At 50.1% G+C, this 126,963-nt stretch overlaps 3 protein-coding genes and 3 long non-coding RNA genes across 10 annotated transcripts; 2 read left to right on the top strand and 4 right to left on the bottom strand.

The window, feature by feature from the left end:
- Positions 1-11,366: 11,366 nt before the first annotated feature.
- ACTR5 (actin related protein 5) lies at positions 11,367-39,331 on the bottom strand. Its single transcript, XM_007077797.2, has 9 exons — positions 38,880-39,331; positions 37,448-37,677; positions 34,854-35,023; positions 28,542-28,759; positions 27,557-27,739; positions 18,825-18,941; positions 17,748-17,887; positions 16,616-16,748; positions 11,367-11,974 (listed from the first exon to the last, which is right to left on the bottom strand). Exons 1-9 carry the CDS (start codon positions 39,276-39,278, stop codon positions 11,717-11,719), a joined length of 1,848 nt encoding a protein of 615 aa, XP_007077859.2. The 5' UTR covers positions 39,279-39,331; the 3' UTR covers positions 11,367-11,716.
- On the bottom strand, positions 18,961-21,719 carry LOC122237201. Of its 2 annotated transcripts, none has more exons than XR_006215475.1 (3): positions 21,432-21,719; positions 20,260-20,416; positions 18,961-19,041 (listed from the first exon to the last, which is right to left on the bottom strand). It is a non-coding gene; the product is annotated as an uncharacterized LOC122237201 (long non-coding RNA). The 2 variants fall into 2 exon arrangements; XR_006215474.1 differs by having other exon boundaries at positions 18,998-19,078.
- A 6,744-nt stretch (positions 39,332-46,075) lies between the features above and the next one.
- SLC32A1 (solute carrier family 32 member 1) lies at positions 46,076-51,395 on the bottom strand. Of its 4 annotated transcripts, none has more exons than XM_042980416.1 (4): positions 51,309-51,395; positions 50,482-50,805; positions 50,158-50,382; positions 46,076-47,994 (listed from the first exon to the last, which is right to left on the bottom strand). In XM_042980416.1, exons 2-4 carry the CDS (start codon positions 50,548-50,550, stop codon positions 46,807-46,809), a joined length of 1,482 nt encoding a protein of 493 aa, XP_042836350.1. In that variant the 5' UTR covers positions 50,551-50,805; positions 51,309-51,395; the 3' UTR covers positions 46,076-46,806. The 4 variants fall into 4 exon arrangements, with proteins under 4 accessions (XP_042836350.1, XP_042836349.1, XP_042836347.1 ...); XM_042980415.1 differs by having other exon boundaries at positions 50,158-50,391; XM_042980413.1 differs by having other exon boundaries at positions 50,158-50,805.
- LOC122237202 lies at positions 50,876-55,827 on the top strand. The gene is made up of 2 exons (XR_006215476.1): positions 50,876-51,841; positions 55,496-55,827. It is a non-coding gene; the product is annotated as an uncharacterized LOC122237202 (long non-coding RNA).
- A 758-nt stretch (positions 55,828-56,585) lies between these two features.
- Positions 56,586-62,218, top strand: LOC122236976. Its single transcript, XR_006215166.1, has 4 exons — positions 56,586-56,704; positions 57,542-57,690; positions 61,878-61,998; positions 62,111-62,218. It is a non-coding gene; the product is annotated as an uncharacterized LOC122236976 (long non-coding RNA).
- Positions 62,219-112,807: 50,589 nt separating this feature from the next.
- On the bottom strand, positions 112,808-125,009 carry ARHGAP40 (Rho GTPase activating protein 40). Its single transcript, XM_042979667.1, is given in 13 exon segments — positions 112,808-112,901; positions 113,602-113,782; positions 113,785-113,833; positions 114,424-114,666; positions 116,297-116,385; positions 117,916-118,060; positions 120,188-120,518; positions 120,620-120,695; positions 120,813-120,890; positions 121,011-121,035; positions 121,227-121,438; positions 121,570-121,572; positions 124,892-125,009. Coding segments are annotated over 13 exon segments (1,620 nt in total). The 5' UTR covers positions 124,986-125,009.
- Positions 125,010-126,963: the final 1,954 nt, after the last annotated feature.

Consider the following 126,963-nt stretch of genomic DNA (forward strand, 5'->3'; position numbering starts at 1 on the left):
AGGCATCACAGTTTGTTAAGCACATCAGACTCAGCCTACCCCCGTGCCTTTGAACACACTGTTCTGCCTGCCCGGGATGCCCTCACCCACCCTGCTCTAATAGGCCACCCTCATTCACCCGTCCAGAGTCATTGCTCGTCCAAAACATTCCTGACCTCTGTCCTGGGTCATCGCTGACCATCATTATCTTCACCACCTCTTGCCAGCCTGGCCACAACCACTGCCACTCATGGACCACTTCTTTGTGCCAAGCTAAGTTCTACTGGTCTCATTTAATCCTTAACCCTCGAGGTCAGTTTTATAGATGAAGAGGCCAAAGCAGAGAAGTCAGCAACCCAGAGCTATGAACAAGTAAATGGCAAAGTCAAGACTTGAACTCAGGTCTGCCTGCTCCAGAGCCTGTGTTTGTCACTTCTTACCCTCCGGGGCCTCTGATGGCCTCCTCTGTGCCACCCCCACTTTGGTTCAACCCTCCTATCAAAGCATCAACCCCTGCAATGATTCGGACTGCACCAGCTCTGGTCCCATCTGCTGGTCTTACCTGCTTATGCTCTGGCTGCTCCAGGGACGGTCTCACCTGAGACTGTGAGGAGGCCGAGGGCCAAGCACGCCTTGCACGTTACATTGTCCATTACATTGTAATGCGGTCACATTGACGGTTCACCATGAACCACGTCTCTCAGTATTAACGCCTTTGTGTACCCCCTCCCACGTGGACTTGGGACTTGTCCCAGTGACTTGTTGTGGCCAGGGGGACATCAGCAAATGTGATGCGAGCAGGCGCTCCAGAAGCATGCGTGCACAAGCTTGGAACACTGCCACCTTGTGCACAAAACCGGAGTATACCTGAGGACGGGAGACCTTGGGCAGAGAATGACCCTGTCGCCCTACCTGTCCCAGGAATCCCAGCTGGGGGCTGGATTGCCCATGGTCATAGCCAGCGTGCATGTTTTCGTCTCAGATTTGCCTTCTTCACTGACCTCTCAACCTCAGGGACTGACTGCCTTTCCCCAAGTTCACACAGCCTGTGAGTGGAGGACTCAGAATTCCAGCCCAGGTCTGGCCATCTAGAAAGCTACAACAATAGCAGCAAGAATAACAATAATTAATAAATATCATAACAAAATACAAAATAAGTAAAATAAAATTTAAGTTAAAAATCATGAAAATAAATAAGGAGTGTAATAATAAATATGTTATTATTATAATTTTACTTTTTTGCTACAGTCCTCTACTTAGTGTCAAGGACATTATAGATTTGAACCTTCTCTGGTATATTTTTACCTCCATATTCTTGTTTATATTTTCAGGATAGCACACTGCTCTTTAATTAGAATAGCCATGATGTTGGGGCACCTGGGTGGCTCAGTCGGTTAAGTGTCCGACTTCGGCTCAGGACATGATCTCACTGTTCCTGAGTTCAAGCCCCGCATCGGGCTCTTTGCTGACAGCTCAGAGCCAGGGGCCTGCTTCGGATTCTGTGTCTCCCTCTCTCCCTGCCCCTTCCCTGCCCACGTTCTGTCTCTCTGTCTCTCTCTCAAAAATAAATAAAACATTAAAAAAAAAAGCCACGATGTTGCCACCTTGCAGTCCACTTGTTTGTTCCATTATATTAATATAGTATTCTTCCTGTTTCCTTTCTTCTTTAGTTCCTTTGCTCCAGGCACACAGTCTTGGGCTTGGTCTGTGCATGACCGTAGCAGGTATAAGCCAGGATCCGTGACATCCAATCCCAAAGCACTGCTGGAGTTAACGCAAGCACAGTACAGGCCCCAAAATGTTACAAATAACCCAGCTTTTGTTTTTCAAATGCCATGAAAGGAAATGGCAGACACGAACTTCCCAGGAACACTTAACTCAACGCCTTGTTTCCCCCCTGGCCACTACCTGCACACCTGCAGTCTTCCCAGTTCCCCTGTCTCTCTCAACCATCTCTTTCCTGTCCTGCTTCCTCAATTTCTCCCAGCCTCTGCAGTTCTGTCTCCCTCTCCCTGCTTCCTGGACTCTACATCACAAGGCTTAACTACCTGTTGCTCACACGACACTAGAGATGTCTGATTTTTTACATTTAAAAATCCAGGGGCGCCTGGGTTGGCTCAGTCAGTTAAGCATCTGATTCTCGGTTTTGGCTCCGGTCATGATCTCACGGTTTGTGGGTTCGAGCCCCGCACTGACAGCACGGAGCCTGCTGGGGATTCTCTGTCTCCCCTCTCTCGCTGCCTCTATCCCATTCGGGCTTTCTCCTTCTCTCCAAAGAAATTAATAAAAACTTAAAAAATGTATTTTTAAATAAAAGTAAAGTCCAACAGATTCTCACTCAGGTCCTGAGGACTAACAGGGGAGCGTTGTGGGGCTGGTGGACACAGCATCACTAAACAAACATCACTGATACGAATCAATTCCATTCCTACATGCCGGCAACAATTAGGAAATAGCCTTTTTAAAAAAAAGATGCCATTTACGATAGCAATGAAATCTAGGAGGTGTCTAGGAATAATAAACCCACATAAGATCTTTATGGAGAAAATTAGAACACTGTAACTCCAGACAGTGAAGAATTAAATGTTCCAGACTTTAAGAAAAGGTTCGCACGTGAAATAAATAGCATATACAAAACCCGTACGGAAAAGATATATATGTCCCATGTCAAACTAGGTAAAGGATATGAATGGGGAATGCTCAGAAGAAATATAGGTAAGCAGAAATCAAAGAGCTATTCACTAAAACCACAGTGAGATATAATGTACTGAGCATTAGAAAAAGATTTTAAAGTTATAAATATGCAGGATCTGTTGAAGTCTGGAAAATGGGTGGCTACCTGTAGAAAGAGTGTAAATTGGTATCATTTGGGACAGTGCTTTGAAGTACCAGTCGACATTTAAAACATCCTCTCATCCAGCAACTTCGTTTGCAGAGTGCATCCTTTCCGAATATGAGTGTGTGAGGGGATGTATTCACTGCAGCATGATCCGTAAGGGAATAAATTCAGAAACAGGGCTATTTAGGGGCGCCTGGGTGGCTCAGTCGGTTAAGTGTCTGACTTCGGCTCAGGTCATGCATGATCTTGTGTTCGTGAGTTCGAGCCCCATGTCGGGCTCTGTGCTGACAGCTCAGAGCCAGGAGCCTGCTTCGGATTCTGTGACTCCCTCTCTCTCTGCCCCTCCCCCGCTCCTACTCTGTGTCTTTCTGTCTCTCAAAAATAAATAAAGATTAAAAAAATTAAAAAAATAAATTTAGAAACAGAGCTATTCAAACGCCATTCAAAAGCAGAATCATTAAATAAATCGTGACATGAAATACCATGGAATACCGTTCAAATGTTCGAATGAATGAGCTGACTTCACAAACAATGTGCAGGAAATATATGAATAAAACTGGTGTCGTCCTACTGCATGACATGAAGACCGGAACAAAGGAAAAAGGCACTTTTCCATTTGGGGCTAGAAGAGTCAATAAAGGAAAGATACCGTCGTCCATTTCTCGCTCTGTAATTTTAATGGGATGCACATAAATGTTCCAACAGGATTTTTCTGGAACTTCACAAACTGATTCCAAGGATCATGCAGGCAAAAAAAAAATTTTGAAGTCCTTAAAAAAAGAGAGAGAATTCTGGGGAGACAAACTCTGTTGCATTTTAAAGTGTGCAACAAGGTAAGAGTACGAGTTCATTACGAATTCAGGAACAGACAGAGAGATGGATAGAGCAGATGAGTGAGTCTGGGAGTAAACCACAAAATATAAGGTCATTTAATAAATAATGAAGGTGGCATTTAAATCAGTGGAGAAAAGACAGATTACTTAATAAATATTGTTGGTACAATTGGCTGGTTATCCGAAAAGTAATTCAGCTGGAGTCCTACCATAAACCTCCCAACAGCAATTCCAACTGGATAAATAAATCATGATACATGCGTGCAGTAAAATACTCCAGAGCAACGGGCATGAGCGAACCACGGCTACATGCAACAGGGATGGGTCTCAAATTTTTATTTAATGCTTATTTTTGAGAGAGTATGAGCCGGGGAGGGGCAGGAAGAGAAGGGGACAGAAGTTCTGAAGCAGGCTCCGTGCCGACAGCAGTGAGCCCGATGCGGGGCTCGAACACACGAACCGTGAGATCGTGTCCTAAGCCGAAGCCCGACACTCAACTGACTGAGCCACCCAGGTGCCCCACAACAGGGATGCGTCTTAAAGACCATGTTTAGGGATGCACAATTAGGTGGCAAAACTATAGAGAGCACAAAAAAGAATATGTTAGAAGTTGATACAGTGGTTTCTTACCAAGGGAAAAGGGCAGATTTTGATCAGGAAAGATCATATTGGGGGTTTCCGGGGAGGGGCATGGACACCAATGTTCAGTTTCTTGACCACCAGGATTATACAGGTGCTCATTTTCTAACAAGTTGTTAAGTTATATACATTTATATTGTATGCCATTATGTTTACATTAAAAGGTTTAAAAGAACTAAATATATGGAAAGAACACATAAGATTTTTCCTTCATTACCTCAGAGTAAAGCTTTTCTAAAGATGAGATAAAACCCAAAAGCAATTTTAAAAGATTGCTTGATTTGAGACCATAAAGAATTATGCATGGAAAAATACCTCAACAAAAGTCAAATGACAAACACCCATTACAGGAAAATGTTTGCAATTCTTACCACATTTCTTAGTATAAAAGGCCAAAGGGTCGGGGGGCAGTTTTTCAGAAGGCTGTGGATGAGTTATCCATGGAACATAACATAAAAACAAAGATAAAAGAAAGAACACGGAGGTTCTCTTTGTACTGATGTGGTATGATTTCCAAGATATACTGTTATACTGTGCATAGCACGCTACTGTTTGTGGGGAAAGCATATACAGGTCATGGACATGCTGATCACATTCTCACGGAGTTGTCATGTTTGTGACACATACACACATACATACGTTTTTCAAAGATGACAAAGAAGCCACTCCGTATGCAACGACGTGGAATGACATCTAAGACATATTGCTATGTGACAAACAAAACAAGGCTAAATGAGAGTACTAATGCTTTTTAATTTAATTTTTTTAATGTTTATTTATTTTTCACAGAGAGAGAGAAACAGAACGTGAGCAGGGGAGGGGCAGAGAGAGAGGGAGACAGAATCCGAAGCAGGCTCCAGGCTCCGAGCTGTCAGCACAGAGCCCGATGCGGGACTCGAACTCACACACTGCGAGATCATGACCTGAGCCGAAGTCGGACGCTCAACCGACTGAACCACCCGGGTGCCCCTTTAATTTTATTTTTTTAATGTTTATTTATTGTTGAGAGAGACCGAGAGACAGCGTGAGAGTGGAGGAGGGACACAGAGAGAGAGAATCCCAAGCAGGCTCCGTGCGGTCAGTGCAGAGCCCGATGCGGGGCTCAAACCCATGAACCATGAGATCGTGACCGGAGCTGAAATCTACAGTTGGACGTTTGACTGAGCCACACGGGCGCCCTGGAAAATGGTGGTATTCTATCATTCCTTCTTCTTCTATTAGCTGGGAATCCTCTATAAAGAAAAATTCCCCTGTCATGTATCTGTTTACCATGGGGTACATTTGGTACGGGAAAGGCAAGATGAATACCTGCTTCTTTCACTTTATATCCTTTTCAAAATTATGAGCTGATTCCTCCAAAGATTACCAATGATGAATTCATGGATTTTGACATCTGATGTGCTTTAACCCTTCATTTGTATTCTTTCTGATGCTCCAACGATCTCATTCCTTGGCCAGTGGGAGCCACTTCAAGTTAGCTCCTGGGTTCTTTCAAGACGACCCGGGAGTCTTTGGGAATCTTTGATAGTTTCCTTGCTTTCTGATGCAACAGGATTTTCCAGGTTCATCTTGTATAATTCCTGCCCCAGAACGGGAAGCAGTCATTTCTCCAAGGAGCCCTGGTTCCTTTTAATAAGAAACAGTGCCTTTTAATGAGCCCTGGTTCCTTTTAATGGGAAGCCACACTGGGGGTGTTCCTTGATACTGGGTTGTTCATTATTTCTAGATCCTATTTCAAGGAAGACGGTACTAAGTTCGGAGAGAAAATACATCATGTGCTCTGATACTTGTGATCCAAATTCAGGATTATAGGACTTTCAATTTTTGATTTTATATTTTTATCTCTGGTCTCTTAGGCTGGAAATGTTGGTTTCTAACAACATTAACATAATTATTTGCATATATATGTATACATATATGTACACATATGTATATATACACATATATGTGTGTGTGTATATGTATACATGTGTATATATATATATATATTCATATCTTCAGAATAGCCATACCAATGCCATTACTAATAACATAATTGCTGAAAACAGCAAGATTTGCTTACAGTTGTTTTTAGTGGGATACAACTATATCCCACTAAAGATGTACATTCACTTACTGGACTTTTTTTCTTCATTGCTGTGAAAAAAGGTCACTTAAAATAAAATCACCTAATTAAAGTCACCTCATTCAAGACATAAACTAAGACCCCTCTGTGTAAGTAAGCTGCCAACTTGATAATGAGGTTCACTTGTGCCACTCTGCTTTTGATTTTTAAGGATTGTGCTCACATTGTGAATAAAAAGTTGGTTTGTTTTATAACTGCATGTAACATATACACAGTTCCAAAGCCAAATATACAAAGCGTGTATTGTTAATTCAAAGTCATAGTCAGAGGAGAAAGAAGAAGAGGGAAATTGCAAATACAGACAATGGACAAATAGTTTTACCTTTATTTTTTTTTAATTTTTTTTTAACGTTTATTTATTTTTGAGACAGAGACAGACAGAGCATGAACGGGGGAGGGGCAGAGAGAGAGGGAGACACAGAATCGGAAGCAGGCTCCAGGCTCTGAGCCATCAGCCCAGAGCCGGACGCAGGGCTCGAACCCACGGACCGCGAGATCGTGACCTGAGCTGAAGTCGGACGCCCAACCGACTGAGCCACCCAGGCGCCCCTTACCTTCATTTTTAAGCAGAGATATGTCAAATGAAATGCTATTATTTGGGCAACATATAATTAAGCAAAGCTACCAATTACATTTTTTTTTTAATTTTTAAAGATACCAACCTTTTTGAAGATTTATTTTTACAGCACGATTACATTTCTGTGAAACCCAGATGACTTAAGAGAGTCCTTTGTTACAAATAACATTTGCAGCCAAAATCAGAGCAGGATGAGAGTCCCACATTTTATCCGAACGGGCTCTTTGAAACAGCTTTCTGCTGCTCTCAGGAGAGTGCCTGCTTTTCCAAACTTTCAGCGGGAAGAGGGACCGCCTCCTTCTTTCTGAGAGTCTCTTCCGTAGAAATTGCCAATGAGGAAGATCTTCATTCTCAAGGTCGAGCCTTGAGCAGGCCTGGGAACTCAGAAGACGGAAAGGAAAAGAGCTTTGGGGAGTTTGCCAACTCTGCTCCCAGAGCTCACAAGGGGCCAAGGCCCAGGAACTTCACCTTCCCCGGCCACCCCCTGCTTTTATCTTCTTCACCCAAGCAGACTCTCTGGAAGCTCTTTTCATTCTGGTCCTTCTCCAACATCAGTCCCAAATTCAGAAAAGAGGCTTCGGGATATTCTGCATCCACGTCACCTCTCAGCCCCCAAAGTGGGGGCGCCACAGGTCTGTTTGCTCATCCTATTTCCAAAACCCAAGGCTCACCACACAGAGGGGATGCCAGGATGAACTGGGTGTAATTGGCAGGTCCCCAGACTTCCCAGCTACCTCAATAATCTTGGAAGAGTTTCCCTACTGTCAGACCCAGAATGTGGGGAGAGCTGCCAAGAAGAGGCTAGATTCTCCTCCTCCTCGGGGGGGTGGGGGGGGGGGTGGGGGTCTTTGTAAATGTTTTGGTTTTATTCAGATTCTTATTTGTGTACTTTAGCAACTAGGTGTGCCTTCTCACAATGGCTGACGGGAAGGCCTATGACAAAGCCTGACAGGACCACTATCAACAAAAAGACTTCCTCAGTTCATACTCTTGGAACATCCTTTACTGTGAATACTGACGAGGGCATGGACATTTGCTGGCAAGGATGACGCCTTCTAGATTTAACAACACTTCTATTTGACCCAGTCCAAAGAACTGCTGGTGTTCCAAGGTGGGGAATGATCATCAAGTAAACTCCTCCTCCCAAACTAAAGTTGAAGAGTTTCCAGAGGTTTATCTAGACTGAGGAATGCCCATCAACTTGGCTCCTGGGCAATCCCCAGATGGTTGTCCACGCTGGGAGAGGGCTGGCAGGATCCAATATAGCCCCCTCCCAGCCAAGTGTCCAACAAAATGTTACTCAGGCTGGAAAGAACCAAGCAGGTGAATGCATCTTCCAGACAACCCTTGTTGTCCAGGTTGGAGAATGGCTATGGGGAGAATCCCAGTACACTTCTTCTAGATGGTTTCCAAAATCTTCCTTCCAGAAGGAAGCCTCCGCCCGTCCTTTGGCATTTCCTGAGAAGAATGTGCAAGTACTGAAGCCAAGGAAGCCTCCCCCACCCCCCACCCCCATCACTTTCTTGACCAGTAAGAGTCAACATGCAGGTAAAACCCTATCTTTCTAGATTTCTCCAAGACTACCGACTAAATTTAAAAAATTAAAAACGTGTTACGGGGTTTACACCGTAAGTGAATAGCAAAGCACATGATACCAACGGCAAATCTCCAATGTGAAAAATGGAGTTCTATGTGACAACATTCTTACACTGTAGGTGAAGTGTTCTAGAATTAAGTAATGGCAGACCATGATAAGTTAAGCATGTACACTGTAACTTCTAGATCACCTTTCAAAAATGACAGAGACATAACTAGTCAGAGGAGATAAAGTGGAATGCTAAATCACACAGGGCTAAATTATGTGCTCTGGCCAATGAAAGAAATCTTGAGTAGGTGTGCTATATATAACGTCAGTTCTTGGTGGAAGCATTTTGGAGCCGGGACTGGACTCCTGATGTTCCTGGTTCCTTCCTTTGCGTTGAGATGGCAGAATCCTAAGATGGCATGCAATGATTCTGTGGGACAGTGCATGCCCCCCACCCCCAGCCCACACGCACATGCTGACATTCACTGGACACACAGCATACGAAATACACCTTGTGTGAAGGCTCTGAGGTTTTCGGTATTTGGTGGCTACGCTTGCATCCCCGGAGTAAAAACCACTTGGGTCACCACATATTATCCTTTCATGTGCTGATGGATTCCGTTTGTAAATAACTGACTTGTGTTTACTTCACTGATATTTTTAAGGGAGGCTGGGCTATGGTGGGTCTGTGTGCGTGTGCACGCAATCAGATTTGGATAGAAGTTATGCCTAAAAATAATGTAGAGAATTTCTTTTGTTTTCTATGCTCTGAAAATAAGGAACATTGGAAGGATCTGGTCTTTAAAGGCTAATAGAATTCTGTGAACATAACTGGATCAGGAGCCTTTTTGAGGGGGCAGCTCTGTGACAATGGTCTTTAGTTTCTGTATGGAAATGGGTCTTTCCAAACTTTATAGATCTCTATCAGGGTCAGTCTTGGTAAATGATATTTGCCTAAAACATGATGATTTTATCTATATTTTCAAATGTATTTGCAAAGACTTGTCCCACAGTTCTGATTTTTCTTGTTTTAGTATTATTTCCTTATTTCGTGTATTTGTTCTTTCTCTATTCGTTCCACTAAATTTTTGTTGGTCTTTTGCTAGCAGGTTTTGTAGTATTTCTTAAATGTTATTGTGGGTTTTTTTCAAATAAGCTTATTTTACCATTTTCGTTTTATCATTATTCAATTTCTTTTGTCAACTCTCTAGTGTTATACAGTGCCTTTAGAAAGTCTGATGACACCTAATTTTCCTTTATAGTGCAAATCACTTTGTCTTTTCGCCTGAAGGCCCAGAGGACTTATTTGGCTAGGATTTTCTTAGAGTTGGCACTTCTGAGCCAGTTTTCCCAAGCATGTACACAGCATGTCTCTGCAGTACTTATATGCAGAACATTTTCTCTTAAGGGGTAAAGTATTATTCAATTACCCTTTAAACATGAATTTCGTTCCATTGTTTCTCTTCTTCCTTTACAATAGAAAATTCAACACAAATTTTCTTCAACTATGTTCAGCTTGATTCAGGTTCCTTTGCCTTATCTGTAACTTTCTCTTAATTCTCTCTCATTTGGTTATTTCATTTTCTTTCTTCCCGGGTGAGTATCTCCCCCCTTGAGCATCTTGGATTTAGGTTTCTGAGATCACTTTTCGGTTTTATTCAGTTTCTTTCCTGGGTCCTGTCAGTTCCCATTTCACATCCGTCTGGTCATTTCTACCCAAAGCTTTCCATTTCTGTTGTGGTACCCTCCCGACTAGATGTGCTTGCCTAATTATTTAATTCATGTCTGAATGCCACATTGCAATTTTCCTCTGGCTTTTTTTCCCTCAGTGTTTTCTGCTGACAAGTTTGACTTTGAATTTTCTGGATTTGGTCTTTTCTCGCAGATCCCCATTAGGATGCTGCAGTGTTACTAATGTTCACAGTTGAGCGTGTTAGGTTTACCTGAGCAACCCTCAGCTGGAGGATACGGGTAAGGAGCAGGGCAGGGAGAGGGTCTGGGCGGGTCTCCAAGTCTCTTGGGGGCCCCCCCTCCAGGCGCTGCAGCGAGGCATTCTGCAGTACTCGGCACGGTTGCGTGGTCAGGCTTCCTCCGATCCTCCGTTGGCTGTAGTAAGTCTCGGAGCGCCAGCCCCTTCTGTGCTTCCCCCTACACCATCTTGGGCTGCCTCGGGGCCTCCCTCATCCCCAGAAGGGGATCCTCTCCAGGACCGTCAGCTCTGGTCTTGTGCCCTTTCCAAACCCTCCTCCCTATTCCTTCTAGGAATCTTCTATCTTGTGGGCAACTTATCTGCTTCCTTATGGCTTAAAAACTTCCCACCCATATTCAGATTCCTTCCCAGACTCAACCTGGACATCTGTTTCTGTAACCAATGATCACAAACGTGGTGGCTAAAGCAACAGAAATTTATCCTTTCGCAGTTTGGCATCGGTGACACCCAGATCAAGGGGTCATCCGGGCCATACTCCCTATGAAAGGGGAGAATCCTTCCTTGCCTCTTCCAGCTTCTGGTGGCTTCTGGCGTTCCCTGGGTGTGGCCACCTTACTCCAGTCTCTGCCTCTGTCTTCGCATGGCCTTCTCCCCTGTGTCATTTCTTATACAAGGACACCAGTCACTGGATGGAGGGCCCACCCTAAATCCAGGCTCCTGAGATTTCGTGGGTGACTGCTTTTGTCACACCAACATCACCATTTTTTTGTATACGTGCGAAAGGCCTCCACCTGCTGGGCGTTCACACAATTCTGAATGAAGTCAGAAAAACGTCTACACTGATAGTATAAATTTTAAAGGATTTTTTTTTTTAGGGATTTTCTTTAAAAAAGATGTTTTTGAAATGAAGAAATACAGTTTTTTACATTTTGTACATCCCTGTCCTCCACCCGTCTTCATTTACTGCTGCGGAAAGCCGATGCCACAGCTCATCCGTGTTTCAGCGAAGACACCAGAAGGTCACATAAAGTCTCTTCGTTGCAGGAGCCCCAAGTGAATGCAGTTCCAAGAGTAACTCCCAGGGTCCCTTCACTGCTCTCCCCAGTGCTCGCACCCCAGCGCTACCAGAGGGCTCAGAGTGGACAACAGCTGGCACAGCCACCGTCCGTCATGCCGGCCGACACGGCCCCGGGTCCCAGAGGGCCCCTGCTACGCCTGTTCGCCAGCGCCGCCTCCACTGGCCCCCGAGCCTTTGCCGGGGGCCTGGGCGTCTGAGAAGCGTGAGGCCTGCTTGGGCAGGCGGATGGGGACATAGATGTTGGACGCGCAGTGCTCCTTGAGGTACTCTCCTCCCTTCTCTTCATACTCCTTCCTGGTGATCCAGACCTCGTCATCATCCAGGTGATCCAAGGCCCAGTCCCGAGCGCCGTACCAAGCGTCCAGCACCGGGTTGGAGGCAAGCTGAACCTGAAACACAAACAGCGCTCAGCAGAGGGCTTGAGGAGTGAGGGTGCACAGGCGCGGCTGCAGGCCCCTCCGTGGCATCCCCAGAAACACACGCGCGGGACGGCCCCCACCCTCCAAACACGGCCGAGCCGAGACGCCGCGGACGTTCCGAGAGAGCACACAGGAGCGCAGGGCACACCAGACTCGACCTCCATCAGCGGTCGGCAGCTATTTTACAAACGCCAGGCCCGCGCTGGGTCAGAGAGGGCCCAGCTGCCCCGCCCCTGCTCCCGAGCTGTCCACAAGCGGAGGGCAGCGGAGGCTGATGCGAGGCGGCTCTAGCCTCGGCGGCAGACAAGCCTCAGGAGCGGAGACCGAAGAGCAGCACCTGGCGCGTTCTCCAGGACGCGGCCAGTGCTCTTTCCGCGGCCTAGTGTCACAGCGAGGCTGAGGTCAGCGGCCCCGTGGCAGCCCCTCGACGAGGCTGACCCGACCAGAGTGGGGAACAGCCTCTGTAGCTCGAATCGGGCTTCCAGCTTCCCGGAGTCTCTACCTGATTTCCCGCCTCCTTCCCCCCTCCCTCCCCCAACCCAGGAGCCTGGGGTTGGGATGGTGGGTTCAGAACTTTCTGAAGTAACAGGCAGGTGACACGGCGTGCGATCGGCAGGCACAGGTGGAGGCGGATGAAGCACATAAACACCAAAGTCAGGAGGCTGACGGACGGGGCTGCCGTGGGAGGGACTTGCGATAAGAGACCGCGAATAAACGCGGGTAACAAGGACCCTGCGCTCTGGCCAGAAACTCACTGAGAGACGAGAGCGCTAGCAGGGGGACACTCCTGGCACCGGCTGAGTACTGACAACCGGTGGCTTTTGTTATTACCAGTGAAAAAGCAGTCAGATACGCATATAACAATGGAATACGAAACAGCCATACAAAAGAGGCTTCGAACGTGTAGCTACTGACACAGCAGGTAATTTAAGAAGTTAAAAAAAAAAAATACAGGTCACAAAATAAGCCATCGACATTCTCTTTTTTTAGTTAAAATCATACACGTTTAAAAGTTCATGTAACTTTTAAAACACTACTACAGTTGGATTTAAAATGTTTTGCTGTTAAATAAGAAAAAACTGGGGCGCCCGGATGGCTCTGTCAGTTAAGCATCCGACTCTTGATTTAAGCTCAGGTCATAATCTCAGGGTCGTGAGGTCGGGCCTGGCGATGGACACGGAGCCTAATTAAGACTCCCTCACTCTCCCCCTCCCCTCCTTTTACACACTCTTTCTCTCTCTCTCAAAAGAAGAAAAGAGGAGGGAGGAAAGAGGGAGGAAGGAGAGAGAAAGAAGGGAGGAGGAAGGAAGAGAAGGGAAGAGAAGGGAAAAGAAGGGAAGAGGGGGGAAGAGGGAGGAGGAGGGAAGGGGAGGGAGGAGGAGGGAAGGGGAGGGAGGAGGAGGGGAGGGAGGAGGAGGAGAGGGGAGGGAGGAGGAGGAGAGGGGAGGGAAGGGGAGGGAGGAGGAGGAGAGGGGAGGGAAGGGGAGGGAGGAGGAGGGAAGGGGAGGGAGGAGGAGGGAAGGGGAGGGAGGAGGAGGGAAGGGGAGGGAGGAGGAGGGAAGGGGAGGGAGGAGGAGGGAGGAGGAGGGACGGGGAGGGACAAGGAGGGAGGAGAAAGAACCAAAAGAAACTTAAAGTATGCAAAAGTACACATTTAGGGTCTTAAATGGTTCATGTTTGAGCCACTGCTGAATACATAACCTAAATTTTGAAGATCAGGGGTAGTTCTGACATGACGCACACTTGTTACATCAGCAGCTGCAAAGGAGCAGGACAGGAGGAAGAGACGGAAGATGGGGTTGTGCCACAGGAGACCGAACCAGCTGACGGACAGCTGGAAGGGAGCCCTGGCAGCATTCCTACAACGAATGTTCACAGAGTAATTCACGGGAAAGGCTTTCACAAAGATCAAGACATAGAGCTTAAAAATCCAGTAATACGACGTGTGCTCAGTTCTGTCATCACAAGTCACGGCCACTGGCGCACACCCACACCCACCCTCTGCGCCACTACCCCCACGGTCTGGGCACCCCCACCCTTCCGAGGCCCTTAAATGCTGGTGTCATGTAAGGCCTAACCATGGACATCACCCAGCCTCCCAACAGTGCCCTCTAAAGACACGGTTACGCTAGGGGCTCTGCGTCCACCCTCCCGCCGCTCTCTCGAGCACTCGGCAGCTGGCTAGGAATCACTGCTTCCTGGACATTCCCCCGGAAACTCCACTCTACCCGCCGCAGGAGTGGAACTCCTTATCCACCCTCTGGCCTGCTCTCCCTCTCCCATTCCCCAGTCCAGCGGAGGTCATCTGTATCCCATCAGCTACCCAACTCAGAACCTGGGGGTTGTCTTGGGTCCCACCCTTCTGTCCCCAAATCTGGCCTGTTACTCAGCTCACCCCCCTCACCTCTGCCACATCAACGTCCCCCTGCTCTCTCCTGATGCCTGCTGCATGTTTCTGGCACAACTACCAATGACACCGAGCCAAGGCCTGGCACACGACAGTTCACAGGACAGTCCGTTCTTCCCTAATGCAGGCGGGCCTAGTAAGGCGTACAATTAAGGACAGGGAAGGCTTCTGGAGGAAGTGACGTGTAAGCCAGCCATGGGACACTGGACCGAGATGGAAAGAGCGTTCCAGGCAAAGGGACTGAGCAAGTGCAAATGCCCTGAGGCAAGAAAACATGGCTTACTGGGGAACAAAGTAGAGGGTGGCAGGGAGAGTGATTCAAGGTCAGATCACAGGAGACACTGCAGACTGTGGTGAGGAGTGAGGACTCCCCGTAAAGCCCAGGAGCTGCTGCCTAACTGTTCCCCTGCTTCCGATATTTCTCCTGATTCTCCCATTTTCCACAACAGTCAAAAGTATCTTCCTAAATTCAAACCGAAGGAAACAATTCCCATGCTTAGACTCCTTCTCGGTCCCATGTGGCCTAACAGTAACAACAGCTATGCAGGAAAGTGGACCCACAGGCCTGACTGCTTACGAGGCCGCCCCTGGCTGGCACCCGGGGACCTGGATTTCAGGAGACTCGTGAAAGCAGCTCAGTGCTCCCGATGTCTGAATGTGCTTTATGCTGAACACCTGCTTCCTTCTGTGAGTCTGGAATTTGGGTACGTGCCCGGCGGGGGTGCCTACACGATCAGCCCCCGGTGAAAACCTTGGACGCTGAGTCTCTCTCAAACTTCACTGGTTGGTGACATTCCACGTGAGTTGTCACAGCTCGTTGCTGGGGAGAATCCAGTGTGCCCTGTGTGACTTCACCGGGTGAGGACTCTGGGAGCTCGCACCTGCGTTCGTTCCCCTGCACTTCCCCCCGTGCACCTTTTCTCCTTACTGATTTTGCTTTGTTTCCTTTCCAGTCATAGCCAGGAGTATGATTATATGTGGGTTCCTGTGAGCCCTAGCCAATCATGGAACCTGGAATGATCCCAGGGAGCCCTCCCCTACCCCGCTGCCCCCTACAACAGTTAAGGTCTGAGTGTTCGTTTTGTGCAGGCCCTATGCTGAGCACTTGACCTGCACCAGCACACTGAATCCTGCAAACCGGAGGTAGGATTACCTCTTTGTACCAGGGAGAAAACAAAGGCGTGGCAAAATTCAGTAATGGAGATGATGGAGTAGGGACCAAAGCCCAAAACCCACGCCGTGACTATGTAATACATCATGCAGCACAGGGGACCAAGGCCAGCCTCTCAGCAGGACGCGTGGGCTCTGCATGGCTCTCCACCACACCCCTCTCCACTCCTCTTTAGCAGCCCAATGCTCCAGCCACGCTCAGCTGCAGCTTACGCCCTCAGCCGGCCTCGGGCCCCTGAGCCTTTGCTCACGCTGATCCCGGTCTGCAATGTTCCCTCCATCCCACCCCTCTCCAGTGTCTATATGGAAAACACCTCCTCATCCTAGGAAGAACTCATTTCCATGGAGCCTTTCCTGACCTCCAAGACTGACTGGTGCCCAAGCCTGAACGTCCATCATGTTCTGGGCTATCATGGCCTATTTAGTCAGCTGCTGTCCCTCTGGTAGCAAGTTCCTTGCAGCTAAGGGCCGTGTCTAGGACCTGTCGGCATCTGCAAGGTGCCTGGTCCTCGATGGGGGCTCAGACCATGTTTCTCAATGATCAGAGATTCACTAGATACGTTATGGGACATCCACACCATAGAATAAAAATTTAAAAAAATAGTACTTTGGAAGAATGACATCAGGAAACGCTCATGGTGGGTTAAAGAAATGTAGGTTACAAGACAGGTTACCCTCAAGTATAGAGAATCTGTGAAAGAGAAGCTTTGCCTGTAGAATAAGGGATGGGTGAAGAGAATGACTATTCTTAGTGGGTACTGACTGTATTCTCTGAATTTTATTAGATTGTATGTCTTTTTTCAGTTAAAAAAAAAAAAGAGAGAGAAATATTAAAAACATGATTCCCATTCTGCTTTAACAATTCAACGTATATCAAAGACCAGAAGGAAAGCCACAAAAATGTTAACAGTGGATATTTGTGGATGATGGAATTAGAAAGTAATTTTCCTCCTCTAAACTACTGTTTATTACTTCTGCTATCAGAAAACACTAATGCTATTTACGAAACAGCCGGTTACATAAACAACCAGTACCTTAAAAGAAGACTGAAAGGGCCTCATCTCCAACAGCTCCTTCTCGATTCTACCTTTCATCCCAGGGTACATCATGTTCCCACCGGTGAGGAAAACGTTCTGAACCAGCATGTCCTGAACGTCCTTGGAGTACCTAGGAGAGAGACAGTTCCTTCCGGTATACTCCTACCAACTTGAAGCTCAGGGGAGAATGCAGATGTAGAAATATAAACCCTTGGCACAAAAAAGAAAACATCTGCACAGAAAGTGTTTAAAAAAACAAAAAAACACCTGGCATTTTTCACTTACAACTTTATAGAATTCATTTCCTTAGCAGGATTAGAAGTTTTGTGCCTTGACACGTTTTTTAAAAAGTGACTTTACGGAGGACTGATTTACAAACGTTTTGATGAGGTCTGATAAATCTATACATCCTAGTAACTATCACAAGATACAGAACAGTTCCATCACCCCAAAAAGCCCATCTTTCTACCTATGTGCTTATTTAAAAAAAAAAATAAAAAATATAATAGCTTCATCTTATACATGTTCAAGCACTTTCTCGTTACGACAAAGCTTAAAGCCACTCCAACAAAGTGGCTACAATAGTTTCCTTCCTTGCCAGGTGACAGTTTTCACCCTGTTTCAACCAAGGCGGCCAGAGTACTACAAATCATGCTCTCGGCTTGTCCAGCTTGAACTATGAAAACTCGCACTGCAGGAAAACACCTGTAGAAATGGGATGGGAGGAGCATTTTACAGAACTGCAAACTCTTAAATACAATGTCTGCAAGGAGGAAAAAACTTTTATAGGCTCTGCACATATTTAGGGCACTTAAAAATCGCTCATCTTCAATAACGTCAAAGTTTATACGAAAACCAACGCACATATGTTATTGTTGCTGAAACATAAAAGAATTTCTTAAAGCTCCTCAAATCAACTGAGCATTTACATGTTCAGAAAAGAATTACAGAGTCCTTCCTCTGTGCCGGGGCTGAGGAGAGACAAAGAATACCATCTGAGCACAGCAAGTCAATGAAAAGGAGGACATGAGGCACATTTTCAAATGCCCGACCCATCTCCTCTATCATTCAGTGCAAAATCCAAGGAAACAGTTCTGGTAAATCTAAGGCAAAGAAGGACCAGCCTCACCTGTCCAGGATGTACTGAAGGGTCTCTGCGACCCCCGCCTGCTCTTCCCCGATGAGAGACGGCTGGAAGATAATTTCTGGAGCCCGAATTCTTTCTGTCCCAACAAACAGCTGATGATAGGCTGCCAAGTTAAACACGGGCTTTAAAAACCCAAGGTTTAGAAGATATTTTTAGGCCACAGTGACAAACATTCCAGTTGCCAGTTCCCTCAAACCGCACTTCTTATTCCAACATAGCTTCTGTCCTTTGTTCGTGCCAGAACAACCTCTCCCCAGCTCTCCTGATACACTAATTCCATTTTCTACCTTTCTTTCACTTCTGAATCACAAATACCTACAACTTTGCATCATGAAATGGTCCCTGCGTTGCAAGAAAAGAGACCTCAAGAAGAGCAGCAGCGGGAAGTTTCCTCCCAGGTGAGCCTCAGACTCGGGTCAGTCTGTCTGGTTGCCATTGCAATGACAGAAACGTAGGCCCAAATGAGGATTAAGCACAATGACACTGGCTTAAATGTATATGAAACCATAGGGCACCTGGATGACTCAGTCTTTAAGTGGTTAAGCGTCTGACCCTTGGTTTCGGCTCAGGTCATGATCTCGAGGTTCGTGAGCTCGAGCCCTGTGTCAGGCTCTGTGCTAACAGCGCGGGGCCTGCTGGGGATTTTCTCTCTCTCTCTCTCTCTCTCTCTCTCTCTCTCTCCGCCCCTCTCTCTGCCCCTCCCCTACTCATGCTCGCTCTCTCTCTCTCTCAAAATAAATAGACTTTAAAACAAAAATAAAATAAATTAAACCACTAAAGCTAGTCTTTAAGTCTAAACTTCTCAATTACTTGCCTAAATGTTTCTGCCAAGCAGACTGTTTCCCACAGGTTCACAGATCTTAGTGCGGGAACCCCATTAACCAGGAAAAGTTTTGACTGCAGAAGTTGTAAGCATTAGTACCCCCACCTCCCGCCTTCCTAGAAAATACAACAGGAATTTTTTTTTTAAACATTCCTAAACAAGCAGACTAGACCAGACTGGTCATTTATGTCAACAGTTTCAAAGCAGAAACATGGTGCAGGTTATCGGAGCCCAACCTGGACAGTGGCGACTGGCTTCTCCACCTCAGGGGTTTCCTCTGAAAACAAGGGTTCAAAATCATTGATGCTTTCCACGTCTTCCAGAGTCGGCTCGAGCTGCTCCAGGTCAGGGGTCTAAGGACAGAACAAACAGGACGAAACAGCACCTGTAACTTCAGGCCTTCACTCTACCAGTTCACCGTCACGGACAAGAATTGGTGTTTCGCTCCATGTCCTAAAAGTTGATATAAAAACGATGAAAATTTTCTAGACTGTTGAAAGAAAAAAAAAAAAAAAAAAAGAGGAAGACAAGTGAACACAAGGATTAAAACCCTAAAAAGTCAGGAACAGGCTTTGCTCCTGTCCCCTACCTCACACAAACCTCAACAGCCCCCCGACCCCACCTTCTCTCTGAAGCCCTGCGGTGGGGCTGCTCAAACGGGACCCAGGGGAGGGCAGGCACACACCGCACGCACAATTCGGGGGGCCAGGGTGCAAGAGTTGGCATCCCACAAAGTGGCCCAGACATCAGCAAAATTAAATAAATCTCTTATATGCTTAATAAATACAACTGCCAACACTAATGGGGTTAACAGCCAGTCCCTTAACAGTCAGTCCACTGGGCTGGAGACGTGACTAAGAGGCCCCGAGGTGACAGCTTCGGAACTGTGGCGCCCCACACAACAGGCTTTCCTCTTCAGCCACAGGGAACCTGGGTGGAGCCTACGCATGCTGGCACCGCTCCCAATAGAAGGTTCAGGGCCCACCGTAACTTGGACCCGGACAAGGAATCTGGGCAGCGGTAGTGCGGTTCTAGATGACATCTCTAGCCATCTGTGGTTCTGCCACGTGAAAGGCAGAGGAGTTTTACCTCTGGACTCAAGGGGGAGAAGTTACAGGAAAAAATGCTGTGTCGCCTTCCTTGAAAAAGGGTTCTAACAGTGACAGCTGCTATAGAAAGGACTGTCTCACAAGGTGTCTTGGGAGGGTGCAAGCTGACTCAATACTGCCCGCCTGGCATGCCTGAGGGGAGGTCCCTGCGTTGAGTAAGTGTCCTGTGAGCCTGTCCTTACCCTTGGACATACCCCAACATATGTAAACTAGCAACATAACTCACAACACTTACACATACTTCTTTAGAACACGGCCACATATACTCAAAGGTACACTAGCATCCAAATTCACTCTTAAACAATGCTCTTCAACACTCATCCAGCAAACACATACCAGAACAGTCACGTGCATATACAGCTTCTAGAACGAGGTACAATGAATCCTAAGTTCTATTCAATATAGATGATTCTACCATATTTAAGGGGAGGGTAAACCTTGGAAAGGACGAGGACACTTCTTCCCTTGAGATTAGAGAACAGGAAGAGAGGGACTGGTTTGGAAATAGGTGATTTAAGGAGGGAAGAAGGTGGGCTGGGAGGCAAGAATCTAAGCACCTCACCCTCAGTGAAGGAGGCAAGAGCCATCCGAATACTGCATCCAATCCGGGAGCAGGGAACATGCTCCTTGCACGATCCCCCTGAAGAGACGACTACTACCCTTCCCGAGTGGGGAAACGGGCTCAGCAGGTGAAATGACTTGCCCAGGATCACGTGACACTAGGAAGTGGGGGAAACTTGGCCTAAGACAGATGGCTCACTCCAAAGTCCTCGCTCTGCCTCCAGCTGAAATTCCATACATCATGAATCTGAGTGTGACAGGACAGCCGGGCTCGCGGAGTACGGAAAACATCTACCTGAGGTCACGGTGAATGAATGAGAACCCAGGATTTTACATGCAGCAGCAAGGCCAGCAGAGTGAATGACAGACAGGCTTCTCCGCCCCAGTGGGGGCCGCAGAACGTGTGTGAAGGAACGCTCCCCCCGCAGGTCTGCGGTCTCGAATCTGCAAGACTCTCATCTTCCAGAAAGGAGCCCCAACCCGGGAGCGCCTGTGCCTGTTCCGGCTCGGCACTAAGTTCAGGGGTCCCAAGAGAGGGTCAGATACAGATCATGAAAATTCCCTCTCACTGGGTGGCTTGTGGATGATGAGCCACCAGGAGCAGTGGCCTGTTGCAGAAAAGAGATGAGGCTTTGAGATCACATGGATCCCGCTCTGAATGGCAAAGATTTACTTAAGGTCACAGCGGCGCAGTCTGAGGCCTCGTCCTCCTCTGTAAGCAGGGCACGACCCTAGGGCAGCGGTGGGCCGAGAAGAGAACAGTTAGTTCGTCCTTCTCTTTTAGCCAGACACTCACTTTGGCCCCTTAAATAACTGTTATAACAGGCTGGAGACACACAGATGGCACCTGTGGATTTAAAATAACTACAGGATGGGGCGCCTGGGTGGCGCAGTCGGTTGGGCGTCCGACTTCAGCCAGGTCACGATCTCGCACTCTGTGAGTTCGAGCCCCGCGTCAGGCTCTGGGCTGATGGCTCAGAGCCTGGAGCCTGTTTCCGATTCTGTGTCTCCCTCTCTCTCTGCCCCTCCCCCGTTCATGCTCTGTCTCTCTCTGTCCCAAAAATAAATAAATGTTGAAAAAAAAAAAAAAATTTTTAAAATAACTACAGGCAAAACCTATGGACCCCGGCCCCCAAATGACGAGTGAATGAGCTCCAGGGAGCTCTCACCTACCTCCCGCTCTACTCCCCACACCTCCGTCGTCCTCTTCTCCATCCCAACCTCCACTCCTCTGACCTCTCTGACCTCCCGGTGACGAGCTCCCCTGTGCACGCACACCTCCCTCCACCCACCCGGAGCCCGATCACAACTGCCACCCCCACCCCTACTCTATCCGCTCTGCTGCTCCAGCGGCCACTCTAGAAGCCTAAAGGTCACCACCCGGCGCTCTTTGCACTTCTGCTCCGGGGTAGACTGTACTTCTCGAAGACGCTCACAGTATTTTCCATCCCACATGCTCTTCCTTAATGGGACTTCGACACTCCCCATGAAGAGGTGGGTTCTATTTCCTCCCCTTGAATCTTATTAGGGACCCGTGAGGCTCCAACCAACACAGTATGGTGGAAGCAGTGTCACGTGCATTCCAATGTGATGTCATAAAAGGCCACACAGCCTCCTTCCCCTTGACCTCTTGAAACATTCGCGCTCTGGCTGCTCTCCCTTGGGGAGCTCCCACCTGGAAGCCAGCTGCCATGCTGAAAAGCCCAAGGCACACGTTCAGGCCACGTGTAGGTGCTCAGGTCCACCCTCCCGCTGACACAGCACATCCCTAGCCCAGGTGCCAGTGACGTGAAAAACCCTCTGGGGTCCCAGTCCCCAGCTATCCAAGCCTTCGCAGCGGAGGCCCCAGGTGGGCGTCACGGAGCAGAGATCCCTGCTACACTCTCTCTGGACCCCTGACCCGTCAAACTTGGAAGCACAACACAATGGTCATCATTTCACGCTGCTAAGTGTGGAGTGGTTTTCCACACGACGGCAGGTGAGGGAAATGCGCTCCCGGTGGGCAGGAGTGAGAAAGCCGCAGGCCGCCACGGCCGGGCCTGTCGTCCTCTTGAGCTTCCCTGTGCATCCCCCGGGGCAGGGTCTTCAGCCTCTCCCAGCACTTCTCCTCGGCCCCTCTGGCCACTACTCGCGGTCCTCGGCAGATGGCCTCCTGCACTTCAGAAAGCCCACTGCCCACCTACCTCCATCCCACCCCTTCACCTCTTCCCCGGCCCTTTCACGCTCCTGCGCCCTCCCAGGTGGAGCCTACCACCCACCGCCTTACATGTCTCCCGTCCCCCCCGCTGCTCTCTTCTAACTGCTCTTCCTCAGTCTCTTCCCCCAGCTTTTCCTCCACCCCAGGGCCCCTAAGCAGTGGACCCGGGCATCCTTCTTCTCTCACTCCCCATGCGATTCCAGGTCCCTCCGTGGCTGGATCCTGGCAAGTTCCACCTGAAGTCCCACTGAGACTTTAAAGACAAGGTGCTCAACCCCAAGGCTGCCTCCACCCACCGCCTTTCAGGATGGCCTCTGTGTGGCCAGAGTGAACCTGCAACCGGACTGCTTGGGTCTGAAGATGGGCGGCACTACCTCCGGCTGCACAGCCTCGGGCAGACTCCTTCACCCCTGCGCCCCAGCTGCCTCATCTGTCAGGTGGAAATACGATAGTACTTACCCAACCGCAAAGATTCATCAAGACCACACCTGCAGAAGTGCTCATGGTCTGGCACACGTCACACGTTCTATTATCAGCAACTGCCACTCCTGTCACCACTGCCCCTACATGGCACCAAGATCCCTGGATGCTACCTTTTTATGTTTATTTATTTTGAGAGAGAGAGAGAGAGCACGCACGTGCATGCGTGAGCGGGGAGGGGCAGAAAAAGAGGGAGAGAGAATCTCAAGCAGGCTCCATGCTGGCAGCACAGAGCCTGACGTGGGGCTCGATCTCATGAACCCATGAGATCATGACCTGAGCCGAAATCAAGAATCGGACGCTTAACCGACTGAGCCCCCCAGGTACCCGGCCGCTACCTGTGAAGTGTCTCCCGCACCCGCCATACCCATGGCTACTCTCCCACCCCCCATGAGCTTTCTCCCAGATTACCACACACATTTCTACCCTGCTTCCCGCCTCCAGCCTCCCCTCTCTCCAAACCCATCATCCTAACTGCCAGCAGTTATCTTCCTAACATCAAGTCTCCTTGTATTAGTTCCTTGCCGGACATCCTCCGAAGGCTCTGTCGGAAGGATAATACCCAGGCTGACTGATAAGGACCTCTGTAGGCTGCCCCCCCCCCCACTTCCCTGCTTCATCACCCACACTGCACACCAAACCTACCGGGCTCCCTTGCACACGTGCTTCCTGGCATCGAACTGTCTCCGTCTATAATGTCCTTCCCTCCTCATCTGCTACCTACTGAAATCATATCATCTTCCAGGCCCCAGCTCAAATATCCCAAGACTTTCTTAAAACTTCATCAGGGACACCTGGGTGGCTCAGTTGGTTAAGTGTCGGACTCTTGATTTCGGCTCAGGTCATGATCTCACCGTTCATGAGATCAAGCTCCACACTGGGCTCTGTGCTGACAGCACGCTGCCTGCCTGGGATTCTCTCTCTCTGTCTCTCTCTCTCCCTCTCTCTCTCAAAATAAATAAATAAATATTTAAAAAACAAAACAAAACAAACTTCACCTAAATTCCCACACCATCTGCCAGCACACCAGATAAGCTTTATTACAGTCAACTAAGTGTGATTCGATAGCCCTATTTTTTTAGGTACGAAAGAATGCAAGAACCGTGCATCTGCCAGGGACACAGAGTCCCTGGCATACCATGCCTACCACTGAGCGGTCAGCCCCTGGGAGATACCCTCAAATTTTCCTGGAACAGAGGATTATAAAATGTTCGAGTTTCAAAAGGCTTCTTCAGCTACAGCAAAAATATCATCATCCACCTTCACCTAGCTACATTCAAAAGCATGCTACCTTAAAGATAACTTCTAAGCTTCGCTAAAAATGATAAAAAGAGGGGCACCTGGGTGGCTCAGCTGGTCGAGCGTCCGACTTCAGCTCAGGCCATGATCTCACGTTCCGTGGGTTTGAGCCCCACATCAGGCTCGCTGCTGTCAGCCGGGAGCACAGAGCCCGCTTCAGATCCTCTGTCTGCCCCTCCCTCGCTTGTGCTCTCTCAAAGATAAATAATTAAAAAAATAAAACGATACGAAGATATTTTACTTATCCAAATTCATACGATTCACGGAGAAACAAAGCTAGTAATTTCAGAGCGGACGACGGGCCTCCAACAGAGAACAGATTTCTCTACCGTGGCTGGCTTCTCTCCCTCTAGGGTTTGCCAGGGTCTCCACACGTATTGTGTGGCGTTCAGGAACACAAATAGGCATTCTTTTGGAACTGAACTGAACGACAGTTTGCCAAAGCACATCACAGAAGATGCAGCATGTTCCCTGGAACAGTCTTGATTGCGTGGCATAAGAACAAGCAGGGGCCAGCTCTCATCTTGGCTAATCAGGCAAGAGAACCTTCTATATTAAGCTCATTGTGCTCTCCAACAAGCGATGTGCTCTAGAACTGTGCGCCCCCTCCTGACGGAAAGCCAACATCCTCTACTTCAAATACTTCATTAGGAATGCTGACAAAGCCTACTCCTTTACAACACCCTCATCAGAATATCTGCAGAACAGCAAGGGCTGGAATGGACTGGTCTGTGGGGACAAATGGATTTTAGAAAACACTGTAAGTTAAAAATTTTGCTGAATTAATCCAATACGGCATGACTGCTTGGATGGCATTTCAATATGAGCTCTGATTCCACATAAATCCATTCTCTCCATTCTAAAAGAATTACATGGTTGGAAAACACTACAAATACTTTTTGAGAACCAGCCAGCCAGTGATGCGGTCACATGGGACATATATCCCACGAAAGTTACGTAATCGACCCTAATCACTAACGATCACCTTCAATAAATGCTGACTGACCCTCATAGCTTTGGGTACAGATCAACTCATCAAATTTGTTGTATACAGAGAAACTAAAGTCCAACATCTCAAAATCTCCCCAAGCCCAGAGAGAGCGAGAATACATATCCCCAGAGCACAGAACAAAGTAGGGACTTAATTAATACCTGCTAAATGCATGAAAGAGGGGCTGAATCACAGCATGTAACAAATGCAGAAAAATCAACAAACAGAAGGAAAAACTAGGTCTCCAACTGCTCAGGAATCACATTTTACAGTCATTTGGGCTTTTCATCTTATAATTTTTTTTTTTTTAATGTGTGTTTTTTATTTTTGACAGACAGACAGCACGAGCAGGGGAGGGGCGGACAGAAGGAGAGACACAGAATCCAAAGCAGGCTCCAGGCTCCCAGCTGTTAGCACAGAACCCAACATGGGGTTCAAACTCACAAACTCACAAACCGTGAGATCATGACCTGAGCTGAAGTCAGATGCTTAACGGATTGAACCACCCAGGCTTTTCATTTTAAATTTGAAATCCCTTGCCCACCTGCCAGTGGCTCAGCAACACGTCTGTGGTATAAAGATGCTGATGTCCTGTCAGGCATGACAAAAACTGAATATGGGTGAATAAACAACAAAGGCAACACGGGTCTGGATCCCAGTAAATAGCTGAGATCTGAAGCACAACCAGAAAACTCTCAGAGAGGGGAACTAGGAAGGCCCCAATGGGTGCTGTGAGGCTGACCTGGGACGCCATGCCAGACTAGGACCTCAGCCATCCAGGGAACCATGTCTAGGAAGGTTGACGTGGGGTCTGCTCTATCTGATACACATGCCCTAGCCAGCTGCTGGCCTCCGGGAGTCTCAGCTGTGGGAGAGCTGGAGCTGGAGGCTGAGCACAGCAAGTATGTGAGTGAGCCTCCAGCTGAGAGCTGGAATCTAAAGAACAGGCTCCCCACTGAGCCAAAGACAGCTCCCAAGTCACTGGCAAGTAACCACACCACCCTGCACCAAACTGGATTTTTCCATTTCTAAAAGTATAGGTTTTAGAATTTAAAGAAAGTTGACTTAAAAACAAAAACCACCAGGGCACCCAAGTGGCTCAGTCAGTTAAGCCTGACTTCGGCTCAGGCCATGATCTCACAGTTCATGAGTTCAGGCCCCATGCTGGCCTCTGTGCTGACCCTCGGAGCCTGGAGCCTGCTTTGGATTCTATGTCTCCCTCTCTCTCTGCCCCTCCCCTGCTTATTCTCTCTCCCTTTCTCTTTCTCTCTCAAAAATAAATATTAAAACTAAAACAAAACCCACCAAGCTAGCCTGGTTAATCCTGGTCCAGAAGTGCCACAAGGCAATGAACAAGTCCTTTGTTTTAGAACTCTAGAGCTGACAGATTCAGGAACAATGCACACACTTATTAACACTCTCCTCCAGTTTTTTTTTCTTTAAAAAAAATTTTTTTAACGTTTATTTATTTTTGAAGGAGAGAGAGACAGAGTGTGAGTGGGAGAGGGGCAGAGAGAGAGGGAAACATAGAATCTGAAGCAGGCTCCAGGCTGTGAACTGGCAGCACAGAGCCCGACGTGGGGCTCGAACTCACAAACCGCGAGATCATGACCTGAGCCAAAGTTGGACGCTTAACCAACTGAGCCGCCCAGGCGCCCCCTACTCTCCTCCAGTTCTAAAGACAGGCAACCAGCTACTGATTTCGGTGCTACTGTGCAGCACCCAGGGCCCCATCTCAGCCCTGCCACCTGACCTTAGGTCACCTCAACACTAAGAGTCCACTGGCAGGGACACAAAAAGGGTAAGACAGAGATCAAATGGCTTATTCAGTTTTAGTAATAAAAGGCTGATCTTAAATCAACCCACAGATACCTTATTGAGCACGTCTACCAGTTCCTGTAAAAAATCCATCAACTATTACAAAGCACGATCTCCAACAGTAGGGGGCGTCAAGACAGAAAGGAAGTAAGTGAAGTATCAACCACAATATATTTAAGTAAACATCAGAAAAAAGTGGAAGGGACTGCAAATAACCATCGGAGGAGAAGGTTCAGGTTCAAGAGGGCCCCACACGACCAGTCCGCGAAGGCTCTTCCTACCCTACATGCAGAGTTCTCCCGCCCAAGGGGGCCAGAGGTCCACAGGGTGAAATCTCTCAGGTCAGAACTTCAGTCGGCACGCATGTCCCCACAGACGGCACTCCCCACATCGCTTTCCCAAGTCTGGTCACACCTCTTTATGCCAGCCTCCTCAAGACACTCCTCCCGTCCCCAGGAAGGGCTGTCCTCTCTAAATGACCCTACGGGACCCTCCTCCCAAGGCCCTTGGTACCTCTGGCTTGCTGTCCACCACATCCACCTCGAGGGTGACTTCTGCTTGAAGGATTTTCTGCTTAGCCTGCTCCACGGCCGAGCTGAGCTTCTGTATGTAGGACTGCAGCTCTTCTGGGGAGTCCATGTTCAGCTCTATCAGAGCCTTGTGAAACTGATCCATCTGGCCATCCTCTAGAAGTTCCTGAAACCAGAGCGGTCACAATTCACTTCAAAGACGTCAGTGCGCTCACAAACAGGAAGGAGAGAGAAGCAGCTTAGAAGCCGAACAGAGAGAAACTACAGCCGGAGGGGGCTCCCAGAACACTCGGAGCCTGCGCCTCCACAAAATCTCACCTCCCACCGGAGCTCCACACCCCACCCTCCTCCCCAGCTGTCTCTAGGCTGCATCGCGTCAGGGCCTCAGCACCACCTGATTCGGAAAAACTAATCTATGGTGACAGAGGTCAGAAATGTTACCTTTTGAGTGGGGTGGGAAGGTAACTGGCTAAGAGGGGACATGCTGGAGGTGCTCTGGATGGCAGACACATGGGGTGTTCCACGTTGTGAAAATCCATCGAGCTATATACACATGCTTAAGACTTGTGCACTTTGTAGTATGTGTGCTACGTTTCAATCAAAAAGTTGTAAAACGGGATGCCTGGTTGGCCCAGTCAGTTAAGCATCCGACTCCTGGTTTCAGGTCATGATGTTGCGGGTTCATGAGTTCGAGCCCCGCATTGGGCCCCGTGCTGACAGCGTGGAGCCCGCTTGGGATTCTCAGTCTCCCTTTCTCTCTGTCCCTCCCCAACTCGCCTGCACATTCACGCGCTCTCTCTCTCTCTCCAAAAAATAAATAAACTTTAAAAAGAAGTTATGAAACAAAGGAGATTATAAGGCCAAAGTAAATGAGTGAGGCCAAGTCCAGAGACACCTGCTGCCGTGTACCGGGTACAGGCCCCCCATGCTGAGCCTACACCGGAGCCCCTCGCGGGACCCGCCAGCACCTGCACGCAGAGCAGTCTGTCCAGCCGCTCCTGGTCCAGCTGTAGCTTCTCCTCCCGCCGGCGGGCATTGAGCTCCTGCAGGCGCCGCAGCTGCTGCTGCCGCCGTTCCTGCTTCTCCTCGGAGCTCAGAGTGCTGCCCAGGAGCTTGCTGGAAAACGGGAGCTGCATCTTGTGGACGTTGTTTTCGTAATAATCAGGGCACCGCCATTTCTGCAGTTCTTCGGAGAAATCATTTTGAAGTTATGAAATGGAAACAGTATTAGCAGAGAAATCAGAAAGGCGATACCAGGGTTCTGGATCCGGGGAAGATGGAGAAGGCACAATCCACCCAATTTCTGAATCCACCCGGTCAACAAAATGCAGCTGTAACACCTGAACATAAGGCCCACCGATCCTTCTCAAAGAACTGTCGAGTAAAGGGGGAGCCTGGGTGGCTCAGTCGGTTAAGTGGCTGACTTTGGCTCAGGTCATGATCTTGCAGTTGGTGAGTTCGAGCCTCATGTTGGGCTCTGTGCTGACAGCTCAGAGCCTGGAGCCTGCTTGGGATCCTGTGTCTCCCTCTCTCTCTGACACTCCCCGTCCTGCACTCACACTCTGTGTCTGTCTCAAAAATAAATACACATTAAAAAAAAAAAAAAAAAAAAAAAAAAAAAAACTGTCGAATACAGTTCGCCAGACAGAAATGACACCAGAAGGAAATTCAGAACATTGGGAATGAAGGAAGAGCAATAGAAAGGACAAAAATCTGGTTCAACATGATAGGCTAGCCTCCTCCTGAGTTCTTTAAAGTTATGTTTGACAATTCCAAGTAAAAAACCATCACAGGTCCGCTGGGTTTCCCTTGTGTGTAGATGTGATCCATAGGACAACCCAACATAAAAGAGGAAGGCTAAAGGGGCCTCTGGGGTGCTAACATTTCCACATTCCACCTGAAGTCGCAAAACACAGATTCTAAGAACACCATGAAAAGTCTATCTACTGTAATCCCAGGGCAACCATTAAAAAACTACATAGAACGATACGGTAAAAACACAACGGATAAATTAAAATGCCAGTACCAAAAAAAGTTTTAAATACTCTAACCCAAAAGAGGGCAGGAGAAAGAAACAGGAACAACAAAGAGAAGGAACACCAGAAAACAAGTAATAAAATGGTATAACTAAATTCAACATAGAATTAATTTTAAATGATCTTGGGGTGCCTGGGTGGCTTAGTCAGTAAAAGTGTCTGACTCTTGACTTGGGCTCGGGCCCCCATCTCAGGTCATGAGATCAAGTTCTGCGTCCACACTCAGTGTGGAGCCTGCTTGGGATTCCCTCCCCCCTTCTAAGTCCCTCTCCCAAGTGTGGGTGAGCACACAGGCTCTCTCAAAAAATTAAAAAAAAAAAAAAAGGTCTTAACATACTAATTAAAAGATAGAGACTGACATAACAGATTTTAAAAAGACAGCTACTGAACTCACTTTGGGTATAATGGTATAAGTAGACTAAACGATGGGAAGGCAATTCCATGCAAGCACGCATCAAAAGAAAGTTGGAGTGGCTATATTAATGTCCAAGCAGACTTCAAAGCCAAGAAAACTGCAAGGCATAAAAAAAGATACTGTATAATGATAAAAGGTAAATTTGTCAAGATGATGTAAGAAACCTAAATATGTACCTAACCAAAGTGCTTTAGATACTTGAAAGCATAAACTGACAGAAATGAAAGGAGAAATAAAAAAATCTACAAATCATCCCTTGAGACTTCGAAACTCTTAATACTCAACAGAGCTAGTGGATGGAAAAGGAACAGGGACACCGAAGAGCTGAGCAGCACCACGAACTAGCGTGCCCAAGCGACGTCACAGAATACTCTGCCCAACAGCAGAGTTCATGTTCTTTCCAAGCATGAATGGGACAATCCCCAAAGAGACCGTGCCTGGGCCATGAAACAAACCTTCACGAGCTCACCTGATATTTGACCATAACGAAACTAAGCCAGAAATAAATCGCAAAAATATAACAGGAATATCTCCAAATACTTGGATATATAACAACACATTTGTTTTTCTTTTTCTTTTTTTTTTTTTTTACTTTCCGCTTTCCACATCAACTATTTTTTAAAATATCAAATTGGACTTAACCCCTAAAACCTAAAGATTGTTTTTATTCTAATTCTACTAGAGTTAATATACAGTGTCACACTGGTTTCAGGCGTCCGATATAGTGATTCAGCACATCCATACATCACCCGGTGCTCAGCCCAAGTGCACGCCTTCATACCATCACCTATTTCACCCATCCCCCACCCCCTCCCCTCTGGAAACAATCAATTTGTTCTCTAGAGTTAAGAGTCTGTGTCTCAGTTTGCCCTCCTCTCTTTTTTCCCTTTGCTCATTTGCTTTCTTAATTTCCACATATGAGTAAAATCACACAATCTTTGTCTTTCCCTGATTGACTTATTTCACTCGGCATTCTACTCTCTAGCTCCATCCATGTCGTTGCAAATGACAAGATTTCATTCACTTTTATGGCTAAAAGTTTCTATGTATGCCACATCTTCTTTATCCATTCATCTATCAGTGGACATTTGGGCTGCTTCCATAATTTGGCTATTGTTAAATAATGCTGCTATAAACACAGGGGTGTATGTATCCCTTTGAATTAGTGTTTTTCTATTTTTTGGGTAAATACCTAGTAGTGTAACTGCTGGATCGTAGGGTAGTTCTATTTTTAGCTTTCTGAGGAACCTCCATACTGTTTTCCACAGTGGCTGCACCAGTTTGCATTCCCACCAACAGTGTAAGAGGCTTCCTTTCTCTCCACATCCTCACCAACACTTGTTCTTGTGTTGTTGATTTTGGCCATTCTGACAGGTACGAGGTGATATCTCTCTGTGGTTTTGATTTGCATTTCCCCGAGGATGAGTGATGTTGAGCATCTTTTCACGCGTCTGTTGGCCCTCTGGATGTCTTCTTGTGGAGAAAGGTCTGTTCATGTCTTCTGCCCTCTTCTTCATTTTAAAAACCTTACACAAATCACCCTTCTCATTCAAATATATAAAATCAAACAAAAATTATATAAATCTTTTCATTTTAACAGAAATGAACAAACTGAAATCGCTTCTAAAGAATCCTGTGTGGATAACGTAAGACATGACTCACTTTGTAAAAGAGACTTAAACATGAAAAGCAACTATTTTATTTTTTTTTATTTTAGAGAGTCATGTGAATGGGGGAAGGGGCAGAGGGAGAAGGAGAGAGAGAATCTTAAGTAGGCTCCATGCTGAGCCACTCCACATGTGACTGGATCCCACGACCAGGAGATCATGACCTGAGCCAAGATCAAGAGTCAGATGTTTAACCAAATGAGCCACCCAGGAACCCTGAGAAACAATTATTTTAAGTTATATTCATTCGAATTAACATTATAGAACACATTCAACTTCCGTGGCGCGTGGGTGGCTCGGTTGGTTCAGCGTCCAGCTCTTGACCTCAGCTCAGGTTATGATCTTATGTTTGTGGGATTGAGCCCTGCGTTGGGCTCCATGCTGACAGTGTGGAGCCTGCTTGGGATTCTCTCTCTCTCTCTCTCTCTCTCTCTCTCTCTCTCTCTCTCTCTCTCTCTCTCTCTCTGCCTCTCTCTGCCTCTCTCCCAACTTGCACTCTCTTTCTCTCAAAATAAATAAACTTAAAAAAAAAAATTCATCTTCATTGAATACTTAAGAAAATTCTGCCCATTTTTAAATTGGATTATTTGTGCTTTGGGTGTTGCCTTGTATCAGTTCTTTATATAATTTGGATACTAACCCTTTTTCAGATATGTCATTTGCAAATATCTTCTCCCATTCAGTGGGTGGTTTTTTAGTTTTGATTGTTTTCTTCTCTGTGCAGAAGCTTTTTATTTTGATGTACTCCCAATAAAACAATACATTTCCAAATAATCTATGGTTCATAAAAAGAAGTCTTGAGGGGAATAAGAAAATATCTGAACTCGGGGTGCTTGGGTGGCTCAGTCAGTTGAGCATCTGACTCTTCACTGTGGCTCAGGTCAAGATCCCAGCATCATGGGATCGAGCCGTGCACTGGGCCGAATACTGAGCGTGGAGCCTGAAGATTCTGTCTCTCTCTCTCTCTCTGTCTCTCTCTCCTTCTGCCCCTCTCCCCTAGTTGTCCTTTCTCTCTCAAATTAAAAAAAAGAAAGAAAATACCTGAACTCAGTAAAAATGAAAATATAACAAGATCTGTAGAATGCAGACAAAGCAATGCTGAAAGGGAAATTTTGCAGCATTAAATGCTTATATTACAAGAAGAATGATCTTGGGGGCACCTGTGTGGCTCAGTCTGTTAAACATCTGACTTCAGCTCATGTCATGATCTCATGGTTCCTGAGTTCGAGCCCCTCATCGGGCTCTGTGCTGACAGCTCAGAGCCTGGAGCCTGTTTGGGATTCTGTGTCTCCCTCGCTCTCTGCCCCTCCCCCACTTGAGCTCTATCTCTCTCTCTCTCAAGAATAAACATTAAAAAAAAATTTTTTTAGGGGCACCTGGGTGGCTCAGTCAGTTAAGCATCCAACTTCAGCTCAGGTCATGATCTCACAGTTTGTGAGTTCAAGCCCCGCATCGGGCTCTGTGCTGACAGCTCAGAGCCTGGAGCCTGCTTCTGAATCTGTGTCTCCCTCCCCCTCTCCCCCTCCCCGACTCACACTGTCTCTCAAAAATAAACATTAAAAAAAAAAAAGCAAGAAAAAAGAAAACTACAGATCAACATCCCTCATGAATATAGACATAAAACCCCACAAAATATTACCAAATCAAATCCAGAAACATATAAAAAGACAAATATACATGAACAAGTGGCATCTACCGCCCCCAAATCAATGCTAGTTCAATATCCAAAAAGCAATCATTATAATCTCCCATATGAATAGTCCAAAGCAGAAACACCATAGGATCATATCAACTGGTGCAGAAAAAAAAAAACATTCAAAATTCACTCATGATAAAAATGCTCACTAAAACTAGGAACAGAAGGCAATATCCTCAGCTTGATAAAGGACATCTGTAAAACACTTCAAGCCAACATCATATACTTAATAGTGAAAGACTATGTCCCCCCACCAGGCCAAAAATAGGAACTGGGAACAAGAAAAGGATGCCCACTATCACCACTCCTATTCAACACTGTACTGGAAGTCCAGCCAGTAAAATAAGAAAAAGAGAAAGAAAGGCAAACAGATTGCAAAGGAAGAGACAAAACTGTTCCTATTCACAGGTGACATGTCTATGTGGAAAGTCCCAAGGAATCTACAAAAGACTAAAAATAAATAAATTTAACAAGGTCAACACATAAAAATTAATTGCACTTCTAAACACGAACAATGAGCCGCCGGAAAGTGAAATAAAAAAGCAAAAACTTAGACACAGATCTAACCGAACATGTATAGGATCTGTATGTCAAAAACTACAAAATGCTGATGAAAGAAATCAATGAAGGCCGAGGTCAATGGAAAGACCTACTATGTTCACGGAGTAGAAGATCCAGCATCGTACAAAATGTCACTTCTCCCCAATCTACATTTAATGTTACATCTCGACTTAATATTATGTTTAGGTTTATATTAAAAATGCTGTTGTTTCATATCCCACCTGATCTATAGATTTCATATACTTTCAATCAAAATCCCAAAAGAACATTTTTGTAGACATGAAGAAGCTAATCCTAACTTTTTTTTTTTTTTAAGTAGGCTCCACGGGAGCCCAACTTGGGGCTTGAAACTCACGACTCTGGGATCAAGAGTCAGACACTCAACTGACTGAGCCACCCAGGCACCCTCATAATCCTAATGTTGATACGGGAAGGCAAAGGAACTCAAATAGCCAAAACCATTTTGAAAAAAAAAAAAAAAACAAAAAACCTACAGATGTAAGTTACCAGTTTATTGAATAGTTTAAGTAAATACCAAAAGGAAAAGGGGATGCTAATGAGAGTAAAAAGTGAGCAAGAGAGTCATCCTGGAAACGATTTAAGGAACACCCTGAACACAGACAATATCTAAAAGCCTCAAGCAGGGACGCCTGGGTGGCTCGGTGGGTTAAGCATCTGACTCTTGATTTCACCAGGTCATGATCTCACGGTTCACGAGGTCCGAGCCCTGCACCTGGCTCTGCACCAACAGCATGGAGCCTGCTTGGGATTCTCTCCCCCTCTCTTTTTGCCCTTCCCCAACTCATGCTTGCTCACACACTCTCAAAAATAATCAACAGTTTTTAAAAACTCTTTGAAAAAATTATAAATAAATAAATGCCACAAACAGAGGCCGTCTCCGTTACCTGCCACATAATCTTCAGCAACGTAGCTGTGCTCGTGCAGGATCTCCTCCATGCGGCTGAGAGTGATGGCTGCCAGATGCCCAGGGTATTTCAGCTGCAGGAGACGCTGGAGGTAGCCAGCTGCTTGGCTTCCTCCCAGATTGATGCGTTTGCAGTTTTTAGCATCTAACCTATAAGCAAGGAATGGAAAAGAGCACTGAAATTTGCGGCAACATGGGAGAAAGGACAGGGAACACTTCGTGGGGGGTTCGGGGGGAGGGTGACAATGCAGATGAACGAGGAAGAGACAGAGCAGCCGGGGGAACAGAAAACTTTAGAGATGAAGGGACTCTGAAGTTCCCTCGATTCAGCCTCTGACTCAGTGCAGGAATTCCTAGTCCACACCCAGACACGTGGCATCTAACTTCTGGCAAGGGTGTCACAAGGAAACAAGGTTCAACGGGAAGAATATGTACTCTGAAGTCAGACCCTTATGTGGCTCGTCATGCATTTCTCAAACTGTGGTCCTGGTAGAATTAGCTGGGGGAAATGTTAAACATGCCAATTCCCGGGACTCATTTGCTTTGGGGTAGGGCTGGGAGTATGCATTTTATTTAACAAGCTCTCTAGGTAAGTCTAACATGGGCTAGAGTTTGAGAACCCTCCCCTGGACACTCCACTTCTGCTGATGCATACACATTAAGTAACCACGTACATACTGGCTTACTGTAACCTCCTGAAAGGACCAGGTCCCTTCCACATCTTGTGAAGGGGAAGAGAAATCAGAATAGCCTCTTTCTTAATGTGAGAAAGGGTAGCAGGACACTAGGATCTTGCCGCAATTACAAAGTTTTTGCTATATCACGCTTCACCAGCAGATGCCAGCATAGAACAGGACAGGCTCCAATGTGATCGTTTCTTTTTTTTTTTTTTTTTAATTTTTTTTTTCAACGTTTTTTATTTATTTTTGGGACAGAGAGAGACAGAGCATGAACGGGGGAGAGGCAGAGAGAGAGGGAGACGCAGAATCGGAAACAGGCTCCAGGCTCCGAGCCATCAGCCCAGAGCCTGACGCGGGGCTCGAACTCACGGACCGCGAGATCGTGACCTGGCTGAAGTCGGACGCTTAACCGACTGCGCCACCCAGGCGCCCCTCCAATGTGATCGTTTCTTAACTTTCAGGTAAAACACTTTTCTCTCAATACTTTTCTGTGCATTCTGTTTACATAAAATAAAAAAAATTCCAAATATAAGGAGTGTTTGGTAATGTGTAAAATAAATACTTCTATCTTCATAAATGTTTGTAGAAACTTCAAGAGAAATTACCACTATAGGTCTCAATAAATTCAACATTTATTTTGACTTAAATACTCAGACTCTTTTACAGTTCCCGAAGTGCCATCACCTACATTTATCTCACTTCCTCCTCAGAGTAACCCTGGAAAATTAGTTTTTCCCAATTTTACATGTTGAGAAGAGGCCAAGTGGAGAGGGTAAATAACCTCATCCTCAGCAGGGCCACAAACCCAGGCATTTAACTCCAAAGCCAGGGCTCTGCTCCCTACTTCCCCTCTGTATGCAATAAGAAACCTTCTCCCGAGAGCACGATGCTGGCCTAGTCTCTTCTCCAACAATGAAAGCCCAACTATAAAATGAAAACTGGTCTAAAAATGACAGAAACTGGGGCACCTGGGTGGTTTAGTCAGTTAAGGTCTGACTTCAGCTTAGGTCAGGATCTCACAGTTCATGGGTTCGAGCCCCACATCAGGCTCTGCACTGATAGCATGGAGTCTGCTTTGGATTTGTCTCTCCGTCTCTCTCTGCCCCTCTCTCCACCTCAAAATAAATAAGTAAATACATAAGTAAATACATATATATATATATATATATATATATATATATATATATATTTTTTTTTTTTTTTTTTTTTTTTTTTTTTTTTTTTTTTAATGAGAGAAACTACCCTCACCTTTTATCCAACTTGGAAATATTTAATAAGTATCTATATTATGTGCCAGGCACTGTACCTGAAAAGTACTAACCAACTGTGATTAAAGAGCTTTAAATTAAAAAATAACCTTTTTCTCTTTTTTTTTTTAAATTTTAGAGAGAGCATGAGTGGAGGAGAGGTGCGGCGGGGAGAGAGAGAGAGAAAGAATCTTAAGCAGGCCCCACACTCAGTGTGAAACCTGATGTGGGGCTTGGTCCTACAACCCTGGGGTCGTGACTGACCTGAAAACCCAGAACCTCCCCCCCTAAAAAAAATAACCCCTCAATAAAAAAGTGACTCCAGAACAGAAAGGCCATTTAAATTATTCAAATAATTTCTTCAAAACGTTTTTTTATGGGCACCTGCTACTTGCAGGTGATTATCTTGCCATAATCAAAATAGTAAAATTCTACAATTATGGAGTTGGACTTCGAAGACCATCTACAACAACTCCCTCCAGGTTGGAAGGTGAAGTGACTTACCTGAAGTCACACAGTGAAGTATGTCAGAGCCAAGGCCAGAGGCTAGTTCCCAGTACAATACTTGGTCTTTCCACCCCACCTTTAAGGTGGGCACCCAACAAATGTTTCCTGAATGTTTCTCCAGTGCCCTAAGTGCTACTCACCTCCCATCTAAGATGGGTAAAATATGGGTACACTGGTAACCAGATGAAATGATGAGCCCGCTGGAAATCAAGTTCTTTGGCTTATTGTGGTAGAAGCTGAAGAGGCTGTCTATTCCATAGGCAACCTTAGGAATCCCATAGCACTCGAAAAGAAGCTCGGACATCATTTGTCGAGAATACAGCGGGTTGCACACAGCTTCCGTCAAAACTATGGGATGATCAACACAGCCCTACTTTGAAAGAAAAGACAGAACAGACCACTGATAAAAGAATACTCTTCCTAAAGAATAAAAGAAACCAAAGGCCTACTGTAAAGACTGAATTTGCTTTCGGTCTTCAAACACCTGGCCAGAAGCAACCGTAAAACGCTCATCTCTACTGGAGGTTGTTTTTGGAAAATATGAAAGTACGGTCAATCGAAAGTTGTTAAGTGAAGCCCCAACCAGACTGTCAGCAAATCATATTGGCTCGATCTTCAAAATACCTCCAGAATCAAATTGCTTCTTGCCACATCCCCCTCCCCTGACCTTCACCTTAGTCACCATCATCACTCACTTGGGTGACTGCAATGGTCTCCTAACTGGTCTCCTGATTCTACCCTATGACCCATGCCAGTCCATTCTTCATACAGCAGCTACGGCGGGCCTTCTGGAGCATACGTCATGTCCCTCCTCCGCTCAACACCCTGCAATGGCTCCTCGTTACACTCCGAGTAAAAGCCTATAAGGTGTGTGATTTGCCCCTCATCACTTGTGACTTCCTCTCCACTTACTACTCTCCTCTCACTCTGGCTGCTCTCACTTAGGATTAGGGCACACTTCTCCCTCAGGGCCTTTTCACTGGCTGTGCCCTCTGTTTGGAATACTATTCCCTCAGATATTCCCATGGCTTGCTCCCTCAATCACCTCCTTCAATCCTTGCTTGAACATCCCCTTCTCCCTGAGTCCTACCCTGACCATCCGAAAAGACGTGAACCGCCCCCCCTCCTCCTATCATGCCACAGAATCTACTAGTTAATTCTATTGTTTATTGGCTGCCTTTTCATACTAGAATATGAATGTCTTTCCATTCTAGCTCCATAGCGTAAGTAACTTGGTGTTACATTCACGGATGTATTCCAAACGCCTGGAAAAAAGTGCCTGACACAGAGTAGGTAGGTGCTCAATGAATGAATTTATCAACGAATGAGCACCTATGCCCGAAGGTATGCTGCAAGAGAAAAGGACCGTTGTTTAGTCCACTGCTATTTCCCAAGAGCCCAGCATAGGACTTAAACGCGTTGGGCGCTTAAGATTTGCTCGACAGACGAAAGGAATGGCTAAATGACAATGAGAGCTAGAGTTACCGTGGTGACTACGACCTCTCAGCGAAATGCGCGGGCACAAGACCTCACCCCTCCCCTCAAGCCCAACCCACCTCCCCCTCGCTTCACCTGTGAGGAGACACCCAGGTGCTGGAAGCTGTAGTCAAGCAGCAGCTCCTGCAGCTCCAGGTTGACCGGTACGTTGCGGTCGAAGGGCGAGCGCAGCATCCAGCGCAGCGGCTCCAGGCTGCCAAGCGCGTTGCCCACCTGCGGGCCCGCTCCGCCCCGAGCCCCGCCACGCCCGCGGGCGCACACAGCGCGGAACTGCAGGCGCGGCTCGGGGCCCGGGTCCGGCCCGGGGCATGCCCAGCCGGCGCGGGCCTGGAACGACCCGTTGTCCAGCACCAGTGGCACTGGCAGTGGCCCGTGTGCCTCCGGGCCGGCCTCCAGCACTGGGTCTGGAGCGGCGCGGGCATCGCGGAACGGGAACACATTCGCCACCGGTCCGGCCGCACTGGCCGCGGCCATCTTGGAGCGCGCGCGCTGTGCCCGCCCCTTGCCGCAACGTCCGCCCAAACGACGCGAAGCCCCGCCCCTCACCGCAATGCCCGCCCAGACGACACGAGACTCCGCCCCGTGCGTGACGATTGCTTCCAAGCTTCCTCCGCTCACGAAACCCCGCCAGTCTTTTCGCCTGACTCGCCCCTAGCGACCCGGGCGGCCTTTGGGATCGCTAGGCCTCGCCCATCCTGGCCTCGAAGTCCCGCCTTTGCCTAACCTCGCTCCCAACATCCGATCTGGCCACGCCCCTTCGCTCCAGCCGGGACGCCGGACAGTTAGCCCCGCCCCGGATGCCTAACGCCACCAGGTCCCGCCCCTTCCGGGCCTCCAGAACGTGTCCCTAAACTACTTCAGGCCCCGCCTTTTCTCTTAGTCACACCCCCATGTCCCGGGTAACTCACCTTCAATCGCCCTTGGCTCCGCCTCCACAGAGTTACGAAGCCCTTAGCCCAGCCGTCAGGGAAACAAACTCGGGGGTATTGACAGTGTTCGATTTCTTGACCAGGGAGCTCGCTACGTACACACTTTCAGTTTGTGAATATTCATCAAACTGTCCACTTACGATCTGTGCACTTTCCTGTGTGTAGTCTTTTGTAATACAATATGAACTCTTTTAATAGATTCATTATTAAATAATTCAATTATTTATTATTTACTAACTCCCACAGCCCTCTCACTGAGACCTCAAAGACTGAGAAAAGGACTAATTGATTCTCAATATATACATTCTCTCTTCCTTTTAGTGGTATAACTCCCTCAAAATTTCATCTAGTATGATTTTGTGACCAAATTCTGGCCAGTGGGGGTGGGAGTGGAGGTAATGTGACACCTGCCTTCCAGTTTAGCTCTAAAAGGATTGGGCAAGCTCTCCCCTGCCCCATTTCTCCCAGCTAGGGGTATAAAAAGGTTTAAAAACACATCCCTTGACTGTACGCTTTCAGGTCTGGAACCCGCAACTTTGAGAGAAAAAAGCAAGTTAGTTATAAAAGATGGTAACGTTTGGGGGCACCTGGGTGGCTCAGTTGGTTGAGTGTCCAAATTCGGCTCAGGTCTAATCTCACGGTTTGTGAATTTGAGCCCCGCATGGGGCTCACTGCTGTCAGTGAAGAGCCCACTTTAGATCCTCTGTCCTCTCTCTCTCTCTCTCTCTCTCTCTCAAAAATAAATAAACATTAAAAAAATTTTTTTTAAATGGTAACATTTTCAGCAAGAGATGAAACCTTAAACTTTTCTCAAAATCTCTGTGAACTCTTCTAGGCTAAACTGAGACCCAGCCTAGTGGCAAAGTCAGATTAAGGGTGTTGCCTTCCAAAGCAAACCCATTATCTCATCTGAAAGTATCTGAAAGTATCTCATCAGTCATTAAACTGAGAAAGCAGGGATAAGCAGAACACAGAGAACAGTAAATATAAGTGAATGTAAGTTCAAGAGCTACATTTATGGGGCGCTGGGTGGCTCAGTCGGTTAAGCGTCCGACTTCGGCTCAGGTCATGATGTCACGATTCGTGAGTTTGAGCCCCGCGTCAGGCTCTGTGCTGACAGCTCAGAGCCTGGAGCCCGTTTCAGATTCTGTGTCTCCCTCTCTCTCTGCCCCTCCCCTGTTCATGCTCTGTCTCCGTGTCTCAAAAATAAATAAATCTTAAAAAAAATTAAAAAAAAAAAGAGCTACATTTATGTATACTAACATGGGAAAAACTTCAAGATTTATTTTTAAAAGAAATAAGTGAAAGCAGCACAGTGTATAGTAAACTACCTTGAAGAAAGGGTGGGGACAAATATATATGGATTTGCTTGTATTTTCATACAGATAGACAAGAAACTAATATAAGAGTATACTTATAAAGAGAGGAGCCAAGGTGGGAGGGTCAGGTATGGGGAAAATGTTCACAGCATACTTTAAAACATTTTTAGCCATGTGAGTGTATTACTTTTTCAGGGGGAAAAAAAAGCACCGTGTATAAGTAAGGTAGACTGGATTCTTGTTTCTGGTTCTCCACTCCCATATAATAAGATTATAATCCATACGACCTGCCATGTAACTTTGTAGGGCCTCTCGCTATAAACATTGATACTGGGCTTGGCCACGTGGCTTGCTTTCAGCCAGCGCTAAACAAATGTGATCTGAGCAGAGGCTTTAAGTGTGCTTTGTGGTTTAGACTGCCCTCTTTGCACTGCTGCTGTTAGTCATAAGAAGAACATGCCCGGAGTGTGAAGAGGATGGAAAATACATGGAGCAGACCCAAACCCAAACTGCAGCCTAGAGCCAAGTCCAAGCTGGCCCATCATCTACAGTTGGGCTGCCCCGTGGATCCATGAACAGCAACAAAATGTTTGCTCTCCACTGAAATTCTGGGTTGCCACGCAGCATTACTGCAGGAGAAAATGGACACACTAGACTAATGCTATCCAACAGTACTTTCTGCCATGATGGAAATGTTCTACAGTCTGCAATGTCTAATGCATGAGCCACATGTGAGTAGTGCAACTGAGGAGCTGATTTTTAATTTAATTTAAATTTACATTTGCATTTAAATAGCCCCGTGTAGCTGGTGGCTACTCTGTTGTACGACACAGCACTAGACAAAATCTATGGTGGTAATTATTTGCCCGTAGAAATGACTAGAAGAAAATAGATCAGAAGCCTACTGTATTCATTTCCTAGGGTCGGCATAATAAAGTACCACTAGGAATGGCTGAAAACAGAAGAAATTTACTCTCTCGTAGTTCTGGATGCCAGAAGTCCCAAAGAAGGTGTGGACAGAGCCATGCTCTTTCTGACGGCTTTAAGGAAGAATTCGTTCCACGCCTTTATCTTATGTTTGGGTGTCGCTTGTAGTCCTTGCCTTGTACACACATCACTCCACTCTCCGCCTCCACTGTCACATGGAATTCTCCCTGTGTGTGTATCCCTTTTCCTCTTCTTGTAAGGACACCAGTCATATTGAATGAAGGGCCCATCCTGACCTTACCTTAACAATTAATCTGTACACCCTGTTTCCATCCCACCCACAGAGTGTTATTTGGAGCTGCCGGCGTAAAGCTCCTCCCCTCCCCATCCCCTTCCAGAACTTGACCCTTAACGCTGCTGGACCACCCTGCTGGGCGTTTGTGGCTAGAGGTCTCTCCCCTCCTGGCCCCTCTTCGACCCCACAACTGGCAGAGATGGTACCCGCAGCATCACTGTGGGATGAGTCATAGCCAGGCTCTTGAACAGATTCACTCCAAACCTCTAGGAAGGAAGTAGAGCTCCTCTCCCAAGCCCTACCTCACACTTAGGACTGGGATGAGCATGAGGCAAGTGAAGCATTTGCTCAGAGAGCAAAGTTTAAGACGGTGCAAAAAAATTCAATGAGATATTTGATGCACGATTTTTTTAAAATGTTTATTTATTTAGAGAGAGCGCATGCATGGGTGAGCTGGTGAGGGACAAGAGACAGTGGGAGAGAGAGAATCACAAGCAGGCCCCATGCCGTCAGCACAAAGTTCCACGCAGGGCTCGATCTCACAAAGCACGAGATCATGACCTGAGCCAACATCAAGGATTGGAGGCTTGATCGACTGAGCCACCCAGGCACCCCTTGATGCACTATTTTAAAGATCAAAATTCAGGGGCACCTGGCTGTCTTAGTCAGTAGAGCATGTGACCCTCAGTCTTGGGGTCTTGAGCTCAAGCCTCACATTGGGCATGGAGCCAACACACACACACACACACACACACACACACACACAAATACATAATAAATCAATATCAAGATTTAAGCCTGCACTATAATGTTCAAAATAACATGAACAAAATAATAAAATGTGAAATCAAGACAGGATCCTTATTGCTGATATTTTGCTTTTGCTTTGGACTCGGTATGGCTGAGCAGAGATAGCACTGCCACTGGTCCTGTGCTATCTGAATGTCACTGGTACCGACCCTGCATGCTTCCATAACAGGGAAATACGCTGACGGCTGCAACTTGGAAGGACACTTTTTAAAAAGGTGGATCGCTACCTGGATAGATGGATAGCTATAGGGTAGATAATCCAACACTGTAAAACTGTCGATTGTTCAGTCTAGGTGGCGGGCTATGCACTGTCAGTGTAGAATTCTCTCACCTTTTCTGTAAGCTCGCAAGTGTTCTTGGAAGAGGAAGAAAAATAAATAAATAAAAGCCGTGGGAAAAACACCCAAGGTTGGTTCTCTGGGGTCAAACCAGCTCCACCTCCTGAATCCCTGCACGTCCAGGCCTGGGTTTCCCACCACACCTTCACTGGCAGTGACGACTAAGCCCTCTAGCTGATCTGCCCCCTCCTTGACTGCAGCCTCTCTCTGGCCCTTGCCCTTGAGATCTTTCATCCCCATCAACAGAAAGTCGAGGATCCTTCTCAACTTCCTGACTGGTCCCTACGAGCCTATTTGGCTCCCTCCATCCATCCAAATGAATAAAGGGAACAGATCAGTCCCTGGGGCAGGACATGCCATTCAATGAAACACTTGGACAACATAGCCTCCTTCTCCTCCTTCTGTTTGAGGGGAAAACGATCAAAAGCCCACTTTTGAAATATGAAGGACCTGAAAATAAAGCACTAGAGGTAAGCAGTGATTATCAATGGGGCAGGGCGGGGGATGGCAGGGTGGGAAGAAGCAGTTAGAAATCTGGGGTATGCAGGAAAGAGATTACCCAAAATCTAACGGTGGAGAGCCTTCTTTGAGGGCCGGCAGCTTGCGCTCTCACCACTGGGGGGCGAGGTAGGACACCGCTGGGGAGCAGGCAGCGACTCCTGGGTTCCTCCGGGGACAAGTGACTTGGTTCCCAAGCCTTGAGCCAGGTACGCCAATAACACCGTCGCAAGGCTGCCGCCGGAAGGGACCGCTTATCTGGATCCGTGCTGGGAAATGATGGGCACCCTGGGACCCGGAGGTGGATTCCGCCTCTCCTCTTCAGTTCGACCCCCTGATGAATCTGACCGGGCCTATCCGCTCCCTCGGACTCTACCCGAAGAAAATCGGAATGCTTCGTTTGAACTTCTACCCACACACTTTGGTGTTGGCGGCAGGAGTTCGGAGATGGGCCTCAGCTACCCAGGCTCCCTATTTCTTCCAGTTGCCTGAATGCGAGTCTGGAATGGATGTCCTACCCACGAGGGTGCAGGGTTTCTTCTGGGGCGCCTAGAAGGCTGGGTCTCTGGACCCTCACCCTCCGGACTCGCTGTGGGGGAGGGGGGAACCCAGGCTCCTGTAAGCTGAGCACAAAGCCCGGAGCAGGACGCAAGGGAGTGGATCTAGGCAAGTCCGCGGAGGTGGCAGCCACTGTCCAGAACCTGCCTACTGTCTCCTTTGTCCTTCTAAAGACGGGAAGGATGGAGCTGGTGCAGCCTGACACTCCCACCTTCCCATCCACTGCAGCAGCCCGGGCGTTTTCTGAAGACTGCACACCTCCCTGCGACTCAGAGTGCACCCCAGGGTCTGTGGACCCACTGAGAAGTGGCGGGTAGGGAAGGGAGGGGTGGTCAGCTTCGGGACTGAGAGACATCAGAGAGCTTAGCAAACAGGATCCTCTGCTCAGCTCTGGATCCTGAATGCGCGACAATAGTGACAAGCGGGATTAGGAGACAGCGGACATCCCAAATAGCCCGTTTAAATAGTCAGAACCCCGGGCAGCAGAGGGCAGATCTTATCCCTGTTCTGCTCCATAGCTGCAGAATCAGGATGGTGCGAGGTCACCTCTATCACAGGCACGCCCACTCAATGCTCTGCACACACGCACGCACACACACACACATATTCATCAAGGCTCTCACAAGACTTCCGTCCACCCCACACGCAGATCTTTATATCTCCTACACATGTGCATACAGGCCTCCACAGCCGTCGCTGAGGGCAGGGAGGATGGACATTGTTCTTAGGCAATCTCCCCGTGCTTTCTGGTGCAGAGATCACACCAAGAGAATTCGTTCCAAACTAGTCCTCTCTGACTTGGTGGCGGTGACAAAAAACCTCCCGCACGGCTATTCTCAAAGTGAGAGAGGACCCCAGGAATGGCCCAGCCTTCCTGCATTCCTGGATCCCGTATGCTAATTCTGACTGTGACCCTCGGCAACCATGCCCAGGACTGGCACCCCGCAGCTGGATCTGCACACACACAAAAAGGACTGGACCCTCTAGGTAATTAAAAAAAAAAAAAAAAATCCAACAGGCTGCTCAAGGAGAGGGGAGACTGGGATCCAAATAGCTCAGGCTGTTGATTCTAAACAGCTAGATCTCTTCGCTGTGGCTGTGTAAACCTCCGCTTGGACTTGAGGGGGGATTCCTTGGGTGAGAGATGCCTGGGAGGCCGGGTTGGCCCCTGGCCCTGGGAGCCCTGGGAAATCCACAACCTGCGGCTGATTTCCTTTGTATAGTATCTTCACAGTCCACAGTCAAGTGTGAATTTCTGCACGCCTTTGTTTATTGTCTTTTTTCTTTTTTGTCCTTTCAGGATTGGAGGTTGAGAGTCTCTGGAATGCTCTCAGATGGATTCGGAACAAACCTTATCTTGGTGGCGGCAGGGCCCTGGCCACAAGGAGACTGCTGCAAGCCCCACAGGCTCCTTCCCCTGCCTCCCCCCAAACACCTGGAGAGCCTCGTCTTAGTGCTTCTCACTCCCCCCAGGCTCTCCTACAGGCTCTCTTCCATCCACACCTGCTTCACCCGGTCGGACCAGAGTCGTTCCCGGCGCTCCAACGCTTTGGGATCCCCGGGGGCGCAAAAATGCAGAACCGACAAGAAGCCCGCGCACCTTTGTTTCTTCTTTATTTACGGATATAATTAATGTACCGCACTCTAAATTAGAGATAGATTTTTTTTTCTGATATACATTTCGTCTTATTCACCACGAGCACACCACACGCACAGTAGAACAGTTCCACGACCTGATAAATTGCACAAGATGAGTTTGGATTCCTGAAAACCGGCAGGCAAGCCGGCCCTGCCTTGGCTTCTCGCCTCCCCGCTTCGTGGAAGGAAATCGCCCACCCGAAACGGATTTCCAGGCCAGCCTTTTCCCTCTGCAGGGTTGAAATGTCTCTGGAATGGGAAGCGCTCTTGCTGGAAATGGCTGGACGCTGCAGATTCCGAGCACTGGATGGCTGTGAAATGTCCCCCCAAGGTCAAGTTTCTGCGCCTGCGAGCTGAGCCCCTTCTCCCTCCCTTCCCACCCGCTCGGTGACAGGGACCAAAGAGTAGGGGGCCCTCCGGGAAGGACAGAAAGCCCTGCCCACAAATTCGCCCCCCGCCTCCCCAGAAACTAGGGTGTTGTGGGAAAGAAAGGACAACAGAAACGCAGACGCGATGGATTGTGGACTCCTATCCCTCCCACCCCACCCCACCCCCGTCCCCAATAATCAGAAACTAGGAACCAGAGATGTTTAAAGCTTGGCTTCCCAAGCGCGGCGGCAGGGCGCACAGGGCTCGTGGGGGTGGGTGGGGAGGGTGGGAAGGGCGCGGGAGCGCGGGAGCCCTCCCGCCCTAGTCCTCCGCGTTGGTTCGGTAGGCCTCGATGAGGCCCTCAAGCGAGTGCACGAAGCCGGACACACTGCAGATGCCACCGATGACGAAGATGGCGACATCGAAGAAGACTTGGTGCCACAGCAGCTTGCGCCAGAGCAGGCGCAGGTGGAAGAGGCTGGGCAGCAGGAAGCAGAGGCCGGCGCCCGTGAGACTGCCGGTGAGGCCCATGAGCAGCGCGAAGTGCGGCACGTAGATGGCCATGAGCAGCGTGAAGACGACCAGCGCACAGCGCAGCGTCAGCCCCCACGATTTGAGGCGCCCGTCGCCGCCGTAGCAGGCCGGGAAGAAGGCGCGGCTGCCTTCCTGGAAGAGCGACTTCTCCAGCACCTCCACAGCAGCGAAGAAGGGCAGCGGGTAAGACAACAGCGCCTTGGCCACCAGGAAGATGTTGACCACGGCACGGATGGAACCGGGCAGGTTATCCGTGATGACCTCCTTGGTCTCGTCGGCCCAGGTGAGGTAGGCGACCAGCGCGAAGAGGCCCTTGAGCACGCAGGCGGCGATGTGAGTCCAGTTCATCATGCAGTGGAACTCGCTGGGCTGCTGCATGTTGCCCTCCAGCGAAGGCAGGAAGATCTGGGACGTGTAGCTGAACACGATGATGCCAATGGAGATGGGAAACTTCTTGACGTCGATGTAGAACTTGACCTTCTCCCAGGCCCAGTCGCGTGCCCGTGACAGGCAGTAGGCGATGACCAGGATGTTGATGACGAAGTGGGCCAGAGTGCACAGCAGGCTGAACTTGGACACCGCCTTGAGGTTCTTAAGGAAGGCGCAGGGCAGCAGCACGGCGGTGGCGATAATGGCCCAGGACTTCTGCGACACGGGCAGCCCCGGGAAGCTGTTGTACATGAGGTTGCCGCTGACCACCACGTACAGGATGCAAGTCATCACCAGCTCGATGATCTGCGCCACGTTCACCACGCGGCCTCCCAGCGTCGGGAAGCGCGGCGCGCAGCACGCGTTGGCGATGGCCACGTACGAGTCCCGCACTCGCACCACCTCGCCGTCCTCGTTCTCCTCGTACAGGCACGCGATGAGGATCTTGCCCGTGTAGCAGCACACCACGGCGGCGAAGATGATGAGGAACAACCCTAGGTAGCCGCCGTGCAGGATGGCGTAGGGCAGGCCCAGCACGAACATGCCCTGCGGAGCGGAAAAGGGAACCAGACGCCGGGGCTCAGCGGCAGCAGCCTCGTCAGTGGGGGCCTAGAGGCGTGGCTTAAAACTGGGGCCGCGAGGGGGCGCTACGCGGAGTGAGAACTGGGCTTCAGCCCCGGGGAAGAGAGGTTAACGGGCGGCTGCAATGGGGGTGTCCCGCGGCCTCACCGGGGGAAGCCCGGGCGTCGAGTCAGATGGAGAGGGAGGTGTTCAAGGACGGAACTGAGAGGGAAAGGTGCGCTAAGGGCCGGGAGGTGGGGCGGAGGCTGAGCGTGGGGTCAAGCCACAAGGAGGGAAAAGGTATATGGAGATATTGGGGAAGTAGATAAGAAGGGGGTGGAGGGGTCAGGGCCAGAAAAGGGCGGTGAGAAAGGTAGAGAGCTGGGCCTGAGCCACTAGGAAGAGGGGGTGAGGGATTTTAGGTGCGGCTCCAATGGGGTACAGGGAAGCTAACGAGGGCCTAAGGCCGATTGGAGAAGGGAGTGTTACAACAGCAGGGGCCGAGAAAAGATCTGGGGTAGGGCGGAAGAGGGGCTACAGGTGAGCGAAGCAGAGGGAGGCCAGAACGGAGGAAATGTGAGAGTGGCCAGAAGGCCCTAGGGGGGAGAGGCCAGAAGGGTAATGGCGGGGTGGGGGGGGGGGGGAGGAGAAGCGCGAGCAGTGACTGAGAGGCTAAATCAAGCAGGAATCAAGCTGTGGACTCAGGCGGGCGGACTGTGGAAGGAAGGTTTAGAATCCACAAAGAGAAGAAAAGCTAACGAAATCCAGGGTTTCCGAGGCCTCCAGGCCTCCCGGCTCCCACCCTGGCCTCCCTCCGGGCCTATGGAACGGGGCCTTCAAAGACGCCCCTGGAGAAGGCGGGGGTGGCAAGGAGGCGGTCGCGGTCTCCTGCCCCCGGTTCCGCACGGCCGTCTCGCAGGGCCCGGGAGCGGGAGGCGCCTCGGGCCCGACCACTTAGTGCGCAGGGCCCTGCTCAGCCCGGGTCCCCGAGCAAACCCGCCGCGGCCCTCCCGCTCCCGGGAGGCCCACGTTGTGCGCCCCAACGACCGTGCGCTCCGGGGACGCGAGGGGGACCAAGCCACAGGGCCCGGGGGCACCTAGGGCTGAGGCCTCCTCCGCTCCGCGTGCCGCGGCCTGCCCGCCTCCGCCAGTTCCGGGGGTCGTTGTGCGCATTCCAAACCCGGTCCCTGAAGAGTCCGGCGCCTCCTGGTGGGGAGTGGGGCGTTGCGAGTAGCCTGAAGGGGTGGCCGGCCTGGAGAGTAGAGGCAGTTCAGAGCATCCAGAGGCGGCTTCTCCAGGGTCACATGCGGAGAAGCTGGTCGCCTCTTTGCGGTGTAGCCGGAATTTCGGGCGAAAGGGGTGAGTCTGTGCGCAGAAGCACCGAGGTACCACGGGCCATTTGTGCTTGTGTGGGCACATAATATGTGTGCTTATGTTTGTGTACACCTGTATGTCCCCAGTAGGGCTGCACTTGAGAAAGTGGGCTGAATCCTGTTTGCACGAGTCTGCGCTTGTGTGCCTGTGAACGTTCAAATAGGTTCGTGTGTATGCTTGGTATGTCCAGGTATGTGCTTGTGTGGGGGCGTATGAAGGTGCGTTTGAGGATAACCCCGTGGTCTATATATAGACGCATGTCGTGCGCACCTGTGCCGGGAGTTTGTTCGTGCGGGAGGGGGGATGTGAGCCTGTGTGTCGGTGCCTGTGTCACAGGAGGAGACTCCCACCTCAGCAGTCCCCCTTCTCTTTTCCTCCCCAACATGCAGCTGTGAATCCATTCCGGAGTCCCGGGAGACACCGTTCCCTCCAATCCTGATTTTCCTTCTCCCTCACCACTCCCCGATCCCCCTCCTCCCGTTTCCCTCCCTTTTGCAGGGTCTCAGGGCAAGTGCCTCGGACCAAACAGCAGCCTGGCTGTCCAGCGGCTGGCGCCACTGGAGGGAGCGCGGATCTGGGCGGGAGCCGCCGCTTGTAGGGTTGCAGATCCCCCCCGCAGGGCTGGGAGGGAAGGGGGAAGGCGACGTCCTGAGGAGGGGAGGGGGGGTCTCTCGGCCGAGATCGCCCGGGGACTCAGCTGGGGGTACGGCCTGGTTCTCTGAGCTAAAGGAGGTGGAGGGTGGGGGCAGGCAGAGCAGGGAATCCCGCGCTCACCTGGATAGCGTTGGTCACGTTCCAGCCCGCCTCCCACGCCGTGATCTTGGGTTTGTCGTGGCCCCCGAACTCGCCACCGGCCCCCAGAGCCTGATCCTTGGAGCCCGAGGGCGGCAGGGGCGCGCCTCCGCCGCGCTGGTAATGGATGTCTCCCTCGACGGGCGGCTCGGCGCCCTCGTCCCCGCAGGGCTCGCCCTCGGTTTTCAGGATGTCCATCTGCAGGCCCTGACGGTGCTCAAAGTCGAGGTCGTCGCAGTGAGCAAAACCCACCGCCTCCTCGTCGGTGGCCGCCTGAAAACCCATCCTGGCGAACATGCCGCTCACCTTGGCCTGGGACTTGTTGGACACTGTTGTGGCCACGTTGGACAGCTTGCTGCGTAAAAGGGTGGCCATGGCTGCGGCGGGGTCCGTGGAAAGGACACAAGGGGCTGGGGGCGCGGGGGACGCGCGGCAAGGCGGCGAGGGCCAGGGGGGCGCGAGGCCGCTATCTTCGCTCGCTTTCCCCGCGGCGTCCCAGGGCGCTCTGGCTCATGACCCCTTCGGCTGGCGTTTGAGGCTCGCTCGAAGCCCACCCCGCGGGCGGGCGGCGGGGCTGGCGGAGCGGCGGCGGCGAGTGCACTGCGGAGCTGCCGCGGGGCGCGCGCTGGGCTGCGGAGGGCGGCGGCGGCGGCGGCGGCGTCAGAGCAGCTACGCGAGGCTGGCGCGGCGCCCCCACCCGTGCGCAGCCCAATGCGCTCCCGCCCCTCGGAATCAGGCGGGGGGCGGGCGCTGGGGAAGGGGAAACACCCGGAGGCGGGGGGGGTGTGTGGGGAGGAGGGCAGCGAGAAGAAACAGGGTCGCGAAGGGACTCGGGAGAACTGAATGGGGGCCGGAGAGGGGCGCCCGCGGGAGGGCACCGAGAGGGAGCGCACCGGGGAGGGGGCTCGGAGGGCACGGTGGGGGGGCTGGAGTGCTGCATTTCTGGGGGAGGTGCTAAGCTCGGATCCTAGCCCTTCCCACCTCGCCGCGGCAAGGAGGGAGGGGGCCGGAGCCTGCTGATTCTAGCGGTCCCGCGGCGGCGACTACCCCCTCCAGAGCCTGGGAGGCTTTCGGCCCCAGAGCTTCTGGCCAAGGACCAGTCTAGACGTCCAGAAAGGCAGCGGGGCAGTTACCTGTCTCGGGCGGCGCCGGCCGTCTGGGCGTCTATCTGTACCAATTACTCACACTGAAACCTGGCCGCAAGCCCCCTTCGGAGGCAGTCCGTCCTGGTCCAGTTTCAAGAATGCTCAGCCGGGCCTCGGTCACCGGGCTGTCTCAACCCGTCCAGGGACGCCGCGATGGAAGCGATTCTGCGGCTCGGTCGCCACCAACCGCTCTCCATCCGCTCCAACCGCCACCAACCGCTCTCACTTTCTTTTCGTTGAGGAGTCTGGAAGGAGCAGGACTTCGTGAGGGCCTTTCTCGACAGCCTCTTGGCGGGTCTGCGAATGCACACGCCGCACAGGGGCTCAGCCGGTGTCCGGCCCGGAGGGAAGAAGGGCTCGCCGCGGGCCCGGGGCGCAGAGGTGCGCGGTGCGCTCGCCGAGGCGGTGAAAACCTAGATCGTTGCTGATGAGTGGGGTGCTCGAGTCAGAGAGCGACCCCGAGACAAAGACCGATACTGTATCAGATACTGCTACGGGCTGAATCTGAAAGGACTCCGAGGGTGAGATTTGGTAACTGTGTTTATTCTGTACATGTGTGGTTTCGTGCGCATTTCAGCCTGTGCGTGCGCAGAGCTTGTGTGCTGGATTGTGTGCATAAGTGTTGCCGACTGGCTTGCCTGCGTTTCTGCCTGTGTGAGCCCTTTTGTAGTTGTGTCTCCGTGAGGGTCCACAGCTCGGTAAGGGTCCCTGCGTGTGTTCCCAGCTGGGCTCCCGCCGGGACGATTCCTGAGCAGTAAACAGCAGCTTGGCGACCTGGCTTCGGTGGAGGAGGTCTAGCGGCTGTGACTGGGGTGGGAGTGTGGGGAGGGAGAAACTGAAGGAAAGGAAAAGAAAGCGATCCCCAATCTCCCCCTCTCAAGGCTCTGTCTCTCTGAGAACCCCAGTCTCTCCCCCCCCACCCCCTACCCCCCCCACCCCCGCCCCTGTAGTATTTCTAGATTAGCTCACGTCAGCGCACAAGTAGGGCGGCCTGAGGGCTTTGACCAGCCAGTTGGAGCTTCCTGGACAAGACAGGCTTCCCCCCTACTCCCTACCCCCCACTGCCAGTGCCTTCCGGTCTCCCTGAAGCTCTTCTCCAGATAGGAACCTCTGCCACATTGGATGGAGATGCTCCCTTGATCCCTCCCCAGGTACTCTCATATTCTCCCAAAAGCCTGCTTGCCAGAAGCCAAGACAGAAGCCCACCCCCTAACCTGAGCAATCCAGTCCCCTGCACTATGAGGAGAAGATACTGCCAAGAAAACCTCCCCATAGAGCCCAGCTCCAAACACAGACCCCCCAAGTCACGATATGACCTAGAACAAAGAACAGAAATCCTTCCTCCCCAAACACAGATTGTCTCTTCCAAGGAGACTTGAAATAGAACTGATCTCCCATCCCAGAGATCATCTTCCACTCCATCCCCAAAGGCTGGGGAGAGAGATCCCCTCTCCCTACAGACTCCTACAGGCAAAGATCTTCACCTCCTCATCCTTATCCCAGCTTTTCTGTTCCTGGTGAAATTCTTTAGTTCCACACGAGGTGGTCCAGGCAGAGACTAGGGGTCCCTAGTGTCTTCCTCTACCCCATACACCCCCACACCTGGGGGTGGCCATTGATGCCTTTTGACAACTATGTATCAGTTGGTCATTCCTGATTTATGGGTGGATTTATGATAGTCCAAAATGCTTATCCTCTCTTTCCTTTTCCCTTATGATGTTTGCTGCTGTAAGACCCAAGGTGGACTGGGAAGTTCTGTCATTAGTGAGAAATGGTGTCGTTCATCATTCATTCATTCAGCAAACCTTCTCAGCACCCTACTGTGCATGTGACTCTCTTCCCACTGTTGTGGGAACCACCAAGACAATGCAAGCATGACCCCTGTCTAGGCTCCTGTGGCAATTCTTGGGTCGGTGGGGACACTGGAGAACATTCAGTCCAATCATCCTTTCTGCGATGCTTACACCGTCCCTAAAACATCCCAACAGAGCCTTACATTTACAGATAGGCACACTCAGGCCTGGCAGTGAGGTGTCCTGCTCAAGGTCATTCAGAGCCCAGGGTAGAGGCAGTCTAGGCCGCAGGAATCCCGATGCCCCTCCAGTGCCTTCTCTTCCATGACCTTGTCTGTCCTCCCATCTCCTCTCCCTGGTTGTTTGGTATTCGGTCACCTCACCGTCAAAAGAGATGAAATTTCGAGCAGACGTTAGTTCTTTTGGCAATAATTAGATGCCAACATTGGCGGAGGAAAGCCTCTGTATCCCTCTTTTTTTTTTTTTAATGTTTATTTATTTTTGAGAGAGAAAGAGTGAGCAGGGAAGGGGCAGAGAGAGAGGGAGAGAGAGAATCCCAACCAGGCTCTGCTGCCGCAGAGCCTGACTTGGGCTCGAACTCATGAACCATGAGATCATGACCTGAGCTGAAATTAAGAGCCGGATGCTTAACCGATTGAGCCACCCAGGTGCCCCTGTATCCCTCTTTTCTTGCTATTTGCAATAAATGCCTCTTCCCAGGCCAGGGTGGCATGCTCCCAAGCAGCCTTCCTTTACTAGAAAATTCTGCTCCATCATGTATTAGCTGTGCGACATTGGACTACTCACTTAACCTCCCTTAGCTTCTACTTCCTCGACACTAAAATGTGAAAATAATAACAACTGCCTCATTCGGTTCTTGAAAGGATTCAGTGAGTCCTGTATACAAAATGCCAAGCAATGGACGCTCAGTGCCTGATGCATGGTAGAAATTACTTTATCATCCTGTTGTTGTTGCCATACCAAATAGCCAGGTCTCATTGTTTAGGAAAAAGTGAGTGTACAAGAGAAAGTCTGTGATTGGGTGTGAAAGTCAGAGTGAGTTGGCATGTGCACTCTTCTGTCTTTGTCTCACCTCCCTGTCCTCACGCCTTCCAAGGAAAGGAATGGAGGTCAGGAGTTGGACGGAGGGCAGGGGACCTGGCAGGCAGCCCCAGGAGGCAAACCGGACAACCTGCCTAGCTGGTAATGAGCTGGGCCCGCTCTAGTGAAGCCATCAACCTTCAGATTCTTCTGATAGCTCCTCTAGGGGCACCCTCGCGAGAGGAATTTGCAGCAACGTGGCCCCCTGCGTTGAAACAACACACACATATACACATACACTCACACAACAGAGGACAAGCCAACCGACAGATGCACAAAGAAATGAGGGCCAGCACATAGCTTCAAGTACACCGGCAGATTTATACTGGGCAACGCACACAGGTCAAGGACAGGCCAGCACACAGACACAAGATTTGAACTGACACTGCCTGCCACACAAAGAAGCCAGGACAGACACCCACAAATGGATCCCCATGCGCACCGGCACCCGGATAATAGACTTAGACACAACAGCAGCACAGGACAGGCATGGACGTGGAGAGTTGTGCACACACTGACAGACGCCCAGACATGGGAACACACATGCAGATTCACACTGAGACCGATAGGCACCCCCGAATGAAAGAATACCCCTATATGATTACTGAAGGGGAAAATAGGGGAGAAAAAAGGGAGGAACAGGGTGGAGGAGACACAAAAAGGAACGTGCTGGAAGAGGGAAGAGGAAGACAGAGGGAAGAGGACATTCCAGGCAGGAGCACAAAAGAGAGAGGTGCCACTGCCTCCTTTTGGCCAATGCCAGAACCCAGACCTGTGACTAAGAAAATGGCAGCTGGGAGGGCTTGTGGAGGGGGAGGAGGACCTGTCCCTGCAGCCCACCCTGGGAGTGGGGGCAGGGGCTCTCCTCTCAGGGCCACACAAGGTCCCAAAGTCTTGAGGGGCTTGGGCCACATAAGAGGGAGTGTGAGGGGACCCCAGGACCCCTGCCAAGCCCCCTGATACAAGGACAGTACTCTGGATCAGTCCTGAAGCCTGGGCCCAGGGGGAAAACGTATCCCTCTCCCAACATGAGATCCGGTCTCTCTGTTTTTGATGCCTTCAGTACCCAAGGGGTTAAATGCCTGGCTGATGGAGTTGGAGGCCACTTTTGGGGGGAATAAATAGGGTTAAATAGAACTGGGCTTATCTGCCAGAGCAGGCAGCAACATGGGGGATGGGGCAGGAAGCCCTTGAATTAATGGCCTGGAAAGCCAACATCATGAGCATCATTTCGGGGCTGAATGATCACAGACAGACCCCCTCCTCCTCTTCCTTTTCCAGAGCAAGTTCTGTCTGTGAGCCTTTTCCTGCTGAAGGGACAGAAGCTGGCTCTATACATCAGGCCCCCTCCCTCAAGCTGGGGCATTGGTGAGGTATTCCTACGGCTGGAGAAAGCCACAGCTACCTTGCCCGAAACCGGAACTCAATTTCCTGATGCTGTGTCTATGGGCACAAAGGAGGAGAGGGACCAGCAAGGCTGAGGGTTCCGAGTGGAACAAAGACCCCGATTCTTCCCCTGCTTTGGTGTGACAAATCAGGTGGGACCATGGAGGGTATCAGTGCTGCCTCTGATAGCTCAGGGTAAAAGATATTAAAATACATTAATGACTAAATATTAGTGGTTTTCCTTGCTGAATTAGCATCCCATCTCTGGGGGTATGCAGGCAGAGGCTGGATTCCTATCAGGGACAATGTCCAGGGGAGTCTTGTCTCAGGGCAAGGGAGGCTGGATTTCATAACTTTTTATTTTATTTTATTTTATTTTATTTTATTTTATTTTATTTTATTTTCGAGAGAGAGCAGGGGAAAAGGGCAGAGGGGGAGAGAGAGAGGGAGAGAGAGAGAGAGAGAGAGAGAGAGAGAGAGAGAGAGAGAGAATCTTAAGCAGGCTCCATGCTGTCAGCATGGAGCCCCACTGAGGCTGGATCACACAACCCTGGGATCATGACCTGAGCTGAAATCAAGAGGTGAATGCTCAACTGACTGAGCCATCCACGCGCCCCAGGATTTCATAACTTCTGGGCTTCTAGGGCCAAGCCTTCTGTGAAGGTGGCTCTGAGAAGAGTCCAGGGCCAGGGCCCATGGGGACCCAGGCCTGGCCCTCAGCAGCCTTTGAAACCAGAAGAAGCTGCCTGGAAGTGAAGGAGGAGTGCTGGACCAGACTTGATGGGTTAGATCAGTGATTTTTTGACTTTTTCTGGGAGCACAGCCTCCTGTTATGCTGGAAAACAGGGAACACAGCGACCTCACTCCCCGCTGGGTACCCAGTGCACAGTAGACACTCAATAAACGTAGGCGGGGTTGTGTTAAATTGATGTCATAAAACCATTTGCACCCATGATCTTTCAGTATAATTGGTTGAAGAAACACACATCACAATGGCCAAAATCCAGCCCTGAATTCTGGGGTTCTGTAGCCCCTCTAAATGGATCTGTCTTTTATGCCCACATCACCTTCTGCAGAGTTGAAAGCTAGTCATGCAATACGCATGTAAGATGGGATCTTTGTTCAGAATGGGCTTGGGGTGCACACACAGATTCAGGGACTCCTTTCCAGACCACTCAGCACCCTTAGGAATCTGTGGGTCACTGGTTATAGCGACTGGGAGAGACAGCCACGGAGGAGGCTCTGAGTCTGGTGAGCCCTGCCTCGAGGACCCCGGGCTCCAGGAGTGCAACGGGGCTCCTGGACCCTCAAACCTTGCTTGTTCTCTCTGCCGGGTAAGGAAGGACACAGTGACAAGGTGGCCCTCTGCAGGCCAGGAAGAATCCTCAGAAACAGACCCTGCCAGATCTTGATCTGGAAGTTCCAGCCTCCGAACTGTGAGAGAATTAATGCCGAACTGTGAGAGAATTAATGCCGGTTGTGTAAGCCACCCAGCCTGCGGTGTTTTGTTACGGCACTCCAGCTGACTAAGACACTGAGCGCCTCTGCCAGCCCCTGACCAGCACTAGCTTAGCAGGCAAAGATTTTTCTAGGTCACACACACGTCACACGGACTTTCCAATTCTCTATAGCCTGCGCATGATGACTCCATGGCCTTCAGCTTAAGAGCCCAATCTGTTAAGTTTGTCTCTCTCCCAGTTGCGCTGAGAGCTGGCCCCGGGTGAGATGCCAATGTTAATATTTAACAAGTGTTTATTCTGTGCATGTATTCTTACGTGATTGCCTTACGGCGTCCCTGTGAGCTTGGATTGGTTTCGTGTCCATTGACAAATGAGGACCCTGGAGCACAGAGAGGTTCAATAACTTGCCTAAGGTCTCACTGATAGGTTGTGGTAGATCCAGGATTCAAACCCAGGTTCAGAGCTGTCCTTACAACCTTAGTGCCCTAGGTGAGCTCACCTGGAAGGACTTGGACCCTGAGCTCCAGGGAGGGGCTGCAATCCGGATCTGGCTCCCAATGACCAGATAGATCTCCATGCACTGACTGGTGTATATGTCCACTCTGGCACCTTCTTCTTCCAACTATTCAGGTGACTCCTCTGGGACAGGGAGGTGGGGAGGCACAGGGTGGGCACACAGTTGGTGCTCAGGAGAGCTTGTGGATTTCACTCAACTCTGGTCCCGGGGAGCCGCATCCTGTGTCTTGGGCTTTCCAGCCTCAAGAGTCTTGTGGCTCTTCCCCCACAGGATGGCTTAGCCCAGCAGAGTTGATAAAGGCTCCTGGGAAATCACTTGTTTCCTAACCTGCGATGTGTGAGCTCTCACCCAGAATTGGTTCTTTTTATATTATTATTCTTTAATGTGTATTTATTTTTGAGAGAGAGAGGGAGACAGAACATGAGCAGGGGAGGGGCAGAGAGAGAGGGAGACACAGAATCTGAAGCAGGCTCCGGGCTCTGAGCTGACAGCTCATGAACTGTGGGGCTGGAACTCATGAACTGTGAGATCATAACCTAAGCCGGAGTCGGACCCTCAACTGACAGAGCCACCCAGGCGCCTCTATATTATTATTATTGTTTAAGATTTTATTTTTAAGTAATCGCTACGCCCCATGTGGGGCTTGAACTCACAATCCTGAGATCAAGAGTCATATGCTCCACCCACTGAAGCAGCCAGGCACCCCTTTATGATATTATTTTATATCTAAAAAGTCTACCAGCAGATTCTAGGTCTCCTGGATGACCAGACTGCTTTAATTGTCATAGGTCTCACGACAAAAGAACAGAGGGGGGCTAAATGCTAAAGCACACAGAACCATACTCACTATGCAAGTGGCGATTTAATTTCAGCAGTACATCATCCATCACGTTAAATTAACGGTGTTATTTTGATGTGTGTGTGTGTGTAGCTTTGTATCCCACTAGCACATCGTCCTAGCTTTTCCTGTTGTATAGAGCTAAAAGGATAAAGCTTTATACTTAGCTTTATATTTGTACATATTTCGGTAAAATTGTAATAAAGATAATCCATCAATTGTTGGCAAGGGGCTGTAATTTTTTCCCCCTTTAAAAGTGGTTTGTGTATTACTCAAGTGTGAGAAGCATGCGTTTAATTCATTCTGACCAAGTAGAAAATAAGCTTCACACATTGGTGCCCCACACACAGCCCCTGCCACCTGGACGGGTCCCCATCCTCAGTTTGGCTCCCCCACTGCTGCCTTCGAGGGGAAATATGACAGCGTAATGAACAGTTGTACGACGTGCTATAAAAAGGCAATTAAGGGAACTATTGGACTGGGACAAACCAGCGTGACCTGGTTAATAGCTCTGAGCCCAGACGGGCTGCGGGGAGGAGGGGCAGAAAGAGGGGGAGGGGTTTGCTGCTCTACAGTGGGCGCAGAGGCTGATCGTCCTGCTGCCCACTAGGTACCCAGGGCACCCAGGCCAGCCTCACGACTAGTGGGTCCAGGGACAGCCTGAGGGGAATGCTGGTTCAGAGCTCAGCTCTGGAAGTCCCCTCCTCCACTCTTGGTCGAGTGACCCTGGGCAGGTGGCTCAGGGTCTCTCAGCTTCAAATTACCCATCTATTAAAAAGGGACAAAAAGGATTGTCCTAGAACGAAGGCAGTAGGAAGGAGGGATGAGGCATTCACTGTTAAACTGGTCAGTGCTCAGAAATGCACATGGAGGGGCGCCTGGCTGGCTCAGTCGGTAGAGCATGGGATTTTTCAAAAACTAATTAATTAATTTTTATTCATTTTGAGAGAAAGAACACGAGTGTGGGAGGGGCGGGGGGGGGCGGCGGAGAGAGAATCCCAGGCAGGCTCTGTGCAGTCAGTCAGTGCAGAGCCCGGCACGGGGCTTGAACCCACAAAAGGGTAAGACCGTGACCTGAGCTGAAATCAAGAGTCGGACACTCAACCGACTGAGCCACCCAGGCACCCTGAGCATGCAACTCTTGATCAGTTCAAGGGCCATGTTGGGCGTGGAGCCTCTTTTAAAAAATTGAAAGAATCACTTTGTGTTCATCAGGATCTTTCAATTCAGCACAATCTGTGGCTCTCTCTCTCTCTCTCTCTCTGTGTGTGTGTGTGTGTGTGTGTGTGTGTGTGTGTGTGTGTGTTCTGTTCTAATTAGCCCACCCAGGCTCTGCAGGCTGTGGGTTCTTGGATCAGATCTTCTGGAGTTGCCCATGTGGCCATCCACCTTGCGATGAGCCCTCCCCTTTGGGCCCTCTCTCTTATGTCCTTAGGCTCTAGTCCTCGTTGTCTCCGAATGCTCCTGTTTGTGAACCATCTCAGGTCTGTGGAGACAGAGAGAAACACTTCCTGCCCCATCCAAGCACCTGTTTCACTCTCCTTAACAGCGTGGGTGGCAAGAATGGCGAACTGTACCATGACGAGCACCTGGCACCTAGTAAATGCTCAGTAAAAGCTAGCTATTATCATTGTCGTCACCATTGGAAAAGCTCTGGGTTTATAGTTGACACGTAGCATGGCGCCTGACACAGAGTAGGTGCTCAATAAATGTCGGCTGACTTGGTTCCACTCTTCACCATCCGTGATTGTATACTAACCCCTCCCTGGGCCCTGATTACCCATTAGTCAAATAAGGATACAATCCTACCCCACGGTCAGTCGGTCAGAGATCTGCCTTGTAAACTGTGGCAACGGGTTCTGTTCGTCTCCACCTTCACCCCCACTCATCTGTGCCTGGCACGTGGATCTGAGAGCCTGGGGAGGCTCAACCCCCTCCCCACGTGCATTTATCCTAAAATAGAAAACCAAGCAGCGTGCCTGCGTTGGTCTACAGGGCCCCTATTTCCTCCTCCCCACAGCCTCAGATGGAAGTGGCATTGAAAGCCAGCCCAGCGACAAAGGAGCAATCAGGAGTCATTATGGCTCATTTAGGGTGGGCTTGGTGATTGGCTGAGATGCACCAGCTCGCTCCCCACTCGGGAGGAAGAGGGTCTGAGCCTGGCGGCTGGAAACCCAGTCCCTCAGCCCCCTCCCTCCAGCCCCTGGCCTCACGCCAGGCAGAAGGGCTCTGAAGGCAGGGCTCAGAAGGAGGCTCTGAGCCCCACTCAGGCCCGCCATCCCCAGCCACCTAAGGCTTCATCTGTGGCCAGACGCTTAACTGGTAGGGTTCTAACGTCACATCTGGCCTTCTCCATCATCCAGCTGCCCTCACGACAAAATCCAAACTCCCTCCCCAGCACTCCCAGTGGGCAAGGCCCCTTGAGTTCTGACCCCAGGCCTGCCTCAGCAGCCTCCTATCCAGCAGCTCAGGGAGATCTCTTTGCTCCCCCTGCAAGGAGGGACCTGCTGCCCACCCCTGCTCCCATCCACTCTCGTTTCTGCGGCTCAGAACCCACACTTAAACCAGGAAGGGCCGAATTCAAATCCGATCTCCGCCACTTTGTAGACGCCGGACCAGGAGTCTCACCTGTTCAATGGGGATAATCAGACCTCCCTCCCAGGGTGGCCCAAAGGATTACATCAAAGGATGAAAGGATCTGAAAGATCTCATAATAATACATCCTATGTGGATATTAGCTAGTATTCTTATGCATTCTTAGGTGGCTGTTTCGAGGTTACCTCCTCCTGGAAGCCCTCTTTGATTCCCCAAGATTGGGTTCACCTCTCCCAAGTATTCCTACAACCCTCTCATACTTTGCCCTGGCCTGCTGCATGCACACGCAGGTGTGGCCTGTGTCTTACTCGCCCGTGTAGCCTGGCACTCAGCACAGAATCTGCCCTGGAGGACGCTCCTTACTGGCCTCTGGACAAACCATCGCGCTGACCGCCAGGGGCAGATGGGGACGCCCAGCACCCCTGGCCCCCAAGAGGCTGGACCCAGGAAGGTGAATCCCCAAGCCTCCCCACCCACAAGTCTGTCTACGGGGCTTTCCAGGACCACTCGCGGTAGCATGTGGAAAATAGATCGTGCTCCTGTGCCCCGCCGAGGCCGCCTCTCAGGGTGTGCATTGAGCTGAGCTGAGTCTGTGTCCTCTTAATTAGAGTGATAACAGCTATCACTTATGGAAGACTTATTTTTTCCATCTAAAGGGCTAAATGTGTTATCTCATTTATCCTCACCCTCAGCCCCTAGCATAGGTCCAGATGGGCATTGCTGGAAGCATGCTGCGGTCTCAGGTAACTATGGAAGGCGGACAGGGGCACCGCCTCAGGAAAGCTGGGACCGGGGACCCCTCTCCGTTTCCCACGTCTGCGGCTGTGCCCTCAGCACGTAACTTTTGTTTTCTGCCTGACCTTCCAGGTTGAGGGAAACATGACTGCCTACAGCTCTCGAGCCTCCCGTATCATAAGTCGTCACCACCAGAGTGGGACTGGCTGTTTGAAAAGTCCCAGGCAGCTGGAAATAAGGGTCTACCTCCCCAGTGAGGCTGATGTGAGGATCAAGGGAGATAATGTGCACAAAGTCCTGTGCCTCTTGGGAAGGACTCAGTAAATGGCAGCTGGGATTAACGTCGGTTTTGTTGTTGTTAACAGTGGTGGTATCACCAGCGTGGACCATGCTCAGCCTGAGGGGATGCCGCACTCGCAGGTAGGCATGTGAGGCTGGTGTCCGCGACGTGTGGGTCTGTTCTGAGGATGAACAAACCCTGTTCTGAAGACCGTGCCCTGGACCCAGCCTGTCATGGCAGCCAGGGATTTGACCGGGCTCCGGGGCAGGTTCAAAGGATGGGGCTCTCTATGAGCCTGCAGGAGTCCTCCCGCTGGCCTCGATCCTTCCAGCTGCAGACCAAGGCTGGGGTTTTCCTCATGGCCTGGGCTACGGTGTCAATGTGAAGGTCACTGAAGGGTTAGGAGGCCTCCTCCAAGCAAAGATATTAAAGCCAAATGAATGCACTTACCAAAGAGCCTCTGGTAGAGGGCACCCCTCAGTGTCAGAAATTCAAAGGCCATAGGCCTGCTTGAGGCAGGGGCTGTCTGCAGGCTCCCTGAGTCTAGATCCCATAGACATGGAAAGATCCCAGTGCCTGGACAGCGAGACCCAGCCTCTGGCTCCTGAATCAATCTGACCCCAGATGTGGGTACTACAGGCACCCTTTCCCCATTCTCCCAGCTCACGGTGCTGGGGCTCAGCTCCTGGGCCCCTCGGTGCCCAGCGTGGCATAAAAACACTTGTGCGATTTCCACACTGGACTGTTATAAATGGAGTCCTGATGTCAGCGGGTGCTCTCTGTCCCTGGACATCCGGGAGAGGGTCCCCACCCAGGACAGCCCCGCCCTAATTCCATGGCCGGTGGATCTTTCCTGCCCTTTCAGCAGGTGGGTGTGGGGAGGGGTGCAGTGAAGCCAGAGACAAAGTTTCCTTCTTTTTGCTCCTGGGCCTCTTGTACCCAGGCCTTTGGGCTTCTCCCCTTCTCCTCCTCCAGGACAGCTTCCGGACCCCCCCTCAAGAATTCTCTCCTGGTGCCTGTTGTCCCAGTGGCCACCACCCCAGGGAAGGGTGCAGAGGCTACAAAAGAGATGTGGAGTTTAGGGAAATGATTTCTGAAAGCCTGGAGCTCCTGGGAGCTCACCTAATGCTTTCTGGTCCGAGATCAATAGGTTAGGAGATCTCTAAGGCCTTAATTAAACTAAGTCCTTGAGAAGATAACTAAGCATCCTTTCCTTTCCCCAGCATCAAGCAAGGGGTGACTCTTGTGTGTTTTCTTGGAGGGGAAATTTCCTTTTTTTATTTTTTCTTTCCTTTTCTTGATTTTTTTCCCACATGGCTCAGAAAAAAAAATATGTGTATTATTATATATTATATAAAATATAATGAAAAGTGGCCCTGTAGCTCCTGTCATCCATCTGCCTACCCACCTTCCATTTCTCCAAAACCACTGTTACTGGTTTCCTAGGGACCCTTCCATTTGCCTGTACAACATGTACAAGGATATAAGTAAATACAAATGTGTTCTTGTTGTCCCCTTCCCCTTTTTAAATACAAAAAAGTAGCATATTCTACGTTCAGTTGTGTGCATTGGTTTGTTTGGTTTGTTGTTTTTTGTTTTTGTTTTTGTTTTTGTTTTTACCTAATTTGTCTTTGGAGATATTTCACATCAGAATATAGAGATTGTTCAGTATTCTAAAAGCACCAAAAATAGCACGAATTATTTCTCCTTCCCTCTTTTCTTTATTCTTTACAGCTTCCTCCAAATAGACATGCCATTCATTCATTCTTTCGTTCGTTCATTTGTTTCTTTCTTCAGCCTTTCCAGATGCCCTGTTCAGTGCTGGATCTCATGCTGGGTGCTGGGGTGACATCAGTGAATTCTCCCAGGCCCTTTCCCCAGGGCTCAGAGGATCAGGGGCGCCAGGACACCAGCAAGCCATGAGTGGGGGAGGGGACAATCCCTGGCTCACTTTGGCAGTGTGTGACTTCTCTTTGTGTGCCTTGATCTGGACCGGGTCTTTCTCTTTTCTTCCCTTTACTGCACCCCGGCCGCACGCTTGCCAGTCTGCCCATCTGGATGTCCAGGAGAGCCAATTTCCTTTCTTCTGGGGCGATAATTTTTCAAACGAGGTCGGGTGATTTCTAAGAATCTGTAGCGGGAGTGTCTGTGTAAGCTTAATAAAAACAAATCCATCAGCAGAATTTACGTGACTCACCTGGGAACAGACAAAAATTCCCCCGACAGTCTTCATACAAAGGACGGAAAATGCTAGCCCCCTGAGGCGTGGGCTGCTGAGGGATCAAGAAGGTAGAGAGAGAGGATTCAGAACATGCCCGGCATTTTGTGAATGAAACGTTCTTGAGTTACTTGTGTTTGTCATGTGCGTAGAGTGCAAATAGCATGTATTATGGTCCACGTTGCACACCTGATGCATTTACTGTGTTAAAGTTGTTGTGCAACACGGTATGGAAGCATTTTCCTTCTGGACTCCTGGGTGGCTGTCAGCTGAGCGTCCAACTCTCGATTTCAGCTCAGGTCATGAGCTCCCAGTTTGAGTCCCACATTGGTCTCCACACTGATGGTGCGGAGCCTTCTTGGGATTCTCTCTCTTCCCCTCTCTCTGCCCCTCCCACACACGCACTCTCTCTTAAAATAAATAAACTTAAAAAAAAAAACAAAAACACCCCGTCTACCTTCTAAAGCCACACAACTGCCGTTTATTGAATGCTTCACATTCAACCCAAACACTGTCCGAGCAACCCTATGAGGTGGGTGTGACCATCGTCACCCCTTCGTAGATGAGGAAACTGAGGCACAGGGAAGGTAAGTAACTGGCTCATGGCAAATGAGTAGCGAGGGACGTGAATGGGTCTGCACTCCAGAGCCTGTGCTCCAACCACTCCATTTCCCCATCCCCTGAGAGCCCGCGTCACTGCTCTGGGCCTCAGCCTTTCTTAGCTGTAAAAGAGGGACATTCCAGCTGTAAAAGAGGGATAAAACAATCACATCAAAGGACTTTCTTGAACATTTGCGGAGATAATGCTTGTAAAGAATGCAGGACATCACTCAATACACGGCGGTTAATATTACAGAAGACTAATACTAACAACACTCCTCTACTCCGGCTGCCAAGAAAGGGCCACTTCTTAGCAGAGCCCCCCCCACCCCGAGAAGACTGCGCCTGTCACCAGGAGTCAGAGAAAGGGCAGGACAAGGAGCCAGAAGAAGCTCATTGTTTTAATAAATTCACCTCTGCGTCACAGCCCTTTCCCTGGCTCCCTGGGGCTCTTCCTCTGTTGAGCAGGCCAGGGTCCCTCTGGGCAGGGGAGTCTGTTTGAGTCCCATTTCCATTACACTCTTGGCTGAACAGAGGGGGCAGGGGAGCCAGCAGCCCGCCAGGCAGTAATTAATTGCCTATTTGGCCGCCTGCTGTCTCCTGGATGGGGGATGCAGGATGGCTCTGCCTGGGCGGAGTGCTGGGCGTGTCCTTACTCATCCTGCCCACGCCACCCCCTCTGAACCCATGCCCAGCCCTCTGGGGGAGGGATCATGACAGAGCAGAGGTCCCTTCTGTCCACTTCGGTAAAAAGGCCTTGTGGTCCTGGCCAGGGGGACTAGAGATGGCCGCAGAGTGCTCTGTCTGGGGAATTTATTGATGGTAGTAAGGGTCGCTTGGTTTTAGCCTCTGAGGGGCAGCCTTAATGAAGGGAAAAGCATCCTGGACTCAGAGATTTAGGACCCTGGGTTCTCATACCGGCACTCCCACCTGCCGGCTGTGTGACTTTGGGTAAGGCATCTGCCATCTCTGAGCATCCATTCCCCCCTCTGGAAAACAGGGTGGGCATGGGCAATCATGCTCCCATGGACTCGTGCTTTTGGACCTCCAGAATCCATTCTGTCCGAGAATCACTTGCTCCCTGTCCATTTCATAATCATCCTTCTGTGGATCCCAGGGACAGAGTTGTGACCCAGGCCTAGACATGGGCATTCTCCGTGGGGCTTTATTCAAGCATGTTTGAAGGGGGGAAAAAATCTGTTAGTTACAACCCAATGAGGCCTGAATAAAGCAGCGACTTATCTTTGAAGGTTGAAGGGGTAAAGCTATGGAAGTAAGGGTGCTGATAGTACTTTGCAAGCCTCAAATCACAATGGACATCTGTGAATACGATCGTCATCACTACTCTCTTCACCAACACCGTCGCCAGCATCATCATTATCATCATCATTATCACGGTTGTGGCCTGGGCCCAAAGACTTTTGCTCAAATGCAGATGAGTTTTCCAATCATTTGGCAGCGTTTGCAGAAGCCCTGGATTCTGAGGCTAGGTGTATCCTCAGTGGGAAGGGTTATCCGATTAGTTAGTGATGTTTGCCCTGGGGGTAGGAGGGGACCGTGTATGTACTGGTCATGCTTTATTCACCCCTCCCCGCTTGGAGGTGGAGGTTCAAGGTTAAGTGACGCCTCTGATACTATGAGCAAACGCAGGACCTTGTGAGAAAAGAGTGAGATGATTCATTTCCAGAAATACCAAATAAAAGCTGTGCTGTCTAGTTAACAATAGGTTTACAACCTATTGGAAATAGGTATAACCCTCCCCCACATCCCCACACTGGACCCTTAGACCCTTCTTCCCCCCTCCTTTTGGTGGGCTTATTTTCACAGGCTTTGCAATGAGCATGCGCCATAGAATAAAGGGAGGAGGGACTGAAAGTCTCTGCATCACCTCAGGGAATGTACGTTTGTTCCAATCAGACTACTTTTTGCCTTACGTGGGCATAGGCGACGTCCAGATAAGGCTGTGACCTCTGTAGTCCTTAGCCAATGAGGAACCAGGGGAGGGACTTGCCTCTGAAGTACTTAGCCAATGAGGAGCTAGGGGAGGGACTTGTAGCTAGGAGATAAACTGTCTGCTGTGATTGCCCCAGGTATGCCTGTCCGTCAGATACCGGCTCTTGCAAGAACGTTGTTTAAAGCCTCCCTTCACTGTGCTCCGAGCCTCCGGCGTCCTCCTTTGATTGGGACAGTGGCCTTATTTCTCACAGACCTCAAACTAGAAACCAGATGTGGGTCCATAGGATACAGAGGTGAATTTATCTAGCCAAAGCCAGAGCTATGGGAGCCCTTCCTGCACCAATGATTGAGAGCTTGGCTTGGACATGAGAGGAGAATTAAAGACCTCTCCCCCTGCCCGCCCCCCCACCCCCCGCCACAAAAAAGCTGCTATGTTCTCAAGCCCCGGAGTGTTCCTGGGCAGAAGAATTGGTAGGAGGCTCAAAGCAGATGAGCAGAGTTATGTAGTGTGGGGGTCTGTAGTTGAGGCCCCCCTCTGGCCCGGCTGGTAGCCCACCTGTCCAGCCATTGCTGGTTGACCCATATCTCATCTTCAATCCTCAGCTTGGAGTTTACAGTTTGGTCAAGACTCATGGCCAAAAAATTCTGCCAGTCGGGACAGATCTGATGAAGATGCCCAAGAGAAAGGCTGCAGCTGGTTCCCCCCCCCCCCAAAAAAAAAAACAACCCTGCAGCCGGTATGCCCATGGTCCCATCTTGGGCCACAGAGGAGACCAGTCTCCTCACTCGCAGAGTTCCATGACCCAGCTCCTCAATGCAGATTCCCAAACTGCATTGGCTTGTCCCGAACCCCCCAGAGCTGGGTCTTGCGGAGGACCCCGAACCTTCACCAGCCAGGCACCACCAGGCATGAGCAAAAAGGCCACTTCCGGTCACCGCTGTGGCTGGAAAAGTGGCAGAGGTTTTCCAATTGACTTGTCCCATGACAATTATTTTTACAATCTGGTGATGCTGACTATTTACCAGGCATGGGCTAAGGATTCTATGTTCATTATTTCACTGGACTCACAGCAAGCCTGCAAAGAGGGTATTAATGTTTCCACTTACAAAGAGGAAGCCACGCCTCAGAGAGTTGAAGTGGCTTGTCCAAGGAGACACAGCTAGGATGTGGCAAGTCCAAGTTTCAACCCCCAGCCTGTCTGATCCCACACTCCTAGGAACACAGGGGCATTTGCAGCCTCACCTCGCTCCCCTGGGCAGGCCTCTGTTCTCATCCCCCAGCTCCAAATGTCTAGGCATCATATAGCCTATCTGTTGAGGCGGTCCTGGGGGTGTGCTGAGCCACCTCTTGCCGCTGACCTAAAAAGTCTCAGGGCAAGGTTCAGAAATGGGAATGTCAGGTGTGGGGGAGCTGGGAACAGAGAAAGCAAGTCCAAAAGATAGAGCTGTAAGGATAGATGAGGCCACATGGTTTTTTAAGCATCAGGCATCAGGGAGCCATGGACTGTTCAGCAGCAAGGCTATAGAACTGGGCTCACTTGAGGGAGCTTAGATTTAGAGTATTGTGAGGGAGAGGCCGCCCCCAAAGAAAGAGTGTGTGACCAGAAGAATGGGGGGGAAAGTGTGTCTTAGCTTGAGGGCTCTCAGAAGCGTTCCTGGAAGAGGTGACACCTGAGTTGAGCCCTGAGGGAGTTCAACCCAGGTGAAGAGGGTGGGGGAAGGGCTTTCTAATAGGTCCCGGGATGGGAAAAGGCCTGGTGCATTTGGGAATGTGCAAGCATTTCCATGGCTGGAGCAGGGGACAGACCTGGAGAGGGAAGCAAAGACTTTGGTACAAAAGGGAGGGTCAAGCCACGTGGGCTGCTGAAGAGTAGGAAGGGCTGGGACTGGAGATCTGGTCTGGGGCAGAGACAGACACCCCCCGTCAGAGGGACCTGATGGACCAGTGCTCAGGACCCCAAGGTGGGGATGACAGCAGGGGTCTGTGAGGAGTAACAGCACTGCGATCCCAGCATATGGGGTGGGCCAGGGCTGGGGGGCAAAGGAAGCAGTCCCCAGGGAAAGAGGGGGTCTGGAGAAGGCCGGGCTTGTGGCAGGGATCCAGACCCAGTAGGGTCCTGGAAGGCAAATTTGGAAAACCAGCTTTCCTACTCAATGAGTTTGCTCTCCAGAGATTGGTCACTGCATGTACCACAGCCCAGTCCAAACCACCAGCATCCCTCGGCTGGATTATTGCAGAAGTCTCCTATCTGCCTGCTTTGGTCTTTTTCCCTCCTGGAGTCTCCACTCAACACGAAAGCCCAGATGAGGCTGTCCCAACTTAGGTCCAATCCTGTCCTCTCTGCTCAAAGCCCAGCAGCTCCCATTGTACTTGGAGGACTGGCCGGGCCAGCCAGGTTCTCTTCTGCCCCAGGAGCTTGCCCTGGCTGTCCCTTTCTCCTGAAACCCTCTCCTCCAGTATCCACATGGCTTCCTCCTCCTCCTCCTTCAGTCTGTCCTCAATGCCACCGTCTTGATGCAGCGCTCTCTGTCCCCACCCTTTTAAAATTGCTGCAGGTACACACTTCCTATCACTTGTCTTGGATTTCTTTTTCTTCATAGCACTTCCCGTCGCCTGATCTACTGCATATTGAAGTTGTTTATCTTCTTTAGTATCAGTCTGCCCGCAAGAATGAAACACCATGAGGCAGAGATTTTTTTTCTATGTTGTGCACTGGTATATCCCAGCTTCTAGAACAGAGTCTTTCACATAGTACGGGCTCAATAAATATTTGTTGAATGAGTGAATGAATGAATGAATGAATGAAATATGCTACACAATAGGACCTATGCTAGAGGGAAGCATGGGGACTAAGGGCATAACAAGCAGGCACTTGACTTGGCTCAGGGAGCAGACCAGGGTAGACTTCCTGGAGGAGGAGAAATCCAGGAGCTCTGAGGGATTAAAATGGGGATCTACCTCAGTTTATCACCTTGTACACGCTAGGGGTAAGGCTTGGCTCAGTGGGTAAGTGTCCAGGACTTACTCGGGGCCTGTGAAGGATTCAAGTGGCAGAAATAATCCCAGCGCCTACATTCTAGTCCTGCTGGAGGGGGGCAGGGGCTGCCAACCCTCTCCTTCTAGGTCTGAATTGGCTCCTCGCCTGGGAGGGGGGGACTGACTATAGCCTCCGGGAGCTGGGGAAGCAGATGCTGACACCAGCGGTCGTGCAGGGTGCCTTTGAAGAGAAGAGAGACCAGTGAGGAGGCAGGTACCATCATCCAGGTGGGAAGCGATGAAATCAGACTGAAGGTGACAGCAGAAGGGAGGGGCAGGAGGTGCCCTCCATGCTGGGGACCGCCAAGTCACCAAAACCAGGCCTAGTCCCTGCCCTCATGGAGCTTCTAATCTAGTGGAGCCAGAGGTCTGGTCAAATAATCCAACAAATAGCCCTGTGCCATGGAGTGCTCTGCAGGAGAGGCCGATGCCAGGGGGATGTGACCCAGGCGAGGAGGTAGGAGATAGCAGGAAAGCTCTTCTAGAAGAAGAGCGGACACGATATCGTGGACACAGAGTACAGGGAATCATGTTCGTTCCTAAGGCTCAGCTCACATGTTAGCTCCTCCAAAGAAAGCCTTCGCTGGCCTCTTTGTGCAGAAGCAAATGCTTCCTTCTCTGTGCTCCCCCTGTGTTGTGTTACTTAGGACATCGCTTGTGTTATTGATTTAGGGGTCCACCAGCCCCAGCACACTGGGCCTTTCCAAGGCTCTGGCTCTGGCCCATTTTTTGCCTTTGTCCTCCTCCCCCAAGCCCCCGGCTCCTGGTGGCAGTAAGAAGCTGTTAACACAAAGTGTTATCACGGCCACATTACAGATTGAGGATGGACACATTTGCTGTCATGCTTGTTTTAGTCGGGGTTCCCGCCAAAAACAAGAACTTGGGAGAAAGTGGAGTATTTGGGAGTGGTCCCCGGAAGCAGGGGAGGGAGAAAGCCAGTGAAGGAAGGGTGTGTGAATGAGTGGGTGCCATAGGGACAATTAGGGCTCAATCCATTGGATAGACTCTGAGGAATCATGCAGAATGTGTCTCAGAATTGTCCCTCCATCAGATGAGGAGCCTGGAGCATGGACCCACTGACTCCCAGCCTCGCAGGCTGAGGGTTGCCCACCCTCCCAACCCCCCCCCCGTGCCTGTTGCCCCCAGCACTTCCGGCTGCACGTAGAGTGGGTTGGACTAACTGTCATAGCCCCAGAGAAAGCCGAGAAGAGTACGGAATCAGACATCTGACATGGGAAGCTGCCAGCAGGCCCAGACACTGTCCACCAAAGCTAGAGATGAGCTTGGAGGTGGCCAAGGGAATGTGGAGTGGGGCGTCAGCAGCCTGCTACCATTCCCCACTCCAGGCCATCAACAAGCCACTCCACAACCCTCCTCTGGGCCCAGACACAGCTTCAGAATCTGTCTCACTGTGGTGCCCTGGACAGCCAGCCATTCACCAGGGTGACATTCACAAAGAAACATACTTGCTTTTCTAGTGAAGACCCATGGGCCCACGGATCACACCCAGAGCCCCCACTTTCCAGCACTGGAGGGCAAGGCTGGGACGGTACTATGTATACCAAGAAGTTCTGGGCATCGAAATGACCCCAGAACAAAGCCCAAATGCTCTGCTCAGAGGGGCTGACCTTTGGGCAGCTGGGTCTCCTCATAGAGGGGTCTTTTTTCATGTAGTACATTCCTGCAGGAAATTGCCAAGGCAGATGGTGGAGCTGCCCAAGGGAGCCAGGCTGGGCTTACCAAAGAGCAGCAGCATCTGACCGTGCAGATACCGCTTCCAAGCAGGCTGACCGGAGGAATTCAGTCCAGATGGAGCTGGAAAGAAGCCTCCAGAACTGGAGCTGCTGGAGGTTTCAGCAGATCCTGCCAGGCCCACAGCTGCCTCCCCCCCCCCCACCACCCCAGGCCAAGGGTTAAGAAGGTGGCCCTAGAAGGTGCCCTTGGGTGGAACTGCTGGGGGCCACAAGCTGTGGCCTCAAGAACATGCTGGAAGTGGAGACTCCCAACGATCCATCGCGTTGATCCGACACATCAAAGACTAGAGGGGAAGCAGGTACATTGAGAGAACCTTCACTCATTCTTCAGGGGCCGTGAGCAGGCCGCTCTAGCCCTCTCCAAAAGCAGGGGAAGGTCTCAAACAGCCAGTGGAGGAGGAAGAAGTCTGGGACTCCCCTCCCCAGCTGTTCTTGCTCCATCCAGCATCCCTTGATTCTTCATGCTCAGGAGCTTGGGGATTTCTTTCCCTCCCCCGTGTTAGGTTGAAATCCCCCAAGAAGCCAACCCTGAGACATGGATGTAGGTGTTAGTAGTTTAGATGGCAAAGGATTCCAGGGAGCATCAGCAGGAGAGCAAGAGGGAGCAGAAAGGGGAAAAAGCCCCAAGTAAGTGGGACGGGTAGTTATTGAGCAGGTCTTGCTGTGGACAAGTGGGGTTCAGTCCCACTGGGGACCTCTGGGAGACACAGCAGAACTCACCTCCAATTATACTGATTGTACCCCCTGAAGAATGAGAGAGCCAGGAGTTTATTCTCCAGTCCCATGCATCTGGGCTGAAGGCTGCCCAGTGCAGAGGGCGGGGGGGGGGGGTGGATTAAGTCCCAGGCACTCAGACTGCCCCATGCACAGGCTCCAGTGAAGCGCCCAGAGGACTGGGCACAGTCTGGAATGGGGCATACCTGGGAGATACGGGCGGGGACCGAGGACAACATCCATGCCCTGGTCTCTAGCTTTCCTCCCCTCCCTCCTTTTCTCAACTTGCTTTCCTCCTCCCTTCTAGATTCTTGCTGTACCTCATGTTCTCAGCATCTTTTCCTAGGGTTCCTGGAATCCAGGCTTTCTTAAACTGTGGTCCTGAGTACCCAGGATTCTTGTTAAAAATGTAGACACCAGGGCCCTGCCCAGTCTTAGTAAATCAGAACTTTTGGTTACGGGTCTAGAAACCTGCATTGAAACAAATATCTCAGGTGGTTCTGATACATGTGGAAGCTGCTAGTCTAACCCCGCTACACCGTGGTGGCAACGGATTCACTGGCCAGTTCCAGAATCTTTAGCCCCTGTCCTTGCCCCCACTTGGCCACAGATTCCTCAGGCTTGTCTGACTGCCTCACTTCTCTCCAGGTTCTTCCCCTCATCTGAATACTGGGCTGATTTCCTCTTGGGTGTTGCCTTTGCTTTGGCCTGATGTTTCCTAGGATTCAGGGCTTGGACTTATATCCAACAGTTGAGGAGAAGTGGTGCCCCGCCCCATCTACCATCCATCCAGATTTGTCACATCTGGCCAGATGCTCCTCAGGGTAGCCCTGGTCTCCTGGGAAGACAAATTAGGGATTTAGGTCCTTCCTAAATCATAATAAAGCATCCTACTAAAACAGTGTCTCATGGTGACAACATGACTTCACTGGACGTAGCCCAACGCCCACTTCAAAGAGTTACACACGGTCACAACTTTGCTCAAGTACCCTTGTATATGACCAGGAGGCATAATATAGCTATGTACAGGCTCAGGGACAGTTTTACAGCCCATGTGCACACCAACACACACATACAGAGGAGATGTCTCACAGTACCCCACCAAGTCATACACGGGAACATACCATCACAACACACACTGCACAGATTGTCACCGCATGTAAAAAAAACAACATTTGAGTCTTATGGTGATAGAGCCACACACAAATGGTTGCACAGCAAGACAGTGTTGCAAACATACACAGACACAGACACACACACGCACACACACACACACACACAATAAGCTCAGTTCACAGTAGCTAGCACACAGAGATTCTTAAATACTGGCATAAAGAAACCCATGCAGGGCACAGCCCCAGAGAAGCCCACGGTCAGGGTCATAACATAACAATAGACCCTGTTGAAATAGCACACCATGTTACAGCCAAGGAGACAGGCAGAACTACAGCCCAACCTGACTGATTCAGCCACAGGCAGACAGAGCAGAGCAGGCACAGGGTGCGGGTGGAGACTGGCCGGGAGGGGAAAGGTTGGCTTTGTTTGAACAGATGTCTCATAAAGGAGCAGGGGTGTTATTTAGCCGCTTTGATGAGCTAATGGATTCTAGTAGCTCCAGAGCCTGGGGGATTCATTAGTGGCCCCAAGAGCAATCACTGCTCCTTCACACTCTTCCACCCTCACTGATTTCTCACTTCTTTGCCATGCAGCCAGCCTCCATCCCCAAAGCAAGGCCCTATTTGAACAAGAAGGGCAGAAGCCGAGCAAATATTTATGTCTTCAGGCCTCACTTGGCACTCCCTGTGATGGGGGTTTCCTTCTGGGGTTGGGAACAAGCCTTTGCCAGGCAGATTCTGTGCTTCTTGGCCTGGGCAGCAGGTGGGGACTCAGGCTGGGGTCTGTCCTGGACCCCTCATGTCGCCCTGGGATGGCCCTGCACCCTCCCCCCCCCCCCCACTCCTCAGGCTGCCTCCCTTTCACTCACAGCCAGCCTCTCCTAAGACTGGTCTACACCTGCTGCCTCACACTCACATGCCCCCAACCCACTGTAATCTGGCTGCCACTCCCCACTCTCCTGAACTGCTTCCTCCAAGAGCCCCAATGTCACCCTCATTCTCCTAAACCACTTGGTGGCCTGTGAAGCTTTTGGTCAAATTCTCTCCTGTCTTGTCTGATCCCCAACCCTCCCATCCACAGCTCCGGCTTCTTTTCCTGCCTCTTAGCTTGCCCCTTCCCATCCCCTTCCCAAGTGCTTCCTTTGCCCTTACATGCCTGTGCCCCCCAGCTCCCAGTCTTTGATCTTCTCTACTCCCACAGAACTTGGGAACTCCCATACCCCATGCCACCTATACCTCCTTCTGCAGGTGGTCACGTGTGATGGTTAAGAGCACATACTCCCTAGATTGCCTTGGTTCAAACCCTTGCTTTGACACTTGCTAACTGTGTTGCCTTGGGGAAGTTACTTTGATTTTGTGTGCCTCGATTTTCTCATTTGTAAACTGGGGGCAATGATGACTTCTGCCTCGTAGGTCTTTTTAATGGTTAAATGAGTTCATATATGTATGGTGCTTAGGACAGTGTGTGGCATGTAGTGACTGCTGCACAAGGGGGTGGCTGTTATCGTTGGACCCAACATGGTGGTAACTTACTGCATTTGTAACAAAAGAAAAATGTGCTTTGCTAGCTAGCTTCATGGAGTTGGAACACAAAGGGAAATGAACAAAGACTAACAGACATCCCCCAAAGTACAGGCACATGTGCCTGAGAAACTCCCAGCTTCTGAGCAAGCATGGTGGCTTCCCCACTGGGAACATCTCCCACTGTGGTAACCAGCCCTCAAGATGGCTTCCAATGATGATCACCTCCCAGAATTCGTGCCCTGGTGAAGGTCTCTTTCACATTGGATTGTACTGACCTGCATGACCAATGGGGTATTGTGGAAATGGTGACACATACTAGGTCAGAAAGGACATCATAGGTGCCACCTTACTTTCTCTTGGATCACTCAATCTGGAGGCAGCCAGTCACCATGTCCTGAGGACACTTGGCCCTAAGGAGAGGCTCACGTGGGGAGGGACTGGGGCCTTTCACTAACAGCCAGGACCCACCTGTTGCCCAAGTGAGTAAATCCTCTTGGAAGTGGATCTTCAGGCCCATTCAAGCCATCAGGTGACAGCTGATTCTTGACTACAGTCTCTTGAAAGACTCAAATCAAAACCATTTGAATAAGTTAATCCTGAATTCTTAACTCACAGAAACTATGAGAGGTAATAAATATTTATTGTTGTTTTAAACTGCTAAGTTGGGGCAATTTATTTTTACCCAGCAATAGGTAATACACTCACATTTCCCAATGTAGCATTCTTGGAAACTGACAAAGGAAGAGAGGTTCTTTTATACTATTATGCCCATTGGAGGGAATGAACAAGCCCTGCTCCATCTTCCTTCATATCTGCTCCTCTGAGCAGATTCCTGAACTCACCCCTTACCCTCTGCACCCTGATGTGGGACCACACTGGTGTCGGGGTTGAAGGCAACGTATGATCAGCAACTCTTAGGCTAGAAAGTTGAAAAAGTTCATGGTGTTCATCTAATCCACAAGCTCTTAGCTGGGCTTCACAGAGTCTGTGAACTTTCTGAAATTGTTGGTAGAATATATTTGCAAGGGTACTCCTCTGGGGAGAGAGTTCATAGCTTCAGTACAATTTCTGAAGGTGTCATGACTGTGAGATATCTTGAACCACTGACCCAATGTAGCAGCATCTGAGATTGCCCAGCAAGACTATATCAGAGGCAAGATTAGAGCCCACACATTGCGGGGGATGGTCTCTCCCGTTTTTATACCACATATAGTATAACCTCATTGTTCAGAATTAATAGACCTAATAGCCTCTGTTTTTTGCAGAGATTTGGAAAACAAGGTCATCAGACCAGAAAGATTCAGGACAGTTTTCATAGTGGAAGCTTAAAAATGAGTTAATGTTTGAGACGGTCCCTGGGGAATGGGAGAAGGAATGTAGAAAGCATATAGAAGGACCTCTGGCAACAATGAGGGTCCAGAGAATGTTGGAAACCAGACATTTTTAGGAACATTCAGTATCCCAAACATAAGATCCAAGAGTGAATTGGAATGGATTAAATTCTGGGACCCTGGAAGAGAGTTAATGTCTATTTTGCTGACCATAGTCTCTCTAGAACCTAGCACTGTGCCTGAGCATATTAGATGCTCAATAACAATGTATTGGATAAATAAACAAATGAATGAGTGGGTGAAAAATGAGGACAGCAGAAGGACAAGAGAGCTAGTGACAGAAAGACATTTCATATGATGAATCCAGGAGTCTTGAGCAGGTAGAAAGGCTATAGTGCAAGCAGGAGGCACGTATGTTGGTAAAAATGGAAGTGGTAAGAAACTGGAGATCTTAATAATGTCAGAGAGAAGGCAGAGTGGAATTAGAGAACCAAGAACATGGGAGGCTGTCGTCAGAAAGTTTAATATTTCAAAGTTGGGAAGATTAAGGGTGATGACAAAGTCTAGAAAATTGTCCGTGATTACAAACAGAAAGGGTAAAGGAGGTCGAAGTACCCAACTCCAGGATGTTGGATGACCATCCATAACAACATCCAAGGCACCCATAATAGTATTAAAATATGGGCTAGGTAAATAATCCTTTGCCTACATCCCTCACAGGCAGCAAGTGAAAAAGCAGTGTGAGGTTTAGAGATGTGCATAAACAATCAGCAAAGGGACATCAACTGGATGACAGATACGGAGGGAAATTACACAATTGCTGTGAGCAATCACAGCATAGGCATGTAAGAAGAGGAGCAGAAAGAATATAAAGGGGAAACTGAGGGAGGGTGAGCTCACCACCTGGGAGTCAGGCAGAGACGACACCCGGGCTGAGACCTAGCCCTGCTCAGTGGGCCTGTTTTGTGGAGGGCGAATCTCAGACCTCCGTCCTCCACTGGAGATTCTTACCACTTGGTAGATCTGATAGTCACACATTAGTAACCCAATTTACAGGTGAAGAAACTGAGACTGGGCAGTGAAGTGACTCACCCATGATCCTTAAGATCACTCATCAAAGTTGGGCCAGAGAAGGGACCAGAACCCAGCCATCCTGACTCCCCACTTCATGGCTATTGTGACCTGGGAGGGAAAGGGGTGTGCAGGAATGGGGGAAGGGTAGAGAGGAACTAGGGAGCAGAATCCGTTCCAAAACTAGGACCTGGGCGTGAGGTCAGCAGCTTTGCTCCATTGGAGGTGGGATGGGAAGATACCAAACACTGCTGCTTGCAGCCCCTCCATGCCTGCCCTCCTGATTCCTTAAGAGTCCTAGGTTGGCCTCAGGTTGGCCTCTGAGGCTGACTTGAGGGGTCTGATCGTGGAGAGGGTTGTTAGTGTGGAGTCTGTGGCCTGGATAAACCATCTGGAGGAAGATGTATTTTCCAGCAACACCCCTCCACACCCCCACCGATGTTTTACTCTCTCAGCAGGCTCTGTGGGGCAGAGAGGTAGGAAAGAAACCTCTTGTCCGTTATCCGCTAATGCCTGTGCTCTAGAGATAACATGATTAACTCGAGAGAACAGGGGTCGGAAGGGTGGGTGCATAATAGGGGCTGGGGTTCCTGAGTGACAGGAGGGAGCTCCGGGGGCCTGCTGGGAAGAGAGAGCCCAGGCAAGCTTCAGCTCTTGCTGGTTTACCCTGTAGGCTCCGTGCAGGCCCCTCCCTAGGTAAAAGTGTTGCTCATTGTTCCTTTATCTCTGAGAAACAGTGACAGCCGTCCTCCAAGGCTGCTGGTCACATGGCATTGTTATCACCCTGTGCCTGTCATCAGCCAGGGCTGTGAGACTGTCGATTTCTGATGAACAGCACCTGAGCGCCAAAGGGAATCTGTTCTTGGCCTTATCTCCGGTCTGTGTATCCTGCTTGGGCTCCACGTTCATGGTCCCAGTGGAGCCATCACTGTGCCAAAGCAGTCTCTAGGGTACCCGGATAAGGCGCTAGCTGTCTGTGCTCTGAGCTCTGAAGTCAATGGCCGTGGGGAAGGGCAACACCCAGGCAGGCATCTCTAGTCCAGGTCAGACGGCATCTCTGGGCATCTCTCTGAAGGTACTGTGGCAGCCCTGGCCACACCAAAAAATACAGAACTTAGCTTGGGAAATGTTCAATCTGCACTAGCTGTGTGGCATTACACATATTTTCATTTGTATACAGTTTCCTTCCTTGGCTAAACAAGGGAGAAAAAATGAGTCAGTACCAAGGACAGCATGTTGTGAGGTTTTCCACTAAGAGTTGGAGGGAAGGAAAGAAGGAAGCTAGGAAAGGAAGGAAGGAAGGAAGGAAGGAAGGAAGGAAGGAGGGAGGGAGGGAGGAGGGAGGGAGAAAAGAAAAGAGGGAGGAGAAGTGAGGGAGGAAAAGGGGAAAGAATATGATGAAGGAAGAGGAAGGAGAATTCTTTTGCAGGGCAAATAATGGTGCATTATTTCTGGGTCTGTACTTTTCAACTTGCCCCGTGGTTGAAGAAAACACCAAGGCAAGGTGAGTGAGAATAAAAATTCTCTGGCCATGGACAAGAAGGTCTTGGGGCAACTAGATACACCAATAGCAGCCAGAGAAGGAACTTGAAGGAAGGGATGACAATGATAAGCAAGTTAGTTTACTGTGCCTTGTTCTGTGCCAAGTTCTTTATATGCTACAACTCACATAATCCACCCAGCTATCACATCCTCATACTACAAATGACGGAACAGAATATGATGGAGTTTTCGCTATCTAATTTTCTTTGCAAAGTCAAGAACGGCTTCCCTGTCTTGTAGCCTACTCCTATCTGAGTGCCTGAGCCTGAGTTCTACACTGAAGATGGGACTACAGATGGAGATAACAGAGCATCTGTTACAGGGACCTTGACACTGGGCAAGATGGGGATAGGTGGATGACAAATAAGAGAAATTTTGGGTAGCCTGGATAAGTGAGAGTTGTCACATACTATGAGTCTTTGGGGAAAGGTCAGAGATCCTCCCTAATACTTCATGCACATTGAAATCCTCAAGAACATAATTCCTGGTGATCTGGTCATTCTGACTTAGATCAGATAAGATATACAGTCTTATCTAAGATCTGGCTTAATAAGCCAGAAAATGTAGAGGGATATTTTGAAGAGAAAAATCAATTCATAGGTAGTGTGTGCCCAAGAGTGCAAGCTTTGCAGACAGAGACCCAGGTTCCGATTCTGGCTCACTGACTCCTTAGTTGTTTCTTTGACCTTGGACAAGTTGCTTCAGTGTCTTCTGTCTGGGGACAGTTGAGTTTGAGAGGTCTGTTTAACCCCCAAGTTGGCAAGTCAAGTATGCCATAGGATGTACAAAGATGGACCTCAGAAATGAGAATGGGGCTAGAAAAATAAACATAGAAGCCATGGGAATGAATGAGTTCCATGGGGGAGGTTGAGAGAGACAGATGTATTACTTTGGATAAGTTGCTTAATTTATCTGTGTCTCAGTTTCTTCGTCCTCAAAATAGGGATGTTAACAGTACCTACTTCATTGGATTGTTTGGAGCATTGGATTGAAATAACACCTATTCTAGCACTTAAGATCTGGTAAATGCTCAATATGGAAAATAATACTATTAATCTTCACTCGGCACTTCAAGGTAGGTGTAATCCTTCCCATTTTACAGACAGGGAGACTGGGTCTCAGAGAGTCTAAGGTTTTATGGCTAATAAGCAGCACATCAGTATCTACATGCAAAGCCCATACCATACTGCTTCTACCCTTGTGGAGGAATACCATATGAACACATCTTTTAAAATTCAAGGGGGGAGATGTATGAGTCTGGTTATAAAGGGCATGGCTGACCCTCCAAATGGTGGTGGTAAGAGACTTTGGGCTCAAAAGAAGGCGTGGTTGGACGGAAACTACCACGCTCCTTTATGGATAAGCTCTCAGGGAAACCCCAAGTTATGTGTACACCCAGCTCCCCATCGCACATGTTTGAACGCCTCCTGGGAAGCCAATGTTTTCAGTGATTCCAGCTCTTCCCAGTTCCAGAAGCCAACGAAGCAATGTCCATGCAAGGAGTCCCATTTGCCTTCTCAGATGAGCCAGTGAGGCAGAAAATGTAGACAATAAAGAGAGTTAATGACAGCCCTCCCCAGCTGGCCGGCCTGGCCCTTGGGGAGAAGGAGTCAATGAGCTCTCGCTACTGCTGTGCTGGCTTCTCGATTTCTTCATCTTCTCACTCCAGCGGAGCCCCCTCCCTGCCTTGCTCACTGCCTTGTGCTCTGATTGCAGCAGCTCGTGCAGTGAAAAGAGACCATGCCTGCTCTGGAGCATCTCTAGGTCAGTGGCAAGAGCTGGAACAGGGGGAGGCAACTTGGTTGTTTTGGCAAATGATTGTGCAACTTTCCTAGCCCTTCAAAAAAAGAAACTTCCTCAGGAATACTGTGGAGATGACATACAAGGAGAGTCCCTGGAACTCATGGTTAATAATACCACTAACAACAACTAACGGATGTGTGGGGTTATTTTGTCAGGCAGCACACCAAATGTATTACATACAGTACCTCCTTTAGTCTTTGCAGAGGCCTTCCAATGCTGCTATTAGTGTTCCCATTTTATAGATGAGGAGACTGAGCTCAGAGAAGTGATATTATTTCCCTAAGGTCATACAACAGGTATTTGGTACATTTGGGATTCAAACCCAGGCCAGTATTACTCCAAAGTCCAGGCTGGATTTCCTTCCTCCTTATAGTTTGCATTGTAAGACAATGACCAAGTTTCATTAATTTATTCAAACATTGGCCAGCCTGGTGGGGTAATGGTCACTAAGCTAGGTGTCAATTTTTTCCCCTTGTTGGCACTATGTTTTTACTAGTAAAGACTTGGGTTGTGCCTTTTCTTGGTGCTAGCTGAGTCACATAGTTGACATTCTTGCATTTGTGGTCAACTAGAAACTTCAAATATTTTATTTTTATTTTATTTTTATTTTTTGAGAGAAAGAGAGAGAGACAGAGGCAGAGAGAATGAGCTGGTAAAGGGGGAGAGAGAGAGAGAGAGAGAGAGAGAGAGAGAGAGAGAGAGAGAGAATCTCAAGTAGGCTCCATGCCAGTGCAGAGCCCAAACAAGGGGCTTGATCTCATGAATAGGAACTTGGCATCCCTCCCCTTAAGTAGTCTAAAACAGTTATTGCATTTTGTTGGGTTTCACTTTCTTTCTGCTTTTTTAAAATTTTTAAATGTTTTTTTTATTTTTGAGAGAAAGAGAGAAAGAAAGAGAGAGAGAGAGAGAAAATGCAAGTGGGGGAGGGGCAGAGAGAGAGGGAGACACAGAATCTGAAGCAGACTCCAGCCTCTGAGCTGTCAACACAAAGCCCAATGTGGGGCTTAAACTCATGAACAGTGAGATCATGACCTGAGCCAAAGTCAGATGCTTAACCTACTGAGCCACCCAGGTGCACCTGCTTTTTGTTTGTTAAATCAAGGTATAACTAACACATAATAAAGTGCACTAATCTCAATTATATATCCAGCTCAATTAATTTCCAGCCAGATCAAAATAGATAATGTTTCCCCTGTAAGATTCCCAGTCAAGTCCTCTACCCCAGAAGTGATCTTTATGGGTTTCACTTTTTAACTTTAAGTATCCACTATAACAAATTACCAACTTTTGCACAATGAGATTTAGAAGTGTAGTAGGATCTTTCCATCCTGGAAATTAAAATTGTTCAACTTTTCCTTTTTCTCAATTGTTCCTAAGCTTTGGAAATCCATTTTCTTTCTGAGATTTGATAACTTTTCAATTTCATGTTTTCTGTTTTAAAAATACTTTATATGTTTGTATCATTTATATTTAAATATTCGATTCATTTGGAATTTATCTGATGACTGCTCTGATACGAAAGTCAAAATAGATTTTTTTCTAACCAATTGTCCTTATACTATTTATTGACTAACTGCTCCCCTCTAAATTGATTTTTGAGAGTTCTTGAAATTTTTTTATTCTCTTTTTAACTGACTTTATTTTTTTAAGTTTTTTTTTTTTTTATTTTGGTGGAGGGGCAGAGAGAAATGGAGACAGAGAATCCCAAGCAGGCTCGACACTCAGCACAGAACCTAACATGGGGCTCGATCCCACAACCATGAGATCATGACCTGAGCTGAAATCAAGAGTCTGTTGCCCAGCCAACTGAGCCACCCAGGCACTCTGAGTTTTGTGGGTTTTTTTGTAAACTATATTATCATATGTAACACATTTCTCATACTCAAATCTGGATACTGATGATGCCCACATCACAAAATGAGAATGAACATTAGATTATGAAGGATAAAGTAAGTATAGCATCTGTCACAGACACAGTTCTGACACATAGTAGGTTCTCAGCAAGTGCTAATTCCAACCTTTCCACCCACTTCCATAGGCACTCACTTCATCCATAATTACACTATAACCATGGAAAGAGGAAGAACTTTCTAACAAGACTATCCTGACCCTGGAGGTCGGATGTGCACCCATCTGTTACATTAGATGACCTTGATTAGGATGTTTGTAGAGATTCTATTTATTTCCTGAGGGCCTACATGATGGATCAATTACTCTCAAATGCCAGTCTTGAAACTGATACCAATGTATGGTGAAATTTTCTGTGGCTCTTGGTTAAATGAGAAGAATAAGGACAATGAAATGAGATTTTACAGAGCCACTTTAAACAGTTGCTTTTTATTCTGATTATGGCTTTCCTACTTTTTTCCGTTTTAAAATCTCCTGTTTTCCATCAGAAGACGGAAAGAGTGAGTGATAATTGATGTCCTTAAATGTCTTTACTTTGAATTGTCCGTGATTGTTTTAAAATTTTACTTGTTCACAAAATCTTTAAATCTTGGAATAATATCAACTTGGAAGTCCACTGTAACATCTGCAGAATAGAATCCAATGATTCTGGCTTGACATTTTTTCCCATTCTTCAAAGCACTACCCAGTATGCACAGTAGGTAATCAGTAACTTTTGTGGATTGAATGAATGAATGGTATTGTGGCATAACATCTGGCAATGCATTTGTCATTGGTTGGAAAGAAACTGATGAGAAAGGCCAAACCTGATGGACTGAGAACTACAAGCCAGGCTTTCACCTCCGGCAAGCTTTCCTCTCACCCAAGAGTCAGCACCTCGGACAGCTCAGCTACAATGACGCGGGTCTCTGTGGAAACCTATCTAAACACAAAGGCATTTTTACATTATCTTTTCTCCACTTCATTATTTAAACAAGCGCTTCTTGTTCATACACAAGCCTTCTCACAAGCTCATTTAAGCCCTCCCCTCAGATTGTTTGCTTCACAATCTGCAATTCCCCAGTAAAACGGCCAGTTCCAGCCAAGCTTCAGAAATGCCAATTTTAATTAAAAGTGCAATTTTCAAATCCACCTAAAGCTCAGATAGGATATGGCACACTTGCCGCCCTGTGATCTTTCTAGATGCTTTGTTGATTAAAATGGGTGCTGCTTTAAGTGCTTTGTCAAATCTTCACAAAAACGAGGAGACATTGACATTTACACCTTTATACCAGCAAGAAAGTGATATATTAGATTCACCTCTATTGCCACAAAAGCTTGCTTTTGGCTTAAGGGCAGCATGAGGCCAACAGGTCCCCTGTGATAGCTCTGTTTCCATGCTTCAGCCTTAAGGGCTCTCTCCCCAGCTGCTGGTGATGGGGGGTGGGGGAGAGTTATTATGCCATTTTCCCACTGATTTCTCCACCCCAGGCAGTGCCCTTTATGCCTATGAAAGGACTTTGAGCTTTTAGGGTAATGGCTCTCTAGTTTGGGTGAATACAACAAAAACATAAAAAATCTGGCTTAGAAGATTCTTTGGCTCCACTTCTAGAGACTCTGATTAGGGTTTTGGGTATGGCTCCAGAATCTGCATTTTAATGAAGTATAACATGATTCTGATGAAGGAAGATCACACTCTGAGAAAATTTGTTCTAGCAAGTCCCAGAAAATTTACCACAAGGGTCTAAGCTATTGAATGGGCCAGGGAAGAAATCCTGTGCAGGGAATCTGGAAGTGTGACCTTGTCCAGCTCTGATATTTGCATTCTGGTGTCCTCAGACAACTCACTTCTCCCTTGTGTTACAACTTCTCTATATTTATAAATGAAGGATCATGCAGTAGACAACAGATTAATACTCTTAATATGCAAAAATCTACTGAAAACCCACAATGAAAAGAGTAACCATCTGATAGGTAGATAAGTGATCCAAACAAGCATTTCTTTAAGAAAATACAAATGATGAACAAACATTTGAGAAGATAATCAGCCTCAGTAATGTCCAGGTAAGTGCAAATCTAAATAACAATAGGGGTGGGTGCTGGGTTTTTGGGGGCAGGGGGGTACTGTTTCTTTGTTTTGATTTTTTTCCTTTTGTTCATTTGTTCATCATATTGGTGGAAGGAAACCCCATGAATTGATAATAGCCACTGTTAGAAAGGAAATGGAGAAATGAGAATTCCTCTATATCATTGATAAAAGTGTGAATCACTACAATATTTAGAGAAAAATAACCCATAGGGATTCGTTAAAAAATTAACAAGCTCATGTTTCATTCAAACATTTTGCTTTGAGAATCTATCCTACAGAAAAAAAAATGTATCAGGACATATGGATATAATGGATATTTGTTGAATAGTATTGTTAGTAGCCAACATAGGAAATTACTTAAAGGTCTATCAACAAGGGACTGTTTAAGTAAATTATGCTATATCCAAACTGGGGAATACTCCACAATTATTGAAACAGTCTATTAAATCTGGAAGGGCTGATTTTAAATGATGTCCATGATATATCAAATTGTGGAATGTCAAGCTACAGAGGAATGCTATAATATGATCCCATTTTTTGAAAAAGAAGAAAGTCTGTATTTATGTATATGAGTTTGGCATGTCATGTAGAAGGAAATATACCAAGCTATTCATATTGATTTCTTCATGGGATGAGATTATAAGGGGATTTGGGGAAACTGTAATGCTTCCTTCATTCACTTCCATATTCAACTTGTTCCAAAAGAATGTATTAATCTTATAAGTGAATAACCATAAAGTTGACTTCAGACTTAATCAAGAACCAAAAAATATCAAGGGCTGTACTCAAGGGACTACTTAGACCCCTGCTAACTCTGATCACCTTGGGACACTCATTTCCTTCTCCTACCCTTCATCAAGGCCCATTTACTGCGGAGTTGCTCAGAACCACTCCATATCTTCATAAGTGATATCCATTCTAGTGCACCCACCTCAGAGCCCATGTGGGAGAGACTCAGGCTTCTGAAGTTGAATTTCATGACCAGACCTTCAGACCCTAGTCTAGTCTGGGGACTTAGGTGAAAAGACAAAGCAATGCCCTATATCTCCCCCGGTTCACCCAGAGAATCCTCTTCTCCTTTCAAACCTGTAAAACTCACCCAAGTGCACCTGAGATTCTCTGAAGACAGAACCATACTATATACCATGGAGATAATTTAAGGGGGCTCCCAAGGACTTCAGATCCCAGGAAACCCCAGTACCACCGTTGGGAGAGTCATCTATGGGACACACACACACACACACACACACACACATAGAAGCTGGATGCTGGATCTAGTCTCTGAGAGCCACCTCCAGACCTCCCATTGGCATGCCAGGGCATGGATGTGAAGACAGTAGAGACCAAGGGACTGATGTCACACTGATGTTGCCTCTTTTTCTCCTTTAACATAAATTATGAAATATATCACACAAAAATTTATGACATAAATGTGTAGTAATTTAATAACCCTGACATAAACACCTGTGTAACTACCACTCAAATCAAGAAATAGAACATTGCTTGAGACCCCCCATTTGATCCTTTCCAATCATGCTGTCATCCTCCCATTAGAACAGAGCACTATTCCATCTGCTGTGGTAATCATTCCATTCCTTTTATTTTTTTTTTAAAGATTTTATTTTTAAGTAATCTCTACACTCAATGTTGGGCTCTAACTCACAACCCTGAGATCAAGGGTCACATGCTCCACTGACTGAGTCAGCCAGGTGCCATTCTTTGTTTTTTTATATACCTTTACCACTTTTACATTCATCCCAAAACAATATTTTGGCTTTGCCTACTTTGAATTTAATATAAATGGACTTAATGTTGTTGTTGTTGTTGTATGTATTCTTTGATGTCAATATAAAGAAGACTTATTTGTGTTGCTACGTTTAGCTATAGTTCACTCGTTTTCATTGTCATATAGTATTCTGTTGCATGATTACGCTACAATTAATCATTCTACTCTGATGGGTATTTGGGTTATTACCAGTTATGGGCTATTACAAAGCACACTGCTATGTTGTTATGTATGTGTCTCTTAATGCCATATGCACAAGTGTCTCTAGAAAGAAATGGAATTTCTGGGTCACAAGGCTTATGTATTTCCAACTTTGCTAGATAATGCCCAACTGTTTTCCAAAATGTACCAATTTACATTCCCACTAGAAGTGACTGAGACTTCTTTGTACTCCACCTTCTCACCATTATTTTATGGATGCTTTTCTTTTTCTCAGAGTCTTTGAACATGGTAATCCTTCTTCCTAGAGCATTCTCTTTTCCTATTTTCTTATTTGTCTTGTTAACTCTAAGGTGGCCATTAAGGACTCTCCTTCCTGGCAGTCTTCCTTGACTCCTTAAATCTGGGTTATGTGCCACCCCATACTCCCATAATCCCTTCCATAGCATGTATCACACTGTATTATAACTTCTTACTCACTTTCCTGTCCACCCCCTACCCCACCAGACTGAGGGATCCTTGAAGGCAGGGGGTATATCTTGATCTAATGCAGTGCCTGGCCCACAGGTGGTACTCAATACATGACTACTGAACAAACAAGTAGAATCCATTTCTTCCCTCAACTTATGGCTCCCTTAAACCATTGGGAAGCCAGGTGAGTATTAAGGCTTTTCAGAGAATTGTTGCCAAAACAACAAATAATAACTCTGGGGAAATTAATTGTCAGATCTGGCTCTTTCATTAGTGGCTCATCAAAGGACTGTGAGCCCCCAGGGGGACTCTTAAAAATAAGTAACTGATCAGCATGGAATGAAGGGCATCCTCTTCCCAGCACACCCCCCGCTCCCCCCCCCCCCCATCACCACCACCAACACACAAACAGACACACCTCCTGCAAGTTGCACGGCCTGGCCATTTAACACAGTTATTACCAAGTCCCACTTAGTGAATTATGAGCAAGAGCCCCGAGAGAGCTTTCAAAGATCTTCAAATGAATGTTTAAAAGCCTGCGGTTGCTCAAACAGGCTCAGCTAATGGCATTTATTACTTGGAGGATAGGGTATTTACATAAAGCTGGATTTTTATTATAATGGTCAGATGGTTCCCGAGAGGGAGGGTGGGAGGGAGAAGGGAAGGTGAAGAGGCAAACGTTCTACTTAAAGCTGATTGCAACTGATGTTGTCAAACCTAGGGTAGGGGGTTAGTAGGTGACCATGAGGCAGAAGGGGCCAAGTACAGAGAATGGCACTGGGCCCCCTAGAATAAGAGTCAGCACCCTGGACAGCTCATGGTATCTGCCATTGATGTGTTGGTAAGTTACACTGTCAGACAGTTCTCATTCTTACTAGGGTCCTTCCATGGATGATCTAGGGAAGGTCCCTCATTTATCCTAGCTATACCTGGAGTGTGGATAATCCAGGGTATTCTCTGTCTCCTGGCTTCATCAGTGGTTCTAGGGATCCCTATGTACTCCTTTCCACGACAATGGTCAAGATGAAGATGAATTGAAGCCAGTTGTTGCTGACATCAAGGAGCTTCTATTAGTTGTCTATTACTGCATAATTAGCCACCCACAAAACTTAGAGGCATAAAACAACACTTATTTGCTGTGATTCTGCTGATTGGGTGATTCTTCTACTGCCCTTGCCTGGGCAACTCAGGCAACTGCAACCAACTACAGTGGATCTGTAGGGGCTGAAGGGTCAGGCAGTGAGAAATGAATTTAAGGAGATGATGCCAGGGATGAATCTGGAATATATGTCTTCCAGGTGGGCATGACTGAGAAGAATATTTTCGGAAGAAGAAGCAGTATGTGAACAAACGTATGAACTGACTGGGAGGTGTCTGCCATGGAGATTGGCAAGCGGTTCTGAATGCCCAGATCGTAGGAGGAAGAATGAGTTCAGATGACTCTGGGGAGGTAAGTAGAGCATTAGGTGCTATGTAGGGGACTTTGCCATTATTCTGTATATTTTGAGGAGAGCTGAAGTGATAAATAATATTTAAAAGAATAGTTACTACATACCAGGCATGTTGCTGAGCGTTGGAAGATACAGCATTATTTCATCTAATCCTTGCTATTACCACCAGTTTACACATGAAGAAACTGAGGCATACCCAGAGTTGCATAGCTAGTAAGTGCCAAGGAGGTGATTCAGAACCCAGGTAGTCTGGCTTTAGAACTGGTTATTTTAGCTACTATAGTTCATAGTCACTTTGGCCAGGGTTTGAGCTGGGAGTAGGACAATTAATGAGAAATGAGGCAGGATTAAATTTGCATTTCAGAAAAAAATGGGGGAATTCCATAATTAATATAAATATGGGAAATGTCGGATTGAACAAATGTTATCATGTCTCTTTATTGCCGGACTTCTCTGCAGAGCCTAACGTGAGACACTAATATGTGCTAGAAAGTAAGCTCCATGAGCGCAGGGGTTTGTCTCTTTTATTGACAGCTCTATCTATCCCCAACACCCAGACTGGTGCCAAACACATAGTAGATGTTCAATAAAAGTGTACTGAATCAATTAATATTGAGAAGTTCCAAGGTCTCCCATATTCTGAAAATATTTAACAATAGAATAGTCCTTTACCGTGACTTTTTTCCCCTATTGATCCATCAAGGAACAATAATGTGCTGTGGAACACAACTGAGAAGTTCAGCCTTGGAGTACATGAAAGTTACATCAAACTTCTGTTGTGTGGCCATGGTGTTTCAGACAACCATTCATTATTCATTCATTCATCACAACTTCAGGAAACATGAACTAAGAGCTTGTCACTCATCGGGTCCCCTATAAAGTACTAGGGAACAAAGATAGGGAGACTTGGCCCATGCCTGTGGGAAATGCCCTGTCAGAGGGCATTTTCTTATTTGGCACAGGATTTAATTTTATGTAATTCTCAACAATCTTATGTGATTTTCTATCTCATAAGAGACCTGAGGCTCATAGAGGTAAAAAGACTTTCCTAAGGTCTTATCAGAGCCTTACATGATGGAACCCCCTCTCCTGCTCACTGGTGGAGGAGACAGAAGCAGTGCGTGGCCCAGAGGACACCACCCATCTACACACTAGAATCCTGGATAGCCTGGGGCCAGGGCCACCCCTCTCCTTCAAACAGTAAGCTGAGGTTGTCACTGCTTCCTTCTGATGTGGGCATGAAATGCTTCTCGGTGGTTTGATCACGTAGGAGAATTCTGAGGCACAGAATCAGCTGGCCCAAGGCTGTGACCGTGGCCTCTTGGACCACCGAGTGGTCCTTAGTCAACACACAACTCCTTGCTGTGGAAACAGGTGAGGTCACACAAGCACACACACATACAACGATGCACACAGACACAGACACATGAACAAACGTGTACACAGAGCCTCAACCACATATGCACACTCACACCCACATCCGTGACAGGGCACAAAAACGCATGCCCACACAGAACACACCTACAGCGGTGCGCACATGGGGGGTTGCACACACATACACAGTCACAAACCGGACAGCCGCCCCTCACTCTGGGGGACTTCATGCCGAGTCGTTTCCTGGAAGGAGAGGGGAGGAGGTAAATGGAAGGAGATAAGGAAGGGTGCCGAAGCAGAGTGGGCCATGGGACGTGGTAACATGCCATCCCATGGCACCTCTGGCCCGAGCTGGCTGCTTCAGGAGGCCTCTCTCTTCGACCACAGTGTCCGGCAGACCTGGACTCTTGGAGATTCCAGCCTTTATGATAAAGCAATCAGCTTGACAGGTGGAAGACAGGCGGGACTTGTACAACCCCGCTGAACATCCCCGACGTAAGTTGGATTAACTGCACACTTTCAGGAGGCAGAATTGTCACATCACTTATTTCCTTAAACCAAATGGGATCACTTTCAGGTCCCCATCGGGCCGGCCAAGAAGGAAATGTAACTAGTCATAATTGAGCTTCCCCGAACCACCTCCGCCTCGGCCAACCGAATTAAGGTCACAAGGGTTTACTCAGAGCAGGTCGTTTGGGGATAATCCTCTTGTTTTCTGTTCCTACTGGGCACTTTTGAAATGCTCGTTGTCCCAACTCATATATAGTTCTTGAAGACGGGTGAGTCTGAGGCCTGAATGCCAAGCGTGGACCCAGGGACCCTTATGGGTCTGAAAACACTGATGCCCTTCCTACAGATAGGCCTCCAGGGGGCCTTCCTTAGCATCCCAGAGTTCTAGAAGAGGGTGTGCAGATTATCACATGCACACACTCCCTAGATGAGGGTCTTAGAACAGTGTGCTGGAGAACAATCAGTTAAAAGGAAGGGATCACTGAAATATGTCTTCCTTTATCAGCCTGATTCTCCAACAAAACTGATTGACTCCAGCCCACTTAATTTAAATGAAATGCACGTTCTCAGAGCTATAAAAATGACTCTATCACAGTCAAGAAGAAAGTGATGAAAAGAAATGAATATGTGGGTGATTGAATACAGGATGTCCAGTGACAGGGGGTGGACGACCCAGACTGCTATCTCGATTCAGCCTCAGCTGGATTTCCGATGCTCCCAAGGGGCTGCCCCCTCACTGAGCAGAGGCAGGATGGCCAATGTAAATGCTGCCCCAGCCACATCTAGGACATCTGGCACACATCTGGCAGCATCCAGCCTCCCGCTGTGGTCGGTGCAGAGCACGCGCAGGACATGGGTCGGGAGTCAGCCTACCTGGGTTTGGATGTCAGCTCTCCCGTGTGATAGCCGTGTGGCTTTAGGTAAGCTAGTTAACAGCACTAGGCCCCACTTCCTCCTTCCGGAGAACGGGAATAGTGGTAAGTGAGGGGGTTTCACCGAATTGCTATGAGGATTAAATGTAACACACGTGAAATAGAGTGATGGTCCCAGTGGAGGCCAGGGCCAGCTGGCTTGGAGGCAGTATTTTCACCCACCCAGGCCTGGGCTGCCTTTCTGGACCCGGCTGGAGGCAACGTGGGGCCTCTGGTCCCTCGGGAAGGGATCATCTTACCTGGGAGGAGCCTTGTACGTGGCTGTGAGGATGCCTTTGACCCTTCCAAAGCCATGGCCCTCAACTGTGCTGTAACTTGGTAAGAGCACAGCCCTGGAGCCAACTTCTTGGGTTCAGATCTTGGCCCTGCCCCTTACTAGTTTTTGACTTTGGGCACATTATTCCATGTCTCCGAGCCTCAGTTTCCTCATCTGTGTAATGAGGCTACCAACAATCCTTACTTCACAGGGTGGACGCGAGGATTAAATTCAAGAACTCGTTGCAGCAGGTGGCACCGCTCTGGGGGTAAAGGAGGGGCTCCAAAAACACCAGCTCCATTCATCGATCATCCCAATGGTATCTCATGGCACCCCTTCCCACACTCAGTGTGGAAGCAACCATCCATTCATTCCTGCTTCTATAAAACAAAGTGCTATGTTGTGCTGCGCCTGAGAGACACAGGCAAGTTAAGCCTGGTTCCTGCACTGCCTCATTCATTCATTCACTCATTCATTCATCAAATACCAGTCAGTACTGCTCCAGGACCTGGAGATACCAGGAAACAGAGCTATCCAGGAGCCCACAGTCAGGTGAGGGACACAGACAAGAAGCTAATGAACAAATCCAAATACAAGTTTCGGTGGTCATTACTGTGAAGAAAGAGCGGGCAGGAAGAGGGCATGAGGAGGATGGGGAAGGTCCTGCTAAGACAACCTCAGCTCCTTCCCCCTTCTCCGCAGTACCTTCCACCTGGTGGAGGAATTCACAATCCCCAGGTGTCCTCAACCCCTCCTCCCCTTCTCCTTAAACCGAACCAGCCCCTAGTTCTGTAGACTTCATTTCCCCAACAGCCCTCAAGTCTCCACCTGTTCTCTGCCCCCCAGAACCCCCAGGCCCCCCAGACCCATCCTCTCCCCCCTGGACAACAGCAGCGGCCTCCTCCCTGGTTCTCTGGCTTCCTGTGTCACCTCCCGGCTCCATCCAGCCCCTAAAGCCAGAGGGATCTTTCTAGAACACAAATCAAGACACCCCCCCACCCACCCACCTCCACCCCCAGTCTCTTTGCAGATCCCTGCTGCCATCCCAGGTCCTTTGCCAGGGAATCGGGGCCTCCAGGACCTAACCCCACCCACCCTGGCTCCACCAGAAAGCCTCCCGGATCCCACAGGCTGGATTTAGGGGCCCTGCTCTGGGGCTCCCAGACTGCCTGAGACCACCTTCCCCATCTTAAATACGGATGTCCCCACTGAGGGAAGGTACAGACGGAGCAGGCCAGCCCTAGGCTGAAGGTTGGGAGACCCGGGACCGGGGTTTGGTGCAGGACCGAACTCAGCTCAAAACTCCCTTTCCGAACCGGGCACTCTGGGCAGGGAAGGGGCCAGGGCCAGGGCTCGCCGCCCGCGACCACGTGCACGCCCCGCGCGGCGCGGAGCCGCAGAACAAAGGGCATTGACCAGCTGCAGATGCCGGGGCGCCCCCCCCAACCCCAGCTCCTTCCAGTCCCCCGGTCGCTGTCCCCCTCCTCGCTTACACCGCCGCCACGCACTCTGCGCCTGCGCGGGGAGGGGCCCGAGCAGAGCCTCGGGGGGTGGGGAAAGGGGGTCGGGGGGAAGGCAGGGGTGCCCTCCCCCCGCCTGGGGCCGCGATCTCCCAGCCTGGCGGCGCCCACCCCGCGCGGTGCTCCGACGAGTAACAGCCCCGTTCTGCCTCTGCCGCCGCGGAGCTGAACAGGAAACTGGCTGTTCCCAAGAAAAGGGGAGCCCCGGGGACGAAGCCGTGCGGCCCCGGAGCCGCCACTAGCGTCCCCACCCTCCCCGCGCTGGGTGAGCTGGGAAGCGGGAGAGGAGCTCAGGGACCCGCGACCGGAGGAGGGGACGCAGCTTGGGGCCCCCAGAGGCTGCAGGGCCCTGCGGGCCTGGGCGCAGCTTCGAGTGTTTGCGGACACACAGTGTCTTACCAGGGCCCTGGGCGTGGGCCGTCCTTTCTGACCCCCGGGGTTGAATGAAACCCCGACTCCTCACCGTGGCCGATGGGAAACTGCCACTGCTCCGGCCCATCCCTGCCGTGGTGCCCTTGAATGTGCCCCACACGTTCAGTGCCCTTTCTTTTCCTGGGACAAGCCAATCGCGGTCCTGTCCCCGGGTCTTTGGATGTTGTTCCCTGCATGGAAAAGCTGTTGACCTCCTCTACATGACTGGCTCCTTCCACCTCAGCTTAAATATCACCTCCTCCAAGAAACCCTCCCTGCCCCTCCTTTCAGAAGTAGAATTCTCACCCCTCTGTTAGTCCCTGTATCACCTTGTTCATTCCCTTCTCTTTTAAGGCATTCCTCAAATTTTGTAATCAGACATTTCTTTAAGCCTCTTTCGCAAATACCCAGCTGATTGACTGGCATATCTTAGGTTCTTTTCATCAGTGTCATAGAATTGGGGGGCAAGTTTTAAAGTCACCACCGTATCCTTGGCTCTCTGCCAGCCAATTAAAAACACTCTGGAGGAGCCTGGGTGGCTCCTGTGGTTGAACCTCCAACTTCAGCTCAGGTCATGATCCCACGTTTCATGGGTTCGAGCCCCTCATCGGGCTCTGTGTTGACAGCGCAAAGCTAGGAGCCTGCTTTGGATTCTGTCTCCCTCTCTCTCTGTCCTCCCCCCCACACACACACACACTGTGTGTGTGTGTGTGTGTGCGTGCGTGCGCGCGCGCGCGCGCGCGCGCATCGCAAAACTGAACAAACGTTAAAAACAGTTTCAAAAGCCACGCTGGAATTTGGGTCCCAACTGGCTCTACCATGTACCCACTGTGTGCCCCTGGGCAGGTCAGTTCACCTCTCTGAGCCTCAGTTTCCCCATCTGTGAAAAATGGGTAATATTACATGCCTCACGGAATTGTTTGCAGGATTAAATGACGTGTGGGTGACTCTCAACAGAGTGAGCCCTTGTAGATAGTTGCTGTGGCATCATTCTATTATTTAAAACCATCTAAAGGTCATCCCAGGGGACGACCGCCACCCCTCCATCCCTACCCCGCCCTCAATTTGTAGGCTCCCAGGGGAACTTAAACCCAGTGGGAAATGAGGACAAGTGGGAGCTGGAGACGATGCCTGCACCCACGTACCCCAAGCAGAGCACAGGTGGTGGCTTGGCCAGCCTGAGACCCTCTCGGAGGTGAAACATTCTCTCCTTGACCAAACTCTAGCCAGACTCCTCTGAGCCCTGTTCTCAGTAACACCCCCAGCTTGGTCTATAAAGACTTGGACAAACACTAACACACTCAAGGCCGCCCCCCTAAGATGACTCTAGCCCCCCCTTCAAGTGCCTGCCTGAGAAAATGCAAGGCTTCCAAAAGAATTGACTGTTTCTTCCAGAGGATACCTGAGGACAGGGCTCCGGTCTCCAGCGTTGGTGGGAAGGGGAGTGCAAAGCAAGATGGGTTTCACATGGATCAACCCCCCTCCCGCTTTCTGTAAATTTTCACTGCCCTGACTGTCCTGAGCCCTTGCTCAGCGCCCCCCCCCCCCATCCCCAACCCCTCATTCTCCCTTTAAAACACCCAGTCACTCTGCCCAAACCAAAGTTGCGTTCAGGTCACACTGGACCCTTCCCTTTTGTGATAGTACATTACTGATTAAAATTGGCCCTTTCCACTTTAACCAGTGTCCGGCTTTGTTCATCTATGACAGAGGACGCCCTGGGGAAGTAGGCGTTGTCTGGCCAACCCGGTCCTGCGTCACGTGGCTCTGAGGGCCACCCCCAACCCCAATCTCCAGGCTTCTCTCTGGAAGCTCAACCTTCTTACCCTCTGGACTCAGGCAGTGTTCCCTATTTTAATGATTTGCAACTCACCATTAAAATGTATGCTTCATCCATGTGCCGCCCACACTAATAATTACTTAATATTGTTCTTTAAATTGCGCTGTTTTTCTATTTTCCACTGCTTTCCTAAATCTCACTATTACTACTTACCGCTTTTACATTTATTTAAATGAGAAATCATATCATTGCCATAAATGGAAAACCAATATCTGGGGTTGGGGGAGGGGAAGCAGGGCCAGCCTGGCCTCCGTCTTAGGCCCCCCCCTCTCCCCATAGGTAAAAAAGGCAATTCGGATGCTAATTTGCAAATTTGCAGCGCTAATGGCTACAGCTTGGAGGGCAGGGGGGATGAAACTGTGGGGACAGCTGCCAGCCAGGGCCTGCTGGGACCGTTCCCTTGTTCCCTTGAGATCCGAGCGTTCCTTGCCCCCAAACCTAGTGGCCCCTGGTCCCGACAAGATGCCAAAAAGGCGTGGGGCCAGGACTTCGGACCCGCGGTCAGGAGGGGGCTGCAGCCTCCAAAGGGTGATCAAGGCGCTCAGGAAAATCGCTCGTTTTCTATCCCTCCCCAGAACAATAAGAATCACGGTACTAACAAAACAAAATGTGTTTACTGTTGGAGGCGGGCTGAGTGGCAGCTGTATCTGACTTCCTGTGCCTAGATCCTCATCTACAAAGTCATGATGGGAACAATAGCGCCCACCTCAGTAGGGCATTATCAGGTGACTGTGCAGCCTTTGGCACGATCCTGGAATGACACACTGCTAGAACGGAGGTGACGCTGGGCAGGGTGCTGGGGGTGCCTTGCCGAGCAAGGTGCACACCAGCCCTGCCTGTGGTGGAGAAAGAGACAGTTAAAGGATTAGAGAACAGCGCAAAGGTACTGCAGGGGGGAAGTTTGAGGGGGCTGGGGGTTCACGGAGATGGGGGAGGGAGCACCATACACATGGGATGGGGGGAGAGGGGAGGGGAGTGACAGTCAGGGAGGGCTTCATGGAAGAAGTGGCATCCCAGCGAGGCCCGGAGCTTGTGGGAGTCCATCAGACAAAGAGTAAGGTGAAGGGGTGGAGGATGCTTCCTGGGGATTCCTTCTCCATAACTGTCCCATCAGCGAATCCACTGGTGCATGGCAGAACCTTCTCCAGTCATCACACACGGGAAACTGGCCGGCAGTCTCTCTCAGAAATCAGAACCTGGGGACTGAACCGCACACATAGATGATGTAACACAGCACGGGCACATGAATAAGGGAATGGCCCATGATTACCCCTGATTATGCCATTGTGACTGATGCTATAATACCTACTGGGCGAGCTTAAGTGACCTCAAGGGGGAGAGAGAGAGAAGGACGGACATCACAGTCAGTTGCTGCCCAAAGAGAGGGAGGGGACAGCCCCGCCTCCTCCCACGGTTTGTCAAGGCGTCTCCAACAAGGAGGAAGTCTTTGGAGGTGGCAAGGGGGAGTCCTGGACCTGCAGACTGCCTGGAATGCCTCCTTGTCCCACACCAGACCCTCCATGGCTCCCTCTGCTCCTGCTAGCCCAGCGCTTCTCAAACTTGAGCACAAACCACCTGAGGACTTGTTAAAACACAAATTCTGCAGAGTTTCTGAGTCTGTAGCGTTGCAGGGGGAGCCCTGAGAATTTGCATTTCTTTTTTTATTTAAAAAAATTTTTTTTTTAACATTTATTTATTTTGAGACAGAGAGAGACAGAGCATGAACGGGGGAGGGGCAGAGAGAGAGGGAGACACAGAACCGGAAGCAGGCTCTAGGATCTGAGCCATCAGCCCAGAGCCCGACGCGGGGCTCAAACTCACAGAACGTGAGATTGTGACCTGAGCCGAAGTCGGACGCTTAACCCACTGAGCCACCCAGGCGCCCCGGGAATTTGCATTTCTAACAAGTTTCCAGGTTGCCCACATTGCTGGTCTGCGGACCACACTTTGAGAACTCCATTCTCCAGCCTCACGGCTTCCCATCCTGTCTCCTTCTTCCCCATGTCCTCGACATACCACGTCGCTGCCCGACCCCACATCTATGACCCATGAGCAGTATTTTAAAAAGCCACGTGGTTTTGATGTGCGCTAAGGGCCAAGCAAGTCTGACCCGGGCGCACAGAATGTGACAATGGGATTTGGAACTGAATTGACTAGGAGCCTCGAAGAAAACAAAATAAAACAAAACAGAAACTAAACAAAACGACAAGCCCTCTGAAGCTGCCCTGCTGGCTTCTAGGGAAGCCAGTGACTCCAGATCTCAAAGTACTGAGGGCCCACCCAGGGTCCTCTCTGCTCCAGCGGCCCTCCCCTCCCCCAAAAGCTGCCCAAACAACCTGTTTTGCAGCCTCTCTCCACGTCCAAGGTGGCCCAGAAGACTTAGTCACAGAGGCCTGCAACCATGTGGGAGCGTGTCTGAATCTTGTATGTCTAGTGTCCTCACCTCACTCACTGCAGACATCACTAATCGATCCCAGTTCTCTCTACCCTCGGGTCTGACTTAGCCTCAGGATATATTCCAGTATGGTCCAGGCACCCATTTCCAAATAAGCACGGCTGGTGCCCAAATTCAAAACGGTGTGGTCTGGTCAGGAACGGAGACTGCCTTCCCCACCTGCTCTCCTGACCCCTCTAATTGCAGATAGCTTGTATTTCATCATTTGCTCCTGTCTCGGAGCTCTAGCTTCCATTCTCCTGCCTCCGTGCCATCTGCTGGTATCCCCAGACCCCCAGCATTTTGGACTTCCGCTCTCTCGAGTGGCACTTTGCCCCAGAGCTGAGCACAGGACGTGGCGACAACTGGTACTCAAGCCATGTTAGTGGGTATCTGACAGTCTGTGAGTGAAAAGTAAGCTCTCCTGGGGGTGCCTGGATGGCTTAGTCGGTGGAGCATCTGACTGGCCCAGGTCATGATCTTGTGGTTCGTGGGTTCGAGCCCCGCGTCGGACCCTGTGCTGACAGCTCAGAGCCTGGAGCCTGCTTTGGATTCTGTGTCTCCCTCTCTCTCTGTTCCTCCCCTGCTCTCTCTCTCTCTGTGTCTCTCTCTCTCTCAAAAATAAATAAAGATTAAAAAAAATTTTTTTTAAAAGAAAAGAAAAGTAAACTCTCCTGGGGTCTTAGTCATTATTGCGTCACAAGCGACTCCAACGTTTATTAGCTTAAAGCAAGAGTCGTTTTATGCTTGTGATTCTGTGGGTCAAGGATTTGGTCGGGGTTCAGCTGGATGATTCTTCGGCTTACGTGGCATCGTGTGGCTTTCTCACGTGGCTGGCAAATGACACAGACTTCAGGGGGGCCTTTCCACATGGCCGCTTGGGCTCCACGAAGGGGCATTTCAAGTGGCAGAGGCAGAAGCTGCTGATCTATTAAGACCCAGTCCCAGGGTTGCAGAGTCACTGCTGTCACTTTCTACTGCTCAAAAAAGCCACAGGGCCAGCCCTGATCCTTCTGGAAAACAGGCTTACCACGGAGAACTTGCAGCCACCTTTAGCTTGACAAATCTTCAAAGTTTAGGGTCATGGCACCCAGTAGGTGCTCAATAAGGTTTTTTAAGTTTGTTTATTTATTTTGAGGGGGACGGGGGATCTGAAGCTGTCAGCTCAGAGCCCGATGTGGGGTTCAAATTTATGACCCCGTGAGATCATAACCTGAGCCAAGGTCAGATGCTCAATTGGGCCACCCAGGGGCCCCTCATTATGTATTTCTCCATCAATTCCATTGCCAGGTCTGGCTGGGGCTCGCCCAGTTCATGCCCTGTCTGTCACCCAGACCCCAGACCTGCCCACCATTCCCTCCCACAAACCCAGACAGAGCCCCAGTCCCAGCCCCACACGGCAGTTGTAGGTGATGGGTGAATTCCTACCTCAGTCTGTCATCCAGGAGGCAAGAGGTGGGTGCGAGGTGGGTGTGGACTTTAAGAGCGGGGACCCCCACCAAGGGGGTTGGGTAGAGGCTTCCTGCAAAGAGCCACACTCTCGGAGGTGGGGAGTCTGGGCTGCCCCGGGGTCCATTTCTGTCTCATTGATGTGGAGTTGGAGGAAATGCTGATTTTTTTTTTTTTTTTTTTTTTGGAGCACTGGAGACAGAGAGCAATCTGGGTTGCTATGCAACCAGTGCCTGTGCCCAGCTGATAACACCAGAGGAATTAACTGTCCTTGTCCTGCTCCTGCTCCGGAGGAGGGGGCCGATGCTGCTTCCCAGTGCCTTGGCCTCAGCAGCCACCCCTCCCCTCCCCCGCCACCAGCTGAATCTCTGGCCCAGTTACAGAAGGAGGAGTCTAGAGCCAGGTCCCGGCTCAGGCTTCACAGAGCAACGGAGGGGGAGTCCCTTGCCTGGAGCCAACGGGGGTGCCTTGTGAGTGTGAGGAGAGGGCTGCCTGGGGGTATCTTGGACCCAGGCATCTCCATCTTCTTTGATCTGCTAATGAGCTGCGAATTAAAGACGAACCTGAACTGGAGGGAGGCTTTCAGGAGGCGAGGCTGGTGAGGGGCTGGTACAGAGTGAGGACAAGATGGGCAGAATGAGGCAGGCACAAAGACAGCCCTGACCAGAGCCCTACCACAAGCCCCTCAAGGCCCAGGGAGAAGCAAGCCAGGGAAGGGTAGGATGTCCTGGTGGGCAGGGGGGCTGCGTGCAGGGGTGGCAGGACCTTAGCATCCCAGAAAGGCGGAGACTCCCTTATCCAGAGTCTGAAGACCGAGGGCAGCCTGTCTGGGGACTGAGGGGATGCTCAGGGGAAACCCAGGGAGACACATTTAATGTTCCTGTCTCCCCACTAGACTGCCTCTTTAAGGCAAGAAACAAGTGACTTGGGGGTTTCAGAGTCAGACCCGCATTCTGGTCCAGCCTCTTATAGCTGCGTGACCTTGGGCTCATCACTTCACCTTCCCGAACATCGCTCTTCTCCGCCATAGAAAGAAGAAGATCCCTACAGACTTGTCATTAGGATGAGAGTGATCACATATTTGCTTGAACCATAGGCAACTGCTGTTTAGGTGAGTGTCGATTGCTTCAATATCACCTCTTTCATTTGGTTCAACCTTACATGTCAATCTGAGCGGTGTCCTGCATACAAAAGGTGCTCAGTAATCAGAAGCAGCTATTGATGTCTTTGTTGTCCCCGGTGGTCATCCAGCATGCACCTTCACTGAATGAACGGATGAAGAAAACCAGGATCAGAACTGAGCCTGGTCAGACTGCAGGTGGCTGCTTCCTGGGCCCAGAAGCCACTGACACGATGGGGGCCCCTCCCCTGAGCCAAGAAGCCAAGTTCACAGCCCCAGCCTGTCCGCTCCTCCTCTCCTCATCCCCTGTCCCCTTCTCTGAGTGTACCCTCTGTGTTTATTTCTGCCTCTTGCCCCATTTACTGAGCCAAAGTCTTGTTTTCATCTTACCATGGTTACCATTTACTTGCACACTTACTCTGTGCCAGGGTCTACTCTATGCACTTTACAGGCATTGACTCCTTTACTCCTAACAGCAACCTCCCTAGAACCTCCTTTTTAACCCTTTGAGTTAGGGGTCGTTGAGGTATGATTTACACCCAACAAAATGCAACTGTTTTCATAGTCCAACAAGTTTTGGTAAAAGTATACATCCATGCAAACCAGCGTGGTAAGGCGTTTTCATCACCCCAGAAAGTTCCCTTGTGCCCCTTTGCAGTCAGTCCCCCTACTGATTCTCCCACCCATCCTCCCCCAGTCCAGGTACCACAGACACGCTTTCTGTCACTATCGATTCACTCTGACTTTTCTACAGATAATTGGAATCATATAGTGAATACATCTTACATCTGGCTTCTCTTGTCCATCATTGATGTCTTCCTTTTAATTGCTGAGTAGTTGCTGTGACTGAATTGTAGCACCCCCCCCCCCAACAACAACAACAAAAAACCCTTCATAGTTTGAAGCCCTCACCCTCAGTGTGACTGTATGTGGGGTAGGGCCTTTAAGGAGGCAATTAAAGTTAAATGAGGTCATAAGGGGGACCCTAATCCTACTGGACTGATGTCCTTATCAGAAGAGGAGGAGACCCCAGAGATGTGCACCCGCAGAGGAAAGGCCTGGTGAGGACACAAAGAGGAGCGAGCTGTCTGCAAGGCAAGGAGAGAGGCCCCAGGAGAAAGGGAGCCCCGTGATTTCTTGATCTTGCACTTCCAGCCTCCAGAGCTGTGAGAGATACTTGTCTGTTGTTACAAGCTCCAGCCTGGGGTGTTTTGTTATGGCTGCCGAGCTGACGAATACAATAGCATCTCATCAAGTGGGCCCTGTACATCTCCCATCAGTGGTGGCGGTCTTCTGGATGAAGAAACTGAAACCTAGAAGCACCCAGCAACTCGCCTGAGGCCCCACCGATCATCGATCAGTTAGGAAGAAAAGCCAAGTCCGCAGGACTGTGGAGACCGTGCGCCCCGGGTGGGGCGGAACGCGGCACAAAACAGGTGCTCGCAGGAAAGCCAGCACAGGGCGCTGTGACCCAGAGTCAGGCCTGCCGCAGCTGGAGGCCAGGGGCCGGCCGTGCCAGGTAAAAGGCAGTGAGTGAAAGAGAGGTGCCCTGGGACAGTCCTTTGAGCCCCTTGCCTGTGCCATCAGACCCCACGTGCAGGAGCAGTCAGTGCCTCGCAGGCTGAGGAGGACATCGGGCAAGAGAGCAGATCCGTGGATGGAGGCTGTCCAGTGAAAGGCCCTGGTGAGGCCTCAGCGGAGCAAGCGTGACACCGGCCCTGCCCTGCCAAGCCTCAGTCTGCACGTCGGCAAAATGGGCATGATAATTCTCCTTTGCTGATCTCTCTGAGGAGGAAGAAAAGAGACCGTGAGAGGAATAGAGCCCTATCTTGCCATATGGGCGAGGAGTGATTACTCCTCTCACAGATGAGAAGCCTGAGGCCCAGGGAAGAGCAGGGACTCGGGAGTCTGGCCAGCCAACCAAGAGTATCCCTGCTGGGGGCCTGAGACAGTGCCTTCAGGTCTAGACTCTGAAAAATGACTCCTGGGCCTTTAGTGCCACAGGACAGAGATCCCACGACCGATACCTGCCTCTCCTCCGGTCCGTGAGCTTCTAGAGGCCAGGACTGTATCCAGTTTTGCTCATCTTACCCTCGGCATCCAGCAGAGCTCTGGGCACACTAAGGGGACCCGGCTAATATTCGTGGAATGAATGAATATATGATTCAAGGTAGCCATGCTTTTCAAAGAGGCGTATATTAGCCCATCAGGGTACCAGAGAGTGCCAGAAGCCATGGGCACCCCTTCTTGGAATGTCCATTAAATTCAGAAAGTGGGGAAATAACCATGTAATTGGCTAATGTCATTTTTTTTTATTGTGGTCATATATATATATATATATATATATATATATATATCAGTATGGCTGTTTCTTAAAAAACTAAACATGGGACGCCTGCGTGGCTCAGTCCCTTGAGCATCTGACTCTTGCTTTTCAGCTTGAGTTGTGATCCCAGGTCATGGAATCGAGCCCTTTGTTGGGCTCCACAATGGATATGGAGCCTACCTGGGATTCTCTCTCTCTCTCTCTTTCTCTCTCTCTCTCTCTCCCTCCCTCCCTCTGCCCTCCCCATCTCAAATAAAAAAAAATTAAACACAGATTAACCACATGATTTAGCAATTCCACTCCTGGGTTTATACCCAAAAAGAAGTGAAAGCCGGGGGCTCCTGGGTGGCTCAGTCATTTGAGTCTGACTTCGGCTCAGGTCATGATCTCACAGTTCATGGGTTTGAGCCCTGCTTCCGGCTCTGTGCTGACAGCTCAGAGCCTGGAGCCTATTTCGGATTCTGTGTCTCCCTCTGTCTCTGCCCCTCCCCTGCTCACACTCTGCCTCTGTCTCTCAAAAAGAAATAAAAATGTTACCAAAAACTTAAAAGAAAAAAAAAAAAAAGTGAAAGCCGGAACTTGAACAAATATTTGTGCACCAAAACTTAGTGCAGTGTTAGTCACGATAGCCGAACGGTGGTGACAACCAAATGTCCATCGATGAACAAACGGGTAAACAAAATTGTATGCATGCCCATACAGTGGAATATGATTCAGCTTTAAAAAGGGAGGACAGTCTGAGACAGGTTTCAACATGGATGAACCTTGACGACATGATGCCGAGTGAAATAAAGGCAGCCACAAAATGACCAATGTTGTATGATTCCACCTACGTGAGGTCCCTCGAGTAGTCGAATTCTCAGAGACAGAAAGAACCTTGCCTGCCGGTAGGGGCTGGGGAGGGAGGGGAGTGGGGAGCTGGTGTTTAATGGGGAGACAGGCTCTGTCAGGGAAGATGAAAGAATTCTGGAGATGGATGATGGTGATGCATGTACAACCAGGTGAGTGAACTCAATGCCACGGAACTCTGTGCCTAAACATGGTTAAAATGGTGAACTTCGTGTTATGCATACATTTTTAATACCGGTAAAACAGGCATAACTCCACCAGCACTAAAATCATTCTCACCAGGGATCGGGGCCACCCTTCTGTCTCGGGCACATGGTCGTGGCCACCTTCCATGCAGGCTGAGTCCCCTCGGAAGCTCCAGGTACCAATGTCCACACTGCAGTCGGATGGAGAAGGCCCAGAAGGAGGAAAGGGGGTGATTTAAGGGGACACGTCTGGTTAGGTGATTTTTCCAGCAACCCACAAAATCTGCCAGTCTTGGGTTTATTTCTTACACAGAATTTGTGTGTCAAGTGCAGGTTACCAGGTGGGCTGGGGGGGGAGGGGTACCGTGGGGGGGAGGGGTACCGAGGAGACCAAGCCTGGCTCTGGTCTCTGGAGCATCCAGGCCAAGAGGAAACGCACGGCACCCCGGTCTGCAAAATGGGATGAAGCCTGCTCCCTGGCCTTGGAAGGCAGGAAGCTTGAGAAGCTCTGCGCAGAGCCTGGCCCAGAGCAAGAGCCTAGTAGGAGATGCCGCCATAGTTCTCGTGTTTTGTTTCGTTTTACTTTTCACTCTTGTAGGGGGTAAAGAGGGTCCAAATCAGTTGGCTACCGTGTGCGGGATTCTGTGAAAGGACAAGGTGAGAGAGTTATTTACTTATTTTAAGTATAGGAGAAATACACTGGAGAATACCTACCCAGTACAAGAAGGAAAATCTCACTGAGGGGGCAAAGTGGGGTCTTGGCTAATCATGATTTCTCTGCATTTCCCCACCCCCACCCCAATCAAGAGCCTGGTCTAACATCACTGCCACCCCCACCCCCCACCTTTGCGCCCCCTCCCCGTGACTGCCACTCCTTAGATCCAATTGTTCTCCGGGCCTCCGCAGTCCGGAGCGCTTGATGGATTTGGTAATTGGAGTAATTACGGTAATTTTACCTTAAAGACCGGCAGCTGCAGATTCCCTATTGGGAGCCCCCCTCCCTGGGCCTCCTGCCAGCCAGTGTGCAGGGAAAATGACAAGTGGCTCCCATTCCCCTCCCCCAGAATGCAAAGTGTCTGGGGTGGGATGAGGGCTCTCAATAGAAGGCATCTCCTTCCCCCTCATCGCCGCCCCCCAGGCCCCCAGAGGGGCAGAAGACAGCGGGATGGATTTGCCAGGAATCATTTCTTTCCACCGCCACCACCCCCCCACCCCCAACCTTGGTTCCAGGACTTGCACAGCACAGCACGACATTCACTTGTTCCCCGTCCAGACCTGAAAATCAAGACAGGGGATCCCCGCCTCCTCCCCACCCAGGTCTGAGGATGAAGTCTCTTATAGATCCCTTAAAGCCCCAACTGCACGTATCCTGTGGTCTCCTTCCGTGAGAGGCAGGGAGGAGTAAAGGACCGGGGGACAAGGCTGGGAGAATCCTCTGCCCACCGCCGGGTCCCTGCAGCGCCTGGCACCCTGACCCAGCCCGAGCCTGTGCTTCCTGCCCCCAGCGGCCGCCCGAGGAATTTCACCTTCATCTCGGGGCCCCTCAGATCTCAGAGACCAAAGCGCCGGCAGGCGGAGCTCCTCGGGTTTCAAGGTTAGGAGGGGCTTCTACCGCAAGGCCTCAGAGAGCGTGTGAGACCCCGGGGGCGGGTCTGGAGCAGTGCAGCACCCTAGACCCCAGCCCGACCAGCAGGGCGGTCTCCTGCAGGCGCATTGGGAGCCGTATTTAGGGCTGTTAAGGGCAAAGCTGGGGGCAGTCTCAGAATTCCCAGGCTGCGTGGTCCGTAGATTTAAACCCTTCTCATCTTCCCAAACCTCTTAGGACCCATTTGCAGTCCCCGCGCAGTCTGCCCACTGCGCGTTTGTCCTCTTTCAGCGTGGGCCACACCACCTTTCAGTGTCTCCTCCCCTCCAGTTCCTTCTTTGCTCCCGGGCCTAACACACACTGTTCCTCCTGCCCCCCGAATGCCCTTCCATTCTCATCTGGTCATCTTTCAAGTTCAGCTTAAAAATCGCTCCCCCCCACCCCCCTCCGCTAGGCCCCTGGGAAGGTCCAGACGTGGTCCACTTGCCTGCCGTGCGCGCCTCGCTTCGCTCACGGCCCGTGAGGTCATATCACATTCTGTGTGCTGAGTTATTTTAAAGTCTTTCTTCCTTCCCTAGACCGTAAACCCTGAAAGGAAGGCGGGTGTTGAAATTTTGTGGATTGCATGTTGGAATTGTCAGCCGGCCGAAATCCGGTGGGGGTGCATTCTCAGACGAGGGAACAGCACAAGCTGGGGCTCTGAGGTCAGGGAGGACAGAGTAAGTTCAGAACACGTTGGGGCCAAAGAGGAGAAGCGGGGGGAGCAAGGAGACAGGTGTGGAGTGAGTGGGGAAGGGCTTGGGAGTCAGGGCTGGGCTGCAGTTGGGCCACCAGGGAGGAGAAGCACTGGTGGGTGTGGAATCCTCCCGTCCCAGGAAGGCCCCTCCTGGACACCTTGAGTTGGGGAGCTGGGGGCTGGGAGAAGGGTTGGGGGAGCAAAGGTCAAAGGAGGGACATGGTACCCTAGGTTAGCCTCAGGAATTACTGAGGACTGGAACTCTGATTAATCGGATTATGAATCAGTGGGGTAACGCTGTTTGCACCCCGTCCATATTCCTCAGGCTTTATGGCTTCAGTGTGCTCCAGGACGTTCCAGCATGTTCCAGGGACACGGGGCTCCCCCTGAGGTACACAGGCAGGAAGCGCAGGGGAACTGACGTCCTCAAAACAGCCCTCAGCCAATGACTGATGAGGGTGGGCCTTTAAACACGCCTCTTCCTCGCCCCTCAGGAGTGAGTCACCCTGAGCTCCTTGTCCCTGAACTCCTCCCTCGGCGGGCTTCCAGTGGTGGCTGATGTGAGGACACACTGTTCAGTGGCTTCTGTCCTTCCCCGTCCCACGTCCCCGCTGTCCTGCTATGCCCTTCCCCTCCCATATACACTGTGGTCACTCAAATCCCTGTGTCCGGCCTGCTTCTGGGGACCCGCACTGCGACACTGCCCGAGCCAGGGGACGCCTGAGGGATGTTCTGGTAGAACTCGCAGTTGGGCCACCGCCTTAGGGGGACCCATACCCCAGTCAGCCCTACTGGGCCACCTCACTGCTCTTCAGTTCCCCCTGATCTGGCTCCTAGACTGGGGCTACCCGGGTCGCTGGATGTGGGGACTACTTAGAGCCAAAAGGGGGTCTGCTCCTGTGACCTGAGAGCATCACTGAAGGGCCAGGGAGGCTCGTCACGATCTTTCCTGGCACTGGGGAAGGAGGGCAGTGGTGGCTGCAGAATTTCTATTTGTCTTCCCTCCGGCCTCCGTCTGGGGAGCAGGGTCTCTCCACCCCTCCCACGTCCCTGCGGGGCCAAGGAAGGGATGGGGCCTCCTGAGTTCTGGAGCCCCCCAAGGCCCCGCCCACCGTCTCCCGGCCAGCCAATCACTGACGCCGCTGTAGGTGGGACAAGGGTGGGAGGGGTCCTGAGGTAGGTGGTGGGGAGGGCAGGATGGGAAAGCTTCCCAGGCGGGGGGGGGGGGGGGGGGGGGGGGGGGGGGCGGACCCGTCCCTTAGCCGGCCCGCCTCACACCCTCTCTCTTCCCCTGCACGTGCTGCTCCAGCAACAATGACCTTGGCTGACCTGTACCTGCAGACCCCTCCTCCTGGCTCTTCCGGGGGCTGGCCCCTTCTCCTCCTTTTGATGTCAGTTCGAGTGCCACCTCTCAGGCCTTCCGTAGCAGGTGCTACACTCACATCTGCCCTGGCCCACATCCCCTCGGCACTCACACCGATTCTGACCTCACTGGTGACTTCCTGTCACAAGTATCTGCGATCCCCCTGCCCAGAGTCCTTCTGTGACACAGGAAGATGGTCACCCTTGTATTTGTGAAATGGACCAGATGTGCCAGGGAATTAACCCCTCTGGAAGCGGCCTCAACACGTGGCCGAAGCACCCTTACCCAGAAATCCTTGCAGCGTCAAGCCCCACCTGCCCTCCATTGAACCCTGCTCATTAGCACACCCCACCCTGACTCCAGCCTTCCCGTCTCTACTCCTGACGGGGTCTTCCTGGGACCGCCTCCCAAATAAACTGCTTATCCTCCAATTTTCGGTTCAAGGTCGGCTCCTGGGGGCTCCCAGTCTCAGGCCCTTTGCTGGCCACCCAAGACAGAGACTCACCCACATTCTCTTCACCCTCTTTCTCCGACAAAGTTTTATCACGAGGCGAAGTAATTTTGTTTCTGAATTAGCGTGTCTCTCTAGTCTATGAGTTCCACGAGAGTTGAGACCTTCCTTGTCTTGTTTATTACTGTGGCCCCGGCCTAGTCCAGTGCTGGGCACAGAATGTCATTGCCGAGTGGCTGCAGATTCGGTCATGTCATCCTTCCATCCTCTGTGGTGACGTAGAAGCAGCAAGTTGAACCTCTAGGAGCACAGAGAGGTTGGGCAAGTTATCCGCAGCCCCACATGGGGAGACTGGAGCTCAGGGCTGCCCTCCGGCCCCGTCTGGCCACCACTAAACACTGCCTCTCCCAGAGAGGCACTCACGGGAACGCCAAGTGAGATGCTTGCTCTGCTCAGGGGTCATTTCTGTCTTTGCCCAGGAAAACACTCCCGCCTGAAGGCATCTTTCCAAACCCCATCCTTCCTCGAAGAAGCTGGAAGCTTGTCTCATTCTGCTCAGGCTGCATAACAAAAACACCACAGGCTAAGGGGCTTCAACAACAGACATTTATTTTCTCACAGCTCCGCAGGCTAGAAGTCCAAGGTCAAGGTGCCAGAAAATCTGGTCTCTGGGGAGAACTATCTTCCTGGCTTGTGGCTAGCTGCCTTTTTATTGTGCCTTCACATGACCTTTCCTTTGTGTGCCTGAAGAGGGTTCTGGCGTCTCTTCTTCATATAAAGACACCAGTCTTATGATATCGGGGCCCACCCTCTGACCTCAATTCACCTTAATTACCTCCTTCAAAGCCGTATTTCCAAAAACAGTCAAGGTGGGGGTTAGGGTTCCGACATATAAAAAGCAGAGAGTTGGGGGGGGAGGACATAATTCAGTCCGTAACAGGGCTCCTTAAAAGAAATACGATCCCAGCCCAAGCCATCCCCAACTGCAAAGCACCCGGAGAAGCTGGGTACCCACTGTGAGCTGTGCTAACCCAGCGGCAGGGCTGGTGCAGGATCATCAATCACCATGATACCACAGGGTGGAAAAAGATGAGTCCTCAGATAGAGCCGAAGATGAATGGGGACACTGACATGTGATTAAATTGGGATCCTCTACTGGTGGCTGATGGCCCACCCTGGGTGCAAAGTTAGCACAGCTGGGTCTGGGCTCCCAGCATCCACTGAGGCACCTGCCCCTCCTCCTGCCCAGGTTAAAGGGCTGTCCCTCCATCCCCACAGCTCTCTGTCATCCCAGCCCTATTAATGAGAGAATGGGGCGGCCAATGCGACTAGTCTCAAGTAGGCTTCTGGAGGAATCCAAAGGGAGACACTGGATTATTGTGGAGGTTAAACTTGTAAAGCTCTCAGCATATGTTAAGTGGCTAAGAAATTCATTGCTGAATAGATGAATGAATGAATGAATGAATGAGGCTTCCCCTGCTCTGAGGAGACAGACCCAGAAAGGGGCAGGAGGAAGGGAGAAGCCTGGGACCCTAGGAGATGAGAGGGAGAGGATCTGTCCCTACAGCACCCCCACCACCTTCAGCAGGTGCTGTGATCACTCATCCCTCCCTCTCCTGAGTCCTGGGTCCTCTCCCTGGCCCTCTGGGCAGCTGCGGCAGGTTCAAGGTATCGCCAGAGCCCGTTGAGAAACAAACATGGCAAGGCCTTCTCATGACCAAGCTTGCAGGTTAACTCACTGAACGGACAGCCCCCACCAAGAGCCGGACTGGGGAGAAAACAAAAACCCGTGACTGAAGTAAAAGCGACATTTCACTTGTGCCTTTAATCTTCACGCGGCGTTTAAATGTGATATCACAAAATGACAAGATTGTACCCAGCAACAGCTCGATCGTGGGCGCTGCGGAGGGAGGCCTCTGTCTCTCCAGTTCTCTGTGGGCTGTTCAGGGCCACAGCCTCCCTGAGGCCCAACTCCTCCTCTTCCAAGGGGGCTCAGAGAAGGCAAGGGGCTTGCCCAAGGCCACAGAGCTCTTCTGGCTTTGTCCCCAGCCACTTCCAAAGTAATTTTTCCCAGAAAAAAAAAAAAAAAATAACTGCCTCTTGAGAGAGGGGCTTCATTTTTTCTTCTCCTCAGGTTGGAAATCATGGACAGCACTCCATGGAGATCCAAGTCCCCGGAAGCTGGTGCCATACATACGGCAAGCATGGGGGGGAGCCACCGTCCTGAGGGCTGGGGAGCGCATGGGCGAGGGGGCTCTGTGTGCTGGTCGTGCGGGGAGGAGACAGCCCCAGCCCCAGGTCTTCTGGGGGATCTGAGAGGCATTTCAGAGGAGGCTGTCTTGGAGGAAGGTCTAGACCTTTCCCCTCAAGCAGCTGTGCTCCCAAACCGGGCACACAGGCTGTAGGGGCAGGGGGGTGGCATCTGGGGCTGCTCCTTAGAGTCCCAGGGCTTAGGTGGGGCTCGGTTTAATGACCCATTAATGCACCATACAGATCTAAGAGGTAGGTCGTGTGGGTCCAGGCGATGTTCACCTGTGGGTCTGCTGCTGGTCTGCCCGGAGCCTCATCAGGCCAGTACACCCCCCCCCACCCCTACCTATGTGAGCCTTGGCTGCTGTGGCTCACAGCTACCCCTCTCTCTGGGGAATAGACCTCTGCAGATGTCAGACGCCTTGCAGGGGGCATCCGGATACAGAGGGAGCAAAGACCCAACTTCCAGGTCTCTATAAGGTAGCACCACGATGCAATTTGCACTTGAGAGCCCCCATGCAGCCAAGGCGGGACATCTCTCTTCCTCCCCATTCTTCCCACCCTCCCTTGTCTTTGTCTGAGGAGACTTCCCTCGATGCATCACGACAGCTGAAGCCTTGTCGTAGCCTCTGCTCCTTAGCCAGTGGCTCTCAAAGTGCGGTCCCTGCCCCAGCAGCATCAGCGTCACCTGGGGACTTGTCAGAAATGCAGGTGCTCGGGGGCCCAGCCACCGTGTCCTCATAGCCCTCCAGGTGATTCTGACGCAGCGGTGCGGTTTGAGACTCACTGCTCCAGAGCATGAAGCTGAGAACAGCTGCCCGTCCTTGGCTCCCACAAACCCCGGGGGACCCCAGAGCAGAATTCCTTAAGGAATCCATGGCCACCGGTCCAGGAGGAGCCACTTCAGCTCGGGTGCCCCAGAGGCATCAATTTCACTGGTGATACTGACAACTGTCCCACTAAACAAAAAATTCTGCCCTCCCACGCCGGAGGCCAGCTCCAGGCAGAGCTCCACACTCCTGGACAGAATCCGAGGCATGGCACAGGCTTACCCTTGACCTCCCAGCAGGGTTCTGCCTGTTCTCTGTTCCCAGGAGACAGAGGCCTGAGGGGAAGGCTCACCCCAAAATGGAAGTGAGAAGGGCCAGCCAGAAGGGCCCAGTGATCCTTCAAGCTCAAGAGCTCAAGGGGACCTGGGCTTGGACCCACTCCCCACCCAGGACTTACAGATATTCCCTCCACCTTCAGAGAGGAGGATGTCGGCTGGCTTCACGGACCTCCTGCCACAAGACAGACCAAAAACCGTTGACCTTTCCTTCCAGAGACAACGAGATCAACTGCTTATGGCCCCCAAGCCTGGAAGGGGCAGTCCTCGCGGATTTTGGGTGCCAGGTGGGAGATGAGACCTAAGGACCCTCCTGAGAGAGGGGTGCGTGGGTGACTCAGTCGGTGGGCATCGGACTCTTGATATTGGCTCAGGTCGTGATCTCGCCGTTGTGAGATGGGGCCCCGCGTCCAACTCCACGCTGATGGCACGGAGCCTGCTGGGGATTCTCTCTCGCTCTCTCTCTGCTCCTCCCCCACTTGTGCATGCACACACACATGCGCGTGTGCACGCTCTCTCTCAAAATAAATAAATAAACAGTAAAAAAGAAAAAGAGCCTTCCAAGAGGTAGAGCCCATGCAGGAGCCCAGGGCCCAAAGGCAGGGAAGAGACAGTTGGACAAGCACTCGGGCAGCCAGCCATGGGTCCCCCTGTCACGAGAGCATCGGGATGGAGCCTGTGGGGAAGTTGGGACAGTGGGTGACAGACAGGGATAGGAGTCTGCCGTGAGCGGCAAATTCTGAGCCAAGGTGGATGATGGATATTGTGTAATTACATATGATACTAAAATTATCATATAATTATTATATAATGATCATATTATAATGATGGACATCCTGAGTTCAATTCCAGAGTCTGTCCCCAGTTTGCTGTGTGGCCCTGGGCAAGTCCCTTTCCCTCTCTGATCCATAGTTTTCCCATCCACACAAGGAGGAAGTGGACTAGACACTTGCTAAGGACTGGCAATCCAAGAGTCCTTCATGCCAACTCCATCACTGACACTCCTGAGAGCTCAAGCTGTTTCTTGCATCCTGGAACAACAGTTGCGTATCAGCCCCACATTCAGCTTCCTCAGGACCTTTGCACATGCAGTTTTCTGTGCCTGGAAGCCCTACCTCCGTCCTCAAACGATACTAACGATACCAGGCTCTTTGTTTTGCATTCACATTGCTCCTTGTATGTCTTGTAAGACCTAATACCGTTTGTAACTTGATATTTACTTTGTGGCTTTTGGCTCCTGTCTCTCTCTTCCACAGGGCTGTGAGCTTGTAAGTCCAGGGCCTCTGTCCTTTTCATTGCGATTCTAGCATTCCACATGGCACCTGACCTATAGTAGACATTCATTAAATATCTGTTAAATGAATGAATGAATGAATGAATGAATGGTGGCTATTATCATTATTATTGGGAGCCAAGAAGCTCTCTAAAAAGGTTGCAGAACCCAGTTCCGACCACCCCAGAAAGGGAAAAGCCAATGGCATGGGCGACTGGCCTCTGTGACCTTCAGTTCTGAGGGGCTGACCTCTCTTTGCATCTGCCCCCTGCAGGGGAAAGTCTCCTGTCTCAAGGAAGTGACCCTTATCGAGGAAGGAGGCTGTCCGTGTTCTTACTGCCTTCTTGACCCTGTGAACCAGGACTGAGGCGCTCTGTGACTGCCCGAGGATATGGGCTACTTTGGTGCGGGGGGGGGGGGGGGGGGGGCGGTCAGAGCCCCAGGGGATCTGTGATAGGCCGGGTCACCTGGACCTTTGCCACTTTGGGAGTCTGCAGAGAAAAAAGATCCATCCACAGAGGCACACACATGCATGCCTGGAATTCAAATTTGTGAGCATAAACACACATACCCGTGCCCTTGCACGAACACCCACGCTAGAAATACAAGATGCACACATACACATGCACGCCAGCGGTGTGCGCACAGAGCATGTCATGTTCACATACGTGATGTCCCCAAAGCGTGCATACACAAACAGGCACGGAAACATACGTGTGCACATGCCTTTGTTCTCGTACACGCAACAGGAGTACATGTAATGCATCGACAGACACAAGCGTGTAGGTTTATATAAACGCACCTCATGCACAACGGGACACTGGTCCATTTCTCTGTTCAGGACTTGAATACGGAACCTTGCTCAGGACTCCTCCCAGGAGCACTGGATATTCTCGGAAGGCCTTTCTTTTCTACCACTCCTCTCCTCACCCCAATCACCCCACAGTTCACCAAGCAACCCCCACTTCCCTAACCCTCGATCAGGCACACAAAAGGCTGCCTGAACGTGGGGCAGGGGAGAGCGCTTCTGGAAGTCCCCGCAGCGCGCCAGTGTCCTTGTTCAGCCAGGTCTCTCCTCCCGGGTTTCCGGAGACATCACCTCCTCTTTCGCTCCGACGGGGCCGGGGCGCCCCCTGGTGGCCGAAACAGCAGCGCCGGTCCCGGCAGCCAGGTTGTGAGCGGCGCTTGTCCCCGTGGCGTGGGGACACTCACCTGGTCCCTCTCTTCGTGTAATCTTCGCAGCCAGGTCTCGAGGCCCCCGTCGCAGAGCTGGGGGCGCGGCCACTGCTGTTATTCAGTTCTCGCACCTGAGAGACCGAGAAAGAGGAGACCTGGCCGGAAAGAATCACGGCTTAGCAGGAGACAGGCAGAGCCCGCGAGGGTCACCGTGGCCTCTTCCCCGTCCCAGCACCGCACACAGGGCAATACTTATTTGTTGAACTTGGGGCTGCAGCCCTGATTTGGTACTGTGCGTGTGTGTGTGTGTGTGTGTGTGTGTGTGTGTGTGTAGGGGCATTTAGCCCCTAGAGGGAGCCAGGGAGCAGGGGACCCAGAGTTAGAGCCCACCTTCAGGCTTAGTGGACAGCGGTTTCCCAGACAGAGGCTGGAGGTGTGTGTTTCGTCACACACACACATGCACACACACTATATAGTCATGAATACACATACGCGCACCCGATACACGCCATACACACACGCACACCTGCACGTGTAGGCACATGTGCACACACTCATGCACATGTGCATGCAGCATACACACAGGTAACCTGCACGTGGACACACGCACATGCACACTCCTGCAAATGCACACATGCACACCTGCAAACACTACACACACACGCACACACACGGCACACACAAGACACATGCACACACACGCACGTGTACCCTCACACACACAGCTCCTCCCCCATCGGCGTCAGATCACAGGGACCACGTTGTCTTCCCACCATGCCCCCTGTCCAACCAAGGCCACTGACATCAAATGCTCTTCTCCCCAAAGGCAAAAGGCTGGGGCATCCTCACGGGGCAGCGCGGCGGAGGCGGGGAGGTGCTCGGCAGGGACCGGAGGCGCTGGCAGCTCCTGAAGGAACCTCTTGAGCAACTTGGACGCGTCGTTGTGGGGACACTCGTCCCCGCTGAAAAGGCCAGCGTACAGGGGCGCCTGGGGAGGCTCAGTCAGTAAAGCATAAGACTCTCTCGGTTTCAGCTTGGGTCATGACCTCGTGGTTTCGTGAGTTCGAGCCCCGCAAGGGGCTCTGCTCCGGCAGTGCGGAGGCTGCTTGGGATTTTCTCTCTCTCCCTCTCTCTCTGCCCCTCCCCTACTCACCCTGTCTCTGTCTCTGTCAAAATAAATAAATAAACTTTAAAAAAAAATTTTTTTTAAAGCCAGTGTGGAAATCTCTCTCCAGCCTTTGCCCCCTCCCCAGGAGGAAGGAGGGGCACCAATGAGCAGTTGGCCCAAGGCTCCAGTAACAGTTGCTCTACCCCTCCTCTGGGCCTCAGTTTCCTCATCTGCAAAGTAATAGCACCCACCTCTGAGGGCTGAGTCATTCTTTTATTTTCCTGTAATAATTATTTTAATGAAGTATCGGAAATAGTTTTAAACGTCTGATCAATAGGATTATGCACAAATGTGGGAATATGCCGCACTTTACAGAAAAATAAAGCTAAGCCTTCAAATGTACGACAACTTGAGGCATAGATCCCTTCTGAAAGTTTCTCTTTTAACACACGCCTCATTCATAGCATTTTACATTACAACCGGCTGAAGCAAAAAACGCGGCCACTTTAACGTTTAGTGCAGTATAGAACGTGGCCATAACAGTCTTCGCGGATTAAACGGTCTAATTGGGTAAATCACATGGCACAGGGTTTCGCTCAATACCCGTCGGCAGGCTGCCTCCAGGGCCCGGAGGGGCAGCCTCCCCGGCCTGCCATTCTGCGCTGTCTCCTTGCTTTCACCCTCCTAGAATCCCCTCACCCAAACACAGAACGCTAACAAGCTGGGAACTGGATTCTCTCCTGGCTCAAGGGGAGAGATGTAGCCTGGATGACGTGGGGGAAGCCAGACCATGACCTTGACCCTGGCCTGGGATCCAGGCACCCTGAGAATGCCTTCGTGTCCAGCCCTCTCTCTGTTTTCTTCTTAAAGTTTATTTATTTATTGGGGGGGGGTGGCGGGGAGAGGAAGAAAGAGGACCCCAAGCAGGCTCCACATTGTCAGCACAGAGCCCGACACGGGGCAGAGTCCGACACGGGGTTCGAACCCATGAACAGAACCGTGAGATCATGACCTGAGCCTAAACCAGGAGTCGGATGCTTAACCAACTGAGCCATGCAGGTGCCCCAGTCCTCTCTTTTCCAGAACAGGACAGCAGCTATGAGAGAAGGAAGCCAACGTTTCAACCAGCACCTTGCAAAGTGGGATTCAAAGGGGTGTGTTTGTCTCCCACGAAAACCGGGAAGGAGAGAGAGCTAGGAGTAGGACAATGGCCTTCTTGGCTGCTTCCAGGGCCCACTGGTGCTCTGAGAGCTTTATATCCCTTTTTCTCATTTAGCCCTTAACAAAAAGGGGATACTGTTATGATAAAGTCACTTCACAGATACTGACAGAGGTTCAAAAATTCACCCCCAGTCTCCAAGCTAGCAAATGTCAGAGCCAGAATTTGAAACCAGGATTCCCTATTCTAAGGTCCACGCTCTTACTGCCCCCCCAGACTAGACATCTCCCAACAGTGGCCCCAGATGCAGCCTCTCATGCGCTAAATGAGCCTAAGTTGGGGACAACTTACGGCCTGAAGGATCAGCGGGCCCAGGGTGCTGGGGAGGGCTTTGCAGTCAGCTTCCAGCAGGGAGTCGAGGGGCACGCCTCGGCGTGTTTCTGTGGGACGTCAAGAGCCGAAGGGGCATTTCACATCCTGGAATGACGTTTGGGCTCCAACCTGCAAGATCTGGGCGACTGGAGCCAGACTTCTTTCCCTGCGTGAGGACCGAGCTCTCTGGAGAATGGTTGAGTTCAAACCTCACATCTCTCGAGCAGAACCCTTGGTCTCGGCAGTGATGAAAACATTAGCTGCATCACAGACCAAAAAAATCTGAGCTGGTAAAGAGACGTTGAAAGGAAAATGTGCTGCTGCCCCAGGGAGCGTTGGGTAAGGTGTGTACCAGTGGTCTGGGGTGGAGGGTCTAGCCCTGCAGGCAGGGGCCAAGTTCCCAAGACCCATTCCCAGGTCTTCTTCATTCTGTCTTGCAGTCTTCCGGGGCAAGCTCTTCCTTCCAAATCTACTCTACCCTCCTTCTCTCTTCAACTGTCTACCCCTCTGCAAACCCCCTACCCCTGGTCTGTCTTACCCACCATCTTCTTGTCTTTAAAGAAACAAACAAAAAATCACAGTGTATCATGTTGACAATGATGCAGTGAAATGAACACTCTCTGAACCAATACACCACTGAAGGGTAACTAACACCAAGAACTTAGTAGGTAAGTTCCAGATAATCTAAGACACATTCAAAGTTTCATGTAGAAGAATTGAGATCGTGTTTTTCAATAAGAGAAACAAGGAAATAATAAGTGTCCAGTAATAAGGAAATGGTTAAATAAATTAGAATATATCCCTAAGGAAGAAAATAACTACCCTGAGTAAACACCATGTTTTCAAAGAATGTTATCGATAGTTGTGATAAATAATAATATTGTTCCCAGTTCGTTACCCCTCCTTATATCCACACCCTTTGCCATATGAATTTGGAATTCTTCCCATTAAAGAAACAGAAGATACTTCGCCATTCCTTCGCTAGTCAACCAGGTGATAGCTTGGACCAACGGACCAATGATCCCCATGATGCAGGCAGAGGTTTGAAATACTTTGTGTGGCAGGGTTCGCTCTGCCACCGATGCCATGAGGACAGGCCTCAGATGGCCTGCTGGGCCCAGAAGGATGAGAGACATTAGAAGCAGACCCAGACCCAGCCAATAGCTTGAGTCAAGGCCAGCTGAGATCAGCCAGCCAACCCCCAGTTCACCCAAAAACATGCAAACGAAATTAACTAATTGTTTTAAGTCGTGAGTTTGGGTTGTTTGTGATGATGCATTATTGTGGCAATAACTGAATGATGCACTGGGAAATGTCCATAATTCTATATTTAGTGAAAAAAAGATACACACACACACACACACACACAGAGGAAGATGATGCACTGAGAGTTAATAACACTTATATCTGAATTATATTTTTCCTTATTGTGTTTTGCTCTACTTTCCAAATTTCCTACAATGAGTAGGGATTGTTTTCATGTGCAAAAATACACGTATATGTATATAAATAACAGAAAGAAATACGGCAGTTAAGTATGTGTTCGTGGAAGATTCTCCACACAGCTCCCTCGATGAGAGTTTCTGAAGCACCAGGACCACAGACCTGTGCCTTCTGCTTCCCGGTCTTACTCCTCTTCAGGACCAAGCCAAGGAGGGCGCCAGGCGCAGCGGTGGGGTCAGGGGCCAGAGCAGGGATCTCCCGCATGTCCTGTAGAGACAAGTCTCCTATCCCCAAATCTGCCTTTAGGGATCATAAACTCCTAGGGAGGGGAGTGAAGACAATGGCTCAGGTCAGGTGCCTTGACTTGTGTTGAGGCTTTCCCACCCCCCGCGGGAGGTTATGAGGAGGAGAGAGCAGGGGCTCAGGATTCCATCCCAGGTTCAAGTTCAAACTCTATCGCTGACTGACTGGATCACATTCTGAGCCTCTAAATCCCCATCTCCGATCGTGACATAGTGCCCGACTCATAGGGTTTTGTAAAATGGCCTGAGGGGTATAAAGTGCTTAGGGTCCAACCTAAGCGAGGCCCCAATAAATGGAAGCTGTTTTTATGACTTGTATTCCAACAGGAAGGGCTGAAGGGGAGGGAACACCGCACGGACCTCTTATCATTGCTTCTATTCTGGTCCTTTGTTGCTCTCCCTCGCCCCATCTGTCTTTACCCTTAGCAGTGCCACCCACAGCTACAACGCTCCTCCTGGGATTACTCTGAGTAATGATGGAATAGTGATTGGAAAATAAATTGTGCTCGGCTCCGCCATCTAGAGGCCACCGTGGGGTTCTGCAGGCAGCCCCGGGCCTTCCTGCTGCCGGAGATGAAAAAACGGGAGGGAGAGGGACTGAGGGGTTTGTTTTGTTTCGCCTGGATGACTCCACCAGGTGATTCCCCAGTGGCCCAGTCGAGGGCTCTAAGAAGGGACAGGAAGCATGCTGAGGTGGTACGTGATAATGTTATGGCTGTCCTACAGCTTAGGGCTTGCAGCCTAGGCTGTGGAATCACACCTTCTCGGCTCAAAGTCTGACGGTCCCTGTGAGTTTGGGTAAACCATTTTACCTTTCTGTGTGTCACGGGTCTCACTTGTAAAGTGGGCTAATGACACTATCTGCTTCACAGAACTTGGGGAGATTAAATTAGATACAGCATATACAACACAGTACCTAACACACAGTGAGTGGTCAACAATTGTTAACGATTACTATTTTTTACTGATTCAGGGAATTACTGCCAGCACAGGAGAATGAAGTGAAATCGTGCAGGCGAAGTACTCGGCATAAAGCCTCGTCCATCATAAAAGTCAACGAGTGGTATCTTTAGATCATTGAACATTATCGTTCCCAGTTTAATGGGGGCAATCCAATGATCAAGTCTAGAAGGTAAGATAATGTTGAGCATTAATTGTCCCTGAGGCTTTAGAAGTTGAAAGGCGTTACTTAAAACTTTTGCCTGAGGCACTGTGCTTACGCAAGATATTTTCCCCGGGGAGAAACTGGGTAAAGAGTCCACGGGAACTCTGCACTAATTTTGCAACTTGTTGTGAGTCTAAAAGTATCTCAAAATGAAAAGGAAACCTTCTATTTGGGTGAATGAAAGTGCTTTCACGGTGGAGTAGGGGTTCCTGCGGGAGGGGGCGTACTTCCTACGCAGTGGGGAGTAACGGGCCCCCGGGGAAGGCTGTGGGCTAGGGGGTCCAGTCGGACCTCAGGATCCGCCAGCTCTGTCATCTCGCTCTGGGCTTCCTGGCCCCTTTCCTGCCACTGAAGTTGGGGTGTGGTGACAGCACCCACCTTCCAGGGTGAGGTAAGGAAACGAGCCAGTGCATGGGAAGCTTCTGGAACAAGGCCCAGGGCCGGCTACCCGGGGTTACCTATCCAACCACATCAAGGTATGGTCCGTGGAGAACCTTTTCCTTTTAGTAACAGCAGGACCTGGGAAACCTCCACATGATGAGAGGGGTCAGAATAGTGGCTTCCCTGGGCGGGGTGGGGGGGGACGGGGATCGAGTGGGGAGGCATGGGGGAGCCTTCAGGGGTAGATCTGGATCTGGCGGGAGTTACCCAATGCACACATCAAGCTGCACACGGTAAATATGGGCACACCTTACCATGCACTTTATTTCGGTCTTAAAAACCTAAATATAAACGATTACATTCTCATTTGGAAGGAAATGTGCTGAAGCAGTTGAGCCTTTTGGAAATAAAGGAAAGCAGAAGTTGGGTCTCTCTCTTTCACACCAGACACCGAAACTCATTCAAAAAAGAACCAGAAAAACACATGTAGGTAGGTGGACAGTGACCACTTTGCTGGATGAAGGAGGACTTTCTAAGCATAAAGACAAAGAACGTAAATGGACATGAAGAAGAACATACGTGCCCGTAGCTCCCTGCTCCCCGGTCCCCGACGCGGGCAGTTACTGGGTAGGTGGCTGAGGAATCAACAACGGATCGCTGGGTGCCCGGCAGCACGGAGGGGTGAGGAGGGCGAGGCGGGGTGTGCTGGTGCCCGAGGATGGGGCCCGCCACCAGCCGTCTGGGCAGTGTGCTCATCGGCAGGGAACACTTTGAGCAGGTGCCTCCGGGGAGGGGGTGGGGGTGGCGGGGCCTCTGCAGGAGCCAAACAGCCTGTCCCCAGCAGGCAGCGTCCACGTGGAAGGCTTCCTCCCTCCTCCCCTCCCTGCCTGCCTCCGCCCAGATTCTGCGGCTGGAAACAGAACAGAGAGGCAGTCAGGACCAGCCACCTCCCCATCGATTCCCAGCCCAGAGCTCTAGGAAGCGATTTCCCGTGCAAGGGCACGGGCTCACTAAACCCAGCAGCAACTAAGATCAGGGGCTGAGGTCATGACTCCAGGAAGCAAGCTCTTAGGCTGCGGATTCAGGCCTTTACCCGAGCACCTGCCGGAAGAGTGAAATGCTCAGGGGTGTGAACCTTCTCTTCACAGAGCAGCCCGTGGCGTAGCTGGAGAATGCCCACGCCTGGAGAACGCGGGCCACTTACCCGGAGGAGACTTAGAAGCCCCGGAACTGAGCTGGGTCTGTTTCCTAACCGAGTCCCCATCCTCTGAAAATACTTCCTCTGCGAGTTACAGATGGCTCCCAGTTAGCCCTGCGGGCAGCCAATGACACACAGCCCCGGGACTTAGGAGCCAGTCCCAACCCCTTCACAGGTGCAGCAGCTGAGGTGCCGAAATCTTGCCCAAGATCCCATAGCCGCTAAAGACCTGCATGGAAAATGGGAACATAGTGGCCTGCAGGTGCACAGACAAGCATTCACACACACACACACACACACACACACACACACACACCAACACAGCCCTGCAACAGAATCACTGTCGCACTTAGGATGTGGTGGCCTCGCAGAGGCCCCGGGCAGACACGTCCTGCAGTAACTTTTATGCCACTCACTCACCGTTGAACTGAAGCCTCCAAAGATGTCCCTGACACCTCCGGCAGGTACTTCGTGCCGTCTTCGGGTTGAGCGGGTGTAGACGTCCAGCCAGCGCACAGCAGCCATCTGGGTCTGCGTCAGGGTGGACAGGAGCCCCTGGTGGTCACCGTCCAAGCCCTGGCCTCCAAGGAGGCCTGGCAGGCCCATATCCTGCAGCCACGGTGATCCGACTTCTTCGGCCGACAGTGAACACCGAGATGAACACACCCAGCTACACGCTCAGCCACAGGCACTAACCGAAGCCTCATATAAAAACACTTACCCACGTGGACACAAGGGACATCCACATATCTGACCATGAGACCCCCTAACACCAACCATGCTTTTCAATGGGGGAAATCTAGCAAGACACCTGAGAATACGGGGGACACCAATGGGATGAACCACTGTCTAGATTTAAGCCTGTACCACTGCAACCCCTGGGGAACAGAGCAGACTGAGGCGGCCCCTGGTATCTTCTGGTTCTGGAATGCAGCAATGAATTCACTCCTCCCAGATCTGGCGGAGACCCCCACAGAATCACGTGGGCCCAGCCGTGTGGAGCGTGGGCGAGCCGTCGGTGTCCCCTTGGAAAGTCCCTCTCTAGGCAAGACCTTATTTATGATGGAATAGATCCCCCCACCAGGCTTCACTGTGGTCCCAACAGCAAAACCAGCCATCCGAATCGTGGGGACATGTTGAGACCGCAGGTTCCTGCGTCCCGCCTCCAGAGATTCCACCCAGGAGTTGGAACATCTGCCCTTGGGACAGCCTCCCCAGGTTACTCTAAGGCAGTAGGGCCTTCAGATCACAGCCGGGAAATAAGGAAACGTCGGCCTGGTGCGTTCCTTCCCCATTGTGGCCCACAGCCAAGACCTCAAGGAAGAAGTGGCACACACGTGTGTGAGCAGACCTACGGGTGTGCGCAGGGTTGTGCCCAGCGTTAACCAAGTTAGTCAACCAGGCCCTGGTGGCTCACAAAACCCAAGATTGCTTTTTATGGCAGCCTGGATTGTACCAATAAGCCAGACATCCCCGTCTCCTTCCAACATTTCCCTGGTACTTGGGAGCCAGGCAAAGGCTTCCAAAGGGCAGCCACAGCTGTGTGGGCCCTCCCCTAACAGGTGCCGGCTGGTGGAGGCTCTGAGTCCACTGCGATGCCCGGACTGGCGTGCCCTACTGCTAGCCCCGGGTCATTTGTGCAGGAAACCAGGGTTTCCTGAAATTGACACGTTTACCTATCACCTTTATCGTCTTTGTCTGTATCCAGTTATTCCTGTACAATCGTTTACTTCATATTTTTCCCTAATCATGGGTCACATTTTCACTTAAATATGTTCTTTAACAAAATTGTTTTTAACGTTTATTTATTTTTGAAAGAGATAGACAAAGTGCGAGCAGGGGAGGGGCAGAGAGGGAGGGAGACACAGAATCGGAAGCAGGCGCCAGGCTCCGAGCGGTCAGCACGGAGCCCGACGCGGGGCTCGAACTCACGAACTGTGAGATCATGACCTGAGCTGAAGTCGGACGCTTCACCGACTGAGCCACCCAGGCGCCCCTCAGTTAAATCTATTCTTTAAAAAAGTCAATACCCAGGGCGCCTGGGTGGCTCAGTCGGTTAAGTGTCCGACTCTTGGGTCTTGATCTCGTAGTCCTGAGTTCAAGCCCCGCATTGGGCTCCCCTGCGGGTATGGAGCCTATTTCAAAAAAAGCCAAAACAACAACAAAACATCAAAAAAGTCGATATCCCACCCATTAGAAGGAGCATCCACCACCACTCGCCAGAAGCGGAAGTTAAGGAGAAGCAGTGACTATATTCACATTCTTGGCCCAGGCCGCCCAGAGGCTCTTGCTGCCTTGCGGGTCTAAAATAGCTCCTGTTTTTATTTAGTTGTTCACACAGATTTCTCCTTTATCCACCCTGGCCCCAGTCTTTCTGTTTTGTTTGAAATGAGATTGCTGGCCAGGTCATGGTGGCAGGTTGGTTTCCTGCAGTGGGGGCATCTCCCACTTCTTCCAGCCCCTGTGTGTGCTCTGCGCTTGAGACCCCACGGCAGACCCTCAGGCCTCTCCCCAAGGGGGGATCAGTGTGTCCCATACAGCCACATGTTTTGGAAACCGGGGGCTGAAATATGTGCCAAACCAAGGAGGTTTCCATGTGGATGCTCTTTCAATGACCTCATCCACTGAACCAATAAGGACAGAGTATGAGAATGTGCTTGGCACTGAGGATGCAGCGGTGAAAATGACGGACAATGTCCGTGGCTTTGTGGAGCTTCTGTTGTAGGTAGAACTGCCTCGCTGAGCCCTGTTAACCTCCAGAGCAGTTAGACATCATCATCATCACCATCATCATCACCATCATCATCATCATCATCATCACCATCATCATCACCATCATCATCATCACCATCATCACCATCACCATCATCATCATCATCATCACCATCATCACCATCACCATCATCATCACCATCATCATCATCATCACCATCATTACCATCACCATCATCATCATCATCATCACCATCACCATCACCATCACCATCATCATCATCACCATCACCATCACCATCATCATCACCATCATCACCATCACCATCACCATCATCATCATCACCATCATCACCATCACCATCATCATCACCATCATCATCACCATCATCATCATCATCATCACCATCATCATCACCATCATCATCATCACCATCATCACCATCACCATCATCATCATCATCATCACCATCATCACCATCACCATCATCATCACCATCATCATCATCATCACCATCATTACCATCACCATCATCATCATCATCATCACCATCACCATCACCATCACCATCATCATCACCATCATCACCATCACCATCACCATCATCATCACCATCATCACCATCACCATCACCATCACCATCATCATCACCATCACCATCACCATCATCATCACCATCATCACCATCACCATCACCATCATCATCACCATCATCACCATCACCATCACCATCATCATCATCATCACCATCATCACCATCATCATCATCATCACCATCATCACCATCACCATCATCATCACCATCACCATCATCATCATCACCATCACCATCATCACCATCACCATCATCATCACCATCATCATCATCATCACCATCATCACCATCATCACCATCATGACAGTGACTGCTGCTCTACACTGCTAAATTTGGGGTGCTTATGTAGTAAGAGATAACAGGGCCCCGTGGTTGTCGGTCACTCTGAGAGAGATGGGGAGACATCCAAATTTTGAGCAGAGTACTTAGAATTCCATTCGAATGTTAGCTCCACCAGGGGACAGACTTTCCTTTGTGTTCACTGTTGTATCCTAAAACAGTACCTGGCATGTAATAGGCACTCATCAGTATTTGCTAACTGACTTAATCTAAGGAGGGCATAATCTAATTTACATTATAAAAAGACCATTTTGACTATTGGGTGGAAGAGATGGAGACAGGACAGCTGGGATCAAGGGTGGGGCAGGGAAATCGGTGAAGAAGATACTGCACCAGTCCAGATGTGAGGGAGGGCCCCTTCCTCTTCCGGTTCCTGACTGGCCCCTGCCACATCTCCCCTTGTCGGAGGGCCCCCCTGGCAGCCAGCAGGCTCCTCACCCTGTGGGAGCAGGTTTATGCCCCCGCTGCCATCCTCTTCCTGCAGCCCAACCTTCTGTTGGATCCACTCTACCTGCATCCAAAAGCCATCCATGGACAAGCTCTCCCGAAAACAAACAACCAACCAACCAGAAAAGAAAAGAAGATGGTGTGCATTCATCCAGCCACAGAAATTGATTCAAGGAAGGTAACACGCAGGACTCTTGCTGCACCCGCTCTTGACATGGAGGCAAAGCCAGTGGCCTCAAGGAACTGGCGGGCACACAGTGGGGATCCAGGCTTAGAACAAAGCGGATCCCACACTCAGCAATAAATAGAAAATTAAAAAAAAATTTTAATGTTTATTTATTTTTGAGAGAAAGAGACAGAGCATGAGCAGGGGAGGAGCAGAGAGAGAGGGAGACACAGAATCTGAAACAGGTTCCAGGCTCTGAGCTGTCAGCACAGAGCACAACGCGGGGCTCGAACTCACAAACCATGAGACCGTGACCTGAGCCAAAGCCGGACGCTCAACTGACTGAGCCACCCAGGCGCCCCAATAAATAGAAAATTTTAAAACTGGGTCCTAGGTGTTGTCACAGAGTAGTTTGAGTCACAAGAGGATCACTTACACAGCACATTTTACTTGAAAGATCCTCACTGGGGAGGTAGCATGGTTTTTAATCCGTCCCCTTTGACAGAGGCTTGGGTTCTTTCCACCTGTCAGTATCACAAGTAACACAACGATAGCATCATATTTATTATCGTGTTCCCTTGAGCAGAGGAAACAATAAAACAGAGTGCTAGAAGTGGGTTTGCCGAATCAGAAGGTTTGTGAAATTATGACACTTCTTGCCGAATTGCCTTCCGAAAGGGATTGTTCTACTGGATTTGTTTGTTGTTACTACAGCCCAGAATAGGGTGCTGATTTTGTTCCTTCTGCCTCCCTGGCCTCCCTCTTGTGGGGTCCGCTGCCCTGGAGCCCCTGAGGCGGTGCCTCACCCACATTGAGATCCCATCCATCAACGTCCCCCCAACTTAGCGTCACCGATGCTTAGAAAGGCCTCCTGCTTGGTTTAATCATCATCCTGAAATTCTTAATAACGTTTGAACAAGGGCCTCTGTGTTCGTTTGGCCCATGGCCCGTCCTAACCCACAGGCCCTGGCTTGTGCCTTTCTCCCAAGTGTCCTGCCCCCACAGTGAGCGCGACTCCAAGCGATACACATTGGCATCCCAAAATATACTCAAAGGTGGTAAAGCAGAGGCAGCTCAAGTCCGCCAGGGCCCAAAGGAAGAGGCAGGGCACCAGCTCTCCCCGGGTAACGGCTTGGCCATCTTCACTGAGCAGCAGCTTAACTGGAGACCGATTCCCAGTTAATTATAAAATTGGCTGTTCTGCTCTATTTATGCTTTTCGAGAAAGCTGCTAGTCAGCGCACCTCCCGCGAATCTGTTTGGTCCCCCATGCTGGCACACAGTTTGGTTTCTGTAGCTGTTTTGCGATTCGCTTGAAAATTACCAGCATCTGTGTGTTTTCGTGACAATCTGAAAACTGCTGTGGCTAAACCCAAACAGGAGTCAACTGCGTCCCCGCCCTGACAGCTTAGCAGCGAGGGAGAGGCATCATTCCTTTGGGTGGACTTTCTAGGGAGGTCAGGCAGGGGCACAGGACGGAAGAGACACGAAACAAAATCCCGACAGTTCTAGAGGTGTCCTTGTCCCGAGATGACGGCGCGCAGTGTGGCAACCAGTCTTCCGCAGGACAATGGACGCCCAGCACATCCGCAAAATTTGTTCCGAGCTTCACAAATACAGACAGCTTTTTTGGTTTCATTGTCAGCATCTCACTGATGTATAGCGTGAGCGAAAAGCACAATTGATTGTCTCTCATTGTAATTTTGTTTTTAAGGCATTTCCTGAGCATTTGCTACACAACCACTAAGCAATAGCTAACCATTTCCGTAAGTTTAGAAGTTAAGAACTTTGGCTCAAGTGTCAGACAGGTCTGATTGTGACTCCTAGATCCGTCATTTTTTTTAAAGTTTTTAATGCTTATTTTTTTTGAGAGAGAGAGACAGAGTGTGAGCGGGGGA

Source organism: Panthera tigris, chromosome A3 (assembly GCF_018350195.1).
Source record: "Panthera tigris isolate Pti1 chromosome A3, P.tigris_Pti1_mat1.1, whole genome shotgun sequence".
Taxonomy (NCBI): domain Eukaryota; kingdom Metazoa; phylum Chordata; class Mammalia; order Carnivora; family Felidae; genus Panthera; species Panthera tigris.

Bases quoted from the DNA above. Each gene is read 5' to 3' on its own strand.
- ACTR5 (XM_007077797.2), bottom strand. From the start codon at position 39,278: ATGGCCGCGGCCAGTGCGGCCGGACCGGTGGCGAATGTGTTCCCGTTC. The intron at 17,888-18,824 runs GTTGGGCTCCGA...GGGTTTTTAAAG, and splicing joins AGCCAGTCGCCACTGTCCAG to CCCGTGTTTAACTTGGCAGC. The intron at 16,749-17,747 runs GTGAGGCTGGTC...TCTCTCTCCTAG, and splicing joins CTTCAGTACATCCTGGACAG to GTACTCCAAGGACGTTCAGG.
- SLC32A1 (XM_042980413.1), bottom strand. From the start codon at position 50,550: ATGGCCACCCTTTTACGCAGCAAGCTGTCCAACGTGGCCACAACAGTG. The intron at 47,995-50,157 runs GTGAGCGCGGGA...TCCGCTCCGCAG, and splicing joins ACGTGACCAACGCTATCCAG to GGCATGTTCGTGCTGGGCCT.